Below are 144,179 nucleotides of genomic sequence, written 5' to 3'. Positions count from 1 at the left end.
ACTAAATAATTCCTTACAGAAGGAAATCTAATCAAATCTCAGTGAGAGTGAGAAAAGCAGAGATGGGAAGAAATTGTGTGTGTGTGAATCAGACTTGGGAGAAGGGGGTAGAAAAAAAAGGAAAGAAAAAAGAGAGAGAGACAGAATCAGAAAGCAACATTGGCAGTGTGTGAGGGGGTTGTAGAGTGAGCGAACCGCAAGTGCATTAGCAGTCAGAGCACTTAGTGTGAGGAATCCATTCATTATTCATTAGCTAATTCACCATGTATAGTAATTAAAATCAGAGCCCGCTCCAAAATGGAAAGAACTATGATAGACTGGTTTTCTATGTACAATATTTAAAAGCGCTGTTTTTTAGTACTGGTGGCTTCAGGCTTTTATAAATCATGCTTACGTGCAGGCTGCAACTAGGTGTCAGGACTCTCCTGGTGCATTTAAGGACACAAGGTGACATCTGTCTGAGGTGACAATGCATCCAAAATAGAAATATGTAAATGTGTTGCATAAGATACCCAGAAAAAAAATGTTTATATATGAACAGACGATTCTTTAGTGCGTTTGAGTTATAAATTCAACATTTCTCAAGACTCGATAGAAAACACATTAAAACCTCTATTAAAAAACAACTTTTCTTTTTTCTTTTTTTGTGGTTTTTTTGGACGTTGAAAGCACTACAAGATCAAAATAATGTCATGTCAATTAATAGCAGACTGAAATAGGGCGTGCTGATCATTCCCCAGCTCAGTCTGCGTGGGAGTGGAAAAAGAAAAAAAAAGTGTGAGCTATATTTGAACAACAAAGTTGCTTGTTTTGGCCTCGTTCTGACAGCAGTGGTAAAGGTTGAAGTCAAAATAATTCTACAGTACGTGTGAGTCTGTGAAGTGCCTGTTTATTCCAAGCTTAAGACTAATTGTCTCTCTGGCAGGTGTTTAAGATCAGCGGGCATGACCTCGAGCTTCTTTTTTCTTATTATTAGCTGTTGACTACATTTAAAAACCTTGCTGTGGGTAGCTCGTGCAAGTGTATGCATGTGCATTCCTGAAACTCCTCAATTATGAGACCAGACTGATCGAGTGTGACAATCGATGCAGAGTCTTATCAGAATATTAATGCGCAAGCCCCATACCATTGCTAAAGTCTGTGTATCTATATCCATGCATACTGTGTGTTTGTAAATCAGTAATAATGACACTAATTAATAATAACTTACCACAAATCCATTCTAAATTAAAGTGCTCAACAATTTCTGACTGTTCAGCAACGCTGTGTGTATTACATTCCAAAGTGATGCATTTCTGTAATCACGTTACATTTGTTTGAAATGCAGTCATTTAATGCTCCAACTACAAATATGTTGCTACTTGAACTAGATAAGTTCTTCAATTATCTCTATGATGCGGGATAGAAACAAATGATCTCACATGCTTGTTTATGCCCACTTGCAGATCATTTGCTTGACCGAGCGATCTACAACTGCGGAGGAGTGACAGCGTTACGGCGTTAATTCTAATTCATTGCATGAAGGGACAAGATTCTGTCGGTGAAGACCAAACTGTGAGGCTCAGTCCAGAAAGAATCCACAATTATATGCTATGAAAATGTGGTCTGTAAAAAGCAACATTGTAATTTCTTTTATACACTCTGTTGCAAAGCTAGCAGTGAGACACCATGGCACCCACAGTAATGCTCAAGCTGGGCCCAACCAACAGCATTACTGTGCCCCCTCAGCGGATATCTAACTGATATACCTCAACTGTAAGTTACACTAATTGATACAATTTGCTGTTAAAAAACTTGAACATCCATATCAACTGTAAGTTACTATAGTACATGCTCGATTTAATTAATCAGCACACAGTAGTTTAGTGCTTCTGCAGCCATTGTGGTAACCAGCATGACTGATGAGGACACTTAGCGAATGGGCCTGTGCAGGTCAGACTTTGGGAAGTACCCCTCATGTCTCTCTGAAACTAAAAGGAGGTCATTCGTCAGCTTGTGCAGCTAGTTTTAAAACATGACCGTGCTCGAAAACTGCAAAACAAATGAAAATGTATTGAGGATATCATGCACTCACAGTCAGCTGCAGTACTGTGTGGTTATTCCACTTCTGCACTTAGAGAAAATCTCTCTTCTGTTTGCTTCCTGCTTTGCCTCTGTAATGTAAGGAAGATATTTATGCACTTTTATAACTCTGCCTAGATTTATCGGAGAGTGCACAATGAGTGCATGGTTGTAATCTTGCATAGCGTGTTTAAGTGTAAGTGTTTTATTTATTTTATTTTTTTGGAATAGCAAAGTAACTTGAGCTGCTTGGTCACCTTCACCTGTTTAGTTCATACGGTCTGCTGCCCAACCTGCCAACAAAGCAAGTAGATTAGTCCTGATGTGCAACAGGTCACTAGAGCAGGGATGATGGCCCATACATACCCTCACTGTAGAACCGCTTTAAATGAGTTTTTTCCTGTGAAGTGCCCTACTGGCTGTTTATCACTGTCTTTGCTGTCAGCTTTATGTTAATACTTGAACAGGCTACTAAAAGAACCATCTTTTGAATGTTCTCCTTATGAGGAGAGGGATTAATGCAGATGTGTGGGCATATGAAAAGCACAGTGTTAAACTGTTAACTGGCAATCACACAAATGAAGATGCTAAGTAATGCAAAAGTAATATAACTAGTGTAATAAATTACTTTTGTTAGTAAAAAAAGTAAAAAAGGTCATGTGTGTAATGTAATATTTCTTTGGACCCCAGCACGTGTTAAAAGACGACAGAATTTAAAGTAATTTCAGTGTGTGCTGTTTTCTACTGACACCTTATGCATACATTAGTGATTCACTGTATATCCGGGTCCTGGAAACATTAACATTTGGTGTTAAAAGCACTTAGTAGTGATTCGCTATAGGTCCTAATAATTTGTTTCTAATCACGTAAAAGCCCAAACACAATAAAAGTGCCCCAAAAGAACAACCTTAGTCAGAATAGGGACAGTTTAGGCTCAAATGTACATCCTTGCTGCCTTGTTGTAAATGCTACAGGGACGCCTGCTTCTGCCTTTTACTCAAAAGTAGTAGCTTCTTATCTAAACTGCTCCTCTGCTGAGTTTTAAATACAAACTCTCATCAAATTAAGAGTGACACGAGAGCGACAACGACTGCACTCAACGGGCGTAGATATCTTTAGGGAGTTGACCAGACAGAGATAAGAAGATGAAAATGTATCAGAACATATTCATCACTTTTGCACACATCACACCTTTCCGCTGTAGTGCATGTTTATCCATCCATATAAACACCAGTCAACAGTTTATCATATCCCAGGTAAACCGGTCACCTGAAATAATAAATCAGATTGGAGGAAGAAAAAGTGTCTATTGAACCATAGATCTTGTAAAAAAACAAAAAAACAAAACACAAATTAGAAAAATTACAAGCTTATGCTTCACTCAGACCAGAAGCAGCAGCTAGTTTGGAACAGGCAGACCGAGCACCTGCGGCAACGTGACAAAGGATAAGGATGGGGATACATGAATTGCTAAACATGGAAATGACTGTGTGGAATCCAAAAGTGGAGGACTCGCATTGAGTTTGGTAGATGAAAAGCACTTGAGGATGAGACAGGACATTGAGGAACAAACAAGGCTAGTCCCTTTTGTTTTTTTGGACAAAGCCATGATCATTTATCACCGCCAAAGCTGCTGCCAAAATAAAATGGAAGGAAAAAAAAAAGTCATCACATTTAGACACATAAAGTGTTTCAGAAACAATTTAGCATCAATAACAGCAGTTTGTACATGGAGGCATCATAGATCTGTATCATGGACCGTACTATTTCATTATTACAGTGATGACAGGTGTCACATCTTAAATCCTGAGCAGCCTCCAACCTTCACCGCTGTCATTAGTGTCATCACCACCACCACTCGACCTGACAGGCAGCAGAGACACAGCAGACCTTTGTTTGTTTGTGGTGTGCATGTATGTGTGTGTGTGTGTGTGTGTGTGTGTGCAAACGCACTTTTAGAAACTGCTCAATTCTGCTCTTTACAAATTGTTCTGGAGTGATGATATGACTGCCACACAGAACGTATTCGTTGTGTATCTGATGACATGATAATAGAGAAGGTCAAGATGAAATCACAAAAAAGTCAGGATCTGTACAAATCTAATGGTCAGAGCCTTTTAGCGATGTGATACAGCATTTCCAGTATGCTGGCGATAAAACAAACAATACAATTGCTCTTGTTTAGCTGTAAATGTTTTTTAAAGACTATGGCTAAATGGGAAAAAAGCCTAATACGGAACTTGATGGCAATCCCAAGTTCTACTAACAAAAAGTGGCTGTGGCTAACAAAAAGCTGCTAATACGAGCATAGAATAACTGCTTTGACTGCTCAAAGCAGAAAATTACTTATTACACTGTGCAAAATTTGCAAACCAGTTTTTTTTTTTCTTTTATGAACCTTTCATGGGATTTTAAAAGGCTGACTGGTTTCTTTTTGTATATTTGGAAACAGGTTTGTGCTGGTCGCTGTGAACCCTACTGAATACAGAACTTAGTTAGCAAACATGCGTTTTCTTAACATGTGAAATATTTTATTTGTTATTTAATATATGGAGATCATAGGTCCTATTGTGCATCATCAGTAACCACTAATAGCAACAATAGAATGAGGAATCATGTGTAGTTTCAAAGCTTGGATGGAAACGCCTGTTTGTGTCTTACGGTACACAAATATGTCACCACAGAAAAACAGGCAAACATCATGATTTCATTATCAATTAATCTGAAGATTTGTGACGTTAACGCTATAACCCCATTAACGCGGCAAATCTCCATTAGCAAGTTAGCGCGGATCATCCCATGCGTGGGGCTGCATGGCATCAACGCGTTAGCACGGTTAGCTCATTAACGCGTTAGCGTTAACATCATTTTAACGAGATTAACGCTGACAGCACTATTATTTTTTGTTTTGTTTTATCAAAACAGCTGCCCACAGTTGTTAAATTGTTACATATCTAAGGGCAAGGGACCAGTAGGAAGACGTGTGTATGAAAGATGTTTTGCTGGAGGTTGCAGCCAGTTGCTAAGTACAACTAGTCTCAAAGAAAGTGGGGCACCAAACACCTCCGTGTGATTACTTTGGTCACTACCAGGTTGCTGCAGTTGCCCGTAGTTTGTGTGGAAGACAACTACTTGCCTGAAAATACTTGCTAACTTCTTTCAGCTTTTGGTTTGTGTCAGACTTTTTGCAGTTTCACTACTGCTGGGAGAATAGTTGGCATCTTCCATGAAAACTACAGGAGACTGTGGCAATTTGCTAGTGACTAAAGCAACTGCAAGGAGGATTTAGTGTTGCACCATATACGTCTTTGCAGTTAATTTCACCTATTACAATCAAGTAATCCCCAATAACCATTCGCCAGTCAGTCAAGGAATACACAATTTTCCCTTGTGATAGTGGCTGGCAGGTGGTTGCTAACCAGTCAGTCTCTGGGTCTGTGTGTCTGAAGTCTAAGGAAAAAAAACCATACTGGATTAAGAAAATGTTTCAGGAAAAAAATTCACCTTTTTGTATTCCAAGAGTTCAGCAGCTCTTGGGCTATACTGCTAAAGCTCAACACAGCTGGACTGGACTGCTGCCCGTCGTTTTGACTGCATGCACAGACAATAGAAGGTAGCATCAAAACTCCAGCAGGAAGAAAATGCAAAATGGAGCAAAAATATAAAAAAATATGATAATTTCATCTGTCGGAAGCCACTGTAATAAACAAAATAAGCCTGAATTTCTATCAAGACTTCAGAAGGAAAAACCTTTCTTGGAAATAGGTTTCCATCCAAGTAGACGCTTCAGGTGTGTGTTTTGCCACTCGTATCACTTGCTGAAAGCAGACAGTTTGTATAAATGCAGCTTAGATTTCTTATGTGTTCTTTACAGTACCTTCATCTATATTAAAGCTCTGAAAGTACAGAGGCAAAGAGGCACAGAAAGCAGAATGACAGCCCACTGAAAGTTTTGCATACGCTGCTTATTTTGCACGGTTCTGATTGCCTTCCTCACTGAACCAAGCAAAAGCAGAGCAATGCATGCCACGTCCTGTGTGAAAGCAGCTTTAGGGTTATGTAATAATTACTGTTTCTGCCTGACACATTGCATTGACGCATTTTGGATTTTTATTTTGTCTTCTTTTTTCTTTAATTGTACACCTCAGTCCATAACTGAGAAGAAACAAAGTGTTTGCGGCCTGCTATTGTCTGCTTTATAGCAGTTCACATTCTACGTTCACAAATGCTTAATGTTGTTATACTGTATGTTCGCTGTTTCTACAATGAATGTACCCAGACTTCAGTCATAATTTGAACTAACTAGCTGGTGAGTGAATGTAAGATAAAGGGAAAGCAAAAAATGTTGGCTGAAGTCGATATTGCTCCTCTCCCCGTCGTGGTGTAAAAGTGGATGTTCATCCCCTGAATACAGATGGCATTACACAAGCAATCCTCTAAATGACTGAGACAAGCTAACATGCTGGTGTCTGAAATGGCCTTTATCTATCTACAGTGCCTTTGCAATGCCAAACACCTTTGTTAATCGCACAGGCAAAAGCCTAAGCCGAGGTTCAGAAGACATTTCATATAACCTTTTACTAACGCTTAGTTCTTCAGTAAATGTGTCACATTGGTTTTCCTATTAGCTGTGATGTCAGCGAGACGAGGGAACAAGCAGTAACTTATGTAGAAAATTGGAGAAACTCTTTGAAGCTGCCTAGAGGTAGTCTGCACTGAACAATCAATGCCTAATGGAAAATATTGCTTGAATGCGCAATCGTCCTAATAAAATTGAATTTTGGTCTACTGTCTTTCCTCTGGTCCCGTCCCTCGTGCTTTGGTGGTAGACCGGCCTGAACTTATGACAATTAACCTTGAACACCATGGGGAAAAGCAGAGGGAAGAGCCCACAAGATTTTCAATAATTGAATTATCCCTCCTGTTGCACATCTTTTAGTCCACTGCCACATCCTCTGCCTATGATAGATTAGGTCTTTGTTGTGTAAAATCCAATTCACTGTATCTTACAACATCTCTATCTTGCAATTCAGAGACTGTGTCCGTTCAAAGATGCATATGAATATGCCGCTACTCTATAATTGAATAAATTGGATGCATTAAGTGAGTTGTTATCCATTGGACAATTGGTTCCAAACCTTTTTTCATGTAACGCACCCAAACTATCTTTCATGTTCCCACTATCTTTCGTGTTCACGTGTTTCCACCGAACACATTTTTAACCTGGATCCGCACTAATTTCAGGTTACTCATTCTACAGCCATCTTAACAGCTTCTTATTTCAAGACACTTGGATCGGTGAACCCATTTAACATTTAGCTAACAATTTGCATTGTTAGCTAACAATTCAGCTGTCATATTTTTGACAAAGCAGCAAAAAATGAACCCCAGCAAAGTAGCAAATTCAGAATTTTAGCTAGATACTGCATTTCAGCAATTAAATATTATGCTTATTCAATAAATTATGTATTCTCTATCCTATAATCTGACAACAACAACCAGTATTAGGAACTAATAATGCCATTTCTTTCCTTTTGGTTCTCTGTTAATTGTTAACTTTTCCACTCAAACTTGTTCAGATCAACTCAGTCCTTTAATTATCTTTCTACGTATTCCCCAGCTACTGAAGCAGTAGCTCTTGGGATCCTTGTACCCCTTGTTGGGAATCACTGAATTATTCCACTATCTGATGCAGCAAAGGCAACCGCATAGGCAACATATGCTTGTTTGATTAAAGTCTGTAGCTTGAGAGTCAAGAATAAAGACGGCTGCAAATTGGTTTGAGACTTATTACATGTCATTGCAAAAAGAAAACAGCAAAAGAGGCATGCAAGAATATCATTTCAAATAGAGCTGCATTTGCATCATATACTCTATTTGGAATGACAAAAAACACCTTTGTTACTGAGAGCACCCGAGCTAGTATTTGATCTAGCTCCACAAAGCCAGATTCTATCTTACAGTCCTAGTTTTTTGCTAAAAGATTTAAGACTGAAAAACACCTAACTCAGCCCAACCAAGATAAGGCAGGCAAGTGAGAAGAGAGAAAAGACTGGAGCACACAGACTATAATGGAGCAATGGTAATGGATTTCTATAAAACACGTCAAAAATGACGAATGCAATGAGCAGATTAACGTGTCAAACATCAGATATGCTGCAAAATTCTGTTTACACAATGGTGTGAGTCAAGGCATATCAAAAACTGGGCTGGGTTAGAACCACAGCTTGTTTGTGGTAAATGATTGTTGATATAACTGTGCTGTTAGCTTAGGATTTCATATTAAAAGTAGCTTTTTTTCTTCGCTCTTTTTATTAGCAAAAATATTGAATACCTTCTCTCAGGTTAATACAGCACAATTACAGCCACTGTTTCTTTTTGCCTGGTATAGTTTTAATGTCACACTGACAGGTTGAGCTAATAAACTCACATTTATGAATCAGACCATGATGTGTCTGTAAAGATAAAGCAGCTCCAGAAAAATAGGGTGCAAAAACGTAGGCTATCAAATATATGTTGCTGGTATGGATTGAATAAAATTGATCACAGCCTGATCCTACTCTGGAAAATACCAAACTTTGTGAGCTGCTGCAGTACCACATTACAGAAACTTTATCTCTGGAGGGCTTGAGTCTACCTTTGATTAATCTCCACTATTTAGGAGTACTGGTCCCAGGACTTTGTGCCTGCGAGGTAACAGTGGGGCTTTTTAGTCCACCTCAGACCGATCCAGAAGCAGACCTTGATGGATAATTTTCAAGCTCCGGAACAGCTGCAATGATTTTTGACTCTAAACTCCAGAAGCAAAGTGCACTGACAGCTCGGTGAGTGTTACGCTCATTCATTCAGGTTGAGAAGTGTGTTTGCTCAGTCAGATGTAGAAGGGTTCATGATGATGTGTAGGTGAAGGAGCAGAGACATGCCAATCACTCAGTGAACAACCTGCTTGAGAAAACACTTGTCTCAAGCTAATGCCTATTGATCACCGTGAGCAAGATAAAATTGTGGGGCACGTTGGGATGAATCCACCCTAAGGAAAACAAACTATTGCAGTACAGCAACACACACAGAGACACACACAAAAAAACACTTGAGGATGACCTAAAGTCCGTTCCTGTGGTAAATCTGTGCTATTTTGGCAGCTGCATTTCTTGTATCGTGTTTAAAAGGGAGAATCTTGAGGAATGATGATGTGAAGCAGAAGAATTTCTCAAGTAAAATTTAGAGCTGAATGAATGAAATACGGTACTTTAAGGACACTAAGTGCTCTTAAGGCATTATTTCTGGTCTCAGTTAGTATGGTTAAGTCTATAATCACTACTGACCTAATCTATTTACAGACAGGTCAGTGAAAATAGATTTCAGGCACACAAAGCAACTGAGTTGTCATCTTGACCTTCAGTTTAGGGATCTGCCCTAAATTAGATGAGACCCACCATGGTGTGAAACGCTCTGATCACCTAATGGGCAAAATCTGCTATAAATCCGCACCATTACAGTAATAGACTAACTGGACTGTAATCACAAAATGACTGTAGGTTCCCATTTAGCTGATGCAAATGAGTGGCTTTTTAATTTGATTGTCAAGTCAAATGCAATTTCTATCAACAGTGAGCAGACTGTATTTATTAGGGAATGGCAATAGTGGGTTTTATTCTTGTCACTTTGGATGTGCACTTTTTTCCTTTCTCTTGACCTTGTAAAATAGCTCTTGGTAAAAAATGAACCCTGGTACTATTTGCACTCTGCGCCCACTTTTATCATTAGACTTTAAAGAAGTGATTGCTATCGTTATAAGGTTTGAGACTGAGATTCGTTATCCACACACACACGCACACACACACACATAGCCACAGTCAGTTACACATGTACAGGTGTCTCATGAGGCCTCCTTGCAGTGCTGCACTTTCCTCTGGATATGCTCAAACAATATACACGAGCTCGAGGGGCTTGGAAGAGGGCCAGGCTCGTCTCCTCGATTTTGGGTCATAAATGCGGCCTCTGCCCAAGGACTGCAGGGCCTTTTAAAACAGGGCTCAGCTTGATTGGACACACTTCTGTTGCTCCCTCCCAACTGCTAGCAAGCCAGCTGATCAGAGAGGCAGAACAAAGCTGGTCTCTTACAAGCCAGTCCGCTCTCAACCTATCGTACAGTAAACAGGATATATTATTCCTTAAAAGAAAAAGAGTGCTTTTGCTTTGCCAGTGCTAGTAGACAGTGGAAACTTATCTCTGTGAAGACAACGGCCTGGAATTTTGTACTACAATAAAAATATACTATGGAATATGTTCAGCTCGTTTCAGAGAGGAACCCAGCACCAGGATCGGTGATGGAAAGGAGCGAAATGAAAATCGATGGGTCAGAATAAGGTGGAAGAAGTTCAAGTGAGAGCATTCTACATACGGCCTCGCTCACACTGGTGTTTTGAACGTCTAATTTGTCCATGAATATTACAACGCGCACCATTTGGCTCATGAATATGAAATAGATGGAACCACAGGCTCTCCCCATAATCAACAGTCGACACACACATAGTCCGTCGTCAGCTCTCGAGCTCTGCGGCAGCATTTTCTCCACCGCGTTTAGCCAATCGTGGCCGATCACAGCTTCAGCAGAATGTTAGTGCTGGTACAAACTGTCTGCGAATAACGTGTGAACACAGCATCCGTTGTCGCCAGGGATATTTTAGTGGATCGCCAGCGCTCTCCCCACTCCATTTGTCTCTCCTTTCTGTCTGTCTCTTCTGCAGTCACAGACAAGTGGTGTGACAGTCCCAATTCCTTACCACCAACTTTAACGATCATGGAGCAAAAATATGATTGTAATGTTTTATTTACTGCTGTTGGATAAACAGCAAGCTTACTGGAGAAACAACACTGAAACACGATGCAGAGCTGAAATGCTAATGCACCAACAATCCCTGCCCATCCATTTACCCCGCCTTAAGCTGGATGGCTGTGCTCCAACATGGCCATATGCCCCTTAGCCTAGCTGCTCTACGCTATATTAAATGACTCATGATACATAGTCTACATATCTTCACTGCTCAAGAATGAGAAACAGGAATGGGGGATACTGGTAGAGCTTGTCTGGCTCATAGCAACGGTTACCGTGAAGTAAATTGCATCCTAGTTTTGGTCTTCGTGCATTTTTGTCATTATATGTCATTATATGAGTTGCCTGTGTGATAAACTTATAGCAATATGGGATTTTGGAAATTACCCAACGCAAATTTAAGAGACTAGAGCTTTTTTTTCTTTGCCCGTTTGCTTATTTTATGTGACAAACACTCAATTTACTACCATATGTTCCCAAAGAAACGCATGAAAATTGAAACTGAAAATCAGTCTCCTTTGGCATTTATCACAGAAACTGCTCGCTCAGTTAATGGTGTGAATCAACCTACACAACCTTCGCATTCCTTTTGATTGTGTGATAGTGATATACAGCTTATTTGACGGATTTGGTTTTTAGCTTTCGAAAAAAAAATTCTTAAAACAAGTTCATTGACAAGCAATCTATGCAGCCTTAAGAAAACATGATCAGATATTTTCAGACCTGACTTGACGATCTAGTTGTTTACTCTGCTTACTTTTCGTGCCAGAACAGACATTCGGGAGATGCAATATTTTTACCACTACGCATCATCTTGTTGTATCCTTAATAGAAAGTTAGGTCTTTGTGCCCCTGCCTGACATGCCCGGCCCTCTTTGTTTGCTGTCACAGAGGATAGAGAAGTAAATAAGATACTAATTCTGAAGCCTGATGAGAAACGCAAACCGTGTGTGTATCTGTGTATCTCGGCACAAAGAAGCATTTTTACCCAATCAGATTAGAGGACTTCCATCCATCCACCAATTTTCTTAACTGCTTATCCAGCTCAGGGTCATGGGGAGGGGGACTTGGAGGTGATCCCAGTCTGTATATTGCAGGGGTTAAGAGGACTTGTTAAGTAAAATAACTGCAAAACATGTGGTAGGTACTGTAGTCAAGCAGTGCCTTCTTCCTTTACAAAATTAATTGGCTCGCGTTGTTGATCATATTCATAACCGAGGTGTGAAAACGATAAAGACTTGGGTCTCCACCTCAGCTCGTGTCACTATTTTTCCAGCACGGATAATTAAAGTCCGTACAGCAGGAGCTGGTTGGGTGAGCAGTGTTTTTACTTCAACTGTGTAACACACATTTGCAGCGACAGAAGCACAGCTGAGAAGCACTTAGAAGTAGATTCTTGGCAATGTATCCAAAAAGTTCACATGAAGAATACTGTTTTGGCTTAACCCAAGTATTAATAACCCGTGCGCATCGTTTTGTATATTGCCTAAATGCTGACAAGAGGCCAGTGTTTGAGATCTCTGTGATCGCCCTGAAAAATAGAGAGTGGATAGTTTTAATTTAATTTAATTTTTTATTTTTATTTACTTTTTTTTATGACTGAACACAAATTCTCTTCTATTGGAGGAATACAACGAGGTCCCAATTTATTTTGGTGTCCTGGTAACTCCAAATTAAAGCCATAATGTTTAAAAAAAAAAAATTTTAAACATTCACTGACAAGACCAAGGAGTCCTGCAACAGATGGCACTACCCCCCACAGAGCCCCGCTCTCAACATGGAGTCAGTTTGAGATTACATGAAGAGGCAAACACAACTGACATGCCCAACACTACACAGGAACCGTGGAAAGTTGCTCGTAACAACCTGCCTGACAACCACCTTCTGAAGCAGCTCACACAAGATACTCATTTGGATTAAGGGAGTAACCGAAGCTGCCGGTGACATTATTTCTGAGAGCATCTCTGCTATGGTTTTGGCGCATATATTTACTGCTCAGTGCTATATTTCACCGTGATTTATAGGTGGTCACCAAGAGCACTGCTACTTGCTGCTGGTGCTGAGAAAATTTTAATCAAACCAGAGCTAAGGAAGGGCTTTATTCTAAACCACGTCAAGGTCAGACTGTCAGTTCTCTTTCCACTGAGAGTGATACAAAACATTTGTAGAACACTTGTTTTTTTGTTGCCTTATTAAAAGAAAGGTATTTACTGATTGCATAGTTACAATAAGCAGATTTATTACATTTAATGACAAATTTGACCAACTGTACAGGGATATGAACTATGCATGCACTTGTACTGAATGTCAAAGGAACACTGGAAACACTCTATTGGAATAAAAACTGCAAGAAAAATGACTGGGATGTCCCCATCTCTACTGATGTAAAAAGATTACAGGACGCATGGAACGAGGAAAAGATCAAATTGTTTTACAACTATCCTTTATCCTGAGTATCCTTTGGATACTTAGCCAAGTCTTAATACATTTCATGACAAATGAAAGAGACTTTGTGTTATAATTGAGGATACAAGACACAAAGAAAAGCAACATGAGAGGCTTTCCTTTTTCTTTTCCTTTGAATGTGAAGGACAAAATGCTCTTGTCGCAAACAATGAGGTTCACCAATAATGCATTAGTGCGAGGCAACAAGGGAACATGATGTTCTCCCAGCTTTGTTCAACCCTGGAAAACCGTGTTGGTGAAAAGAAGTGTTGTCGTAAAAAAAAAAGAAGTGGTGGTAGGGGTGGGGAGGGGTTGGAGAGGCAACTCCAAGCGACACACTAAACAGGCAATCTTGTCATCCCTACAAGATTCCCTTCTCAGTTTAGTAGTGTTTGACTTGGCGCCAGTTACTGGGGTTTCATCTTTGCCAATTAAGCCAATCTAGTGTATTCCAGCAACTACAATCTGCGCCTTTTGCCAAAGCATTAATGAACTAGATATTGATTTAATTCTTACACCCCCTTATTGTATCATGAATCACTGTCTGCTCCTTGTGAGTTGTAACATGAAAGCCCAGGCACGCATGAACTAAGTAACGCTCAGCTATTTTCATCAAGTACATCTGAGCCAAAAGAACTGGCAGGAGATAAAATGTATATTAATATGTGGGGAATTAGATAAATAAGGGAAAGTTTGAAAGACGGAGCCGGAAAGACGAGGGGTATTAGACATGAGAGAGATAGAGACTCATCATGACAGTCATCACTTCAGCTATTATCCCTAATTCTCCAAGGCAATATCTCAGTAAGGCGGAGTAAATTTGAGGCTGATAAGCAGACAATGAGATTTGCCCGCACTTTGAGGCAAAGCCCTTCCAAGGGCTTGCTTTCACCTCCACTAGGTCTGAACTTGATACATCAAATGGCAGAATACTCCAAAGGCTCGCTTTAGCCTACTTTGGCTTCTCCTGTCTAGCTGTGTTTTGAAGCGTGGATCCAGGTACAAACTTGTGTGTGGGACTTGAGTCTGTTTTCTCTGACCTCTGTGATTTTCAGTCTAATTAGCACTATGAGCCAAACCTCAGACTTCTTATGATATAAAACTATGGGCTCTGACTAAATACCTTTGCTTAACACAGAAGATTTTTTTTGGCTGCATCACTTTGGCCCGAGACTGAAATATCCTAGCAACTATCAGGATGAACAGCCATTAATAATCTCCAGTGGCTCAATCATAATAAACTCAGACTTTTCTTTTAGGAATAACATATGTGATTGTTTGGCTTCTTGTAAAATGTCTTGACATACAGATTGCAGTGTGATGAAAGATCCTAACACTGGTGAGAACAATGATAGTCAGGGAAAGGCTTTCACTGGTGAAATAATTCATGTAGTCATACTTCATGTATTCATAGTTATCATGTAGTAATAGAAAAAGCTTCTGCTTCACTTCAGGCCAGAAATAGGAATGCACCAGTGTCATATAACCTCTGCCAGATTTCTTCAGCTACACTACTATGCTTTACTCCTTTTCAGAAACAACAGCTTTGCATGCACTTTATACTCTCACTATGTTCCAAACTCCTCTTAGCATCATTTACTGCCAAAAATATGGCCAACATTTACAAGATTCTAAATATTTCCACACTTTTTCCCCCTCCCATGACTCTAGTTTTTCAAATTACAGCTGCTGTCTTCCACTAAGCCTTACCTTCAAACACATCCTAGAATAGTGTTTAATATTCAGAACATAGGTTTTAGGTTGACCTAACAGTTAACTCCTTAGGGCAAATGTCAAATAAGCAAAAACACAGAGTCCCTGATTTGATTTTCAGCTGGTGTCCTGATGTGTTCCCCTTATTTTTTTTTTATTTTTTATTTTTTTGCTCAACGGTTTATAATAAAGTTTCAAAATACAAAGGAGTAATCTTAAAAAGATATAATCTAATGAATTCTTTATAGATGAGCACTAGGAATTTAAACAGATTACAACACTGCATCACCTCAATCACATTAACAAATGAGTTGTTCTCTTTCTGATTACTGTATTATACTTTATTATGTGATGATTTTCCATCTGGCTGCAAGATTATTTGCAAACTACTTGGCTGAACTGAATGAAACTTGGTGGAGGAGACAGCAGTGGGGTGGTCAGGTGTCGTGAGTTATGTTGGGTTGCACATCATATTTAAGCCCTAAAAAGGCTTTTATTTTAATTTTGATCAGTGTGTCTCATAGCGCACAGAAATCAGAAATTCCCTCTCTGAAAATATTTGTCTACTTCAGTGCATTCAACCGCACTCATGGGGAAGTCTGCCGGCAGTTGTCCTGATGACAATCGCTAACACCCTCCACAAGGAGGTTAAGCCACAGAAGGTCATGGCTGAAAAGGTTGACTGCTCAGCCTGTATCAAAGCATAGTAATGGAAAGTTAAATGTGGTGGGAAAAGGTGCATGAACAACAGGTGTGAACGCAGTCACAAAAGTTGATTCAAGAACCTGGTTGAGAGTCACGACAAGTGGACTGACAGTGGTGTCAGTTCATTGAAAGTCACCACGCACTGGCATCTTCAGGAGACAAAAGTCTGATTGCTATTATCAAACCACTCCTGAACAAGAGACAACATCCCAAATGCCTTACATGGGTTAAGTAGTTACAGAAAGGAAGTCCTCTTGTCAGATGAAAAGTAAATTTTCTGTCCCATTTGGAAATGAAGGGCCTAGGATTCTGGAGAAAGAGTGGAGAGGCACAGAATCCAAGGCGTCTCAAGTGCAGTGGGAGGTTTCCGCAGTCTGTGATGAGTTGGGGCGCGATGTTATCTGCTGGTGTTGGTGGTGGTTGTTCACTGTGTTTTCTCAAGTCCAAAGTCAACGCAGCACTTCATGCTTCCATCTGCTGATAAACTTCATGGAGATGCTGATTCCCTTTTCCTGCAGGACTCTGCTGCTGCCCACGGGGCCGAAAATGTTTTGCTGACCATGTTATTATTGCGCTTGATTTGCCAGCCTAGTGGGCTTCAGTAGAGCCACAGCAGTGCCACAAGCTGATTGCCTCAATGCTGCATCGCACTGATGCAGTAACTCATGGTAAAGGAACCCCAACCAAGTATAAATGAGCATACTTTCCACAAGGTGGACATTTCTGTTTTTTAAGTCCTTCTGTGATTAATTTTAGGAAATATTCTAATAATTTCAGATATAGGATTTTTTATTTTTAGTAGCCCTTATCATCAAAATTAAAACTTAATGGTAATGAAATATTTTAGTTTATTTTGAATGAGTATAGACTATTAGAAGGTACATTTTTGAATTTAATTTTTAAAAAGATCTACACTGAATATTGCATCAGCATAATAGAAACAGACTCTAGCACATCTTTTTACTTAACAAACTAGCTGGGAACATTACCGTGCATGCCCTCTGGATTGGATTTAGTTTGGTCATCCTTAATATCACCCATTGGAATTTGGTGCTAATTGCAATCACTTTCCTTAAAATTGAGGGTGTGTCCTCTGAATACTCTTCTAGTGTTCCTATTTTAAACCTATTATCACATCTAAGAACTGGTTTCAATGTCAGCAATAAAATGGTAAAATAAAGTTACCTTTACTATGAGGCATAAACACACACACATAAAATCACACTCCAACAGTCTCAAGGTTTTCCAGACAAATAACATGAAGTATTCATTCAGCAGTTTTCAAGTCTGTAGATGCCAGAAATCTTGAACAAAACTGGCCCAAATGTAGCTGGATTATCTTAGATGTATGGTTCTCTTTCAAATTTTAATGACTACGGTTGGTCTTAAAGTTACCTGCTGTGTGCTGAGAGAGAGCTGGTTGAACAATAAAATGTTTTACGCTATGCTAACTGGTAGTGTAATAAAATACAGGGTATTAAAACAAAACTGAATTTGACTAACTGGTTAATTTCATCATCTTGGGATAAGATGTGAAATAAACACACTAATGAGAACATCACTGCAAATTCCCATAAACATCTCCAATGACTTCCAGAGTTCTGTGCTTTCTTGTAGGCTGCTGTGATATGCTTTTACTTGATTTGTACAGTATTACATATACTTATGAAACATTTTTTTAAAATGATAAATAAATAAAGCAGTAAAGTAGCTGAATAAAAGCCATAATTGCCTTTAGGGCATTGTTTACGGTGATTATGTATTCTTCAGGGGCAGGGGGTGGAATTCAGCTGCGTCTCATATCACAGAAAACAATGTTGACTTAAGCTTTACCTGTATATATGTAGGTCGTTAGAAACCTGTAGCAGAATCTGTAAAGGTCATTATGTCATTTCGAGAAAGCGGCTGGTTGGTGCTAGCAGGCAGAAACATGGTACCCGTAGCCCGAACATACTCTTTCTATCAGAGGCTCTCAATGGAGTTGATGGCTGGCTCCTGCTGCAGGCCACTGCAGACACATGGCACACAACACAGATGGTGAAATAAGACACCGACAGCCACAGTCAAAACAATTACAACATTTGTGCCATAAGTTATGATTTTTTTTTTTTTTTTGCAGGCCTCAATGCCGTCGTTCTACATAAGCCACAAGCAGCCGTAATGAGCAGGCAGTTAGCTCTACAGGCACACACGCAGATGCAGTGTCTTCATACATCACCACACTAATATTTGTTGATTTAGAAATGCAGACTTGTGAATGACACAGAGCAGGATTCGCTGAATAATCCCCTTTCTGGTGCACAAAGGCATAACTTAAGCTGCTACAGTGAATACTAAGTCTCTCTCCAGCCTGGCATGCGTTGGACTCTTTCACACCCGAGCAGTCCAACTCGCTCAGATCAGCCTTGTCTCTTGACTCGACACAAACACATGTTTTGTGGAGGTACTACTGGAAAGATACAGAGTGCAATCTATCAAAATGGAGCCGGCTGGAAGTCATTCTAATCTCCAGCCGCGACCCACTTGCATATTTACGTCACACGGATACGTGCTTTAAATATACATATAGAAATGCAAACAATCCTTCTGTATTATTTAACATGAAACACAAAGCCCTGGGGCGGACTGTGCTGTGTGTGTGTTTTTTTCACTTTACCCAGACAGGAGCTCAGCCATAAATGATCCCCATATCAAGCAGAGATATATGCAGACGGGCAAGGCGACGATATAAATTGATGAAACAACAAAAGGTATTCCTCAAAAACACTGACTGACTCCATCAATTGCCAGAAGCGTAAGTCTAATGGAGAAGATAGTCATTTGAAAATGAATCAGCAATTTTTTATTTTTATTTTCTTGCCGTTGTCAGGTTGAAAGCAAAAGGCTTTAAAAACAGGCATTAATCTACCGCGGTAGCTTCAGCTTCAGAGTCTTGAAAATGTCTTGAAAATGTCATGCTGAAATCAGATTGAACTTTGTGGGGTTGACCCATAACCTGAGGATTTGGGGGAATTAATTAGGAATCCTAGTTTGGATGACTGGACATTTAACATCTAAAAGACTGGAGAAAAAAAAATGAAGACGTTTATTCCACACGTGTTTGTGTGCGTTTGCGTGTGTGTGACTGGTCCTTAAAATTACTCCGTGATTAACATCCCACCATGCTTAGTGTTGCGTGTAGCAACCATGGGCAGACCCAGTTGCTCATTATTTTGGTTCCTGTGGCTTAAAGAAAAAAAAAAGTTTAATCAGAGGACAGATTGTGGAGTTTCTGTAATGTACATTAGTTGACTTAATGAAGTTTGAAAATTGGAAAAGGCAAAGAGAAAACTGTGAAACAACACAAGCACCTGAGCAAATCGGAGACACGTGGGCCTCCACTGTGTCCACCGTTTCCAAAAGCAAGGAGAGAGAAAAAAAACACAGACGAGGCAACATGATTCAACCTGCTGCAAATGTTTGTTGGGGGAGTAAGGAGGCAGCTTAGCAAAAAGATATTTAAGGAGGGATGTGACGGTGAAACTGAATCACGTAAACTCCTTATTACAAATGAGCTCCTTTACGCAGCAGGTTGGACGAGAACAAACGCGTCGCTTTAAAGAGGAGAGAAAAAAAAAGTACTGAGGTGGTTAGATGAGTCACCGTTCACCCTGTTTTGAACCAGTGGTTGACTACATGTGTGTCATGCATGAAAAGAAATTTATTCACCCAAGTGCTTATTTCCTACAGCGAAGGCTTCTGTCAAGGCTGTTCTGGTGACTGGTCTTGGCATGCTTTACGTCCATTTGGTCCCTTAGCAGGCAGGTAAATGCCAGAACTGACAATGCTTGTCAGGGTGATCGTATTTCTCGTGCTTTGGGTGTTTCTGGCCTCATGACCAAGGAATACACAAGGTGATAAACCCAAATCTGCAGGACAACCTAAGTCCCCCCACCCGCCGACTTGTTTTCGAGCAATGAAACCAAACACAGCACTACAGCTATTCCAATAAAAATGATGCTGACCATCTTTAAGGTTCATATGAACTTCTGGTGGGAAATAGTCACAGCTCTCCAGCTGAGCTTCAGGTTTCCTTTTATTTTTTTCAGAAACTAAGAGCTCAGTGTTACTCCTCAGGTGGCCCAATGCCCTATTGAGACACTTACTCGTGTGTGCCCTTAATTTTAGCACTTACAGCTCACTCCAATAACAGGGTATCTCCAGATTTCACAAACAGAACTACACATGGAGGCACTTGAATTTCAAAACTGTAAAACAACTGTTGCAAATCACTTAGAAAGGAGTATATATATATTTAATGGATAGAAGGCAAACTGTATACTCTACAATAACCCAGATTTCAAAATAGTTGGGGACGCTGTTTGAAGAGCAGATGGGAAGAGAAAGGAGGGATTTGCAAATCCTTTCAACCCCATTTGACTGACAATAGTAAAACATGACATGTGAAATATTGAAACTGAGAAATGTTAAAAATCGCAGGAGAGATTTCAAATTTCAGATTTCAAAAAAATGCTGTCGATGAATGTGGTGTTGCTTCATCTACAACGGCAAGTTAAAACTGCAATTTACAAAGAAAAAAAAACTTGTACTGTATGAAATAATACCATCACAATCAAGTTGCGATGGCATGGTTAATGTGCACATCAGGGAATGCATTTTAGCGGTGAATGATACATACAGGTGTTGGAGTTCTTGCTTAATTCAGCAATACAATCTCAAACCCCATTCTTCAAATGTAATAGTTGCACAGCTCTGTAGTAGCTCTGTATTCCAGGTGCTAAACAGGGCTAACTGCATTCCTGTGGCTCACTGAAAACATCTGACAAATTATGAAATGGAAAAATACAACAAAGAAAGAAAAACTTTGCTTTCAAAACTATAGTAACTGTTAGAAGAGGGGTGACAGAAAAAAATAATTAACATTCACCTGACCCACGTTTCTTGCAACGAGGTAGTTGCATTGTAATGATTTCAAGAGGTGACATGTTGTCTTTATGCTAAGTATAGGTGTTCTTTTTCGCTTATACTTCAACACTGAGTCAACTTTCTGGTAAGCAGGCTTGTATAAACGACACACTGGGAAGTACACTTGCAACAACCTGATTCTTAGCAACCTACTGATCATAAAGAACAACTGCACCAGTGCTTACCAGAAAAGCCAATTTAAGTGTCTACTCATGAAAAATGTTACATCAAGCAACAGCACATATGAGATATCGTGTAATGGGAAGGCTCTGCCTATATGTGAATGCAAATTTGTGTTAACCAACCCTGAATCACAGACTCATTCACACTCAGCCCGTGTCCTTCATTTTACAGGCACGCTGTAAAATCGCCAGAAGTGAATGTGGATGAGTGTAGTTGAGATAGAACTGGTTCAGGTTCAAGTGGACTGCTTTTAGTTGATGTCTGCACCAATAACGACAGCTCCATGTGCCCATTTCAACCAACACACATGTATTTTCAGCATCAGGGCATTTTCAGCACCTCCCACTGATGGACAGCTCCTATTCAATTTGCTTTCTCTTTGAAGACTGCATTACTAAAGCTACTTAAACGAACAAGTCCTTCAAGACTTGACAGCTTAGATTTTAAAATGCTGCCCTATACTTTCTCTGACCTGCTCAGGCTGTGTTAGGGGGAGAATCAAAAGCTCTTTTCTGCTCGAGCTGTATCACTCACGAGTTGCTTGGTTTGAGATACACTGGGTCACTAGTATAAGCATAGGATAAAGAACAAAAAAACATACACGAGCATATTCTATACAATAAAGCATGACTCAAACCTCCAACTCAAAGCGCCCTTCCACTGGACCAGCCAGCTCACCTGGCCAATCCGGCGCCCTTTTTGCTGCAAACGTGTATGCTGAGAATACCTGAACTGAATTTGAATTACCATATGACGTCGGCCTTTTTCTAGCTTTAATGTCCTACTGGCAACAGAGACTACACAGACTCACAGTGTCTACCGAGCGCTCAAACACACGATTTGGTGCATCAGTTATCCCCACATCTCCTCAACCCCCTTTCCTATCTATCTTTATCCCTCTCTCTATATACCCCATATATATCTCACACACAGACACACACACACACACACACACAAATAGAGAACGCACACAATCGCTCACACCCGAAAGAGAATGCGACAGCTACCGTAACCCATAGAGAAAGAAAGAAAAGAAGAACGTATGAAAGAATATTTAAAAAGTAGCTTTCCTTACAGTGAAGTCTGCCAGCAAACCAAATTACGGGTTAAATGGCGATGGGAGATTAGTCTACATGGGGATGCACAGCACCACATCACACCAAACGGGCTGTATTGGAGTGAATTCAGTGAAATACTTACGCATTTTCTCGAATAAAAGAAATCGAGGTTGATCGAATGAAAAAGCAGCAGGGCCCTGGTCCCCGTTTTCAAGATTTGCAGTACGACCGAGGCACAAATCTCCATGTGAAAGGGATTGGAGGCTACTGCAGTCCGCGTCTTTTCTCGATCACAAGTCAAAATGTTCGCCAGCGAAAAATGCCAAACATTCAGAAAGAGTTGCGTGGATCTGCGGTGCGGCCACCATTCCCTCGGATGCAACGAGCGCCAATGAGAGAGGGGGGGAAAAACGCTCAAGAGGACCAGCAGTAGCCCCCCTGGACTTGAAGGTATTCCTCTGGACTTGAGAGGAGGAAATCCTGCAGAGTTTTAGATGGTCAAGTCCGAATAGGCCCCCTCTTCCTCTCCAGACGAGTCACAGTCCAAAACTGACTCCCACCGGTGGTTTCCTCTTTGAAAATCGCCAAACCAAATTCGACCAAAAAGAGAGAGGGAGAGAGAGAGAGAGAGAGGGGGGGAAAAAGGGAAAAAAGCAAAAAAAAGAGAGGAAAAAAAGAAAAAAGTGGACTGATTCTTACAGATATGCCTGTTTGGCTGTGAATTTTTAATAAAGATGAACAAAACCAGTGGAAACACCTGACAGTTAACAATTACCCATTTAAAGCGTTGCTGATACGGTCAGCGCAGAACGAACGGGGTGCAGAACCGTCCTACAAAAAAAAAAAGAAAAAAGAAAACCTGAGGACGCCTATTGGATAAAATTAAGGATATCCGTCCCACTGCAACCATCACACGCGTCGCATCAGGACAAATGGGTTGCCATAGGCTCCTCTAAGAGCATATGGCATACAGTATTCTCTATTAAGTCAAATGGGCAGATTCTACAGGGTGCTATTTCCCCCCCACACACACATACACACAGCAACCCGGCGCATTGATTACATAAGCGCAGCTATTAGTAATAATTCCGCTTGTCAGGGAGCATGTGTCCGATCCGGGTGGTGAGACAGCAGCAGCATCCTCCGTGTGTTGCAAATAAAGCGCCTTTTTTTTCTTGCCCACCGTCTCCTAATGGTCCCCCCGCTCGCTGCAGTCCATGACTGGAATAGCGAGCACGTTGAGATCACGGTCTCCAGGCACAGATCTGCCTCGCGCGCGTGCGTGTGAGCGAATCACGTGTGTGCGCGTGTAGCTAGGCTACTAAGTGTATGCAGGTGCGGGCACGTGTGGGCGAGAGCGTGTTCCCGAAAATTGCCTAGGGACCACTTTAACTTTGACCACTTTGCCTGCGCGTCCATCTGCCCATTTAAATCACACAGCGCTCGTTAATTATCAGGGATCAATAGCATTAACGCAAGCCCAGGTCTAATGTCTCTGTGTTCGTGTGTGTGTTTGTGTGTCTCTGCGTGTGTGTGTGCGTGGGTACGCGCGCACGTGTGATTCAGTTGTTGATGAGGTAGCCTATGGTTGCCACCTACAGGCGTTATGCTCTGATCAGTCATCCAAAACGGTCTGCATCCACAAATAAACCCACATTCAACCGTTCAACATGTGCACATCTTACCAGCTTTCTTCCACATAAAAAGTGCGGAAAGAATCTGAATTGACCACCATGTTAAAGTCAGTACACATATATATCTATCTATCATAGATAGACAGATAGATACATAGATACATAGATACATATATCTTTTCATCATTCCCATCAATGTCATCTTCTTACTGATTTACTGGGTCCTAACTGCCAATAGTCATAAGATGAAATATAGGCTGGGATAGTAGGCGAGGAGCTTTAGTGACTTGCAGACCTGCAGATAGACAGAAGTGAGTGTGGTTTCATTTGATCTGAGATGAACCGCCTGTCTCATTAGATGACATAATGAACCACAAGTCAGCTACGTGACAGAGCGGCTCCTGGTCACTGAAGCCAGGCTGTTTTATGAGATTGAGAAAGACAGGGAGAGAGCAAGAGAGAAAGAGATAGAGAGAGAAAGAGAGAAAGAAGAAAGATGAATATAAATTAGTCATAATGGTATTGTATTACATGTTGTTTTGATCACACAACAAATCAAATGAGAGCTGTGGGAGAATCTATGTTTAAAGTAAATAGTGACAGCTTATCTACAGAGAGGTGGTGCTGGTGGTTGCAGGGGAAAAAACATGGATGCATTTTTAAAGAAACACAAAACAGTGACACTTTCATAAAGCATAACTGAATGGCTTGATGGGTATGAAAATGAGGTGAATTGTGTGCTACGGTCTTCACTGTCAATACATCAAAAGAGTAACTAAAAGGGATTTTGGACTGGTATTTTAGGCAGTGCTCTCAACTGCTATTATACAAGTCACAGTTGCACTCTATGAGTTCAGCTTCCTTATTGATAAATACTCAATTCTTTATTGATTAATCAAACCAACCACTTGTCCAGTTCAAACCTGAACATAATGATTTAGGTTCTTAAAAAATATTATGAAAAAATCCAGTCAGAGCAGGTGAACTGCTTGCATTTCTGCAATATGGCCATTAAGGTTCTGTGATGGTGTGTTAGCGCTTGTGAAGAAAAATAAACTGTTAGATGAACCAAGAAATTAGACACATTAAAAGTTTGAGCTGATAATGGCGCTATAATCAGATTGGGGTATTGGACATTTCTGCACCAGAGTATATGGCGATCCATCCAACAACTGCTGATGCAGTCCATCCTGCACTGTAACACTGAGTGCTGCTAAAGGAAAAGACAGTGAATCACCAAAGTCAGATCAATCTATCATCTTTGGAACCTCAATATCTGTAAAATATTCATGACAGTCCATTAAATGTTAAGATGTTAAGATATTTCAGTCTAAATGTTGGTCTAACCAGCATAACAAGCAATATTGCCATTCTGAGCTTCACCAGTAAGACTTATGTTTGGCTATCCCCTTGATTTCAAGGTGACAGCACATAGCACTGCATATTTGATTTGGCAAATTTTTAACTACACGCCCTTCCTGAAGGAACCCCAAAGGGATTTGTGTTTTCTCTTAGGATTGAACCGGGGAACCTGCATTTTTTAGCCAAATGCGTAAACCACTACACTATGAAATATTACACTAGTAGGATATTAATCTATTAATCCAGTAAATATTTAACCAGTTCTGCCCAAGGGAATATATCCTTTGTAGAAATGTTGTCCTCTTTTTTTTTCTTTTTTTTTTTGACTTCTACAGTCTATGCCAGTGATAACCGAGTCATTTCATAACCCTGGATCATAGTACCCAGCACCTTATTCAGACATCTTGTTGGATCCATGAATTTTTAACCTTTGGAATCTTGTAATTTAGCTAACTTGTCATGTTCTAGTTGTGTTAGGTAAATCATACTACATCTTTTATTTTTTATGTAACTGAAAAAGGCTGGAAACAATTATCTCGCAGCCATCAGTATACACGGTAACCATGAATGAATGTGTCAGACATAATTAGCCACAGTAAGTCTTAATTTAGAGAACAATATAAAATTACTGGTTCCATATGTGCTGTTTTTGAATCTGTTAACGTCTATCTGACTTTAGTCTGTGAACTGGAAACATTTTCAGCACTCTCATAAAACATTTTAGTTTCCACATCTGTGAAAGTCAGAGCTTGCCTCTTCATGCATAACTAAAACGGTAGCTTGTTAGAACACATGCCAATTTCACTTTGATTAAACGTAATCCTGTTCTGAGGAGCTAAATTAGTGGGACTCTTACCTTAGTTCATTTTCATAGCCTCATGTAAAGTCAGATCCAGGTGCACAAAACTGGACCTTTTAGTTTCCCATTACATATACTGAGCCATAATTGCGACTTACTTAGTATAATTCTCCTACACTGCACTGCAGTAATACCAAATTGGCAACAATCATAAAACTCAGAGACTTTTCAGTCTTCTAACTAAAGATGCATTCAGAAATATTTTCTGTTATCAGCATTTTGTTCACGCTTTGATGAAATATGAATTTTAATTCCTCGAGCTCTCTTGAGCAGAAAAAATTAAAAATAAAGGTGGAGGAAACTGGGGTGGGGAGGTGGGGTGCACAACCTTTGTTGCTAAAAAGGAAACCTCAGCAGATCTGTACAATCAAATCAATGTCAACCACATGCTGCCTTAACAATGTACTCCCTCATTAGAATGTTTTTCATACAAGGACAATATAAATATACTGTATGTCTTATTTGAATCTGAACAAGAGCAATACTTAGTGTCAGTGCCAAAGACTTTCAGCCCACAAATGGCTTCTGGGTGGTAAATCAACATACTGAGTTAGAAGCCTATTTGACAGTTTGACAGCTTCTCTTACTTCTGTTTTCTATGCAAAAGGCATGGTTGGAGATTTCTGAGACCAGGTGTAAATGCCTTTATATTTTTCTGAAGAATTTCAAGAAATGTGAATCTGTCATCCTTCTTTTAGCGTTTTTTCAGACAAACTAATCAGCCTATAACAGCTAGGATACTATATGTCAGTACATGTAATATGAGCTTTCTATCATCTGTAGCTTTCAAAATGTAACTTATTCATTCCAAAAGGGCTCTTACTTACACAATATCACAATAGGTATCATTTTTCTGGCATTTGAAACAGTATTAATGTAAAGTACAACCCTGTCTTTCATATAAATATAACTTCTTTGCAGCTAATTATCTAATTATTTCTATGCAAATAATTATCGAACCTTCCATAATTATGTATTGGACAGTTTGATAATTGCAGCCATATGAAAAAGTCTTTATGCAACTCTCTGCAGTTCTGTGAAAAACTAAGCACACCATAGCTGCTCCCATAAGAGTTTAGAGGGTAGGTACAACCGAGTGCTGCTAATCAAATGCTCTTAAGTGATCATCAGCTAGTGTGATCACCACTAAAAAAGCAGAAGTTTTGGCAGTTTGCTGGTCTGGAGCATTCGGGTATATGTTAATACAGCGCCATAATCTTTCTAGGCAGGAATTAACAATCCAGCAAATTCAAACCAAGGTCAGACCGTCAGTGCTCAGAGAAACTGCAAAAAAACCCAAAAGCTACAAGTCACACTTTATAAGCCCCACTTAGCATGTTAAATGTCATGACAGTCAAATTAGAAAAAAAAAGCTGACCTCTCATCTGCCTCCCACCTTATGGCAGCTAACAACCCTGATTTCAGAAAGAAGAAAATAGATGAATTGAAGTATGATTTGTTTCTTTCTGAAAAGAAAATGGCAGCACAGTGTAGGATTGTAATGTTGCATCAGAATAAACCACAAGACTTCTGGAGCAATGTCATTTAGACCGATAAGATCAAAGTGGAGATGTTTGGTCATAATGCATAGGGTCACATCTGACGAAAATCAAAGAGTTTATCAGGAAAAATAGCGCATACCAACTGTCAAGCATGGTGGTGGAGGGGTAATGCTTTGGGGTGGTTTTCAGTCTTCCATGAATCCCTCTGTATTCCAAAGTATTCTAATGTGAAGCCACGGATCTGACAGCTGAAGCTTGGTCAAAAATGTGCCATGCAGCAGGACAATAATCAAGCACGGCAGCAAATCAGTACTGAAAAATAAAAGAATATAGTTGCTGCAATAGCACCAGTCAAAGTCCAATCCTCAACCCAGTTGACAGGCTGTGGCAGGACCTTAAGAGAGCTGTGTATGAATGAATGCATAGAAATCTAAATGGACTGAATCAAAATTGTAAAGAAGATGACTCCAAAATTCCTCCACACTGATGTGAGAGACTACTAAATCATACAGAAAATGATTGCTTAAAATGATTGGTGCTAAAAGTGGTTCTAAAAGCTTTTGAATCAATAGGCATTGCACAGAGTCCCATTAAATACTGACATTCAGATATTTGACAAGTTATAATGTGCAGTTTCTTTCAACTAAAATATCTGATTATACAGTATATCTTCCTGCAGTGCATTTTTATGGACCTTTTTAGTCAGTCACAGCACTTGGTTAAAGTCATGGAAAGCTCTTGTCTAACACAGAAAAAGACGTGTGACACATATTTTAAATGCGGAGCTTCATCCAGTAATAAATAAAAAAATATTGCTTCTGAAGGTAATCCTGACAGCCCTTTTGCTACAAACACATAATTGAGAGAACAATTTAGTTGAACGAAATTTCCGAGTTACTGCTTAAGATATGATGAAACGATAAAGGACAGTAAGAATCTAAATGTGCTTCGTAGAGCTTCACAGAGACTTTTTCTTTCTTTCTTTTTTTGGGGGGAGAGAAAGAGGATACTGCTCACTGGCTTATTTAGAGATACTGGCTTTAAAGTCTGTCAGACAAATTGAAGGACACAGATGGGAAAAGCTATGTGAAAATGTTTAACAAATTATGGGCAGAGATGGCTTTAGTTGATTCTTTTTATCCCTCATTTTGGTCCATAGCCACTTATCTGTCAAAACAAGTTCGGCCTCTATATTTCTTTCTCTCTGTGAGACATCTCTTTTTTTCCTCATCTTCCTTCCTTTCTATCTTTTCCCATCAGTCTATTGGGATTGTTGGCTCGGCTGCTGTGGTAGCACAAGTCCCAGACTGCTTTCTGGGACAAACTTCAAGAAGCTGGGCTGGAAAAAAACATGGAAGGGGAAATATGGTGAGAGAAAGAGAAAGAAAGAGAGAGAGGATCCTCTAGCTCTACGGAGCCTCTTCAATTATTCAAATGGCCGCTGTCCCTCTGCACTTGTTCTCTCTGCTTGGTTTGAATATTAAAATGGCCGCCCCCAAAGAGACAGATACCCACAAGATGAAGCCCACGCAGAGAGCAAAGGCTGAGTGTGCTTGACTTTTTTGCATCTCTGCCATAGCAGTTGATGAACAGGAGACTATCTATGCAACTAAATGCATGACTTTGAAGAGTGACGAATTCTTGTCACGTATGGCCTAAATTCTATTAAAGACAGGCTCAGGGACTGCCTTATTAGCATCAAGTAGAGCATGCTACCTGTATCCCAACAGACAGGAAAAGCCCTCTCTGCTCATTCGTGCAAACTGAAGTGATAACAGTGTCCCTGGTATTTTCTTTGAGGGGTTGACCTGGTCAAAATAGTCTGGTGGGACTTTGTGACATGAACATGAAAGTCTAGGATTATGAAAGATTAAGATTCTCCTCACACTCAGTGTTGACAGCACAATAACTTTATTTCACTTTAATTTTAGCCAAGGTTGCTAACAAATATAAGATCAAGTTATGTTAGATAAAAAGCCCCAAACTGAAAAAGACAGCTTGCTGCTGTCCATAAATGCCAGGTCTGGTGCCCAACAACTTCAGGTTCACATTAAAGGATCTCAAGGCTGTTTTGACACAATGGAGGTGGTGCTGTGCACACTTGCAAATGATCTGAACAGGGAGTAGCAAGAGCCTTTGAAGTGGTCCCGAGGTGCACAAGGAGACTGACACAAAGAGTCAGCCATGTTTCAGTGAGGTATCTGCCTTTTGGGGTGTCGTAGAACTTTCTGATTACACCACACATCTGAATATATTGTGAAAAACACCATCACATGAGAAAGAATGAAGTGAATCCATCCATCCATCCATCCATCCATCCATCCATCCATCCATCCATCCATCCATCCATCCATCCATCCATCCATCCATCCATCCATCCATCCATCCATCCATCCATCCATCCATCCAGGGTTATATCGTGGTGTCTAAATCTCTGGGTGCAAGCTATAGGCAACCATTCACATTCACATCTACACCTGGGGGCAATTTAGAATCACTAGTTCAACTAACACATCTTTAGATTGTGGGAGGAAACAGGAGCAGCTGGTGAAAACCCACGCACCTACTGTTGCACTGAGTTAATAGCCAATCACCTTAAGAATGGCAGCGATGCAAGCTCATATCTTTTAAAAAGAAAAGAAAGTCAATGACTCAAGTCTTGCATACTAATTCTTAAGGAAATTACAACAGAATGTATTATTTTAAAAAATGCACCAGTATTCATTATATTAATATTATGGCCCTTATCGATGTGATGAGCCTTTTTTCAGTGAAGTGAGCAATTTTTGTTTTTTTCTGTCAAAAAGTCAAAAAGAGTAATTTCCTGAAGGACAATTTGGGGATACATGTTACTAGGCTAGTCTGTAATGTTAGTGTTTACCAAGAACAAATGTCAGGTATTTTATTTAAAAGCAAATAGAGTAAGGAAGGTATTGCAATAAGCCTGAAAGTAAGGGAAAAAAGGAAAAACTCTGAGAGTTGCTGTCTCCTGACATCAACCAGTTTTAAGTTGTTGCCTAATAAATCCTTTACATTGTTGTTTCCATCACATTTTCAGAAATCTGCATAGTTTGTGACTTTGTAGTGCCTCAAAATCTCTTGGCACAGCAAAAAACTCGCACATGACCCATGGTGGCAGCCTCCTGGATTTAAGCCAGATGTTACAAGTGTGTCACCTGCAGTGTTACTCTTTTGAATACTAGAACCAATCAAAATGCACAACACTGTGTGAGGGCGGAACAAGGCATAAAAATGCTAAGTAAGCACCTGGTCAGCTTAAAAGCTGCAAATCTGCAAAACTGGTAATGTCTAAAAATGTCAAAAACACAAACAAGGTAAATCACAAATATATGACTAAACATTATAGTAGTTTAAAAATGATTTAAGTACCATTACTTCAGGTTAATGGTTTAATTCAACTTTTTCCACCCCCGCAAAGTCGCAGTTCAAAGTTTGGATTTTTCTTTAGAACCTAGACTAAGAATTGTTCTGAGCAGCCCCTGCAACTTTACGGAAACCGCAAATACCCTCTGTAATTGTTTTATAGCTTTTTTGTGGCAATATATACATTTCCATGAATTTTAACACTAAATTATTAAGAACAATATTATTCATAAATAAATTACAAATTTAAATGTACTTAATAAATATTAATGTAAATTCAGCTACATTTTTCATATAAAATATAATATGTATACATTTTTTAATACTGTAGAAAGAACACAAAGCAAACATGGAGGAAAACGTGATTCTCCTGTACTCAAGGCGGGAAGTTTCAAAGTAACCAATCCAAGAACATTATTCATCTTTCCTTCTTGGATCTCCAGCAGATGCAGTCCAGCATTCTTTGCATCATAACAGTTTAGAAACTGTGTAGCTATCTCACCAAGTCTTCGTTGTTTTTCATTTTGTTATCTTTTGCTGTTTAAATTATAAAAATAGGCATTTATAGGCATTTTTTGACCACATCCAAAATTTGCTGAATTTGCAGGTGCTCTAAGAGTGTAACGCCCTGCGAATTTCAGGGGTCGACTTTATACGTATGTCATAATTACTTTTGAGGAAATTGTAACACAACAAAAGTGTGTCCTTTGGATCAACAAAAACAGCCAGTGTGATCCTGAGTAACATGCAGACTTATTTTTGTTTTACTCTCTGGTTTTAGCATAATATTACCTGTATTATAAATGTAGTGGTTAAGGTTGTTAAGACTGGTGTCCAGCGGTGAGCCTTGCCTTTCTTCTTTGACTTTTTTTTGTCATGCGACTCAGTAAAAACTCCCCAGAAATAGAACCTCCAAGGCATTCTGCTTTATTTATTTCATTTTATTTTGTTAGTATTCAGTGATCACAGTGAGCAGTGTAGGAGGATGAACCTTAATGGACCATTACAGCAGTTCCAGATAATTAAAGTGGCATTTCTGTGTATGCATATTACACTAAAGCCCCTTTGTGGAAGGAGAATAAAAAAAAAAATCAGCTGGTGAAATGAGTGTGCAGACTGTAAATGTAAAAGTACTCTAAAGTGAATAGAAAGCTGCCAGCGTCAGCAGCTCCTGGGGGCAACAAAGGTACATCCAGTTTTAATATAAGGTCAAGCAATCTTGAGGAAACCAATGTGAATATTAGGTTGATTCAAGTTAGTGCCCAGTCAATAAAGACAATGGTTATTGTATCCAGTACGCAAGTGAAATACTCCAAGTTTAAAAAACATAATGAGTTCTGCTTTTTTATGGTTCATAAAGGCTCCAATATTATCTGTATGTAGGTCAGACAGAATAGCCTGTTCACATTTTATTTATTATTTTTTTCCCATGAAAATGGGACATGGTGTGTATTTTGACCTTTGGATGCTGGGCCACAAAAAACCCAGTTTTTTTAATTAGATCCTTTGGTGTTGAGTGTTTTTTTGAATTCGATTAAAAAATTGAAAGAAAAGCTGACTCAAAACCAGAGTTTAAAATAAAATACTGTCCCGTCAGATTTGAGATTGTCATTTCTTTCTAAGACACCTTAGCACTTATCTAATGAAAGGCTGACACCTTGGATGTTAATATGTATAATAAATGCACAAATATCTGAAGCCACAGGTCTTTCCAAATGTGTTATAAGAAGCAACATGCCAATCATAAAAGTGATTTTTGCAAGAGAGTGTTGCAAGAGAGCATAAAAGAAGACAAAGGTAAGGATAAAAAAAAAAGTATATGAGCTCTTCTCATAGGTTGCAAGCCAGTTTATATTAAGAACTGAGAGAAAAAAAGTAATGCAATGTGTTGGCATGTAGTCAAAAATGGTACGTGCCCACATCATTGCTGAATGCCGCTGTCCAACGGTCCTTGTTTCTCTAGAATACATTATTGTGATTAATTACACCAGGTCCCCATTGAATTTGAATGACCTCCAAAAGAGTGTACAAAGTCCTGGTCATGTGACTTCCTGTACGGTGCCCAGATTTCTATAAAGAATGATAAGGAGCCTTATTAGCATAAATGTGAAGACAGAGAGAGGCTTCTAAAATTGGCCTGGGTGTTATATCTTTTATCTGGCAACTTTCAACAGTTTTACCACCTCACACGAAGCTACAGCTCGGAAAAAACCCCAAAATCATCCAAAAAAAAGAAAAATGCTGAACACATGAGGAGGGTGATTAATGCAAATGCTTTAGGCATTGCACAGGAATGCATAAAGATGGTGGTTAAGGGAAATTTAGTGCACTCTTCTTTTTTGCCATAAACATCATACCATGCCACAATAAAGCAAACCAGCGCCTTGTGAATAATGACACTCTCCTGCATATGCAGCCCATGAAGCAATGAGAAATGACAATATCAGCTCATTATATGCATGTTGTCATATGTGATGTGCAGGTTTGCAGTCCTATGCATAAAACATCTCTATACTGAGAAATGCTCTCAAGAGTTAAAATCATTAGGAGTGAAATAGAATTGTGGATGAATAATGGATTTTATGATTTGATAACCTTCAGATGGAAGTTATAATATTTTAATGTGATGGGTTTGCTTTAGGTTCAAGATTTAGAAAATTCTATTCACCAAAGTATAGGAAAATTGTTCACCCTCTGTTGATCAGGAAATCGCAGATGTTTTTAGTTATCAGTGTAGATGGAACTGCAGGTTGATATACTGGTTGTCTTACTGCTGTAGCAGTTCAATGCTTCTCTTAATCAGAACGGACAGTGGGTGCTGTGAAGGACTGAAGCAGTGACCTTCCATTTGTGCGATTGCTTCTTGCAAGCCCTTGCAAGTCTTCTGCATCATTGATCTCTCTGTACTGAATTTTATATCTTAGCAAAAATGTCTCTGAATAAAAAAAAAAAATTGTATTGAATAATCAATGCCTAGAGGGCATAGATATATGGAACTCGTGAGCATATTTTATTTGTTTTAACAATAAAATTTTCACCTTAAAAAGGCCTTTTTTGTTACTTTTTTCTATCCTGAAATCCTATCAAACAGCTGCTGGATGACAGATATGATCAGGTGGTTGTATTAATCACTACACAGGATCTTGTGTTACAGTCTTTTGTGGCATAATCCAGACTGAGCACCCACACAGCAGCCCTATTCAGATGTCAAAGCAGAAGGCTATACTCACCTTCAAATGGTGACTGAGGCATAAATCTATGTGACAATTAGACAGGCGACACAATTCATTATGTAACAAACTAATCTAGCTGCTCTTTCCAGCAGCCAACTCATTTAATTAATAGCGGTTACGTCTCCTAGGTTATCAGATATACATTCCTGGTTTTTTTTGCAGATCTTATGTTACTACTGTGCCCAATTCATCACTAATAACGATTCCTTCTAAATCAGTATTTTTCTCTGTCCTCAGATACGCGAGGTTTGCGGAATGACTAAAGACCACCTGGAGGCCTCTTCACCAATCGATACCAACCTCATGGTTGACGTTATCTCCTAAGGAGGGGAGTTGAGATTGATTGTTGTTAAGCACTTTACAGGATGGAAAGAGGATGAGGACGGATCATAAAACGCCCACGCACACCTACCCATCCCTTTTCAGCCGCAACAGAGTGCAGCCAATCGATAGGAGCAGGATCAGCAAAAATAAATAAATAAATAATATTAAAGAAGTAAATATCTGAATAAACAGGGAGGTAGCAGTTAAGAAAACAAGAAATTGTATCAGAAATTGCTCGAATCTGTGACAATAAAATGCTAAAATTGTATGTTTTTTAGATTCATTCTAAGCCAAATAAATAAACATAAAAAAATGTTATTAATGAGGTCAGGTGAATTTTAATTGATCCCTGTAAGACTGATTTTGAATTTTTATGAGTATTATGTAACCAGGGGAGTCTGCGTTGTGCGAGACAAAGAGACTAGAACCACAGATCTCTTTAGAGCTAACCTCTGTGTATTCCTGACACGAGAGAAAGGGAAAGGCAGATCTTCAAATTAAATAACCACGGCCCTCCAGCTTCGAATTAATAAAAGAAAATTGGGGGATTAGCTTAACTCACTCAGGAGGTAACAAAAATATGCACAATGGATTATTAGAAAGCATGGGAAGGAATTATGACATCACATTAAGGGTAGGAAGTAAAATGGGTACACACATGAACTGGGAGGACTTAATCAGTCTGGTTACTGCTGTGTACTGACCGATTTCGAGTATATTAAAGTATATTTTAGTGAGAGCAGAGCGCTTTACATTTTCAGAGCTTTTATAGCAGCCTTTCAAGCTTCGGTTGTTATTATGTGACTTAAATGACTGTCATTGGTAAATAAGGTGTTTTTTTATAGGCACATGGAGCTTTACTGGAATACCTGAAGAATTAACCAAGAGTCAACATTACATAACTGCACCACCTGACAGTCCTCATTCACGTCACAGCACATTACTCCCGCTGTTCTGTTTCTAGCAGATATAATCAACACAGATATTTTAAAATCAGCAGCACATAAACCCGGGGAAACAGTTGAGTACGTTAAAGCTTTAGAAGTTCTTCACGGCCACGTTGGAGGTCTTAGTTCAGTATTTACATGTTGTCCTGGAAGGGAGACGTCTGTTTTCACTCAGTCTTAGTCAAACCTGTGTTTTATTCATTTGACAACACTCATATTCATTTTAAAAAACCAAAGTGTGCATTGATATCCATTATTCATTAAATTGCACTAGTCATTCTAAACTGCCAGTAAATAAATAAATAAACAGGTGACTACAGTTTTTCTATCTTTCTTTTTTAAAAATTGCACTACTTCACTTACAGTTTGTCTGCACTTGGACACGGTCTACCGTGATGTGTGTAGCTCCTCGATTAGCCCTGTGTGTGCTGTTGACTTGGTGCTATTTTGGTTTTAGTGCCTTCTGTTGATGACACACAGTCTCAGTGCAACAGTGTCTCTTTTGCTTGTGGATTAATAAACCCACAGATTTGGCAGTGTTTAATAATTTGAGGACATGAGATTCCCCTCAAACCACCTGTGCTATAAATACAGTGACATTGCTGTCATGGTTGCGATGATTCACACGCTCTCGAGGGGTACAAACCATTTGCGATAGAGAGAGAGAGAAAAAATGACCACCAATTTAAAAAAAACCCCCAAAAACCTCAATGAAACATACTGCAGCAAAAAGTATGATTTTGTTATACTGCACTGGATAGAACACCATGAAATTGTTTAATTTACTCCAGATGGCAACAAATGATTCATTCCTCAATCATTTTCCACAAGACAGTATGGAGGATATATACAAAGGAAAGATGTTCCCCTTTATCGCACAGTTTGTTCTCAGACTGAAGCAACACAAGGCATTAGATAAAAAGTAAATCAAAAACAAATGCACACAACATAGTACAGGAGCAAAGAACCATGACTGTTTTCTTGTTGCACGTTAGCAATGACTGGATTTGGTTGTAAAGCACAACGTAAAAATGCTACAGCCGTTCTAGATTCAAATAAGTTTTTTTTCTCTGTTCTCACAAAATGAACTCTTTAGTTCTGTAAGGCCACGAGAAGCACAGGCACAGCAATTAAACACTCGAAGTAGAATTATTTGCAAGTCACTTAACAATCTGCAGTTTTCAGGGAAAGGAAAAGTGAAGCAAACCTGTCTGTGACAGGTGGGCATACACAAAGACTCCAAAAAAAAAAAAAAAAGTGAAAGCACTGTGCATCTCACGGCTTCTTAAAAGAGTGAGATCATTACAGCTGCCAGCTGCACAAAAATATTTAAGATTAAGTGAGATGAGAAGACTGATTCACAACATGTCTGTCTCACAAAAGGCTGACAGTCTCAACGGTGAGGAGGACATTTAGTTAAAGTTTAGTTAAAGCTCAAAAGTCTCAAATTAAAGTTTGGCATCTTTAAAACTTTGAGCAAAAGATCAAAAAAGAATAATTTGACAGTCATTGGCTTAAACTCAGGTGAAATACACAGAATCAGGCAAAGATTAGGAAACACACTTTCAAAGATGCTTTCATGACCTATTACAGTCAAAACCCAGGATCCCACAGTGAGACACTATTTTTAGCTTTTTCTAACTTATTTTTTATTTTGATGCCGGAAGCAACATTTTAATATGCTAATACATGTTTTTCCCACTTAATGGCACCAGCTCTTTGATACCGATGCATCCACTTGCAATTAGAATGGCAGGGGCTAAGATTAGAGTCGCAGAATAAGAGTAAAAACGGAGCCGAGTGTGCCCTACATCTGTCTGAATTTGTTCACAAGGCTGGTCAGGATAAGGACAACGCTGGGATCCACCAGCCAGAGAGCGCTCACTGGTAATGGTGTAGGTGTAAATGGAGTCATGCTCTGTTGAAAGAGTAAGGCTTGTGTGTTCGTTCGCCTCATCCATCATATTTGAGGGTGTGCGTGTCTTGTCTATGTGGGCAAGGAGAGACGGAGGATGCTCTCCAGCCGGGCCCAGGAGATGGGCTGAAGGGAGGATGACAGATGACGGATGAGGTGCCGTCATGGTTTCCTAAGAGCTCAGTAAGACCTGTCTTCTGGCAGCACGTCTAAATTATTACCTCAGCTTCTCTGCCGTTTGTAGCGTTCAGCCCTGGTCTTGTGTTATTCAAGCAAAGCTGCAGACCTTTAGGTTTTCTAGGCTTGAGATCTTTGTTTCTACTTTTTTATTAACATTTACCTACAGGGAACAATGCTCCTCTGAATGGCTCTTGCTCTTTAACAAAATCTGTCAATTTCTATTTTCTGTGAAGTTAGTTGCACATTTGAAGCTTTATCTAAAGTGATGAGTTAATACGAAGCATTCAAGGCAGTGCTTTTTTGTTGTTGTTGTTCAGTGAAAATTCTGATGCCCAAGTCATCTATTTTTCATTTCTGCTCTGGTGCCAATGATAAGCATATATATTTCAAGATATTTCACCATTACTTGCCAAGTTGCATTGCGATATGGATTCAGCAGCTGAAGAAGTGGTATGTAAAGCAAATGTTCATGCTCTTTGAAGAGCTGGTCTCAAGCCAACATCACTATTATAAAACGCTTGACACAAACAAGCTTTAATGATGAATCCTTCTCCACGCTCATTAATTCAACAGTTTACTGAAAAAAAAATCTAAGTGAAATAAATAAAAACATGCATGGAGTGTGATCTACTGCTTGCAGGCAGACTCTCTTGCTGGGAGCTTGGATAGCGAAGGGCCCGATCCGTCTAACGTGCAACTGTGGCCCTAGACAGTACAACTGGCAAGGACGCTCACGGAAATGTGAGCTAGACGCACGTATCTGCCAGACACTGTGTGCCGGTGCTGAGTGGGAGCTTCGGCGTGCCAAGTTGATGTGGGAGAAAATAGAGCGCACAATGCAGTCCAAAATACAACAAAGTGGGCCTCTCTTTTTGCTGAGAAATTACACAAATGTAAAGTGTCAAAAAGATTTGCATATATTTGCAAACTAAATGGCGACAACAAGCCATTGTTATAGCAAGCGCGGCTTTGCTGCGAGCCCATGGCACATCTGCGGTATCACAGTCTCCAAGAAATTTCAAAACAAATTGCGGAAGTGCAGATTTCAGCCAGGATCTGTCTTAACTGGGCACGTGGAAGCTTTGTGTAAGTGAGGCGTGTTTCCAGAGGTGCTTTGCACATATTCAGCACAGTGCTCAAAATGATATGATTCTTTCCCTACACAATGAAATATTGAGACAGAGGATGAAGAGAATGGCCGCAAATCTGTGAAAACTTGAAGTGTAAGAAAATAAAGCCTCTCCTTTCTTTCATTAAAGGTGTAAATGATGTCCTACACCTCAGCGCTCTTTCGTACGAAATATCTGCTCTCATTGGCTGTCTTTTACATGGTGACTTTATTTTCTTTAATTACCCAGGCTGATGTGAAAAAGGCTAAATAGCACATAACAGTGAACAATCTCTGCAGTCTTACAAAGGTTTTGTGCATGTGTGTCCTGAAACCATGGATTTTCCTCCACCCATTCATATCCTACCTCTGAGATAGGTTTTACATTTGCGTGTTGTGAGACGTTTTCGCACATTTTCATGAAACTTTGATTATAAAGTTTGCTTTCACCAACTGTGTGAAAATGCCCAACTTTACAGTAGGCTTGGTACAAAAAAAATATTGCTGCCATATTTCAAAGTTTTCACATCATAATAATTGCAGGAGGATGATTGTTTGTTTTGTTTTTCCTTTAATATAAACACTCTATTCAGAATTATTTATCATTATGGGCACTTTTGCTTTGAGAGCTAAGTTTTCTTCTTCAGTTTTCAGGTGGACTAAAAGATATTTGAAGCTCACTGTTTTTTTGTTTTGTTTTGCTTTTTTAAATAATAATAAACACCCCAGTTAATATAGTTGCTAAAGGTAAGTCATGAGGGAACGACTGTAATGGCTAAAAAGTGCTAATATACACTATATGGACAAAAGTGCAGGGGCACATACAGATGCGACTGAGGGCTGACAAGCCATGCAATGTGTTAACTTTGCAGTGACCGCAGGGAGGAGACAACCCCACCTGACTCCACCCACTCCTGCTGCAAATGGTGTGCATGATTCTGTTTGAACAAATCTACTGACAACAGAAGCCACTCAGTGCAAATGAAGAGCGAATATATATCCTTCTGAGAGTGGAAATGCTAAATGCTGCTTGTCTAGCTTTAACTGTGTGAGAGAAACACTTGAATAATGCAATTACTACTAGCAACACATGATTTCCTTTGTTTACTTTGACATTTAACATTAATTAACTTAGCTAGCAGAGCAGCCTAGTGTGTCCAGCCTTGCTGGCCGAGACCTGACCTAGATGAGTGTGCAGTTTAGGGGGTTTTTTGGTGTCAAATTATTTATAACATAATGATGATGAATACTAATTGGAAGAGCTTTCTGTGAATTTTTGCCTAGAGCTCCAACAGACACTGGAGCCACCACTGCATACAGGAGCTCCTCACCCATAGAAACCTATGCCATGAAGCTCCCAGGGCACACTTTTTGTGCTGATGTTAATGCCAAACAAGGTTTGGAACCTGCTGGTAAACCCAATTTGTAACTTTACATTGTCTGGCACTTTGTGGCTGAGACAGGACTTTGTCATAATACCATTTTTGTCAATGACTGTCTAATATCCAGATGGGAGGAAATTTCACAAACTTACTTATTGCAAAAGATCAATTTATTTACTATTACCTCCACTGAATTCAGTGAGCTTTTTGAAACGACTGACTCTTTCACAAATACTTGCAAAGGCAGACTGCATGCGTAATTTAGTGTATGTAAGGATAAAGCATAAGTAGAATTTCAGTCACAGATGTCTTGGAAGATGTGCTAGCATACTTAACAGGACAGGAAGCCATAATATTGCCAGATAACTGCTTTGAAAATACTTTGAAAAGAATGTACAGACATCACAATTACAGCTGAGAGGTTCAGTTAGGTGACTCAGCTGAAGTGAGCAGCTATAGCAGTCTGTATCATGGCCCTGGTGTCACTCAGAGCAACCAAACCCATCCCACATAGTATAGCCCCCAATCCCAGAGGAGGCAATACAATAAAGAACTGAATCAGGTTTTTGTTGCAAAGCATTTAACCACAGGTCTGTGGGGACTTACTTGCTTTCAATCTAAAGTGGACATTTGAGGACCTGCAGTTTTGGCATTTCCATATTGGTTTCATTTGGTCAGTAGTGCCTTCTTTCACATTAACAGCAGCTATGTGATTAACAAAACATCGATCTGGCATGCAGTAACATTTGCTGTTGAGAAATCAATTGTTTAATAGATAACTATGGGAAATCGCTAGCTATCATTAACATAAAACAGCCAACAACTAGGATAATAAATATATTTCCCATCAAGATATTTCAGCACTTAGGTATTAATATTTTATTCCTGTCCACACGTACTGGTTTGGAAATCCCAGTGGTGCAACAAAAGCTGTGCAGGCTGAGTGGTGTTTTTTCCCCCCCCAGCATAAATGCTCTAACCTCAATATGGACATTAAATTCAATACATTAAATGACATTTGCATTAAAGTGTCTAATGCCTCTCATGTTCACTTTCATATATGAAATGATTCTTCAGGCATCTTATAAGCACACCTCTGGAGGCCGGAGACTTAAACTAGTCTGCCTCAATGTGTCTCGTGATGACACTACATAGAAAGCAGCTTTATGGTAACAGCTCAGAGGAAATCAATTTCAGTTGAATAAAATGAGAGCATTTTATAAAATAGAAAAAAAATCCACTGCAGTGGTTGTGATAACGCAAGAAATAGTTTTCTTCTATTTGTTTTTAAACTGAACTGAAATAGATTACAGCATTGTTATAAATAGCATCCCATAAGCAATTAGCAACAACAAGGAACCAGCAGAGGGCAACAAAAAATCATCATCTTCCCAGTCACCCATTTAGGGCACCTCCAGCAGCTACACTTTATAAAACGGATACACTGGAGTCAGCCAGGAAGAAAAGAAGAAGAAAAAACTTCTTCTTTTCTTTTCAAACAATGTGGGGCAGCCACATGCATATGGGACCTACATCTGACAGTTAAGCAAGGCAAACATATTGCTGCAATATTGTGCACAGTAGTAGAGCTGTCAGTTTGCTTAAATCTAAAAGCACCAGCAGTGCACAACTGGACTGTGCTGACTTTCACAAAAGCCCAAACTTCAGAAGTAATTGAGTTGTTTATGCTTTACAGCTGTTTGTTTGTTGCTGTTTTTTTTTAATCTCTCAAAAAAACCTTAATTACCACATTTCAATAAATTTGAGGGGGGATTTGGTACATTGCTGAGGCACATTGACTTAAGGCAACACTGTAAAAAAAGAAACTGAAATTGTACTTTTTTTGTTTTAAATTAACAAATAATGGCACAAATTAACAAATAATGGCACAAGCAATGGAGGAACTTTCCAGTCACTTAGGAAAATGACAGACAATCACATATTTTTTGCAAAAACACGCACAAAGCATATTTGTAACATTTGTTCAGGTTTTCAAAATAATTTCTGCACATACTTTTAAAATTGTAGCATTTACATTTTCAACTTAAAAAGCAATAACAACAGTGTAAGCTATAATTGCGACTTGGACCATGAGAAACACGCGCTAATACATTGCATACTCAAGCATGACAACAAAAATTTAACTGAAAAAGAAATTATTGAAAATATAACATGTAATAATAATGGGAAAGTGAGAACGTTTGTGGGGTTAGAGTACTCTACAAAAGTCTTGAGCCACACCTCATTTAAATTTTTTATTTTATTATTTTGCTTTCAGGCGGGTTTTCCTAAGCTTTTTTTGGGTCTTGAACAAAAGTGTTCTTCATTCTTTCTGAAGGTCTTTCAAAAGTTTTCTTTGGACATTGGCTGCCTTTTCACATGTTTTTTAGCCGAGATCTTGTACCTGACCATTTTCATAGGTATTTTCTCTTGTTAAGCCATTTAACACTGACCTGTGAATAATTCAAGGACAAAAAGGCACCAATGAGTAAATGAGGTAATGAGTGTCTACACCCATCTGTAAAATACAGTGGAAGCTCTGACATAAATTGGTGTGGCATTTCAGCCAACATTGTTGAGGAAAAGCCAAAATTAATAGAAATATGAAAGCAGAAAAATACTATCAGACTTTGATTTACCATGCAGTACCTTCTGGAAAGTGTCTTATTAGCAAAGGTGTCATTTTTCAGCATGGCAATGATCCCAAACATGCTGCCAATGCAATAAAAGTATACCTGGATAGAAAAAAAACCCATTGTAACACCAGGATTCCCACATGCCGACAGGCAAGTCAGGCAACAGTTTGGGGTCCCAAGGCCAGTGGGAAGCCTCAGAGGGCTGACAGACTTCAAGCTACATCAGTGGCAATGCACAAAGTATGCAATGACCGGTGTGGAGACCTGACTTTGCTAAGAAGGGCCCCATCTGACTCCACTCATTCTCCTTGCAAGTACTGTGCATGATTCTATTTAAACAAACCTAATCACAGCAATGAAAGCCACTCAACCAAAATTTAGTTATTCATCTAAAAAAAGAAGGGAAAAAAAGAAAAAAAGAAGAAAATGATTAAAAAGTGAGACAGTGCTGAGTGGAGCAAATAATAGCAATTCATTTTAATGCTAAAAAACTAAATGCTGCTAAACTATCTGGATAACAGACAGTTGATTAATGTGACTTCAACTAACATTGCATCATTTCTTTTACTTACTTTATTTCAACTTTAACTTTAACTTAGCTTACAAAAGCCTACAGTGTTTAAGTTTGATATCTATGATTTGTGTGGGTTGAGTGGGTGCTGCTGAAGTCAGAGTCTGGACACTGGCAGTCAGCTTGTTAGTGCTGTGTTGTTAGTATTAACACTACATAATCAATCAGTTCTTGTCTTGTCTTAGCCAATGTTACTAAAATAATAAACATAGTATCTGGTATTTCTAGAATAATGTTTGACTTCTTGTTTTATAAGAGTGCTGCTGCAGTTTGTGGCGCTATCAGAGTACTTATAACACATGGTGATGAAAATTGGTTGAAAGGGCTTCTTATAAATTTTTCTCTAGGGTCCCAACAGTCTCTAGACGCTATCAGTCATGGATTGGTCTCCCCAGAGCCTGGACCTCAATATTATTAAAGCAGCATGGGATCATCATGAGACAGACATCCAAAAAAAGAACTTGTTAGCTGGAGAGCTATTCATGAAGACTACTTAAAGAAATGATAAGAATGCTTGCATAAGAGAGTTCAGGATGTGTTGAGGAATAAAGGTGGTCATATCAAATATTGACTTTCAAGCTTGTTAAAATTGTACAAATTAATGTTTGCACATGTTTCAATAAACTGGTATAAATGTCCATTTCCCCTTTTTCCTAGCAAAATATAAAGAAATGACCAGTGGCGCAACTCTTGCACAGTATTGTATACGTGACTGAGTGAAAACTAGAAAAGCATTTCTAGCAGTTCTTCTAGCTGTTAAAGCAGAGGCAGAGACTTTTCAGTCAGAGCAAATGACGCTGACAATGCCTTTGCTGACAGGATTTTTGTTTTTATTCGTCATCACTGAGCCTTTACTCATCTTCAGCGTCATTGTGAAAATTATCCATCTATGATCTTTTTACACCCTTCCCATAGAAGAGTGACACATTCACATTCTAAACAGAAGAAGTACTGTTTAAAAAACCCCCAAAACAAATGTAAGCATGTTCTTTTGTATATTGCCCCATTCGTCTGCCTGCCCCTGCTGACTACAGTTTTTTTGTTGCACAATTTTGCAGTCTGGAAATTTATAAGTTACTGAATAAAAACAAAATAATTAAATTGGAAAAATTAAGCCATATGACAGCATACAACATAATTTTTCAGTATTTTTGAAAATGCTTCTGATATAAACTCAATTTGGAGAAATCTTTGGAAATTCAGGAAAAAATATTTAGTTTTTCCATCAGGGATCAATTAAAAGAATTTGGAGACTGAAATTATATGGAACCGGATCCAAGTTGATAGCTGGTTAGTTTAATGCCCCATCTCCAACGGAAAGGTTTAAACTAATTTTTAAACATCAGGAATTTGCAAAGAACAGATGTGCTAGTCTGCAGCTCTTCCACGACTATATACAAGGACACAGCATTTTACCTTTACGGTTCAATGTAAGAAGTAATGTAATAATGTAAGACATCCCAATCATTTCACCAGAGAAAACAATCTCCATTCCTCAGATGTCAGATAAACCCAGTTTTGCTTTGATAATAAAATATGTGTAAAACAATGTATCATCCAACATCTACTTGGCTTGCAGCTCATTTAACCCAGATGTGGAAATAACAAGATTAGAGGCAAGCCTGCCAAATCTCCGCTGGATGTATCCAATCACATTATGTATGAAATACACTGCGGGAATACAGAATATTTCACTAGTGATAGCTGAGATGTGTGGCGGCAGCTGCATAGGCACTCTGTCTTGTGGCTGCTTCTTGAAGCAGGGATGTGTGCCAAGAAGGATCTGAGTCCCTTGCAAATCCATTCACTGGGAATGGTTGTCATCCCTCCAATCCATTCAAATTTGATTTGGCAAAAAGTAGTTTGCATGACAGAACCTTGAGCTTCAATTGGGGGAGGTGATGAGGGGGAGGCGAATGACGCACATGCCCAGGAAGCTAAATGAGTCAGGAGGAGGATTCCCAGTGTTCATACAATACACTTGGTTATTAAATCTAATACCTCATTTTGAAATGGCAGTTTATTCAACAAGGACATAGCCAGCATTTGTTGTGTAGTGTACACTAAATACATGGAGTGGCAGAATGCAAGAAAATAATAATTAAGGTACATTATGAAAGTATAGCTTCAATAGTAGCTGTTCTATGCAATTCTGTATTCTGCTATTCTGTACTATGCTAAAAATCAACTAATGCACTGTGATATTTTATTTTAGAAAATTCAACAGGCAAGTGGGGCCAGGCTTTTCAGCACACATAGGCTATCCTTTCCTTGTCTTTCTTCACTGAACCAAGTATCGGCATGTTAAGCAGTTACACAAAGGTGGTTATCAACTCAGTAAATCAACCCTGGTTTCCCAATCTAGCTATGGTGACTAAGAAGTGGTGTTTGCCGTTTATGATAGCAAACAGAGAAAAATCTAGACGCAGCAGAACAGCAGATTTTTACAAGCAAAGAGCAAAGCATAAAATTTGAAAACTAAGATGACAGCATGTTGTGTAAAGTCCTTTGAGTGGTAAGAAACACTATTTAAACAGCACTTTCTTCAAAGTCTATTTAAAGTCAGGAAGGGAAAAAAATCTGGCCAAAAACATGGTGTCTGTAAGGTAATAGGCTCATCAGTACCATTGATGGCCATGGATCCGAGTGTAATTACAGCTGTGAATGTCTTTAAATAAATGTGTTGTTTAGATATTGTCTTACAAGTGTAAGACATTTCCACCCGCCTTCTTTCAACTGCAACCCTGGTGATAATAAACTGTCTTAGACCAAGTAAAGAACAACAAAAAAAGAACCATATTTTAAACCAGTAACTTGCTGACTTGCAAATTTCAAACCTCCCCAAATAGGTCACAAGGGTTTGGTGCTTTCTTTTTTTTGGGGGGGGGGATGATATTGTTATACAGCAAAACTACAGTGGAATGGCCTGAAACCTGCTTGGAGCCAGCAGAAAAAATAAATGCGAAGAATTAAGTCACCATCTGCCAACAGTCTGTATTTCTCATTCATGCTCAGAGACAGGCGAAGGGTTTATAAAAACTACAGACCCACTTGGTTCTGTATCCGAGGCCCGAAGACTCACTCTGGAATGGTGACGCTGTGTTCCAGAGACCTGATCAGCCAGTAAGTGGTACTTTTGTGTAACATAACCTGCTCCAAAGCAAATCAGATCTATAATATAAGGTAGCAATGGTCTATACTGGCAATAGGTGAACCACTTTCATAACTTTGGAAAGCCAAATACCCAGGGTTAAAGAGTTAGAGGGGATATATTTAACAAACAACTGTACAGCATGATGAAGAAAGAGAGTAGCTAGTAAACAAACCAGACATGTAAAAAAAATCCGGATAGCTTTGATGAAGACGAAAAGCAGACCTTATAAGACTAGCATTTATCAAACTGTCTAAAAAGCAGTATCTCCAAGTACAGCCTAACACTCCTGCATCTTTGCTTAATGGGCTAACATGCAAATATTAGCCGACGGGTTTGTGCTAGAGTTTTTTTTGCTGCTTGCTGCATCTGCCCCCAAATAATATATTATATTATTACAGCTGGTGGAAAGACCCACTCCAGTCATGGTTGCTACTGCTGAATCTCTTGTCAACAACGGTGTATTTGCTAGTAAAAACGTGTCCCTGACAAAGACAACAGAGAGTGAAGGCATTGTGAATTTGCTGCCTCTGCTATCCAACTAACTTGATTATATAGACAACACATGTTGCAATACACACCGATAACCACAGACACACAAACAAACTGTTAGGTAATCCGTGAATGTACTGAAGCATAGCGTTTGGGGCTTTAATGTGCTTCCTTTTTTCAATCAGCACCAACCACCTGATTTTCTTTATTCCTGACAACATGTAGAGGACTAAGGCTATTGTTTGACTTCAAGTCAAGACAAGACTTGACCAGAAGTGGTTGGCTGTCTTTTACTCTGTAATTCTAGGTGTTATTAAACATGGTGATCCCTACAGGGAAAGCGTAAACTGCAGGGGAACGTTGTTACTCTTGCAAAAGGGATGGGAGAGGATGTATTAATTGAATTAATGATAATAATGTAGGTAAGACATATTGTGCAGTGTGCCTCAGCACTTTCAAGGAGAATTCAACATCATAACTTTGGCTTTAGGGTCTTGATAAAGTCAATAAGATGGACCTGGTATAATGCCCTGTCAGATTTACATTATAAACCAGCTTGCAGTTTTATATAGCAAGCACTTTATGAGATTAGCACTTTTTTTTTTTTCATGAGCTGCTTCTGGAACAAAGCACAAGCTGCATTTAGCAGTATTATTTATGGGCTTTTCTTTGTTCAAATGTATATTTCCAGCTTAGATTTAGAATAAAACAGGTTCATGCTTTGGACCTCGAAACAATCCAGTTGATGAATTTGTGCTGTCCACTCCCTGGCTGCCAATAGGGCTTTAGCATTTCGTAATAACGTTATCAATTAATGATAAATTTGGCTCATAATCTGTGCTCACTTTTTTTTCCCTGTTTAGGCACATTCTAATTTTCCATGAAATAAGGGAAAGGTGTTGCTGTATGTAATTAAAATAAAAGGCAGCTATGGATTCCCATTATAACATGGAAGTTATAGTAAATTCTGTATTTTTATTGATGATATTTCTTGTCCAATCTTTCCCGTTTGAGGAGGTGTTCAGAGCCCTGGGGAAAAGAACCTCAACTGAAGAGAAAACAAAAGAAGAGTAAAGCAGTGTTCTCAAAGCCAAAGTTATAATGAAGTCCGCACAGACGTGCAACTATCTCCTCTAGCAGCACGTCTGTTTAAAAAAAAAAAAAAAAAAACCCAACTTATTCACATGGGGTTGCCACAGTGGGTTAGTCTGCATGCATGAATTGGCAGGTTTTAGACCAGCTGCCCTTCCTGACGCAACCAAAAAGGGATTTGTGTCTCCTCCCAGGACTGAACCAGGGATCTTTTACTTGTTAGATGAAAGTGTAAGCTCAAATATAAAATTGTACTGTATAAAAACAGTTGGTGAATATTGTACAGAGTTTTATGACTCAATAAAAATATTTTTTTATGGAAGTATACTGCATTGAAATTTTTAATCAGATAACAAGTATTTTAATTGCTTCCAGCAACCATTTCACAGTTGCTTCTCCCTCATAAACATCAGCTGCATGGGTAAAATATGGCAATATGTCGTTCTGCATTCTAGATAACATTAGCAAGTTGCCATGCAGTCACCAATTAACCCAACAAGCACAATGCAGTTTTTGTACCTGAACCCAACCAAGCAGCAAATAAAAAGAAAGACACAGTATGCAAACAGAAGTGCAAGCTTTTGGGAGATTACGTAACACTTTATATTAAATATTCCCTGCTGATTTTTGGTAATCTTTGATAATGCCAAGCTCAGACTGCACACATCACTGGTTCTGCCTGGCTAGCTGAAGCTGTTTTGCTTTGATTTCTGTAATGATTCTGCCTAAAATGTGATGTGATTCAGTCAAACAGTACTTTTCATGTCTTTACACACCAAAAATTAATGAGAGCAAGAAGAAAAAATAAACTGATAGACTCCTGTATTAGCAACAGCCTTCATCAGACATTTCTTGTTGCTGCTTATGAAACTTGCACATAGGGTGAAGAGAAATTTCAGAGCATTCTTCCCTACAAAAATGTTTCATTTCATCATCAAATTTCTGGGATTTCTTGATTGAACAGCCCTTGTTAAGTCATGCTATAGCATCTCAGCTGGGCTGAAAAATTTTCCAACCATCCTGCCATTGATTTACTTGTGTGCTTTGGTTCATTGTCTTGTTGCATCACCCAGTTTTCTCCTAAGCTTCAGGTCCAGGCTTGCTGCTCTTATGTTCTCTATTCCCCCTGCAAGACGTTCAAAAACCAAACCCACTACAACACAGTAACACAGTAAAGTATTCATATAACAGAGAACACACACACACACCCTTTTCCCTTTACAAGTATTATACAAATAGACAATAAATGATTGGATTTAAAGCACATTCTCTAAAGCATTAGTATATCTGAAGTTTAGAGAAAATAATTGCATTTGTGGATGCAAACAGTTTTTTTTGTGTGTTTCTTTTTAGCAAAGCACGTTGAAGTTTATTACGTTTGTATCAGCAAAGTCAGAGCAGGCAACAAAAAACAAAAAAAACAAAGTGAGGCCTGAGTGAAAGGATTAAGAGAAGAAGAGGGCCCAGAGCAAGAGCTGCTGCGGGTCTGATAACTTTGCTGAGGAAGCTGATTCACATTGGTATTTGGCAGACATCAAACCATTACCACTCGCAGAGGACATAAGGAAAAGTAAACCGACAGTTCACCTCCCCCCCTTCAAACTGTAGCTTGAAACCACAGCACACACTGGTTCAAATATTCTTTTGTTTTTAGAACTACAGCTCACATCAGCTACAGCCACTTAACTTGATTTATACATGGCTTACCAAGCTTATTTAGCCAGCTCCCTAGGTTAGTTTATATGGCATTGATGATCAGTAAATTAACCTGATAGAAAGGGGGTTTTTTTTCAGTGCCAACCTGAATAAGCTACAGCACTTTGCATCGAGTCATTTTTTTCTGCTAGCGGCTAGAAATGAACGCCTAAAATCCTACACCGAAACATTTAATTGTCTGTGAGCACAGTTCATATTTGCACTCAGTAATTACTGAATTACAAGTAATGATTCTTTGAAATTAAACAGTGATGGATCATTAAGATCCATTTTGGATTTTTTTTGTCTCTAGATTTAACATACCAGTCAGTAATGACTATGGCTCAATATTCAACCTATTACCTTTGTGCATTTTAATGGTTTTTTTAACAAGTAGTGGTAGAAAAATCAGCATAAGCTTTAAATTAAATTTAGTAATTTAAGGCTGACAAGTAGGCAAATTATTTTTACATGCATAGGAGTAAACATGAAACATAAGCCTAATAATGTCAGGTGTGAAAACAATCATCTTAATTAGGCTAATGAACAACACAGTAGTGTAAAACTGCAAATTCTCATGTCAAACTGTATGCATCTATATTCTCTGTACGCATATTTGAACTGTCTGTATAAGTAAAGTGACCAAATAAATGCAGAATGTCAAGAAGAGAGGAGTCAAAGAATGTCAAAATGTTGAAGTGGTATTTCATACAGTATACATATATCATACCCTGATCTAAATTAGTGATATTCAAGTGTTGTGTGACTATGTGCCGTGTTGCTGTTACCTGTAGGGTTACAGTACTGAATGTGAATAATATTAATTCACACGACCATTTGATCTGTCACAAGGCTTTTACTGAAGCTAAAAATCATAAACACATTTACACTTTAATCATTGAGAAAAAAAATGGCGTTATAATGAATGTTCTTTTTCTCCTGAGACATGGGTGCCAAACACAGTATTACAACTTGAAAATAATTTATGGGTCAAGTGGCACCGCTACAGCACTTGAACTGTTAAACATCCAGAGAAACCTGGGCAAAACAGGACTTTCTGTAATGCTCATAAGGAGATGGCCTGTGTAGCAACTTGCATGTTCTTGAGCAGGGCTGCTAGTGGTTATACTGATAAATGAGAAAACGGTCGAAAGATGTGATTTCTAGACCATGCGGATACACTCATCAGCCCCTTTAGAGACACCTGTTCAACTACTCTTTGATGCAAATATCTAATTAGTAAATCACACTGCAGCAACTCATTGCACTGAGGTATGCAGACATGCACAAGAGCATCAGAATAGGGAAGAAACATTGTCTGAGTGACTTTGAAAGAGGGAAGGTTGTTTGTGCCAGACAGGCTGGTCTGAGTATTTCAGAAACTGCTGATCTACTGGGATTTTCCCCACACAAGGGTTTACAGAGAATAGTCAGAGAGACAAAACGTCCAGTGAGCGGCGGTTCTCAGACAGAAAATGTCTAGATGATGCCAGAGAATGGCCAGGCTACTTCAAGCCAATAGTAAGGCAATGGTAATACACATAAGAGCAACATGGGGTAGGCTCCAGTCCCCCCATGGCACTGAATTGAATAAGGAGGAGACAGTTAGTTAGATGGACAGAAAAAATAAGCTCCAAGATGGTGATGCTTCATCAGAACACCTTGTGGTGAAAGTTAAGGGAGAAAAAAAAGAACCCATGGAAAATGAAATTTAATACTTCACCACTGAGACCTCCAAATACTTGTTTAAAGAAAAAAACCCATCAACAGTTATGTGTATTTTAACGTCAAAAATGTTAAATGCCACAAGTGAGATATTGCCTCAGGAGCAGTTGACTGTACCAACTGGCTGTAATGAATCAACAACCAATATGATAACCTGTGTGAAGCTTAATCTGAAGACAATCTGTCCCAATTTTAGCAAAGACAGAACATAATTTGACCCATGACTTTGACCCTTTGTTTAGACAGTATAGCATTTGGTTCTAGAGGTGTTAAAAGACTTCAGAAAAGAATGGATACTTTTACACAGCTATGCTGCTTGGCCACCAATAAGCTTTTTGAGGGAATTCAAACTTAACCAGTGAGCAAAAACAATCAATTATCTGACCTTGTTTGACAGAATGCTTAAAGGTTTTGAGGGTTTGCGCTGTCAGCTGTTTAGAGCCATTACCCCTCAAAACCCATCTCCATTGAGACTGTGTCTTTTAAAAACCTAGAGTATTTAAAAGTAGAATGGGAGGGAGAGCCTTCAGTTTTCAGGCCCCTCTTCTGTGGAACCAGCTTCCAGTTTGGATTCGGAGACAGACACTATCTCTACTTTCAAGATTAGGCTTAAAACTTTCCTTTTGCTAAAGCATATAGTTAGGGCTGGACCAGGTGACCCTGAATCCTCCCTTAGTTATGCTGCAATAGACGTAGGCTGCCGGGGATTCCCATGATGCATTGAGTTTTTCCTTTCCAGCCACTCACTATGTGTTAATAGACCTCTCTGCATCGAATCATATCTGTTATTAATCTCTGTCTCTCTTCCACAGCATGTCTTTCATCCTGTTTTCCTTCTTCACCCCAACCGGTCGCAGCAGATGGCCGCCCCTCCCTGAGCCTGGTTCTGCCGGAGGTTTCTTCCTGTTAAAAGGGAGTTTTTCCTTCCCACTGTCGCCAAAGTGCTTGCTCATAGGGGGTCATATGATATGATTGTTGGGGTTTTCTCTGTATTTATTATTGTGTGATCTACTGTACAATATAAAGCGCCTTGAGGCGACTTTTGTTGTGATTTGGCGCTATATAAATAAAATTGAATTGAATTGAATTGTATAAAAGTGGTTCCTCAACAGTTATTTTAAACTTATTTGCAATGTAATGTCATTTTAGCCCAAAGATTCAAGAAACACAAGCGCAAAACAAAAAGCTTCATACAGCACAGTAGCACCAACATCCATTAAGTCCTCATCTTCACCCTTCAACTACATCCTTGAAAATGGGGCTGATGACACTCCTGTAATTTTGCTATTTAAGGCCTGTTAATATACTCATTAGACACTTAAAAGGTAAATTATTATTAAATACTAAATCAAACAGTCACTTTGCGATAAAGGTCTTCTTCATAAGAGCTGCCACGATTTGATAACAGAATGTAAAATGTTTGCAATCCAATTTTTTTAAAAAATACCTTGCCTTTGCATCTCATTAAACTTAAATGCCCCCCCCCCCCCAATACATATTAGAGTACAAGTAGAGTACATCATCTGGTCACTTACAATACCAATAGTTCGCTGCTCCTTCTAATCTCTCAGGGACAAGTTCACACTTTATCCTAATCCCTCTTCACCATCAAAAATAAACCTGTATATGTTTGTTTAACTTCGTATTTGTGAGTCAGATGTCTGTACCCACTCAGCCCCACTTCAGCATGGTTTAATGTGCCACAGCAACCCCCTGAGCTCTAATATCATCTGAGTCTTTCTTCATATTCTATTCTTAATGCGTCTGTTGCTGCTGAACTTTTCAGCCTGACAGGCGATAAATATTAATAGGAATGCATAATGGAATGAATATTGGGAATTATAATATACATAACATTTGGATGAGCAGTCTGAGTCTATCAAAATGATATTGTCAGATTTCAGTCCGACTTTGACATTGCAGCATACTTTTGAGTTTTTAAATGTGAATGATTTTTTTTTTTTTTTTTTTTTTTTTAATAGATAAAAATCATTGAACAGCAGCCACAAAGAAAGAAGTAAAAATCAGAGAACTCATTTCCGCTGAGACATTGTGTCTCTGACATTGTGAGCTTCAGAATGTCATTTTCAGTGTTACAGGCTGGTGTTCGGTTTCTTTTGCAAATGAGTTTACCAGAGATCCTCATTAATCAGTTGAGGAGGGGGGATGGTCTTGGCAGTGTTGGTGCAACACAAAAGAATATTTTTGTTGATGTTTTCTGTATATTTCTTGTTTTCGCCAATTTTAAATAAGCCTGCGGCACATTTGACAGTGTTCTGTTTTGAATGAGTGTAGCAGTGGAAACAATGGGATAGTGGCAGCAGAGGGAGCTTGTTAAAAGAACAACAGCCCTGGCTTTCATGAGAAATGAGTACGCCGACGACTGAATTCATGCTGTGCGAGGATCCGCAGACGCCGTGAGATGCCTGCACACAAATGCACTTGCCTGTTCCTGGAATGGTGGTGTGAGAGTGAAACGACGTCCACGGTTACAGCAAGAGTTCTTTAATCCAACACGGGGTCACTTTCGGTAAACAGTGTTTGAGAAAAATGAGCAGCCATTTCTGTGTATGTTGTATTTTTTATAGGTTAAAGATGTGCTTTATTTACATATACAGAGCATCAGGTGTCTCCTGGGCTTGTATTCAAAAATTAACATGAGAAAGATCGTGTTTTAGAAAGGAAAACTGGATTTTATTTAACTATAGCCGAAAACTTAAGAAACAGAAAACCTAAACTTATTTTACACAATTACACATTGTATTGAGGTTTTTTTTGCAGTTTTTTTCTTTTCTAAATCGATTGAAGCAGTCAGTGAAATGCAGCGTGATGTTCATGCCTGGCATAGACCTTGATTTCAGTCCAGTCAGACTTGAATAGAGAAACATTTGAACCTAAGGACATTGATTTGACAGCTGCTCACTCATGAGTTGTCCCACAGTGCTTCACAGTGTTCCTTCAGATACTTCCAGATCGCAGGCATTCAATCTCCTTCAACCCTGAATCTACCCTTACCATCAAATTTCATCAAATTTGAAGCAGGCTGGCATGAAAGGCAAATGATTACAATCTGCTCTCCTGATTGAACTCCACTAACCTTTCTGCCACAAATGTCTCTTTGAAAAGCACCATCGAATATCAAACTATTCCTTTTTCTTCCATCGGAAGGGCTGAGGGGTCCAGTCCACATTGCTTCATCTGGACTGCAACATCAAACAGGTAGTCGTAGCATTCGCACCTGGAAAACACAGGAAAGATGTGACAGAAATTATTAAAACTAATATGCTTTTGCAAGATTATAACACAAATGTACCAATATATTCTTAGTCATGTAGAGATTAAAACAATAAATAAATAAAGCCATAAGCAGAGATGGTCTGGCCTTCGCACTTTAGTAGAGGGGATTTGTGCAGTCAGTTAAAATTCTTAAGTCCTGGAGTCTAAACTGGGTGTTGTACAAATTAGTTGCTTCACTTCATGTAACCACTAGGTGTCATTTCAGAGCACCCACTATTTATATTTTGCTGTATATCAAATGTAGAACAAACAATGAACATTCGTAAATCTCTGATGATGTTTATCACATAATGCTGATTTCCTGTTGAGAACAGGTGAAACTATAACAGTGAATATTGAAATTGAAGATGCATCTGTGCTTGGACTCCAATCAAAATTTGCCATGCTACCACAGACATGCCCTGCAACAAAAACTCTAAAGTTTTACAAGTTAGCATTGCAAAAGCTTTTAGATTAAACTAACCAAAGAACAAGTACATAAGATTCAATCAAAATGGTGTGTTTATTAAAACCTCTGTCACACAGGCCTAGAGAATGGTCAGCAACCATTTGGCAACCACTCATGAGGAAAAAGTGTGCATCACCCAGCTGGTTGCAGGCTGGTTGTTGGGAACATTGACCAAAGGGGAGGTTTGGACACTAGCATGTTGCTACGGTCGCCACTAGATTGGTTGGAAGATGCCAACTTGTCTGCAAACAAACAGCTTGCCAAGCAGTATTGAAACTGTTGAAAAATGTGATGACCTGTAAACCGAGAATGTTCACCTTCAAAGTGAAAGTCCATCATGCTCCATCAATTTGGAGAACATTCACTTGTACTCAGAAAACAGTCAGTGTCTTGCATGCAAACTATAGCCGACTGCAGAAACCTCTAAAATAATCAGAAACCAAGACAGATTTCACCTGACGAAAGCCAGCAACCACTTGGGAGTACACATTTTTCCTTAGCAACCAGAGGTTGGCAGAGGGTTGCCTTTGTGACCGTGGTCTGAAAATGCCAAAAACCTGTTAAATTCAAAGTAGTGAACTTCCTGTTAGATTGAGGCAGTGGTTTCAAAAAGATTTCCTTTTTCAAAGCCATTCTTTATGGTGCCGGGGCATGATGTTTAATGAAAACTCAAATTTTTCATCATAAAGCATCATCTAGGTCTGAAGGCTCTTCTGATCACATTTGAAATAATGTGGTTCAGCAGCTACATTAATCAAAGCATAAACATGCTGCTATAACTATCGCTCATTAGTGACATGTAGATATGTTCTGGCTATCTGTTCATCAACCACGATACGTTTTGGACTGATTGGACAACGTATGTGTGACTTACAACAACTTAAAATTTCATGGTGAAAGACAACCCTAATGGAAACTCCAAATCTTAACAATTCACCCTCTATGGAAATTCTGACAAACTATACTGCCTAGAAGTGTCAAAAACTTTATCAAAAGTCTTGTTTCGCATATCTTATCATGTGTATAGCAACAAGTGGAATGGGGCAGTGAAATAAATGCTCACATAGTCTTCGCTTTTTCCCACGACTCGCCCCACACATAGACACCGTGCCTGCGGACAAGAACTGCACATGAATCTGGGTATTCTTCCATTGCCCGAGCCATCCGGTCTTTCAAGTCCGTCTCCTCTGGTGTATTTTCAATAATCGGCACAACCAGGAAGTCATCATACCTGTGTAAACATGACAAATGACACCAAGGCTGATAACTGTTGAAGTTGTTCCTTTTCCCACCAGAGTACAGTCAGATACATGCTCTATATGCTTGTTCTCAGAGGCTGACGCTGCCATCAGCTTGCCAGCATCTTTGATTGGGTGGCAATCAAAAGGAGGCAACACAGTGAGGGTGAATCAAGCTTTGATCTTAAAATAGTTGAGTATGAACCCTGTGAGGATTTGCTGTTTCTCTCGTTTGCATTTTATAACCAAGTTTTAGACTGCTGATTAAACAAAACAACCTCAAACCTGTGCAGCATGTTAAAAGCTAAACAGTTCATCATTTAATATAATCAGCTGCCACCCTATTTCAACAGGCTTTAACCATGGGGGCAAAATTTCCTTCATTCATTCAGTTGTGTGGTTAGATAGCTATCAGTACATAACAATGAACACTGCACAAAAGGTTTCCCGACTAGCATCAGGGTTATTGGGAAAGAGATGGCGATAAACATGGGCAAGATGATGATGTATAAATAGCCAACAAATTAAAAAAAAAAAAATAACCCTCTTCAGCACATACTGCAGTTATGCTTTTCTTAACCCCGACCAAAACAATAAACCAAACATGTTTCCACGGAAAGCTGGCTGAACTACTAGGCAAACGCTGGAAATTTCGACTGTCAGATTTAAAGTACACGAGCTTGTGCCAAAACCCTGCCTTGACTTAATCATTCTCGGTGGACAGGTTTTCACTCTGTTTAATTGTTCTCAGCACATGAGTTCGTTTGGGATACGTTGGATAACTAAAAATAACTAGTGTATACGTAGCTTCAAGTTTAACACATCTAGTGTCAACCACTTTATTCAAGTTTGTATTTCTACTCCTTTTCCATAACAACTTTGTTACACCATGAAAAATTAAAAATAAATAAATAAATAAATGCTTAGAAGCTCTTTGGACGTCACTAATCCTTGCTGCTTGATTACATACCGATAGTTTGTGCCTGAGGTCCCCTTACGAATCCCCTTGATCATCTCCTGGTGTGTTATCCTGAACTCTTTGCCAGGATAGAGCAGCGTTGCCATGACAGCAGCCTTTGAGTGGGTGTGTATAACTGCCTGTGCCCCTGTATTTTAGCAAAGGAAGAGGAGATTTTGATGTGTGAGTGTCGTCTACTGGTACAGTCTTTCTCAAACGATAATTTACACACACACACAAAAAAGTTGTACCCTAACCCTAACAGTGATTGGAACTCAGGTTAAACTATGCTTAAGTTACAATCTAAACTGTATTAGTATTATGTTGTGGATCTCTTTTAAAGTTATTATAGGGTGGGTTATTTCATTAAAGGTTGGCTTCTTATTACAATTCCTTCATTAAATACTGCTTTCATGAATCTGAGCTTGTCTGCTTGCTAATGAAATCTGTTCCATGTGGAAGACATTCATTTTGTAGACAATCTTGCGCTCATCAATTCACATTTAATGTCCAAAAGAGAAACCTTTCTGGGTATTTTGTTTAAAAAAAAAAAAAAGTTAAAATAAACAACTTAAAATAAATAAAAACAGAACAAACTTCTTGGGAGTTTATTGATTTCTACAATTTAATTTTGTTTCCGTGACTAAACGGTGTACCCACTTAAGTGAACATAATCACAGCATTTAGTACATGAATCAGGAGCAGGCACCACTTCCACATTTCATTTAGCTTTTCAAATTAGAAAACATCTGTAATTAAACAAGTCTTTTCTTTTTCTGTGTGCTGTACTAAAACATGACTCAGACTAAAAGAACTGCTTCATTTAAAAGATCTTTTTTTTTCTTTTTTTTTTTAAATCGGTGTATGCAAATAGTGGCTAACGTGGGTGGTAAGCGTTGTGCAAGGAGCGACTAACCTCTCATAGTATAGGCGTTCATAAAAAGTGGTGTGCACTGGCTCTTCTTTAACTTCTTCCAGGCAGGAGGACAGCTGATGTCCCTCTCCTCCATGTCACAAACAAACATATCTTCTGGCTGAAGAAGAGAGAGTTTCAAAACTGTTGATCACTCACATCAATCTGTTATCTCTACTGGGCAGAACAGTTTCACACCACTTACAGTCTTCTCACCTGGATTCTCTCTTTCTGAACACCTGATGGTGCAATGTAGATCTGGTCTCTGTAAGTTTTACAGCAAATACAGTTAATATCATGAAGATAAAGTACTACATCCTTCTGATGTGAACTTAGAAGTTATTTCTTCATAACTCCATGAGAAACTAAGGGTTTCCACATAAAAAAAAAAAAAAAAAAAAACCCAAAAACCTAGTAATTTAAGCTTAGAAGGTAGAAGGTGGCTCAAAATTTTACATTACTTTTTCATGTTCATAATTCCATCAATTTTGGCACTATCTCCAACACCACTGGTTCGAATGCAGCCCCAAACCATGACACAGCCTCCACCATGTTTTACAGATGGCGGAAGACACTGTTGTAGCGGTCCCCATGCATTTTTAGTCCACTTCTTGTATACCACAGCCTTTTTTTCCACCCTTTCCCTTTCTTAAGAACCATTTCTGAAGAGCCTTCTGCAAACACTAGATGGACCAACTGAGGGCTAGAGGCATCTCCAAGTTCCTGCATCAAGTCTTTGCTTTTCCTATTTCCTAAGGACATGACTCAAAAAAATGTTTATCTGCCGAATATCATCTGCTTGCATTTTTAAGTTAGCTGCTTCTTTTGTCCTTTACTTGTCCAGTTTACTCAAATTTTTTAAATGACAACACTGCGCACCATGTGGACATACGTTTTCACTTAATAGCTTTTTTTTAAGAATCATGTCACTAGTGCAAAACCACTTTATATTGTGGCATCTTTTGTAGATTCACCTAAAGATATTGAAACAAATGATTTCTAAGATGTACAAGAAAGTCTCTTGGAAGCAAAATATATTTAAGAACAAAAAATATGAAGAGGGGTGGTTCAAAACTTTCGCAATGCACTGCAGTTTTTTCTTTTTCGACCAGTTAAACACAAAGTTGGCTCAGAGTTTGGCTGTTCAGCCGGAGCACTTTATTGCTCTGCCTTTCCATTTACTTGGAACCGTCTTTGAACTGCAGTGTAAATATCACAACTGTTATGCGTGTAAATATCATGTGACATTTCGCTAATACAGCATTCTCTTTGTTAGAAAACCTGGTTTTCTATAGCCTTGTCCACAAGACCTGATGGAACAAAGCTTGGAGTGAAATGCAAACAAATGCAAGTGGCAGTGTTAAATAGAGAAACTCAGCTGATTCCCTCAAAATCTTTGAAACAATCTTTCTTTTTGCTTAAATGTTTTGTGCCTTGACATTTCCCAATAGAGTCTAGTAGATGGAACCATTGTTCCCTTCTTTATCTAGCAACAAACATTTCCAGATAGAGGAGTAGCTTATTGATTTTGAGTGCAAGTTTCGGTGAGGCTGCCTCAGGCTGTGAGTCATTTCTGAGTCAAACCAAAGCAGCTGTGAAGAGGAGGGTCGGGGGGCAGGAGAAAAAGGCAGAAGAGCTTAAAATTCAGCCCTGCGCTCACAGAAAAAGAAAAAGAAACAACAACACATTTTTGTGTAAAACAACACTACTGCATTATGGATTCTGGCTGCCTGATCGATTCCACATTAGGTCCAATACATATGATTTGTGTTGTTTGGTGATATTTTCTGTTTATCATCACAAAATGCACTGAGGTGATAAATGTCATGGTCGTAAATTACCACGGCATACTCCGTCTGTAATGACACAAGCCTGCGTCAAATGTGTCCTATTTTTTGGGGGGGAGGGGATGTTAAAAAAAAAAAAGAAAAAAAAAAGTCAAACTGAAAGATAGTTATTCTGTCAAACTGCAGGCTTTTTGAGGAATGATCCAAAGTGGAGCTTACAACTGCTCATTTTCTATTTGAATCTAAAGGTATAATCATTCAACAAGATGAAAAACTCTCCCTCAAATCATTTTAGAGTTGCCAGGGTGCATGAAGCTGTGGCTGAATGGTTATCTGGCTTCACTGGAAGTTTCATCAAGTTACCTTGCTGGCTTAAATAAATGTCTGCCATTCCACACTTCAAAGAGATTTGCTAATGGGTGGTGCTTTCTTTGTAGCTGCCTTCCAAGACAACATAGTTCAAAGATGCTTGTAATAACCTGTCAAAGACTTCGGTTTGAATTCTGTTTCATTACAGCAAAACTACGGCCTTCTGCTTTTAACCTAGATTCACACACACTGTCAAAACTAATATAACAAACTCCCTATTAGCCTCACTGAATCCTGAATCACTGCCATGCACACACATCCAACAACAAAAACTATTCGAGGGCATCTTTGGCATTTCCAAAGACATTCGTATTAACGGTGTGCCAATCAGTAATTTTAACTAGAAATATCCTTCACAGATGAGCAATGGAGGATACGAACCTCAAAATTTCCAATATTTCCCAATGCTCTGCATTGTAAGTTTAAAAAAAAAAACAAAAAAATAAATAAATAAATAAATAAAACCATACGAACCCTCGTTTCAGACTTATCCCTCCACCCGTCCCCGTCACCCATCCCAGCTGGTAGAAGAGCCGACATAACTCAGGAATGAGGACACGTGGATGTTCCTTGTCCTGTAACAGACGCAAAACTGTTACCTGAGTTACAACAATTCAACACGTTGCATCAGCCAGTGTCAAGAAAAGTAAAAACTCATGCACTGCATTTTCAACTTTGGACACTACAATATTTACACGGCGAACTTCAGTATCCGCTGATACTTAAAATTGAACTGTATTGGCACATAAAGCTAAAATTAACTAGGTATTCACAGATAGGGTGATTAAGAGCCAGATACTTTTTTTCCCCACCTCATTATGAAGCTTTCTGTTTCCCCGGCACCACAGAATAAATAAACACCAATTAAATTACAACTACCAGTAGCCTATTTGCTTTTAATGTTATACCAAGATACAATCACTGTTTATTGTAGCAAATCAAGGTTTAGTAATGTGGCAACTACATTAACAGTGGAATTTATGTCAGTAAGCAGTACTTTAAATCACCAGAGCAACAGTTCACAGGAAATTATTTGCATATAAAAGTCCAAGAATTAATGTAGTCTTTTTTGACAGCTTTAAAAGCCTATCAATCTTAGCAGTTGGCACGTTAACCTTATTAAAAAAAATTACATGAAAATCAGGCTTACAGCATTTATATATCCATAATGTACATTATATACATTTAGTTTACAAAGACAAATGTTTTCACCGATTCTTTTAACTACAGCACCCTTTGAACAGATTTTAAACACGCACGTCATTAAGCAGTCTACCTCACTAACATCACACATGAAGCCCAGCTGTAAAGTTACAGACTGCAAACTACTCTCTGATGCAGAAATATAAATGTGACTGAAACTTTGATTCTAAATCTGCTGCCAAGTCTCTTGTACTCTGGAATTGTAGCTACAAAAACACACAGAGCAACACCTAGAAAACCGACACAATCAACTCCTTTTATTAGCCCGTGGGTGAGTCATTTTTAAAGTTCAAATGAATTCAGTTAATACATCCTAAGCTCCAAGGTGTGACTGTTGTATTAGGAAAGCAGCGAGGATAACACAATGTGCATTAAAATAATTAACTTCAATTAAAATGTTTATTATTTTATTTTGCAATTTTTAGCAGCATTTTAGTGTAACATTTTTCAAATTCTCACAAGTTTTTAATCACCATCTCACTTAAGAAAGGCATTTAGAAGACTTCAGTTCATACAAATGGCTTAAAATAAATAAATAAAATAAAAATCTCTCATGTCACGCACTACACTTGCCTGTTTTTCAGCGGTCTCTTGACCTGCATCTTGAAAATCATCACCGGTGCCGCAAAAAGACGACATCTCCTGTCAAAACAGTTAACGGCATTTAAAAGATGTGTCATAATGTCAACAGAAACTGGGCAATGTAATCGGTAACACTTTATTTGGTGGAAGGAGGAAGAGCTAAGTGATTTAAGGTCAAAAGGGAAAAGGATTTTGTCAGTGCCCCAGGTTTCATGGTGTTACTCATATCACAGCATCACACAATACCACAGAAATCAAGGAGGAAGAAGAAAAAAAAATTACAGTTGGACTAATTTCCCTTATTCTCCCACATGTCAGTTCCCGAGAACTAACATGTGGTTTCCTTTGATCAATCTTAGATGCTGAGTAACATGTAAAAGGTTACGCTCCAGCTTGAAATCCCTTGAAAACACATTGTTAAATGCATTTTCCTATTATGCAAGCATTTAGGCTCTTTTCTTTCATTAAGACATGAATTTTCCATGCCTCACTAGATTCAGAACCAAATACAATGATTTATATTGCATTTCAGCGCAGGCGAGTGAGAGCAGCATGGCACTGGCATTAATAAATAGAAAGCACTATCATTAGTTTCATGATGAAGTGCGAAGGAGTTTCTTTTATTTGGAGACACATTGTCAATGAGGAAATGAAAAGCAATCAGCAAAGCAGACCATGACAGACAGCCTTTCATATTTACAGCTTCCCGTGGTCACACCGTCTGCAGGGGCATTAAGCACTGCGAGAAGGTTTGTTTTATTTGTGACTGTCTTTACTTTTAATGGATGACTATGCACACTTTTTTTTTTTTTTTTTTTTTTTTTCAAGGAACTTCTTAGCAAATTTTTTGCTAAATATTGACACCCAACTAAAACAAATTAACACACTGGTTTAACATAGTTGCATAACCTAACTGTAATTGATGTCTGCAAGCTACAGCTATCCAGAAATGGCTGAAGTTGAATCCTGGATGAATTCCGCAGTGTGGATCACACTAATTACAGTTAACTGTTTCCTTTATTCTGCAGTACAGCACTAAAAGTCCATCTGTCCTGTAATTTTTTCTTTTTTTAATTAATTTTTTTTTTTTTAAATTTTAATAAAAATGGCCAAAAGTTGCTTTTTGTCTTTGCTTCCTCCATTTTCACATGGAAAGGTCAATTTATGTCACAGACATTCAAGACAGAGAAAAATAATAAACCTTTATTTCAAGTAAATACATACGGGATAGGGATTTGTTTGTTTTTTTTCCCTCCATAGGGGATTTTTATATAATTAGGTGCTTGTTTATTCAAACATTGTTCTATATCACGTTATTGAAATACCACAAAAAACACACAGATTCCTATTAAAGACTGTAACAAACTCATTCCACACTGCACAATGAGGAGCTTTGTTTTATGGCTCATCTGAGATTCTAACTGCACTGAAAGAAAGACATAGCGGTAAATGTCATAATATACATACATGTTTCTAGCATTTGTGATTCAATGTAATGTAAAACTTTTGGCTTGCATAGCAGGTAGTTACGTACTGGTTTACTATTACAGAGGGGGAAAGCGTATTTTATGTCACATGCCAAACACTGGCGCAATACAGTTATTTAAAGGTTCTTGTAAATGTGCAATTCCAGTTTGAGAAATAAATAAATACATACATACATACATACATTTATGGAAAATAAAATACAAAAGGATAATCCTTTAATATATTTCATATCAGCCTTGTCATTCATTTCTGATATGTAGATTTTCACATCAAATATTAACCAATGCATTATACTCAAGAGGTTTATTGTCATATACACCGCAAAACACAAGTGGTTACGCAGAACAATGAAATTCTTACTTTGCAGGTTCCCTTCACACAACTAAATAACAACTAACTAAAATGAAGAATAAACGTAACCCTGAGCATAGAGCATATATGACCACATCGTACTTTTCAGTTCAGTTTCTTAAATCATACATACTGTCAATATAAATGCAGTTAAAGATCATACATGGACTTTATATTTCACCTCAAGCATTACCCTGTGCACCACAACTACACAGGTGACTTTTCGGTTTGTGTTGCAGTTTCCAATGAAATACAGGCTGCTTACTAACCAACATAAAGTATATTGTGAAGTCGAACATTTACCATTTGCTACACTGTAATGAAAACGATAAAATCTGATTTATCCGAGTCACTTTATACCGACAGGAATAATTAGACAGCGCTGCACTGTAAAACATAGCTTTATGTTAACTTTGACAAGTGATATGAAAGGTTTCTTCTTCGGGGAAACATATGTTATCGCAATGCTCACAACTCAGCATTCAGTGTGAGAAGATGCTCGTTCATCTTAGACAAGGGAGGATCAGGGGAGCTCATCAACTAAGTTCCTGAGGCTGATCTCAGTCTGGTTAGATGAAAAGTTTGCAGTTGTACCATTTGTGCTAATAGCTATGGCTAACATGTAGCAGTGACGATGGCTTCGAAAAATGGTTCCCCAAGCGTGAAGTCTCGTAGTCATACGTTAAAACAACGACTCGTTTACCTCGACTCTGTAAGATCAGTAAAATAAAAGTGTAAAATACACCTACTTACTGGACTTTTGGTGCTAAATCAGTCTGTGTGCGATGTCAGCGTTCGGACGTCATCAGTACGCGACATGCTCAAGCGCGCGTGCAAATACACAGACAGACGGATGTAATGGCTCATAAACTGGCATTTAAACATTTTCGCAGAGCCATCTGCGTTATACGGGCAGGGGGAAAATAAAATAAAACAAAACAAAAAGTATTAACCCTTTATGGGGCACTCGTTGAAATTTATATGTAAATTGTCAATTCTAACTCTAGGCTTTTTTTTTTCTTCACTTGTGCGACTTTTTTCAAAACTGTTCATTTTTATGCTGTAAACCAGGCCCAGTGAAGTTACTATATATGGTTACTCACTCGTTTAGGTCACAGTTCTTTTTTTCAAAAAGTGTGTATATAAAAACTATAGGAAGAAACACATAAACTTGAAGGAATATGTCTTTATGGACACCTTTTCTTGACTGACACGTTCGCTTTTCACATATCAAAATGCAGCCCTGTCTAGTTACAGACAAAATCTTCACAAATATAACGTCCAGTAAAATATTGTGGCTAAGCATGTATACGTTTTTTCAAAGATTTATGTTAATTTAAGTTTATTCCCTGAACCGAGTATCCCTGTATATATAAATATAAAGTAGGCAGCTGCAACAGAAAAATTACACACTTTTAAGTCAACTTAAGTATAAAAAAAACTGCTGTAGTGTCAAAACAAACGAAATCACACATTTCACTATTTCTGGCTAGAAAATGTTAATAAATGAGTTACATTTCTCTCTTCTGTACACTGATATACAAAGTTGTGACTAACATTTAGTATGCATCCAATGCATTGTCTAGTATTGTCCTAAATCTATCATAGGTTATTTTGCTTACCACTGTTACCTTTTTGTGGTAGAAGTAGAGTAACCATGCCAATGCACGCTAAATAACAGTTATTAGACCACACCAGAATATTAAAGTGCAGTTTAATTCATTCAGCACATTTGTACTTGAATATTTACTATACTATGCTGTGTATAATGTAGTATAATATATAATATGGATATATGGATAATATGGATAACAGCTAAGCAAAGATGTGCAAGAATGAAACGAAATCTTAAAATTGCACATTGGTATACAGACTATACTACATAACAAGGTATATCTGAAATAGTGAGCAGCCCTACAGAGCTGTGAAAATGCAGTGCAAGTCAGGACAGCATCCACAAACAGTAGATGTTATGTTGAAAGAACTCTTCTGCCAAAACGTGGGGAACACTTAAATTTATCTTGTTGGTTGTTGTTGTTGTTGTTGTTTGGAACTGTTGAGAGGTGGGGGTTCTCATCTGCAATCCTGCCATCTATACTGTTCTCAGATAAACCCACAGTATCATCAGCCCAGGCGATTTTCACAGAAAAGGTATTCATAACAGCATATTTTTTTCTTAGAGCAACAGAGAGGGGCTAAGAGAGACATGTACTGCTTTATGTAATAACTTTGTTATCGTTCATTACCAATAGCAGGGGATAGGCAACTCCAGGCCTTGAGTGCCGGTGTCCTGCAGGTTTTAGATATCACCCTGGGTCAACACACCTGAATCAAATGATTAGTTCATTACCAGGCCTCTGGAGAACTTCAAGGCATGTTGAGGAGGTAATTTAACAATTTGAATCAGCTGTGTTGGATCAAGGACACATCTAAAACTTGCAGGACACCGGCACTCGAGGCCTGGAGTGCCTACACCTGCCTATAGCATCGTTGTAAGCTATGTGGTTTGCTTGTTCAGACTATACAGCATCTACTACCCTTAGATGCAAAACAGTGCCTGTATTTTACCTGAAGTCATACAGCATCTACCCTTAGATGCAAAACAGTGCCTGTATTTTACCTGAAGTCATAAACTTAACAGATTATTTCATAAGAATTTGTGCACCTAGTCTGAACATGCTATCTGTTGGCTTGAAGCCTTTCCACACAGGCACTCCTCCCTCAGTTCATCCTTCTATCTTGTTCAACTCACTCAAAATCCTATTGCATACGGGGAAGAGAGACTTCAAAGAGCCCTGTGGGCACTCTGTGAAAGTTTCCACATTGGTCACTTTTTAATCTATCAGACATCAATGAGGGTCTGTCTCTAGCTGAGGTAATTGGAGGAGTAGGATTCGTGCAACTGTTACCTAAAATGGCCAAATAGAGATACCCTGGAAATAATTAATACAAAATAAATGCTCTAAATGCCATTAGCTAGATATCTGATGATTTTTCCTAAACTGACCCAAAATATACAAAATGTTATACATTGAGACTTTCCTGGGTCAAATATGATCCATATTCATTCAGATGGATTTTAGAACCATCACTGTGGGTCAAACCATGGAAAAAAGGTGGCAATAGGGAAGCTTGAAAATGCGAAACTACACATGCCATGTCTGTGAGTATCTTTTTATCCAGCAGTGGTGACAGAGTTCATGGGGGCCTTGACACTGTCATGGAGTATAGGAGTGATGATATATGATCATGCATTATGTCATAAGGAACAGAGGTACACACTGTATTGCCAAAAGTATTCACTCATCTATCCAAATCACTCATAGTGTTCCAGTCACTTTCGTGGCCACAGTTGTGTAAAATCAGTCGCCTAGGCATGTGGTATTATAACAAAGTTGAAGCAAATGACAGCAACTAAGCCACAAAGTGGTAGGCCATATAGAATTACAGAGTGGGGTCAGTGATTGCTCAGCCAACTTTCTGCAGAGTCAGTTGCTAAAGACCTCCAAACTTCATGTGGCCTTCAGATTAACTCAGATTAATCATCCATTTATTTAAGATTGATCTGTAGATCAAAATTCAGTTTTTGGCCCAGGTTGAAGTTGACCCAGACCATACTATGAGTGCCCTTAGATTCTGCTCATGAAATATGAACAAAATATATGGGTTAAATTTTCGATACCATCAAACTTCATCAAAAGAAGTAGTTAGTGAAAGTTATGAATGTTTTGGTACAGCATCTAGTGATGAACTTTTGATGTCCCATGTAGGAACATCATGTCGTTTGTTGCTCGAGTTCTTTTTTTGTTCACATGGTAGTTACAGTCTCAACATTTATTTAACTATCATGATGCTAAATAAACAAAGTTTAAGGCAGTAAGAGTCCAAAAAAGCTAAAACAACCCCCCAAAATGCTAAAAGCTTTAAAAGGAAATTAAAAAAGATGCTGATAAACTATCAATGAGTTATTTTAGAAGGCCAAATTGCACATCATATCTGAAAGTGATATCTGTGATATCCTAGCGGCCGAAATTTTATAAAGAAGGAAAATAAAATTCGAACTTACCCAACCAGGAAGACCTCGTTTTCGGTTATCTGCAGATCTGAAAGTGAAACTTGCATTTTTTTTTTTCCTGTGAAGTTCCACATTATTTACTGCACCATAATCCAAAAGTTGACAAAATATTTAAAATGTGAAACTATTAAGAGAGAACAAATAAGCAAAAAAGAGGAGAAAAAACATGGAGATGCCAATAAAGAACATAAAAAAGGTAATACTATGAAACCAAGCAATAACCAAGCATTGTAATGGGGAATGAAATATCTAACAATAGTAATATAGTATAATATAATATTGCCAAGCAAGCTAGAAATGTATTTGGACAACAAGGAAAACAGAATTCCAACTTAATCAAACAAAAAGGATAACATCTAAATATGATAAGATAAAGAACTTGTTCTAGGATTTTTTTTAAAATTATAACCAAGTACAATCTTTTTTTTTTTTTTTTTTTTTTTTTGAGGGAATTATGTAAAGCATTGTTTATTCGCTGGCATAATTCCTCCATGTTAAACAAGATAAAAACATGATTACTGTAGGGGTTTTTTTTCCAGAGAAATGTATTCTATGCATAAATAGCTTTTCATTTTCATTAACCTAATCCTATATATGACCAAGAAACAGTAAATTCAGACTATCCAATAGGGTTTATTTTATTTTATGTTTTTAATAAAGCAGAAAGCCTGTGAAAGAAAAAAAGAGCCAATGGAGCATCTTGACTTTTGTGACATGTATGAACAAGCACCCATTTCAGTCACTTTAAAGCAGTACTTCTTCATAAGGCAAAATAAAGTGATATACAAAATTAGCTTTTTGTTCATGGTCATTTAAGATCTGGTTGCCTAGTTGTGAAGTATGATGCAATTATCTGTTTTACTACCAAAATGCTCCTACCATTCCTATATTAAAGTAAGCACAGAGGTTCTAATAATCCAGCTCTGGGTTTTGGAGCAGTATTGTTATGCTATTATAAACACAGAAGCAAAGGAAATAGTTTAAGTCATTTTTAATAAAATCATCAATCAATCAATCACAAAAAGTGATTGCTTGCGTTGCTTTTATGTTGGAGTATAACCACAATACAACCAGAGATGCGTGAAAAAATGCAAAGAAATGTGTCACAAACGAGTTGACTGATTGCACCAGTAAGCCCACGTTGTAACGTGATTGGAGACAGGTTGCATCCCACCAGGTAGGAGCAAACGTGGCTGCCCAGAGTCTGAGCGAATTGCATGATCAACCTTTGGTTGAGCCATTGGTTGCTTGCAATACTTGCACTTGGTTGCCAGATGTCAAAAAATGCAATCCAATCATTAAGATGATGCCATCTATTTGTGTCACACCTCTTGTGTGACTTTGCCATGAAATAGCAGAGTTTTAGACAGTATCATACACAACATGCATTTAATCATTAGCATGTCTCTTTATAAGAAGTACTTTCATCCGCTCCTTTTCCAAAAGGGTCATCACAGTGGCATAAACTTTACACCAAATGTTCCTGATGCTGTTTTCCCAATTCCCAGGTTTGGGTCTCCTTCCATAATCAAACAAAGGCTCGTTCACTCGTAAAGCAAATGTGTTAACCACTGCACCACAGAGCCACAGTGTTTGTATGTTTTACTGAAAAACATTGCTTAAAAACATAATCTGCCCTGTTTTTAAAGGGAAAAAAAGATAATCTCTTACAAGAAAATACATATGATGAAAAAACCTCAATAGGTTTTAGGGAATTCTCCTGATTAAGAAAACATGAGGAAAAATCTCTGCCACATTTTAAAAAGCCTAAGCCAGTGGAGCAGAGGTTTGAAAACAGGGTTCCTACGTCAGACCATAATAAACAAGCTGACTGAAGATTGTGTTTTTATGCCAAGATCGAAATATCTGTCAAATGCAGATAAATAAAGCAGCAAAAGAGCAGACAACTTCAGATTTGTCCAGACTTGGCTCCCTCACCAAGTTATGAGAATCTGAAAATTTCATCACGCATAGCCCCCGCAGTCTTTGCAGTCCAAAAAGAATATTAGAATAAAACACAGTTTGCCAATAAACCTCATACCAACTGTGAAGCATGGTGTTAGAAATTCTATGAATTGGAGTCTCTTTGATTTCACACAAACTCCTGGCAATGTTGGGACAATCAGTTGAGGATCTTGTCAGCAGTTGTCCTTTCTCACATGGAGCTCACAGCTCAAAGATAGTCTGCTTTACACGCCTGGATAGAACCCGCAGGAGGCAGGACACATGACGCCCACTCGCTCGCTGTGACTTCACCAAATGGACAATTACCTGGACTATTTTTACATGGGTTCAATTAGACATCACACAGACTTTGAAGTTGTGAGCTGGCAGGGGGAAAGACCGTTTAATGTCTGAACCAACTGAGTCTGACATTTGCATTCTAACATACAGCTCTGCTGGGTAATGTCTACAAAAGTTCAAGGCTGCAGTGCATGTGTGAAAGTGGTCTCAGGTACTGGTCCGTCATTGATTCATCTATAAATTTGGCCTCATATCAAAGAGTGCTTGAAGATAATGTGAGACCATATTTCACTGGAGCTTTCAGCAGAATAATGATCCTGAGCACACCAGCAAACAAGCTACAACAAGAAACATAGCCTGAAAAAAATGGGCTGGTTGATCAAAAAAAAAGGACATTTTTGAATCACACTGAAATGTCGTGGGATATTTAAAACTGTTGGTACATGCAAGAAAAGAAAAAAAAAGAAACAAGGGAGGGACAAACCACTGAAGATGTCAAAGTCAAAGGTCATGTTAAAGATCTAGAAGATAATATGTCTGTTAAAGGGAGATAAACTAGCCAAGGCCTGTCTCTTGATTTTATTTATTTTTTAATCAAATATTCCTTTTGGTGTACCGACAGTAACAAAGTGGACTGACAGTTAGTTTGTGCAGTTTCCATGATGTGATGACTTTTCCCATGTTACTTTACAACTTAAAGGACCCTACCTGACATGTTTTGTTTCATGCCAAGTAATGTGTCATTACATGTTCAGTAAAGCACATAGTCGACCAATTGCGTGTTAACTAAAAAAAATAAAAAATTGTCTGCCTAAACAGAAACAAAAAATGAAAACACAAATGTCTGTCTTGCACCATTTACAGGTTACATACATGTTCCTTTTTCTGAAACACTTCTGTACATCCCTACCTAAATAAAACTACTGGCTGGTTGATAAGGAAGTAAATTTTTTGGCAGAGTCCCATCCTATCTGCCCTCCAGTTAAACTGCTTTCCTTCTTGTAGCTTCCAGGCAGTATGGGGCAGCTGTGAGGTTGGAATGTCATCCAGGGTCACAACTCATAACTATATACTTCCTCAGAATTGTAAGCAGGTCTTATCCGTTTTCCAGTGTTAATTAACCCATATAACAGAATTCCAGTCCAGAGCTGAACAAGGAAGTGATGGTTAGACCAAGCAATTGATTTTTTTGTTGCAAGAGAAATGTGAAACGGAAGAGGAGAGGGTTATTGCCTTCAATATACGGCACTGTGCAAAAGTCTTGAGAAATCCATCATTTCTTTATGAGCAATGATTTAGTGAAACTTGCAAACACTCATGAAAATACCGCAAACAGCGTTTGTGCAACTGTACAGTACATTGAAAACTACACTTGTAGATCCATACTTGTAAATCTACAACATTTTGAACCAGCCAATCTGTGAGAGACACATGGAACTGTTCGCTCTTGTGGCTCAGAGACACTGCTCACGCCCAGTGTTATATAAACAACATACAAAGAGGTGATCTGCAGTGTGTCCAAGCTATGACATCAGCAGCAGAAGCTTGAAAGTCAATATTTGGTGTGATCAGTTTTATTCTTCAGCACAGTCTGAACTCTCTTAGGCAAGCTTTCTTGTCATTTCTCCATGCCTCCTGAAGGACATTCAAAGCTTTTCTTTCGATGTTGCCTACCTTTTGTTCCCTTCTCTAGCTAGATGTTCCCACACTGCTTCAGTAATGTTGAGGTCTGGGCTCTGGGGGAGCCAATCCATGGCTCATATTGTTCCACTGTGTGTTTTTCTATCCAGGCATGCTTTTACTGTATTGGATGTGTGTTTGAGACCATTGCCATGCTGAAAAAAACCCATCCTTTTCTATGTACAGAATTCTATTAATTTCAACAAGATCTTAAACACTGGTTGAAATGCAACCCTAAACTATGACAGAGCTGAGAAGACATTCACTGTTGTGCCTCATTCCTGACCTCCTTGATACATGATGTTGATCCAAAGAAAAACTTTGAAAGACCCTCAGGAAGCCTGGAGAATTATTTCTCATAGTCACTTTAAACAGTATTTTTTATTTTGGTGAGCATGTACACATAAGTAAAGTTTTTTTATTTTATTTTACAAACTTTACATTCGCAAAGTACATTTTTATTTATCAGTTTTTTGGTTTTGTTTTGTCTTTTTAGACCGCTTCTTCCGTTGATCGTATTGAACACTACTGATCTGGGTTTCCCACCATGGTATGTTAAATCCAAACACAGTCCAGAAAGCTCAGTGACTTAAAATAAAAGTCATGCAATCATAGTTTTAATGTAAAATACAATGAGTAGTCATGTATAAGTGTATGGTCATGTCTATACAATGGAATTATATGCATAAATGTTTTAGAAACATGCAGTAAATATACTTATTCAATTTCAGTAAAAAAAAAAAAATGCTTCTGGAAATGAATTCGAGAGTTGCAGAACCAGTCCATTTACCATACTTATAATCTGAAAGATTAAAATACTGTTAAAGGCTGAACTGAACAACTTAATGAGGTCTATAGTTCTATCAAACTATGTGAAAGCCAAAGGCTTCCATGCATTGTACCTCATTATTATTGAATCACTTGCACTGTCTGGCCAGTGAAAGCTAGCTAGTGCTGCATTATGAAAGCAGGGTTTGTGTTTTAGCCTGGTGATCTCTTCCTACTGTGCATCATAGCTAATAAATTGTGAAATTCCATTCTTAGCAGTGAGAGAAACAAGCCTCTACTGGGTGTGGAATACAAGTCTGGACAAGAGCTCACCCACACATGCTGAGTAATTCATGATGAATGTCACAACTTCACAAATGTGCCAGAACACCTGAGGCAATAGTTTTACTGTGACGCATGCATCAATTTCCTTCAGATACCAGCATATCATAACTGCTATTATATACAGCACACACTGCCTGCAGGAAGGTGATATTGAGCTGAGATTGTAACAAAAATCTTTCCAGTGAAGTCAAAAATTGGATATTAAAACTATGAAACCAGGCCAACAATGTATTGTCTTGTTTTGTTAAAATGCCAGGATTCTTCTGTGACATGGGAATGGAAGATAGAATGATAAGGAAGTACTGATGAAAGATGATGTGTTGTTTCATGCAGCTCTAGAACTGCACATAATTTATCATTTGTCTAACTGAGTCTTGAGCGGTTTCCAAGCCTCTCTTCTGTCAGCCAACAGATTTTTCCATTTCCGTGAAGGCTTTTTCACATGGTGCCTGGAGTTTCACTGAGTTTCCCTATTATTCAACTGCTGGTTGGACTGCATTACATAAAACAGGAGCAATCAGTAATGATCTCCTGTATGTTTTTTTTTCTCTTGCATGTTTCTAGCCTGCCTTAACTGACATGCAGAGATGTAATCTTACACTCATACACCCCTTTCAAACAAAGGCAACAATGGCTAGCTTCATTGGGCTTTTAACAGATTCTAATGTATCAGATTAGGTTCCTGCGTATATCTTTCTTATTAAAAAAATCCACAAGTCATACTTAAATGTAGGTAAATGAGGGAAAAAATTGCATCTGCTCAGGTCCTTGCAAATTTTTCACGCAAACTGTATTTTTCCACTTCTTATATCAGCTTAGTAGGTTTCTAGATTAGGATACTTATACTGTTTGACATTTGGTGCATATGTTTGAGCAGTATTTGCTGCATAAATTTTCTGGCCCCTTTTAAACAATACCAAAGAGAAACTAAGAGAAACTACACACTTAAACATTATTTTGTTTTGTCTTCATGTGATACAGCCCTGCAGTAAATGATATCTGAATCCCATCATCTAAGGCATTTGTTAAAACTTTTACAAGGCAAGGAAAATCCTGAGCAGGAACTTTTCATTGATGTCATTTTGACATGAGTGTTGTGCCTGAGGAAGAAAAAAACCGTGAGAAAGTGGATAAGGAAGAAGGCGTGCCAAAAGGTGTGTCTGAGCTCTTGTGTGTTTCTGTGACGCCAGCTATTGTGCTGATGTGACCTGCTGCTGTATAAAAAGGCAAAGACATGATTTATCTGGCTCAAAGTATCAGTTCACTGTGCAATATAGCTCCAGCTGGCTCACGGTTACCTTCAGTCCTTGATTTTAGCACCTTTCTCTGTTATGAAGATGAGGAATCTTCTTTTGGCAGTTGTTCTGGGACTTCTTGCTGCTGTCCATTCAACACCTGTTAATAGTAGGTGATATTTTTTAATATGTATTGTAGTAAATTGTTTTTAGCACAAGTTTTTAGCTTTTTTATTTCAATGTGAATTTGTCTTTGACAGCTAAACTGTAAATACAACCACAACAAAGCTACTTATTCATTGATGAATGATGCTGTATAAAAAAAAGTCAGTTTCCATCCAAAAATGTAGGAGCCCAGAGGTATGGGGTGTTCAGTCTCAGACAAAGTAATTCTTTTATATCAGCTTCTGAACTTTCAATAATTCCCGTCGAGCCTTTTTCTTTACCCCGTGAGTCAGCACTTCTCCTGCTGCTACCTAAATTTCTCTTTATGTTTGAAGTATAGCGCTTCCTTAAAGAGTCGCATTTCATTGTTAGTGCACAGGTCTCATTGGCAGAGCCAGATTACACACAGAAGTCTTTGTGAAATGTTCTGTTCCAGGAGGTGCATTAATGAATTTGTCTTGAAACCAAAGATCAGCAAAGAGCTGTTACACAAGTTTGGGCACCCGGTACTCTCATAGGGAGCACCAGAGCTGAACGTGACTGGGCAGAAATGTAGAGTGGAGATGTGTGATTTGAGCTGAGCCTCTTTCTTTCTTTCTTTTCTAAAATAAATGATATAAATCTAAACTATACATAGTTTCATTAGTTTACTTACACTATTTCATCAGTGTATAAGTGGCATTTAACAACATCAAGCATTTTAAATATGGGCTACAAGGTTAAGGGGGACCTTTTTAGTGGAACTGCTAACAACTCAATTCATGCTGCAAGATACTGCTAATGAAAGGTCTACTTAAAAATACCAAGTAGTTGTAGATGTCAGGTAAATATAAGAAGCAAGTAACAAACACATTATTTCCCGATGAAATGTTGCGAAAGAAGCACTTAAATAAAAAGCGAAATGTTTTTTATTCACCAGCAATTATAATGGTTTACCATAAGATATATAAGACTTCCTTCCTTTGTGACGCAAAATCCTAATAATGGCTTAATTCTTTTTGAAAGACAGAAAACAGTTATGTTGGCCCCGGTTTATTTAGCATGGTATTAAAACTGATGCTTTGATGAAGTTGTCTCTCTTTTGTTAACCCACTAATACACGATTAGTCACCTAGGTTAATTATTACTGTCTCTCACCACACCTTATCAAAGCGGGTCACATAACAAGCTAACACAAGACTTTGGGCTGAAGCAACATAAGCTCTGTGTGGTCCTTTTGTGTTTAACAAAGCTTGGTAACTTTCCTCTCTACTCATGTCAGAGCCCGTAGGTAAACACTTAAGATGATACATGGATTTTTTCCTTTTTCTTTGTCCTAGCTGTGACCCAGAACCCTGACAACCCCGATGAAGGCTTTCTCAAGGATGCCATGACGGAGGGGTTCATTGTTGGTCCATCACCTACGCTTACAACTGAAACACCCAAAATAAATGCCACAGTTCAAGCATCACAGACACCGGTTTACAACTCTGAAGATATGACCGAAGGAAGTGCTGCTGGAAAGATCAGTGACATCTCAACAACGTCCATCTCACCGCATGAAACCACAACGCTGAGTATTTCACATGCTCAGACCTCTGCATTCATAGGGAGTCCCGTGTCTGAGGGCAGTGGTTTAGGAGAGACCAGTGACGAATCACCAATCCCCTTCACACTCGATACCACAACAACAAATGCCACAAATGCACCGACTTCTAACTCCACAGAGAGCTACGTGTTTGAGGGCAGTGCTGTTGAATCACCGAGCCCCTTCACACTCGATACCACAACAACGAATGCCACAAATGCGCCGACTTCTAACTCCACAGAGAGCTACGTGTTTGAGGGCAGTGCTGTTGAATCAACAATCCCCTTCGCACTTGATACCACAACAGCAACGCATGCTCCGACCTCGGACTTCACAGAGCGTTACTTGTTAAAGGGGAGAGGTTCAGGATATGCCTCACCTTCCCTCATTAGCCATACCACCACAACATCAGTGCCAAGTGAAGACCAGTCAAGCAACACTTCAAACAACAATGTCCTCTCGCAAACTACTGATCCTGCTGTCTCTACCAGTGACGTCACAACGAACCTGGATTCTGGTTCAGGGTCTGAACTGGTAGAAACTACCACTGTATCATCAAAAGTATCAAGACAAAATCGAAATTTTCTGCATCAGGAGAATAATCAGTACAAACGAAAAGGTAAATATTGTGCAATTAATTCAATAAGCACCTGTATGTTAAATTGTTATGGTGTATATGGAGAGGTTTACGATTCTATTTTTATGTGCAATTAGGCCAACAAGCACCACAGACACAGACGCAGACGACGAACACTGAACCAACACACAAAGGACATGTTACACCTGGTGAGTCAGACAAAAACCACACTTCTGCACAATTAATACACGAATAACACTCATTCCACCTTTATAACACACCTCTCCTATATGACCAGATTGGATCATCATCCTTGGCTTTATCGTTGGTGTTGCAGCACTTGTAATACTCTGCGTTGCCATCGCAACCAGACACAAGTAAGACTCATATGTCAGAGACACGAACGACATATCTGACTAGATCTTCTCAAAGCACAGAATTTTAAATTAATATTGATTTTTATGGCGCAGGTGGAATGGACCGAACCAGGCAAACCTGACAGTGGCTACAAATAACCAGCAGAGGGAGCGAGAGATGGAGACTTTCCTGCCTAATGAGAAGCCCAAGGAGAATGGAAATTCAGGGGAGTACACTGTCATTCCCCTGGAAGATATTCCACAAAATGGTCCCTCATACTGAGATCCAGAAACAAACCCTCTGGAGAACAGAACCATGAGACTGTGTTTGAAGCACAATAATTTAAAAGAGGAACAAAATTGTCCAAACTGCTGAGCAAAAGGGGATTTGTGGACTTTCACGCCTCTGATTCTTGTCTGAATGACAACAATATTTCATTTTTTTTTTCCCCCACTGACTTTGAAACACTTTGATGACAACTTTAGTTGCAGTAAATTTTGGTTAGTCTATTTATTGCCTTATTGAGTTTTTTTTCTTTCTTTTTTTAATTTTTAAATTATGTGTTGGTCAGGTAAAGTGTAGTAATGTCATTTATTTCAAATAGAGCTAAACTCTCCTCAGTGTTTTTTTTCTCTGTTTTTCGTTGTAATTCACGTGGTTTCCTTTTTTCCAGCTGGCTTTTTTTTTTTTTTTTTTGTTAAAAGTGTCATTTGTTACAATGTTATTGTAATGTTTGCTTAATAATCTTATTGAAGACTGTGTTGTGGACTGTAACTTATATTAAGCTGCTCTGTTGTTTTTGTTGTGGAATCTTGGAGTACTGAATGGTACTCAGCTCACTGAGTCTAGTTCCTCTTGAGAGCCTACACAGCACTTCAGCTGTGGTAACATGCACTTACTGAACATTCATATGCTGTACTGCATCCTGCCTCCTATGAGGAATAATCACAATGGTAGCTCATCAATAAACATTTATTTGCTTCCAATAATCTTTACACACATGCCTTAAAACATTTTTACACTTTCGGTCCATTTTCCAGACAAATATTTTTGTTCTTGTGATGTGATGACGAAGCACGAATCCCTTCATTCTTACTTGCATTTAGTCAGTCAGAGTTTAGCATGATGATGAATCTCGGACACAAGAAAATATTGAATGCATTCTCGGACAGATATGTGTACAGAATCCCAAACAAAGATACAAAATAGGAGTTTAATCGTCTAAAGATGGTACAAGTCTTACATCTTTATAGAAAACACTTGCTATGGTAGGCCAGTTGACTAATAACATATCATAAACTAAAACAACGACCAATAATAAATTAAAGAAATGGAAAAGCATGAAGTGAATTAATGACAAATGAATGGCCTACAGCAGTCTTTCCCTTTAGATATACTCTATATGGCATGACCCATATTCTCACATACTGAAAAACCCCCATAAACTTGCTCAGAATCCTTAAGCAACCAAATATGCAGTGGGTCAGTAACAATTTGTACCCATACAGATAAATAGTGGACTTTTTTCCCAGAAAACAATTTGCAATCTTTTTTAAAAACAAACACATGTGATGGATTCCTTATTAATGAATAACCCTAAGGTCACAACCTATTGAGATAACTAATGGCCCATTAAAGAAATAAATTAGCATTGCTCTAGCATAATTGCATACTTGTATATCATTATAGTCATTATAGAAATTTTTTACATAGCAAAAACCATTATGATGACAAAAATATCAAGTCTATACATTTGATTTGTACACTTTTTACCTAAAGAGAGTATATACACAAAGTGCAAGCAGGCACTTTTATTTATATATATTTATATAAGCTTCTGCTTATATGAAAAAGAAATGAATAATCCAGTTTCATCTAGTTTTGAACACCAGAGTGAAACTCACAAACATGTACATACTGAGCCAACATCCAATGACCTTGTTGTTACAGCGTCAGATTTATGCGAGTGCTGGAGGCAGAATTTAGTGTGCACTTGCTAAACAGACGTGACCATAGCTAATTAACTCTAGGTGTAATTACAAGCTTGTTATTTCTATCTAAATCTGTTTTGTAGATGCTACAAAACCTTGTGAAGAAGGCCCAGCCATCCTCACTCACAAAACTTCTGTTACTCTTTTCTATTCTAGTGCGACAATTCATACTAGCTTTCATCCAGAAATGCTTCAGTGATCATGATCATACTAACTGCACTCTGCAGGTGACATCTTCAAGGCAAGGTTGTCATATAGTAAAGAAATAAACGGTTTGAAATAAAACACTGGACAATGCACTGGTCTGTTGAGGGTTTGAGAGACATCCCCACTTCTTCTCATTAAACCTCCAGTTTTTTGTTCCTTTTCTTTTCGTTAATCTCCCCCACTCTCTGTCAGAAACACACTCGTACACACGTGATTTCCAGGACACAGCAGACTTTTGATTATTAACAGAAACTCAGTTATCCATACATCAAGGACATACATACAAAAAAACAAAGAAACAAACATATGGATAAATAACTGGGAGGACACCCTTTATGTAATCTATTTGAGCTTTACTCTCAGCAACACATTCTGTACTTTGTGTTGCTACATTTAGAGGCCACACTCTCTGCTCTTAAGTCCTAATCTTCACTTATCAGCTCTGACCTTGTGTGTGACATCAGGGAATAATCCCATGAGTTGAACAGTCAAAGGTGATGCAATGTTTAACTGCCCTGACCTTTCCTCGCAATTCAACAACAAAACACTCTTTGCTTTGGTTTCTTTTCTTTTTTTGCCATAAGCTTACAAATTGTGAAACTGCTGATGGTATCAACAATTCAGCAATAAAATCTGTCAGATTCTGATGCCTTTTATATCAGCCCTCTCACATGCTCCTTATATATAAGTTAAGCAGCAAGGCCATCAGTCACACACCCTCCTTTAAGCTACAAAGAAAATGGTTTGGTACAAAAGAAACATCACATGTTGCACAGAGTAGAAGAATTTGTTTGCGTTGACAGGACAGGTAGCTTGCAGCAGCACCAAGTAAGGCCCTGAGTGTTGTCAACTGAATGTTGTCTGTACAAGTGCATGGAAGTTTATTACAGTTTGTGTAGAAGTTATACAAACACAAGATCTAATCTAGGGTGAAGATTTGGTCCATTCAGTCACCCAGATGGATAAAGGAATTTTCAAAATCTGGCCGACTCCTGTTAAGCTCCCCTTAATGCTTTCTTCCTTTTATGTCTTCTTCTTAATATGATTGCTTTTTGTCGTTGCTTGTATTTTTGCTGTTGTGTCAGCAGAAAGTAAATGTAATACTCGTGTAAGGTGCAGTGGCATCTGAATCTGCTTTACCCGCATTTCCATGGGTCTTCCTCAACAAGAGAGAACTCTGCAGTGTTGCCATTTTTGCCCATGGTGACCTGTAAGCAATTATCAAGAACAACTAACTGTTGTGACCAAGGCACTGTTACCGACAGACTGTCAGTGGTTGGGAGCAGAGAAACCATTGCTTCATTACATGTTGGCCAGTGACCTTGGGGCTAAGTTTAGTTAGTCCCCGACAGACGAAAACACGTTGCCATACAGCGATAGACAAGTACATTAAGTCATTTTTCCAGAGTTGGCCATGTATTTAATGGATTCTCTCCCCAACCAAATTACAATAATGATATTCATCATTATACAGGCAATGAACGTGAATAAATATCGTTTTTTTCTGTTGTTTGTTTAGAAATCTAGCTACAATATAGACAGGAGGCATGAAATAGGCATTTCTTAAATGAATGCATCACTTTGGATGATTGATGATGATATGGAGAAAACAGCAGTCTTTATGTATACCACTGGCTAAAATCACTTTAAAAATATTGTTAAAAATTTAAAAACTAATAATTTGGTCAGGGCTACCATAAATACATGTCCAATTAAGTAAACAAATGAAATAAAACAGAAAAAAAAACATGCCACATGTATGAGACAATGAATTAGATTAGTGTTGAGCCTTTAAAATAAACTGATTCAGTTTTTATAAACAATAAAAACAATGTACGATGTAGAAATGAACAAATTTTGATAAACCTGGTATCACAAAAACTGCTTTTTCATATGATCAACAGGTGAATAAATAAATATAAAAAAATATTTATTTAGCTTTTCACCACTTTAAAGACGACATTTTTCAGTCAAGAATGACTTGTACTATTCACACAGACACCAATACGCCAACATAGGAAGCCACAGAGAAAAGAGTAACAGACACAAAAAGAAAGACAAACACACAGCTGGGAAGGATGCGCTACATACAGGTCTCTATGTCCGTTAACGTGAAATGTACCTTGCAGTCGTCTATCAACACTGAGTTGTGGTGAGCGTACACATTCTGGTTGGTGTTATTTTCAAAGAACGATTGTGTCTTTGCCATCTCAAAGTCATCCATCCGGACCTGCTGGGCGTCAAAGGTGTCAAGCTCGTCTTTGGAAAGGTGGTACACGATGCCTGCTCCATAGGAGTCCCCAACCACATTAACAGAGGTACGGAAACGATCCCTACATGTTGAAAAAATAAAAAAAAACAAAAAAGCACTAGATGAATAAAAACACCATCCACACATCCATCCATCAATTGTCTACTGCTTTTTAGGGCCAGGTTGCGGGACAGCAATCTAAGCAGTGAAACTCATATCTCCCTCTCCCCAGCCACCTCCTTCAGCTCATCTGGGGGAACACTGAGGCATTCACAGGCCTGCTGAGAGACATAATCTCCCCAGTGTGTCCTGGGTCTACCCTGGTGTCTCCCTCGGAACTCCTCACCCAGGAGGTGCCCAGGAGGTATCCTTGTCAGCTCAAATCACCTCAGCTGGCTCATTCTCGAGGTGGCGGAGTAGCAGCTCTACTCCGAGCCCCTCCTGAATGACTGAACCAGCCAGCCTTCAGAGAAAGCTCATTTCCCTGCTTGTATTTGTGATCTCAGTTTTTTGTGACTGCCCAGAGCTCGTGACCATAGGTGAAAGTTGAGACATAGAGCAAATGGCAAATAAACAGTTTTGCTTTTACACTTAGCTCTCCCTTCACAACAATGGACTGTTACAGCAGCACCAATTAGTCTGTCAACATAACAATTCCCCTTGTTAAATCATAAATTAATTGTGATTAACCACATTTTTTGTAAAGCAGGGTTCAGTTTCACTAGTCAAACCGAGGCCTCATTCCTGCCACTCCTGATAAATTAAGAAATCTCATAAATAAAAGCCATGATATAAAGAAGCAACTGAGAAACAAAGTCACTGACACCTATCAAGAGTTCCAAAGCCATCTCTAAGGCTTTGGGACTTCAGTAAACCACAGTCAGAGTCATTATCCACAAATGGAGAAAACTTGGAACAGTGCTGAAGCTTCCCAAGAGTGGCCGGGTAACCATAATTACCCCAAGAGTGCATCAACAAATCTCTCAAGAGGTCATAAAAGAACCCAGAGCAACAGCTAAAGGACTAAAGTCTTAATTTGCCTCAGTTAAGGTCATAGTTCAAGATACAACAGTGAGAAAAAGGCTGGGCAAAAATGCCATACAAGACGAAAAACGCCTGCTGACCAAAGACAACACAAAAATCATCTTGATGAAGACTTTAGGGAAAATATCCTGTGGACTGATGAGATGAAAGTCTTTGGAAGCTTTGAATCCCATTGCATCTGAAATAAAACTAACACAGCATTTCATAAAGAGAACATCACACCAACAGTCAAACATGGTGGTGGAGGTGGCAGTTTGATGGTCTGGGGCAGCTTTGTTGCTTCAGGACCTGGACAACATGTCATAACTGAACCATGAATTCTGCTCTCTACCAGAAAAAACACAAGGAGAACCTATGGTCCATCAGCTCATGCCCTGAAGCTCAAGCTACCTTGAGCAGCACCAACAAGTATACCTCTGAATAGCTCCAAACAAAACCCCAACCTCTGAATGCAAATTGAAGGCTTTGGAGTGGCCTAGTCCAAGTCTGGACTCTTAAGATGCATTTAGATGCTTTGAAATGATCTTAAACAGGCCGTTCATGCTCAAAAACCATCCAGTATAGCTGAATTAAAACAATTCTACAGAGAAGAGAGGGCCAAAATTCCTCCAAGGCAATGTGAAAGACTCACTACCAGTTATTGCAAATGCTTGAATGCACCTCTTGCTGTCAAGGGTGGCAAAGCCAGTTATTAGGTTTAGGGGGCAATTCCTTCTTCACATAGGTAGGTAGGTAAATTTGGATAGCTTTTTTCCTCTTAATAAATCAAAGATCATTTAAAAACTACACTTTTACTCCAGTTATCTTTGTCTTTGTTTAAATTTGTTAAAGGTTTGAAATGCTGAAGTGTGATAAATACCCCCCCCCCCCAAAAAAAAAAAAAAAAAAAAAAAAAAATTCTAAGGAAAGGGGAAAATACTTTTTCGTGGTACTTTAAATGAGCAAATGTGCATGTGCTAGAACTTTTGACATTTACTGTGGTTTATTGTTATTATGTGTTTTCTGAAACAATACAAATATTTCACTGTGTGGGAATGACTCATTTAAATGGTTTTTCATTAAAAAACTTAAAACCATAACAACCACGGCTATAACAGTGTTTACACCCCCAATGCATACTTATTTCACTATACATGATAATATATAGCGGGGAGCATTTTTCCTTATTATGGTGACATCTAAAACTGCTTACATAAAATTCAAGAGAATCCAAAAGTAAGATCATTGAATGGTATTGGAATATGTCTGCATGCTTTTGTCATGATAGCAGTGTTGATGTGGCGCTCACAGAAGCCAGTCGACAGCAACCAGGAGGCTGATGTCCTGAGTGGGCAGCCCTACTGCTGTTAGGATCAGAAGCATGGTCACAAGTCCAGCACTCGGGATACTAGCTGCTCCAACACTGGCCAAGGTAGCTGTCATGCTGAATTAGAGACAAATTCAAGTGTAAGGTTTTAATACACACACATCTTTACTATCTGTACACAGTTAACACCTTATACTATCTCTACAAAAGGTTTTATGATGACAAAAGTATTTTGATAACTAAGTACTGAAACTGGGAACTGTAAGAGTGTACACTGTCTACGTAAATTTAAACCACAACCTTATTCTACACAATGACTTTGCCTTTAAAGTGCAGGGGGATAATGCAATAAAAGAAATAATGTGTTTTAGTAAGTTTGGACACCATGTCCATAGAACAAGCTTTTATAAGTCTGTGGACTCTCTCCCCTGTCTCCCCAGTTTGGGTTGAGAAATGCTGACTGTGTAGGCTACGGCATGACTGACATTGCTTTTATACTAATCAAAGAACAGAGAGACTCCTTGTGTCCTTTGGATAGGAGGACTGTAGGCTTACCTTACGGTAACAATCTGGCCCCAGTCGAGGCTGATGCCATTCATCTGAGCGATGAAGATGGCAGCAACAGCCTCATAAAGTGCTGTGCCATCCATATTGATAGTAGCTCCCACTGGGAGGACAAAGCGTGTCACTCTCTTGTCGATGCCCAGGTTTTCCTCTAAGCATCTGAACGTGACAGGCAAGGTACCAGCACTGTGGCAAATAAAACAAGAAGAAGCTTGTTAATATGACAGTCACGAACGGCATGGAATGAGATTCAGCTTGCAAATTGTGCACCCAATTTGGCACTAAAAACTTGCAGGAATAAAGAACTCTGCAACAAATTATAGACTGTCTGTTGAGAATTAATTTGCCTGAATCACTCTTTATATTCCATTAATTTTTGCATTTAATTGCACCATTCTTCCATTCAAAATGAAAATAATTTACTCCAAATGATGGTAATTTGATTCATATAAGGGCTTTCAGGGGTTTTACTTTTGAAAACAATCAAAAACTTTAACTTGTTTGAATTCATTTTTAAGACAGAATATCCAGATAGACAGATAACCACAGCTGTGACTCCACACTTGCTTGGCTTCTTCCAAGGTTGTGGAATGGTGAGCTGGAAGGAACTGGGAAAAAGTTGAGCTCACCTCTGAAGAGGGAAGAGTGTATCTGGTGCCATTAATAAAACATGGACATATTCCACGTAGAGGCAAAGTGAGAAACTGTTGCTAGCAAGCTAATTCCATAGTTATCACTCCAAAAAAAGGTTGCTCTGATTATTTACCATCTGTGATGGAAGTATTTATAAAAGCATATATCACACTGAAAAACAAAGCCTGATTTCTAGACATGGATACTGTGGTCCTCTGAGGGTCAGAGAGTCTGAATTCTACAACATTCACCACAAACAGAAGCAGAATTCCCTCATACCTGGACGCTGTTCCGAGTGCCGTGACCCAAGCCTGGAATATTCCCATGAAGAACTTGAAAGGGTCTTCTTTTACTATTATAAAATATATCAGTGGAAGAAAAATTCCTCCATGGATGATAAGGCCCACTATCACAGTAACCATGTACATTCCCAGTTGTCTTGCAACCACCTCCAAGTCAGCAATAGAGATGATTTTTCCACAGATGAGGCAAGCAATACCAACAGGAGAATACCTGAAGACAGAATGTGTATTTTGGTTATAAATGTGTCAGGCAAAGGAAAAATGTATATAGTATTCAACTTAGATCCTACAACAAGTTGCTTCATGCTGTACAGAAATATATATATATATTTTTGAAGAGAATAAATTGTTAGGAATAGGCAACATGGTTTTGCTTTGATTTAGCAGCATGTTGTTATTCAAGTGGTTTGATAGTGTACAAGGCTCCTGTATTTACTCGAGAGTCTCTTTTCAAGCTTTAATGTTCCCCACGATAGAAGCTTCAGGCCAATCACTGGGCTTTTCAATCCAGATAATGAAAGTATTAAAGAGCAAAAATACTTATTATGGAAACCAACGCAACCTGTTGAAATGCATTAGGAATATCCCTTCAGGGAGTGGCGTTTTAGTGTTAGGGGCTTAAAATGGAGTAGAGTGAACTGCAGGTGGGGGGCATCTACTTTCAAGTTCTGATAGCTTTTTTTCTACCTTTTAAAATTTTGGGCCTACAGCTGTTTTAAGCACTGTTGTGGAACAGTGCTTGTGATGAACTGAACTTACCACATAATTGCACCAACGAGCTTCATAACAATCTCATTGAGTACGTTGAAAAACTCCAACATTAGCTTGGCCTTTTCGCCCATTTTCCCCATAATAACTCCAAAAGCAACAAAGAATCCAATTAAACCTGTAAGACACGGAATATGATAATTTAGTATAAATTAATAGAAAGTTAATCATTTTACTTGCTCGGAGGAAGAATTATTCAGACATATTACTAGACAGCAAAGTAACATTCTGCTATATATAATACCTAATTTTAGAATATATAAAGTACATTTGTATGTATTGTAGACTAAATCTAAAGTGACAGGCAACCAATCATTCATTTTAAGTACTGTACAGAAAGAAAGGATGTCGTAGGTGTTGGGGATGTTCAAAATACCAAACTAGAGCATTTAGTTATAGTACTAATGAAATTAAATGCAAACTAAATACAAATTAAAGTGTGTAAAGAAAATTCAGCCAATGTAAAGTTATAGCAGCAGGGACGCCACCAAGGGGGGGCCAGAGGGGACACTGGCTACCCCCCAAAATTTGCTGGCCACCCAGTGGCCCACCCTGATAAGACTGTCCTAAGTTGGTAGTAATGTTAATAAACATGAGCACAATGGAGAGGGAGACACCCTACATCAGGCATGTCCAACTCCAGTCCTCGAGAGACACTGTCCTGCAGCTTTTAGATGCATCCCTACTCCAACACAGCTGAATCAGATGGTTGGATTACCTCTTCAGCATGCCATCAAGTTTGGCAAAGGCCTGATAACAAGCCATTCCTTTGATTCAGGTGTGTCGAAACAAGGATGTGTCTAAAAGCTGCAGGACAGTAGCTCTTGAGGACTGGAGTTGGACACCCCTGCCCCACAGGTTCTGTTTTTGGTGTGCCACACCAATATTTTTAGTGGCCCCCATATGGCCACCCCTATGAAACATTGTGGAGGCGCCCCCTGGTGAGCAGCTCAAAAATCTGTGTCTGCAGACACAGATGCCAATCAATGCCTTTGTGTTATCTGAATGTTTCCCTTTGATGATGTAACTTAAAAAAAAAAAATAGAACTTTTGTTTTTCATCAGTAACCCTGCTAAGCGATTCCATTTATGCACTGCGCGTGCCTTCAAACTTTTTACCTACCCAGGACATTCATCCCACTCTTGAACTGAAGGGACCTTTTGACTGTGAACTGCGGAGGTGCTCTGGTCCTGTTAGTGGGTACTGGTACTTTGGTGGTTACTGTCTGGATCTGGACAGTAAGCAAAGAAAACAAGAATCAGTTGGAGGAACTGACATATGAATCAGATTTATGCGGTGGACAAAGACCATCTGTGAAACTCCTACCTGCTGGAAACAGGCCTGCACTAAGTTCTCTGGGAAAAGATTTCGGATGAGATCAAAGAAAGCATCCACACTGGACACCTCGTCGTTCTTCTTTCCCTGTCCAAGATTGGCCCTAAGCTTGGGGTTCCCAGGATGGATGGCCAGCACCAGGACCACTCCTAGGACAGCCGCAATCACCGTTGTCGACATATAGTACACCATGGCCCTGGTGCCTAGTCGCCCACTGGATTTGGCATCCAAACCAGCTAGTCCTGTTGACAAAGTATGTTTTACAGGAAATAATAACATTTACTTAGAATGATGATAATGAATCAAAATAGGCGCTATTATGTCATTAAATTAATCTGTTTAAGTTAATCGGCTACTGTAACCAAATTGATAAAGTCCTTCCAATAAGAGCAGCCTGTGGTATGTGAGCTCTGAAGTCCACCTTCAGCTACATCACTGCACTGTGACAGTCTCAACCTCTGAACTTGCCAATGATTGATGTTTAAATGAGTGCAGTAAAGAGTGCCATCTAGCATGTTTTCATCATAAGATAAACGTGAGGACTAAGTAACTTTTTACTGATGGATGCGACTGCGCTGGCAAAATCAGGAGGAGTGAATGTAGGAATAAAGGGTTAATGTTCTTACTGTAAAACTGCCATTTAAGTATGAGCAAATGTACAGTGCTTAACAAATTTATTAAACCAAGTATCATAAAACTAAGAAATCACAAATATTTCAGAAATCTGTAAAAAACACATTTAAAACGTAATAATTATATTGCTATTTGTTAGGCAAACAACAAACTGAATTCATGTTTTTCTACCCGAATTTGAGCCAGTAACCCAGACTTCTCTGGGAAGTCCGACATTATCAAGCATAACATTCAACCAATAAAACTAAATTTTCCTTTTAAGGAATGGAAGTAAATAAATGCATCTTGATATAAAAAAATAATGATAATAATCATGTGCTTTACTATTTTGTATGTTTAATAAAACACTAACATCATGGATAACAAACAAATTATTAGATTCTATAATTTGGATTAAAGAGCATGCACACGCTGGTGGATTAACCATTATAGAAACATAAAAACTGATTTGCTTTATTGGTATTGCTAGTTTAGAGCAGCTGTGACCATAATTAATAAAAGCACTGTATCAGTCTGTGAGAACAAATTTTGCAACTAAAACTAAAACTTAGGGAAACATAACTGCTGTAAATAATGATGGGGTGTACAAAAGCAGACATTGTGCCACAGAACTGAATCTTTTAACTAGATACTGATACAGTATCAGTTTGCTAGTACTATTTGCTAATATATTGGTCAGCAATATTTAGTTTTCTTAAAAGTAATTTGATATTTCATATTGTAACCTCAGATATTTTTGAAATGAATAACTATAAGGCTATAACACAACTATAAGGCAGAAAAGGTCAAACACAATCCTATATTGCAGTCATTCTGCTCAGCTTGTTAAAAAAAACCCACCTGGCTCACAGGGAACTTACTGTAACTATGTCTATATGCTTCACACCAATGCAACTTTCAGCTCTTTTTTTATTCTTTGTACAGTAACAGACTGTGGCTCATGCATTCACTAAAAATAGGTCCCAGTGTAGAAAAACAGTAACACCTGTGTACTTGTGCAGTATGTAATCAACAAAATCTGTTTCTGTGGCTCTTTTTCCTCCCACTGCTTTCCCCCCCCCCCTTTTTCTTCTTCTTCTTCTTTTTTTTTTTTTTTTTTTTTTGCCAAAATATAAAAACGCAATGTTAAGATCATGTTTTCCCCAGTTTACCAGGAAAAAAATACACCCACTCTCACATCTCTGCTGTTGCGACTCAACTCCAAGGTAACAAGTAGCACCGTATGACCCCATTTCACGACAGTTGTCAGCAAATTCAGCAGAACATCGTATGTTCGAGTTACTGTGCCTCACCCACCTGTGACCAGACTGGAAACAACAAGAGGCAAAATAAGCATCTTCAGCATCCTCATTAGGATCTCTCCAGGGAAAGCAATGATCATTATAACATCAGGAGGGAGAGGTGATATGTGCCGCAGAAGCATTCCGGCGATGGAACCCAGAAACACACCTGAGACAACAAATAAAAAAGAAAAAAAAAATCAAACACCAGGCCTCATGTGTGGCTCAGTAATAAATATATATTTGCAGATGATTTTTCTCATTTGTTTAACATCACCTGTCCTCCCACAGTCACTGTGTCATAGGATTACTTGTAGAAAGGTGGTAAAGTGTGACAAAGTGTGAAAAATCAGACTTTAATAAGGTTGCTTATTTTTCACCTTACAGCAGCTAATAAAGTAATGACCACCTTGATTTCAGTCTAAATATTTTTCCAATTACCGTACATCTGTAAACAGTTTGCAGGAAAAAAAGCTCCAAAGGATGACATAAAAGTTATTGAAGCTTGTAAACTTTTCTTCTTATACACTGAAATTACGTTTCAAAGTTGTTTCCCACTTTAGCGTTTTGCACTGCAGTCTAAATGCAATACAACCTGGGCAATCATGGCTGCCTGCTAGTTTAACATCAAGAAAGAAGCTGTGAACATTTATGCATTTAAATGGCACTCAGGAGCGCACAGTGAGAGCACTGATAGAGCAAGAATTAAAAAGGTTTAAAAAAAAGTATTGGCTGCTTTTTTAAATTGAGTGGAGGGGATTTTTTTTTTCTTTTTTTCCCCAAAGGTGATTTTCTTCTAGAAATGCGGTAAAGGTCAACTGCAGCTGCTTCGCTGGTCGGAGCCAGGTGTTGCCATTCTCCCCTGACTGCGTAACCTCGGGGTACACGATGAGAAACACCTGCCTCTTATCTGCTCTAACAACTGATCAGATGTATGATCAACAACAGGAGGTTCCATTGAATAGAATTGTATTTATTTATTTAATAGGAAAGGTATTGATTTGTTTAGTTGGACTTTGTACTAAGAAGGTCAATAGACTCTGTGTATTTTAATGGGGACTTCTGCTAATCAGAAAATATCTGTGAATGACGTTAACATGGCACCGTGCTCGCGGCAGCTCTTGTTTGTTTAGTTGTTTGTCAATATTTTCTTTTTGCCTAAAATTTCCTTTACAGGTAGTTCTCAAAAAGTGCACAGTACAGTCTATGATAGTTACACAACACAAAGCTTTTGCAGCATGAGGAGAACAGCGATGGCTATGACAGTCGAAATATCCTATAGCAGTTTGTTTTTTTGTTTTTTTAATATTCTTTCATCGTGCACCAAAACATTTGTCTCGTAACAAAAATGGAAGGAAGAAGATCCTTCTGTACTCCCTGGGCAGCGTTTGGCAGTTGACACACAGTGATGGATTGGTATGTCGACATACCTTGCATGATGATCCAGATTCATCTAAGTTTGTGTAAATGCCATCATGACGATTACACTACCTATATATAATTTAATAAGTTCTCTGTCATAGAAGAGCCCAATAAAACAGAGTGGAAAAACAGAACAATCTGATAACATTTTATTAACCTGGCATCATACCTTACAGGATGTGAGGCTTTATTTGCTTTTTTTATTTATTTATTTATTTATTGGGTCACTTCACAGGCTATAACAACTGCCGGAAACTCAATCTTCATTGCAGATTTTTATCTTTGCCCTCCTGCTGGCAACACCTGCTCTTCTCCATCTGCACTTGGAAACCTGCCGTTCATCTAGAACACAATTTGTCTCACTCTGTTTTAAAATCACCCATGAAGCATGTATCCCATAGGGACAGTTACAGTGTTTCTCTCACACCTGTAAGCTAAGGTCTTGGACAGCCTAAAACTGCACAGTGTAAATGTAACCATGAATAAAAGCGTATTGTGGATGAAAGAATGTAAATAAAGGGACTTTTAACTTACCAAGGATGGTGAGAGTGAGAACCATGTTCTTCATAATCTTATCACAGAGGGTTCCACATGGATTCTCAGGTGGGTCTACCCCTGGTCCCAGGTGGCTCTCATCCATCCTGACCTCAACTTGCTTCTGCATTTTGTTGGCACTGGAACAGGTAAAGAAGGAAGATGTTATAATAATAATTGAGAGCCATCACAACATCTCCGCCACACTGCTATGTTTTTAGTGTAAAGCAGAACAAATGCTTAGTAAACAAAACTGCATTGATTTGCAGCTAAGAGAACACATAATCAATGTTTAGATTGCACTCAGATAAATTGTAATTATAACTGAAACGTAGGAACACTCAATTGCGATGCCCGCTTGTGTTAATACGATCTCACATACTGAAAACATATAAAAACAGTAGTGTGTGAATAGATGAGAAGGTACGTAATGTCCTTGGGCTGGTTAGTTGAAAGCCACTGAAAGATAGTGCTGTTGTCACTGTACTAGCAACTACTGCTAATGCTGTAACTGTCAGCACAGATGACGATGGGCTCTATGAAACTCACTGTCCCCCCACATCCAGTAGCTCCTCATTGCAAATGATTGACACTGTAGAGGGGGCCCATGCCCATCTACTGTATACACTCAAGTTTCAGCAGTCAGAGGAAGTTGCAGTTAGAAGAAGTAACATGAATACAACTCAGTGTGTTGCAGGTTCAAAATCTGCGAGGAAAAGATGGCCAAATAAGGAAGAAATTGTGCTTGTAATTGATATTACACTTCTGGACAAAAGCACTGGGTCACCGACACACTACACCCACAGGAGTTGCTCAGCCATGGAAACCTATACCAGAAAGCACCTGACGCACGGTTTTTGTGCTGATGCTAATACCATAGGAGGTTTGGGAGTCTGCAGTTAATGAGTCATCAGAGCTGTGGCGACTTCACTGTCCACTATGTAACTCAGCATTCTGTGTGTGCTCCTGCTCTGCAATAAGACCACTTACAGTTAACAGAGAATATCTAGCAGGGAAGAAATTTCACAAACTGACTGGTTGCAATGGTTGCATCCTCTTATGGTACCTCACTCAAATTCAGTGAGCTCTTTAAAATGACTCATTGTTTTACAAATATTTGTAAGGGCAGACAACATGGCAAGATGGTTGGTTTTATCAAATGTAGCAAGATGACTGAAAACACCTGAATTCAAGGACTAAGCCCAAGGGTGACCCAGTACTTTTGTCTATAGAGAGTATGCTGAAATACTATCTGATAAGAGAACGGAGGGCTGGATGAAATGATGCTTCTATGCTTCTGACAAGTTTCTTGGTTCGGCTCTGCTGGTCAGTCTCTTGTCTCCTGGAGCTTTTCTATATGGAGTTTGAATGTGCTCCCTGTGGCTGTGTGGGAATATTCTAGTTTCCTTTCACAGTTTGAAGACATGTATGCTGAGTTAACTGATGATTCCTAACTGGGTAAAAATACCACCTTTATATTTGAACAGAGAGCAATGCTCTGTTAAATATATGAGTAACTTTGGCTTGAGGTTTAAAGGTGTTTGAGTGGTCAGCAAGTCTAGAAAAGAGCAAGTCTTCCATGGCTAGCTAACTGCTGGAGTTTTCTGCAGCTATTGTATAAAAATACAAAATGTATATATTTGTTTCACTGATTCATTTTTAGTTTTGAGGATATTTTCTTGGACATGGTCCTTTGTGTTAATTTCAGATGATGAGCTCATCCATCTGACTATGCACTTCTTTATTTTACTACCTTTTGTTGCCTCTGAAGCAACAAGTATCTCAGGTTTGTTGTGGTCTGGAGTAAAGCCTCTTTGACTTAAAGATCAACTCTCAGCTGTACAGCCTTTAAATCCTGTAGAGCACAGACGTACACAGTTATGTAACAGCGCGTGCCTGTGTCATTTGGGCAGCCATGACCTTGATGACACGAACAACTGGAATGATGTTTTAAAGCAATAAACACTAGAAAGAAATATTATATATATTTAAATATTATCTGCTGGATATTTTAAATATCCTGCAGATGAAAATTCACGGGTGACAGGGAAGACAAAGCTTCAGTAATGTGTCATATATGTATATGTGCTAAATCAATAGCATATTTGATGATCCATTATTTAAAAAAAAAAAAAAAACCCTTCTGTCTAAGACATGTAAGTGGGGAGGGAACATGCAAGGTAAGGACAGAACAACTGCCAAGTCAATCATGCCTGTCTGATACACTGTGCTCTGGCATTAATGACACGTAAGCCTTTTAAAGAGGATAAATTTAGCACTTCAGGCATTCAAGTGATTGAGTTATGCAACAGACAAGGGGCTTCCCAGGAAAAGTCAAAGTGTCACCGCTACCTACCTAAAACTGTTATGCATGCATGTGAATGGTAACTTAATTTAAAGCTTGGTATTCAAAGCAAATTTCTTCTTTTCTGCAGAAGGAGAAAATCAAAGCACTGGACAAATAACTGGATGTGAAAAATGAGTAAGCAGGGTTGGACAGTGACCTCACAAGTGAAAGGTCTTCTGGAAAGTCCAGGCTAGATAATAATTTTATGCTTTTAGCATTAAAAGAAACACACCCCTTCAATGTGAGGTTGATTCAGAGCGAACTGAAGAATAGAACAGCAACAATGAAAAACGATGTTATCTACTAAAACATCACCAAGGACAGCAGGACTACTGTAGCTGTACAACGGACAAAAGATTGTCCTTCTAGCTTTTGTTTCTTAAATGCACTTACTGTATAATGCATCAAGCCCATGCATAAAGTTGCATGATCCTTTGGAAAAGCTTCACATAAATTGCTAAAAAAAACATATGAAAAAGTATTCTGAAGGCACACCGTTCACTGCCATTACTCATCTCATGAACTACCACCACATCACTACATCCTGCGAATCATGCTTACCAGTTGGTTTGTATGCTGCTTGAAGTTGGAATTGTACTTGTAGAGAGGTACTACACAACTACTGACTTCAGTGAAAAAATTAACAAAATCATGGCTCATGCATTGGTAAATCCTCCAGTCAAAGCCCCCCCAAAAGTCTTTTTTTCTCCCTTTACACAAAAGCACCTTCAGTGCTTAAAATTCTGCAAATGACTTCCTCTTTAGCAACTGATTTACATCCAAAATCACAGATGCCCGCTCATTCAGCTGCAGGAAGGTGCATAAAGGTAAAGTGACTAACCTGGAGGTCTGACAGAAGCCTCCCAGACAGGAGGGTGGAGTCACCCTGCTAAGATTAGCCAGAGAGTGGAAATCCTCGTCGCCATCTTTATTTTGTCCCTTCTATTTTTGCATGTTTTTGTTTTTGTTTACTTTGTATTTGAGACAGAAAGGTTGCATGTATAAGTCCTTAGGGCAATGCAAACATGCAAAGTCTGTTCGAGAATAGATGATTAATACATTTCAGATTCAGGGGCTGCACAATGACAGTACTGTAGATGTCATCATTCAAAGCCTGCTTTTCATGACTGACACCTTTCATAATAGGAGTACTTCACAAGCTCTATTAACCAGTTTCTTAAATGTAAATGTACATTTTGGTGGAGATTAGGTAAAATCATAAGCATGGACGTTTTACATAAGCAGTGCTGCTACCGTCTTTTCCCCTTGAAATTTTCAGCTTCATATGGCTCATGCTGCTATGTATTTATATCAGGTGCTGCATTTAATAATGGCTAATCAAATGTGGCCCGCTTATTAGTACTGCCTTATGGCTTGTTGCAAACTGATTTATTTGTAACATGATTTCGCTTGAATGTTAATCGCATGCTTCATTAGTACATTTGTTCAATAAATTGAAGGGTTCATGTCACATTCTCAATTAATATTAAGCAAGAAGTTTAGAGTAAACAAAAACTTCCAAATTAGTCAGCAAAAAAGCTTGAAGGAGAAGTCATTTAGCAGAATAAAGCCGGTTTATTAGAGCATAACGGAAAAACTGATTGCAGCTTTCGTGTCATTTTCATTTTGGAATATTTAATCAGACACAAATTAACACTCGTGTTTGAGTAAGATTTTGTGTCTCTCGTCAATTTTAAAGGCGGTTTTAGCATGCAGGGAGCGTCTGTCTGAGTCACAGCCTAAAACCAACAAGATTGAGATGATTTTATGACTTTGTTGAAGGAAAAAGTAAATCAAAGTAAATTAAACCCTATGTATGTCTGTTATAATCCAATAACATAACACTGAATGTTTCTCTAATGCTACCGTGTTCAAATCAAGCAAACTTAGCATAGCAACAGCAGCAGGAGGTTATGCGTTTATTTGAAGTATCTGCAGAGGCTTGTGTGTTTAATGCAGCTTCGACATTGACTGGCCCCAGTCTGATTGTTCTCTTGCTGAAAGTTCTTTTAGTCTAACAGGGTGACATGGACATGTTACATGCAGACATTGGTAGCAGCACGCCAGCATTTATTTTAACACATTAAAAAGAAAGACAGAACAAAACTGTTGGAGTGATTGACTTTAGGTGGAAAAGATGATTACAGAGATGTGCATGATATCAGAGGAGCATTTTAACAACTTTGATAGTCGTCACACTGGCGAGAATCAAAGGAGATTTTTATTCAAAGGCTACATAGCTGTTCTAAGAAGTTGGCCTATTTTCCGCGCAGTTTGCAGAGTTGCTGGTTATAAGACAGAGTGAGGATTCCAATTATGGAGCTGCTCTCAGAGCATGAGCCAGGAGAAGAGATGGAGTCAGAGCACATGGCAAAGCATTTGTTCGTGCAACTCCAAACCTAGCCCCGCCTCAGCAACAAGCCCGCCTCATGCCGCAACACCTGACAACACAAGCCACGCTTAGACTGCAGGTGTCTATAATTAACTAATCTGTCCTGAGCCGCCCTAATCCAGCGCACATACACGCCGAAATGGATCAGGCACACTTGGACAGCAAGTCTTAGGCTGTCATAGAATAAATTTCATAAAATCATTAAGAGATTTTCTTTGAATTCCACAGCTATATGGTAATATTATCAGAAGATTTAGAAAAAATAATAATAGTAACACTCACTAATTATAAAAAAGAGCAAACTAAGAACACCAAGCCCCACCCTTATCACAACTACTACTTCCCCTTCCAATCTAGACAAATACCGGCCATTCTTACATTTGCAATCACTCCTGACTGCAGTTCGCACTGCAGACGCTGAATTTCACCACGAATAATCACAAGTCTGATTTTATTTTTAATTGTAATATTTGGTTTTGCAGGTTAATAACTTTCACGTTAAAATTCAAGCAACTCCAAGTGTCTACTTTTTGAATTCAGATGTCCTAACTATATTCGTGCTGGCCTCAGCTATCTAAAGACAAATTCAGTAAACCAAATGGCCATTTTATAATTGAATAAATGTTTAATTGAACAAGTTATTGCTTGATGAGCAATAACATCAAGTGTGTAAAGTTTAGAACAACTGTTTATTTTAATCTGATGAAAATACAGCAATAGAATGTAATGTTTCATAAAAGTTTAGCAGTAATTGTTGTTGTCGCTAATGGGCCAGTGAACGAATGGCACAATGAGCTTTGGAGTATTTATATTCAGTTGCAAATGTGCAACACAAGATGCATAAATGCTCTTCTTATACTTTTTTCCTGGAGTCTGCATGGAAAATGCAGGTTTAGGTGGTGAATTGCAGTGTAAGGTCTGAGCAGAACACCAAGTTGGTTCATCATCCATGTGCAAACTGCACATGGATGATGAACGTGACATCATGGGTATATACTTTGTCATGGATCCCAATTTCACTGTTCAGTCAGGCTAACAGTAGCAGATCTGATCAAAACGTAGACATTTACATCAGCAAACACAGTCTGTATTTAATTTTTTTCACTCCTATCACTTTTAAGGTTTGGTTGAATGAGTATTATGGATAAAGCACGGTGGCAGCACAGTGGCTGGAGGTTGCAGTGATTAGCACTGTTGCCTCAAAGCAAGAAGGTCCTGAGTTCAACTCCACCACCTGGCCAAGGCGTTTTTGCATGTTCTCCCCGTGTTTGCATAGGTTCTCTTTGGGTACTTGACACCCACAGTTCAAAGACATGCAGTTAGTGGTGTTAGGTTAATTGAGGATTCTAAACATGCCCATAGGTGTGAATGGTTGTCTATCTTTCTGGGTTAGCCCTGCGTCAGATTGGTGACCTGTCCAGGGTATACCCCACCTCTCGCCCTATAGTAACTGGGATAGACTCCAGCCCCCCTGCGACCCTGATGAGGATAAGTGGAAGAGGATGGATGGATGTGAATAAACTAAAACCAAAGTCACTCCTTCACAACTTATAATAGGACCCGTGCTAGTATGTTCTCATATTTACGGGACATATTTTAAGCAAATAAAGAAAGAAGGCATAATTGCCTCTTTTTTTTGTTGTAAATGCTACAAGGTCAAAGGAATACAACTCCCAACATGCACTGGGGCCTATTACATACAGTAGGCATGCAGCAAGTGAGAAAAAAATACAATTTCATCTGTCTTAAAGAGTGCTGTTCCAAGATTTTTAACAAGTGTAAGCTTTACTGTAGTGCTTATTTCTACAAAACACACATTAAGTGAAAATGACTAATTTCAGTAGGACATTTTTTTTTCTTTTTTCTTCTTGGAAGAAAATAAAGTCCTGTACAAATAGCAAAAGACTAAATGTCTCATCAAGACAGATGGTATTTTTACTGAATCACATTGCAATGTCCTAGATAGATATGCAGAATCTGTTCTATTCAGAGAATCAGAGGAATACTAAATCAAAGCACTTTATTTCTTTTATGCACCAAGAAGAAGTAATGAGGTAAGTTATGTTTTTTATTTGTCCTTTGATTTTTCCTTTACTATTGTGTGTGGTTTTTGTCTAGATTTTTTTCTATATAAAAGTTGCCATGACCATTCATTTTTATTCTGAGCATTTTCAAACTAATAACACACAAAACAGTCACCATGGCATTCCGAAAAATAGCTCTGACACTTTAAAGATATAACAGCAGCACAAGACTTTAGTGTATAGAGACCGCCAATCAGTCCCGTCCGCTCACATCCTGCAAATGCTTTTATCAAGAAATGCTGTGTAGAGAGCAAACCAGAGATAATCTATGCAAAATTTCCACTTAATATCCCAAAACATGACATCTGAAAAATCCATCTTGTTTCAAATATGTGTTGTAAATAAATAAATAAATAAAAAATAATAATTTAAACCAGTTCATGATAGTTTTCTACTGTGACATCCTCAATTGTAAGTCATCACTGATAAAAACGGACCTAATGATTTATTTATTATTTGTTGTTTTTTAACAAAGACATTTCATATGCATTCAGACTGCAACATGCTAAATGTCATATAGAGTGAGTGTTGTCACTGGCTAACAGCAGCCCATCATGCTTTGCATAAGCATGGATTGCAATCATGATGTACCACTACGACTGATGATCATATTTCAGTGATGATTTTAATGACACGTGTCTCGTAAGAGCAGGATTTCAGTTGGATCCGAGCCAGGGCTTTACTCCAGCTCCTGATTATGAGAGTTAATTGCTCTTACTTATGCAGGAGATGTACAATTAAAACATTTCAGATCGGATAAGCGGCTCTTGACTGGCTCTGCCATCATGCCCTCTACTTCAGAATGAGAAGCAGAGGAGGAAATGCTGTTTCTACTCAGACTCATTTCACAAACTCAGGCAAAATAAAGCTAAATTATGCACATGCGCTTCTTTCCTGTTCTACCAGGCGTTGGACAAGAAGACTGATATTATTTTTTTTTGTCACTTTGCATTCAGATGCTGAAAGTGTGTAGTCTGGCACTAGCTGCAACTGGCACTGATAATAAACAACCCATTCATTAGCTCCAAAATCATAAGCATACCATGTGTCAGGTTTTGTTTTGTGCTTTTTTTTAATAAGGAGGCATCATGAATTTAGGAGCTGATGAAAATGACTTACACCTCTTCCCACGCTTGACCGGTAGGACGTGTTTCATAGACAGTGATGACATTTTCAGTATTGCATCTGATCTTTTAAAATCATTTCATCATCTGTTACCAACTGCACAACTGAAGTTCACTTAAAGAAAACTGGGAAAAAATCTAACATTAGTGTTTGCATCTGTAAATTATAGTATGGCACATGTCAAAGTTCCTCTTGGTGCTTTTCAGCCTTCCTGTACTCGCTGTGCCTATTGAGAGTAATTTCACGTTTAAAGGTTAACAATTTCCCTCATGCCCGGGGCCCTGAATAGACAAATGGAAGAGGTGGAATTTTAAACCACCAAAAAGATTTTAACTAGGCGAAAGACTTAGATGAGGTATTGATTCAATTGTACAGTACAGAAGGTAATTCTACCCATTTATGAAATGATTAAAACAGATTATTGTTTCATAACCAGCTCGCTTTTCTTTGCTATTGTTTTTTAGTAAGTCAGTAACTTCTGCAGACGCTCATCCTAAGCGTCCCTATATCGTAGCAAAGAGATGAGAGATGAAGCTCTGATCCTTTTGCATCTATGGAACTTTAGTTAGGTTTAAATATACAGTAGCTGAGTGTCACCGGAAAAAGATGATGAAGTTCTCAGTGATTATAATAATACTACTTGGAATCAAAGGCTACTTAAATCTTTTTTGAAAACTTCACACACAGCGTTAAGAAAAAGGAAGTTGCTACTCTGAATGGTTTTAATAATGTAGAGTATTTTGCAATCTGCTTCAGCTCGAATATGCTTGAACATGTAGTCCCAGACAGGAAATCCCTGACAGTTGTATCTTCGGCTTGATCTTTTACCTGTAAATGTCATGGCATTTGCAAGGGCTGCCAGCCAATAGAGAGTCCTTTAATAATAATAAAACAAATGAATATTAAAAACTAATAGAAACTAATGTATAACAGCCATCGAAACTACTGAAGCCACCCTGGACAGGTTTGGCAGTCAGTCACAGGGCTGATTTATAGAGACAGACAACCATTCATGCTCACATTTAGACCTACCTTTGCAATTTAAAGTTGCCAGCCAGACTTACATGTCTTTTAACTATGGCAGAAAACTAGAAGAAACTGGATAAAACCAAACCCAGGACAGGGGGGACATTTTAAGCTGCATATATGAAGGCTCCAGTCTGCCAGGAGCCAACATAAATGGGCACTGTCTGCAGAATTTAAGGTATTTGCATGACTGCATCCAACTCTTCTGTTGTACCAGTTGGAGGATTTTTATGTATTTCAGCCTATTTTCATACTTAATCAAATACCGCCACTTTGTTAAAGGCACTGGCATCTCAGAGATGTGCCCAAGATATTTCAGCATATTCTGTGTAGGCGTTGGTGCAGTAAACCAGGTCTTGGCAATAGTGAGATGGGTCTGACTCCAAACTCATCACATTTGGATGCTTGTTGAGCAACCCCTGGCATCATGTTTAAACACACTTTGTGGCCTTAAGTGCAGAAGAAAAAGGGCACATTTAAACCTAAACCACTAGAATTGTCTTGAACTTAACCTGAATAAAGAACAGTTTAGTTAAACCTGTAACAGCAGCAGCCACATTTCCCTCCCTCCAATGGTAATACACTAAAAAAAAGAAAGCTGATAAATATTTTAAACCAGGCTATTCTACAGCACTTTTGACCAGGGCCCACTACTGCTCCGTTACCCTTTTTAGCTTACACTCCCTGACAGAAGAATTTAAAAAAAAATAATTTTTAATTAAACTAAAAATAGAAGTGGGATTTGCAGTGTAACCCTTTGGGATATCCTTCTGAACTTCATCCCCTTGCAGCCCTGTCTCGAGTTGAAGAATGTGGTGAGAGTCAATCGCACAGAGCACCAAATCTTTAATAATGCACATGTGGCCAAAAGCAAGCAGTTTTGCATTGCTCTAAGAAACTGTCAGCTCATAAAATGCATTATGATTTGTCCCTCTCTTGAGATGTGAGATGTAAGTGATTCATTTTGTCTTTTAAAGGCATATTTGTTTGTGGCTTAATTCAAGTCTTTGTGGATGGATGATTTTCACTGGCTAGGCACTTTGTCAGTATCCACTGCTGACCTACAACAAACAATTCACCTAGAAGCAGAAGTGGGAATACAACCAAGCACCAAACATTACATTTAAAGTATACCTAGGACTCTGTCACAGCACTAAAAAAAACACTGTTTGCAGATTTTTCTTGTTAAATAGTTACAGACAGCTTACCTCACTGTGACCAAAAAGAACTTTTCCTGACCTTGAGTGGACTCCATATGTAGTGACTTGTACACAAACCCACTTTCTAGTTATATGCCTATGAAAATTTCCTGTAAAACAAAGGAGGATGTTATTATTCACCTCTCCTCTTCCTTAGATGTAAAGTGCTCACCTGTGGAAGTCTTCTCCTTGATACATTTATCGCCTTTCCTGCTCAGCTTCCTTGTAAGTTTCTTTAAAACTGAAGCAGCATCAAGATTCTTTGGAGAGAAGGTAGCTGCTTCAGCGGGATCCACCTACTCTAAGGTATGGAAATCCAAGCAAGCTAAACAAACACCCTGCACATGCACAGTGAGCGCATTGATGCACGCACAGAGGGCTGTGGATTTGAGATTAGAGGTCAGTACCTCCTCTCAGGTGTGGGTGTGGTGTTCTCTTTGCTAAAGAGTAACAGTAATGAGCAGACTTTCCACCCGTTTTTAGCCTCATGACATCATACAGTAAAATGGAAACCTTGGGAGACCTGTGACATTGCAAAACTTCAAGGTTTCCAGTCAAATGTAAATATTAAAAGAGGGGGCTATGGATGCATTTGCAATATTTGTTGTTGAGTAGGGTGGGTTTCTCGACAGTTTCTGAATGAGCAGTAGATTCTTTTATGCGTTACAGTCTAATGCATTATAAATATGAATGTTGCATTTTCTCTGGTATCTCAAGATCAGAACTGCAACCATAAAAAAGACAGCCAGCAGTTGCTTTAATTCTTGCAGTTCTCCCTGTAAGTTGCAGAGACCAACTACTGTGCTGCTCACTGTTTAATTGGCCGGCCTGAAAGGTGTCCTGCACAAAGCCGTAGAGAGCACAGCGGGTGTCTGTGTCTCAGGAGTAAGAGCTAAGTTTAGCAAATCCTCTCAGTGTGTTTCTCAATGACAGCACATGTTGGACGGTCTGCAGAGAAACTCACGAATGCATAATCTTACATGCCAACATGCTGCACACACACAGGCACTGCACATAGCCTATGTGCTGTGACAGATACATGCACACAGAGTGTGCTTCCATGCATCTGGACACATGCACAGATTGTAAATAAGTGCAAATACAGGGAATTGTTTCTCAGTGCATTTTCAAGTACTGATAATGATGACGTTACTAAATTTCAGCTATGAAAAAAAGCAAACAAACGCCTATTTGCACAGCTACACTCATCTTTAAGATGGTCAGAGGTATCGAGCCTTAAGGTGGCAGAGATTCAGTAACTTGTCAAACTTTACTTGGGTGAAGACAGCGAACAACAGGGTGGTTTTGCTTTGAGAGACATATGGAAGTAGCTCTTATTTCAGACTCCTGATTTGTGACTGTCAAGTCCATTTGAGTTTTGAGACAGACTCTAGAGTTTGCTAGAGAGAAACATTTCCTTAAGATGATCTGTGAATTAAAAAAAAAAAAAAATAGCAATTTCTTTTTTGTCGGTGATAATGCCATTAGCATGATTATACGCTACACTATAACCAAAGGCACCGATATTCTTACCTCTGACAGTCAAATAATACTATTTAAACATCAGAAAGTATCTTAACCCTCTCTGCCTTGGGTATCAACATAGCCTGAAGGTATGCCTTTTGTCATTTCTCCCAAGTGCATCATTCTATTATTCCATTTTTTATGGCTGCCAGTCAGTTTATTCCTGATAAGTTAATATAGGCTAACTATTTCATTTGCAATTGAAATAATTCTAAAGTACTTTATAACGACTGAAACAATGTGCAATAATAATAATAATAATAATAATAATAAGAATAACTTTATTTGTGGAGCAGTGTGTTTGAAAAAGTGCTCATACGTGTCCAAACGTACAAAAACACAAGCATATATCTTACATTAATTCCTGTCACACACTTCCACACATTAGATGTGAACAACAGCCAAGAATATTGGGCGAAAGATGAAGAAAAACCTAGAAAAAAAAGAGTTATCAGCAAACAAAACACAGATTCATCCAACTTGATAGGGTAGGAAGGCTGAATCTGTGTGCAGATGCAGCTACAACCTTATAAGTGTGGTGGCCAATGGTTATAAAATAAGAGCATGGAACAGTTAAAAGACCGAGATTCGATATTCAGAGAGGCTGATAGGTGGAATAGGGTCTCAGCAGGTTTGCTATATATTTGTTTGTAATTAATGAAAAATAAAATTAATTTTGAATTTCACCGGTAGACAGTGATGTTAGTTTTTGTTAGCAGCCTACGTCTTCAGTTCTGGAACAGATGAAGATGGGAGGACTGCTGAATGCACGATGCATGTGAAAAGTAAGTGACAGTAGTCAAGAAAGCAGTTTTGAGATGTGAGATTCAAAATTTAAATGCTGGTCAAAAATACTCACAAGGTTCTTTGCAGATGATTTTTGTGTCAAATTGTGTGATACAATTACCTTTGGTTTGCGGTGCTCACAATTTACTTAAACACAATTCATTTCCATAATAGATTGTAAATATAACACAGTTAAAGTTTACTTGAAATGGCAAAAAGTTAAATGATGCAGAAATACACATTTTTAATGCATATTGTGTAATTTATCCAGTAGAAAAGCATATGTTACATGCTTCATGTCCAGGATATACTTTACAATATACAATATACTTTATAAATCAACTTGCTTTACTAAAAAAACAAAACAATAACTGCTTGTAACTAATGTTTTAGATGTCAGTAATTACATAACCACCCATGTTTTGAGAATAAATAGGTCAACAGTTGTCTGTCTTTTTTTTACAACAATTTATTCTTGGAAGCATGAGGAAGTGTTTTATATGGGAGTGATCGCTGCAGGTGCAAACACATAATAGAGTTGTAACGATCACATGGTACCGTATGGGAAGTAGGTCTGCATTAGGTGCTTAAAACCAGTTTAGTTTAGTTTAGTTTAGTTTTGCATAATGAGCAGCACTGAAATATACAGAACTCAAATTTAATTATTAACATGGCTGAAATTCTGCCTTTTATAAGATTGTACCAAAAGCACCTACTTCACATGTTGCTCTATCCAGTCTTGAAAGTTTGCAATTTGTGTGATAACTGTGTAACTCGGTTGGTTGCAGTTGTTTTTCTCAAAAGATGTTGCTCTCTCTAAACCAAGCAGCTGCCAGCCTGCACTAGAGGCTCGGTGAGTATCCTCGTGACCTGACAAGACAGCCCTTGTGGATGAAAACACAGCTGGCATGGTTGTGATGCCTGGAATGACAATTGGGCAGGCGCTCTGAGGACTGGACGGTTTGCTAATGACACACAATGAATTGTCACTGATCGCTGTGGTATGTGCCCCTCCTTGAGCAAATTCTCTTTCACAATGAGTAACATCAGTCAGCTCAACAAGTTTTGTCAGGCTCAAGGTTGCAGAGTGGCCCAGGTGCCTGGGATTGTTTGGTAAAATCCACCTCGCGGTGTAAGCCTCCTGCGCAGTCACCTCCCCTCCTTGCGTTTTGGGTAGACACACAGGCAACACGCGCTCTCTGATCTTGGCCTTGTCTTTTAGCTTAAGCACAGCCACATCAGAGTCTGGTGAGGAGAAAAAATTTGGATGGACTACTATCTCTGAAACCTGCTGGGGCAGAAAGAGAAGATGAAGGAGAATTGGAAGTTAGACTACTGAGTTGCATGCCAAGTTTTGTTGTTTTTGGAATACACATCAAGATTAGATTATATGTATGCAAGATGTGCAGAACCAAAGAAAATATAGCTGCATTCCATGTAAGCTTTAAGTGCATATCAAATATGCACCTTATCCACCTTATACATTTGCAAACAAAAACATATCCAGAAAATAACTTCAATTTAATTAAGACTGATTTTTTTTTTAATTTATCAACTGTTGTGCTACAGAATTTATAAGCTTTTCTGCACTTTATGAGTTACAAAAAAAGAAAAAACTACAGTAAGACCACATATTTAGGAGCACTGTTTGGTCATTTTCAGGCCAAATGGTGGCATCTAGGTTTAATGTGGAATGAAAGTGAGATGACCATTTCAGCTGGTAGTTTGGATGATTTAAAAAAGCATTTAAATTCGCTCGGCTTAAACAACTTTGGTCTTGTTTTAAATTTGCCATATATAACCTGACCTGCAAAGGATTTACTGATATAAAAAGGCATTAATGAATATTTTTTATTTGCATATTACATGCTCATCCATTTAGACTGCATTGTTTAGGCAAGTTTAAACAGTTAAAAGTTGTCATGCATATGGGACTTTACCCTCAGGTGGTGCTGGCTTTTCAACACATCCCTGGGTGTGTGGTATTGCTTGCCTATGACAACCTTCACATGTTCAGGCTGAATGGGCTGCTGCTTGTTCTTGTCTACCACACACTGAGCCACCACCAGGACTCTATGCTGGGCAACCAGAGCTCCACTGCAGGCCAGGAACCAGAATGTGGACTCCTCTGAGGCCCCCTGCTGGTCCGTTATGATCCTTCCAGGGGACGTGTAGGTGCTCACAGTGTGATCAGGTGGTGAGCGGATATAAATGGCTGCATGCCACAGCCACTGAGTGTCAGAGAGGTTGTGTCTGCTGAAAGCGTCAAATTTGCCACAAACTGTGACATCAGAGAGGACAAAGAAAACCAAAGTATAACATTTTACAGTGCAGATGTGAAAGTGGCTTTAAAATTAGAATCTAGCCCTTAAAAAACATACAGACAGGTAAGAAAGATAATCAGTTGACTTCCAGAAATGTCAAAGAATTACTTCAAAATTAGTCTGCGTAACTTTTTTCTGAATAAGATGTCACTGTGACCAAGATGATTCATTTAAAAATGTCGTGTAACTGCAGAAGAGTCACAACATTACAATATAAATGTTACAGAATGAATCTAATACCTGCGGTAGGTTGCTTCTGAACTCAAACAGATCATCATTATTGCATTTTAGTCAAACTACAATCTTTCCGGTGTAAGAGCTAAGTTCAGAAATCAATTTAGCTTACTTAAGAATATACTTCTGAAATTTGCTAACGATGCTGGAATGTATTGGTCAAGAAGAAAAATAAAGCCAAAAAGTGCAGTTCCTCAAATGACCACTTTAGGTTGGCTTTAAAAAACAAAACAAAATTCCTACCATTTGTTTCTGGAATCATGTTATGAAGCCTCAAGATGAGTGTTTCCACCATCACCATCTTTGTTGCAAAAAACTTGATATTATGAGGAAGGGCTAACGGGTAATGTGTGGTTAAAACTGGATAACTGTATGCAACTAACAGCCTGTCAGATGAGTCTATTCCTCAGTTGTAGTCAGTGAAACTAATACTTTTTCTGTATGTTGTTAAGTACATATTTGTCTTGCATGCAAAAGATCCCTGGTTCGAGACCAGGAGGAGACACAGGGTCACAGGCTAGCATACTCCTAGTACTGTACCAGCCCAAAGCCAGGATAAATCAGATTGTTGCATCAGGAAGGGCACTCAGCATAAAAGCCTGTGCAAAATCAAGCATGTGGCTCCACCTGCTTTGGTGACTCTTTGCAGATAAGTAAGTGGTATTTGTGTCTGTGCAGTGTACCAATGTGGTTGTTTATATTTTCTCTGTTTTTTAAGAGAGATTTCACTTAACAAGCCAGGCGTAAACTTTTGCTGATCTCACCTGGTGAGCAGGAAACATAGTGCCCACTCCACCTTCCAGTCTTCAGACAGGTGCGTCGAGAGCTTCCTTTGTTTCGATAGAGAGGTGAAGCACACTTGTAGTCGATGCTAGTGTAGACTGGGTGAAAACCTCGAGGTATCTCGGCCAAAGAGGTGTCATCATTTTTCTCTCTGGACAATCCACCGGATGTTAGTGGAATAAAGCCAGCGGACAGCAAATCATCCACGCTGTATCTGGATGAGAGGTGGAGACTCTGGTCTGAACGCTCTCTAAAAGAAAGAGATAGTTTGCCTTTAAAGCTCATCTTTACAGTGTGATAAGCATTGTGTGTTTTTATACATATACATACATCTTGTTTATCTCTTATTTACCCATATACAGATTTGCTTATTCATTGTTTCAAACTGATATTTCCAATATTTTTTGAGCCTCCAAATTCTACCAATGGGCTCCCACTCATGTCCTTTCTTATTTTGTTTTAGAGCTTAATAACATTTCATTTTCAATGTGTGGATTTACTCAATCATAAAACCAGGAAGAGAATAACCTATGTTTGCTTCAAGTTCTACTAGTGCTTAGCATCTGGGACACAATAAGGGGCATAAATGACTTCTTCTCTCACATGCATGCTACATTGCTGTTTTTGAATATGCTGCACTTACGTGGGTGACTTGTTTTACAAAAGGGTATAACTAGTTTGGTACATCTGAAAACCTGCAATCTCTGGTCTTTGAAGCATCCATGGTATGACTATGTGCAAATTTCAAAGATGTGTCAGGGCAATACACCAGATAGCTACGTAAACTACTGTTACTGCTATCAAATCAAGGAACACGGAAGAGGAAAGTCTGTGGGACTGTTCCGTTTTTTTCCTCACAAAGTAAAACCATCACAGCAATTTGTATAATGACAAAGTAACATAAAAAAAATCCAAAATAATGACTTTAAGTGTGCAAAACTCATACATACACACATATGACATAATGCAGTATCGCAAAATTTACCTTAGCATTAGGTGTGGCTTCACAACACTTTGCCGTACAAGTTCAGACACTCTGGGTTCTCGACAGACTGTGAAGACAGTTCAAGCAGGTGACAGCGATAAGCAGATATGTATGTAAATGATTCTGATTAAAAATATCAGGGACATAAATACTGTAGTGACAAACACAGAAGAATGTCTAATCTATCTTTATAAATTCCCCAGTTTACAATATACTATATGTAATACGTAATACTCTATACTCTATATATTTTGTTTTCCTCATGTAACAACGAGGAGGAAAAGCAGCTACAACCTAAATGTTTCTTCCTTTTTTTTGAAAACTGTTACCTTTAACACACTTTGGTGACCTGCTACTCCAGGATCCATTAGAGAGACAGGTACTCTGGTGGTTTCCACTTAAAATGTAGGAGGTTTTACAGAAAAACTCAATTGTCTCAGCACCTCCAGCTGAGTCAAGAGCAGGTCTGTGATATCCATGGAGCAGTTTGGGTGGAGGAGCGCACCGGACCAGGCTTGTTTGACCTGTATGCAGTTGAGACAAAAGAGAGAAAAATGCTTTTCTTAACTGGCAATAATAGTGTGCAAACACCATAATAGAACACAACAAGCACCATGGGAGGAGGAAAAACACACAAAAAAAACCTTTTACACACGAGGGAGCAGTGCCACTCCACGTGCCATTAGGTAGACAGGTCCTCTGCTGCGTGCCAATCAGCCTGAAAGGTGGATGGCACCGGTAGTTTACCAATACGAGCTCCTCTTTTGGACCATATACAGGCAGCAGGTATCCATTCACTGGTTTGTCTGGTGCTGCGCATGCTACATTCTTGATGGCTGACACTGTAAAGAAATTTTCTGACTGTGATAAATGAAAGATAACACTGAATACCCAATAAACATAACATTTATAAGGGTGCACATTATTAAATTGACATAATATAAACAGATAGATAGATAGATAGATAGATAGATAGATAGATAGATAGATAGATAGATAGATAGATAGATAGATAGATAGATAGATAGATAGATAGATCTTGTAGGACTATAAGGCTCAATGTTGCATTAGAGATTGTTACTAATAATAGGGCATCTTCTGCATACATGAAAAGAATCTTAAATCATCTCTGGATACTTCCCTTTGCTATAACTCTCATTCATGCCGTGGCGCTTTGATATGTTGGGATTAGGAAACCACAGTTGATGCCCAATGAGGGAAAAGACTGTATAAATGGGACTGAAGTTAGATGCATGATTTGCTTTAAAGGCAGTAAATGGGGCAGAGAGGAGCAGGTATGATAAATCTGTGTCATTGACTGTCCGTCTCACATCACTGCCCTATGAAGGAGGCTGCACAGACACAGATGAAGAGTGAAAGTAAAGGTACCCGGACTAAATGTGCTGCATAGAAACAAAATACATGCACTTTGCAAGGAGGAATAGTGCCATGTATTTGTTATATGTATATCATAGGATAAACGGTATCAGTCCTAACAGCTTTGTACAGGTCTGCAGTAACTCTTCCCTCTAATTATGATAAAAAACGCTTTTTCTCTCATTTGTTAACTGCCTGTGTGCACCCTGAGCCTAACGCATTTGTATTGTTTGTATTGTTTGTTTTGTATGTGGATTACATAGAGGAAAAAAACCCTTTACACAGAGCATACGCTGACTCATATACTGTGATAATAAAATAAAAGGAATGCCACGTATCGTAATGTAATATAATCCAATATAAATCCAGTCTGCCTCCATGGTCTCAAAAACAGGAGAGGCTTTAAAACATTATTGTGACCAATTGTATTACGCTGCATTATAATGCTAAGTGTTTGTGTTATATTGTCTGTCCTGCGGCAGTGTGTATGCATTTGAAGTATTCACATTGCTTAAGATTAATACCTACCTGAAATTTCCTGAAATGTAAGAACAAAACCATCAAAGTTATTATAGCCATCAGAGGTGAAGAGAATGTGTAGGAAGTTCCTGGAGCTTTTTATTGGAGGAGGTAGCTGATCCCCACAAAAGCGACCAATCACAGGAGAAGCCACACTGTCACCATCACGGACCTCGACGTAATCGTAACGACAGCTGTGGTCAGACTCCAAACTCAGCAGTGAAAACCTGCAGCAAAACAATACAGAAATGATGTTTGTCACCTGATGTGAGATAATCCACATGCCAAGTGTGATGTAAAGCACATTAACAGTACAGATATAAAGCAGGATGAATGAGTTATACTAGTTAACGATAATCCAAAGTATAGATTTGAAAGAAATTTCTATATCTTATGTTAATGTTCTACTATGTATTTTTACTGAAAAGTACATTATTTTTCCAAACAAACAAAATGATACTGTAGTGAAGTAGATTTTGGGTTGGGATGTTACATGATGTCCCTAAACGCACCACTGACATCCACACCTTTCAGCCGACAATTACCTGGCTATAAGAAACAGCTGCGCTTCAATACTGAGAGAAGGCATTTGGCAGTCTTGGCAATCTAAGGTGGCTGCAGCACTAGGCAGTTGAGCTCCACATATCTCTTAAGGAAAGCTACTCAGTTGCCCTTAGAGAGTGGTAAGTGCGACTTTTGTTTATTATACTGTGGCATAGTAGGGTGGACTTTTGACTACTGTTTTCCTCTTTTGTTGCAGGTGTATATTATACTGCTGCTGTCTTGTCAGATGCCGTTTTGTTTGTTATGCACTACTTTTATAAAGTATAGTGATTTGGGATGTGGTTTTATGTAGATCTTTTATTGATTGTTTAATGTTTTATCTTTTCCTTTATTGCTTTAGTGGAGGTGTGGCCGCTTGTTTAGAGGCTAGGCACGTGAGGTGGAATCCCCTCCCCGATGCATGCGAGTGTACACACCGGGCATAGGCAGATTGCACCATTTAGAGTTTAGTGTGAGTGAGGTTTGCTGTGAAATCACACGGGTGAGTAATTGGTGGCACCCTTGGGCACTCCTCCTGTAGGTTGCCTCCTCAAGTGGCCGGTCTCCACCATTTTGTTTAGTTGCTTCTTTTTAATATATTGTGCTTGTTTTAGGGTAGCATTGTGGCAGGGAGTATGTTGTTTTAATTATCGTTTGGTAATAAAGGGTTTTAATTTATTTTACTCTCTTACCCTGCTACCCTAGGTTCCTTTTAATCTTTTAGTTATGTTTTAGTAGTTTCTCTTAATAAACTTTGCATTATAAACTCCCTTTGTCTCACCTCTGCCTTTAAATAACGAGTCTGTGGGCTTTGGTAGCCAATACAATCTTCTCATTGGCTAGAGAAATCTTTCCTGGGGTTGTAGCGCCCTCCCCCAGGTGGCGTTGTCACTACTTTAGTAACCGTCCCCGGTTATATCTTATTTCCGCGACACCACAATACCATTTGTTTTGTAACTGTTACCCTGCTTTGAACCTAAGATTGTCCTCACTCTAAAGTATGCTCATCTCCAGCTCTTTTATTATTCCAACACAGTCAACTGCAACCGCCAGATTGCTTGAGTCTCTCCTGTATCATCTGCAGCTCAGCAGTTCTTTATTACCTGAGGTCACATTGATCCCTTCTGAGCCTTTCAAATAGAGACTTAACTAAATCTTTTCTCTTTGATCAAATCATGTGCCTTCAGTGTTGAATGATTTTCATATCAGATCTTTGGAAAAGTTACCTACCTGAGCTGGATACTGCTCCCCCTCTCCATTTGCACTATCCATTCACATCGAGCATTTGTTGGGTAGCTCTCCAGGGCTATGTGACCCTGAGCTCGCTGAATGACGCCTCCACATGCTACCAACAAGAGAACTATAATTACTTATACTTATACCCATTAAATGTGTACTTGTCTCAGTGGCACTGAGCATTTTGACTGTTGCAAGCTAAGTGTGAAAAAGGAATATAGATATATATATATATATTTGCCTGTGTGTGTGTGTGTGTGTGTGTGTGTGTGTTGTCTGATGGTTCTGATTATCATCATCATGCTGCTATTAATGCTGTTAAGAAAAAGCAAGACTAGATACTAAAGCCTCTTTAAATTGATATTGACCACTCTTTGCTAAGGGAATGGGGTGGAAATGTTTAGAATTTTAAAAAAAATATCCCTGAATAAGATCATTCAGTCTATTCAAGGAGTTAGTCAGACTGTGTAGAACATTCTGTAACAAGCCTGCCTAAGAGAGAGATTGCCCAATGTCCAAATGCCTTCTTTTGTGTAACTCAGAATGTTAGAACATGACAGAATAACACCTAAGTGGCAATTTCCCCAACGCCATTAAATGTAGAGAATGGAAAAGTACCATGTGAGTGAATAGAAGGAGTGGCAACTAAGTAAACCTTTTTACTTTGCACTAATATCAGCTTCATGTTGCACTGAGCCTTACACTACATTTGGTCTAAATTATTACGCGGTGGTTGTTGTTGTTGTATCTGTATCTGTAGTTGTGTATGTTCTTTTTTTAAAAGTAGTATTCATCTATCTTTTTTTCTTTTTGTGAACTTGATCTCTAAGTAGACACCAGGCTGCCTACAGTTGTAGGCAAACCAACAAAAAGCACTGTCGCCACCAAATGTTCATAATGTGTATTGCAACGAAGGATGTGCCATTTTGAAAATTCTTAACCATTGATCTGATTATTAAACAGCTTTGCCCGTATATCCTTTGCTGCATACATGAACTGTACATACTCTGGAGATGCTAAAGATATTTATTTTACATTAAATGGTGGTGATGTTTCCTCTTGATGTTTTCTTCCCTTTACACAACACTCGGAGCCACAGGATGTCATAGGGTACCAGCATCGCAGACAAAAACAGAGGTTCTTATGTTCCTTGGAGACATGTATTAAGTAATTTAATTCATTTAATAAAGTAGTTTACTAAAAGGACAAGGTCTCAAGGTTATTAGCCCTGCAACAGACTGGCAACCTGTCCAGGGTGTACCCAGCCTCTCGCCCTATGACAGCTGGGATAGACTGCAGCACCCTAACGCCCCCTCACCACAACCCTGATAAGGATAAGCGGATAAGAATGGATGCATGGATGGATGGATGGACGCCTGTTATTCAGTCATAAGTCAGTTTTACATGAATGAATTCAGACATTTTTTGTTTTACCTGCCTTTCAGCAGACTTGTTGCATTTGTGGCAACGAGCACTGTCAGCATCAACTCTAATGAATTGTAACTAAGGGCAGGGTCTCTGCGCACGTGTGTGTGTGTGTGTGTGTGTGTGTGTGTGTGTGTGTGTGTGTGTGTGTGTGTGTGTGTGTGTGTGTGTGTGTGTGTGTGTGTGCTGCACAGTGCTATTCAGCATCCTGTACACAGCTTCTTCCACAAAAACTAGACTCTGAGTAACAAAAAAGGAGAACTGAGGATTGTTTTCATCTTAGTCCAAAGAAGAAATAGAAGCAGTGAGATGAAATATCATTATGCACATGTTTCTGTTTGGCATTATTCGCTGGGCTGAGCAGCTGTCTGTCTCTTAATATGATTGCATGTATTTGTGCTTCTGTTGTAGTAAATAGTGTTAGCTTCTTATCATGTATGTAGGGGGGGTGAATAATATGACTTCTCTGCCTCACTGTTCCATGTAAATGTCAGATCATGAATATGATTTACTGGGTTAGTGCTCATAACTGGTATCCTGGTGAACATCTTATCACAGTCACAGAGAATGGAGCCCTTTGGCCAATAAAGAAAATAATTAAGTCATTTTGTGTCTTAGTTATTTCTTTATTGGTTGTGATAGTTTTTTTTTTTTTGTTTGTTTTGTTTTGTTTTTTTCTTTAGTATTTTTAGAGTTATTTGAATGAATTTATGTAGAGTCTTCAGGTATGTATACAGTTTGTATGCAGTGTATTCAACTGAGCACTGCAAACAAGCCGGATGGTCCCACTCTTCTTTAACCCAGAGGATAACAGCGTCCATGTTTTCCTAAAAGAATCTTAAATTTAGATTCATCTGACCACAGAACAGTTTTCCATAGTCTATTTTAAATGTGCTTTGACTCAGAGAAGCTGGGATCATGTTCACACGTCTTTAACCTGTACTTGAAGATGGCACAGTGAACTTTGATTCCCAGAAGTGTTCCTGTTGTGTGTTTTTAATACACTACTGCCTGGGGGCCAGAAGATCACAGGCATGCAATATTAACTTCTTAACCTTGTATCTTATGCACAAAGATTTCTCCAGATTCCCTGAATCTTTGAATGGGATCTTCTGACTCTTTACAATTTTACATTGAGCAACATTATTTTGAAATTGTTCCAAAATTTGCAGATTAAAATTTTTGCAGACTGGTGAGCCTCTGCCCATTTCAACTTCTGAGAAACTCTGCCTCTTTAAGATGCCCTTTTTATACAGATAAGTATAAAAAGTGAGAGTACAGACTCTGTCATGGATGCTGTCTTTATACAGAGTCATGTTACTGACCTGAAGACAATTAAACTAACTAATTATATAGCATGTCGAAAAGGTATTTCTTTTTCGAACCAGTTACTTTTCCAGCCTTTTGCGGTCCCACCCCAACATTTCAAAATGTGCTAATCACATTTGTGAAATAATAACTCATCATAGTTTAAATATTTGACGTCTTCTATCGTGAATAAAGTGTGGATTCATGAGAGGACACATCATTGCATTCTGTTTTGATTTACATTTTACATAGCATCCCAATATTTTTGACTAAATATAAGACACTACACTGGCAAATGTGACATAAAATGAAAATCCCTTAGACAAAAACAACCTGGGATTGTAAAGATGCTATTAAAAAAAGATCAGCACTGGACTTATCTGTTCATTTTCACTTCATAATGTAGGCTTTGTATGATCTCTGTTTTCCTATCAGGAATCACATTTAAGTGTATGATTCACAATATTAGACATTTCTGTAGCTTGGTCAGGCCTCACAGCAATACTTCATTAAAGCACTTACTCACTTTTACAATCCCCTCCACTCCAGCCTTGGCGGCACTCAGTACAATACTTCCCATTCACGAAGAAGTCATCATTAGCTCTCCATGTTCCATTGTTGCAGGTTTTACAATTCTCAAATAGACTGCAGCCTGGAGAGAGACAACCGCAGAGCAAAAAGTAATAATCGAAAACATTTTTAAGATAAATTGGAACTCCTAGTCATTTACAGTATCACAACAACTCTGATATGTTTTCACAACAATATTACACGTAATACGTTTTGTTTAGAAAAAACAGAAAGAGGAAAAGAATTTACCTGGATGAACAATACAGGGGTCACATTCATCCAGGACATTGCGGCAGCAGGGAACAGTGTAGCCGACCCTTGTGCCTTTTGATGGACACCGACACTGGATCAGGTGGTACTCACAACACGGGCGACACATCACGTTCCACTGAGAGCTTGGGCAGTTGTCTCCCCTCAGGGCTGCGAAGGAAAAGTAAAATATTCAGATTTTAAATCTAAGAGCTGCCAGTGGAAACCTCAGCATAAGTAAAATAAGTCATCGTAAATTATGTGTTTGTGATTGTAGAAAAATAGTCAACAGTACCAACAAGTCCCTTTTAAATATTGTCTGATGAGGCAGATCAAACTTCCAAGAACATATCACATGACAGAATGGCATCATATTGATCGTTCACAGCAGGTATAAAACATCAAAATCAAACAGGGCTATACCAGTATACAGTGTGTGTACACCAAATTTCAGTTTGCCCTTGTTTAAACCTAGTGTCACATTGATGCTGATCATATTGAGCAGCTTGAGAACGATCCAAATACATCCCAAAATCCAACTTATGATGCTCCATTTGGAGCACTAATGAATATACCTGCTGTATAATGGTAGTTTTCTCTCAAACAGAAAACTCCAGTCAATCAGTGAACATGTTTCTCAGGTTATAGCTCCCAAGGGGCTACAAACAATTACAGCTTTCCCAGGTTTAATTCTACTCATAAAGCCAAATGAATTCAACTGTAAAAGTGTCCCAGCTTTAGTCACTGGTATGCCTGATATCTGTATCTTTGTACGTTTTACTCTTGTTTCAGTAAGCCACACTGAGTGCATAGCATGAAGTGGCTGAAGTCTCAGATGAGCAGAAGAAGTGACTCATAGTTATAAAATAACTCCACAGTTAGTCAGCAACTCAGTCAGCTGGCTTATTTCTTGTTAAAACTTTTTTTTTTCCATAAAGACACAAAAATTCACGAAGACGGTCTCATTGGAATTTCAGAATCAGAATATAATGTATTTTACTTACCCTGTGTCCAGCCCATTAGACACAAACTGAGATTTAGGAAGAGGTGGAAGATTAGGGGGATGTTCTTTGTGAGGAAAGGAAGCATGGTGGCTGCCAAACAGCAAGAAACCTCCCGAGAAACTCCAAGAAAGGAGCAAAAGCTTGATGATATCTACAGTATCCTAGTCTGCCTAGTGTATCCTACACTATCCTAGTGTAACTGGCTATAGACGATTCATTTTCCTGTGTCAGCACGGTGGACGGAAATCTTTAACCCATTCCTTCCGTTGTGCTCTCATCTCGTGAAAGATTGCATTGGTCTGAAGTTGTGCACAACTGTACTGGGTCTGCAAGCAGTTCCTGTTCCTCTCCTCTTGTTATGAGTCTGGTATGTGTGCTGAGTAACAATGGAAAAATATTGGCAAACGTAGCGGAAAGTGCATTTAGTAGGAATAAAAACACGATAATGAGAAGAACAGCGGAAAGTGATGAAGAAAGTGCAGGCAAAAAATATCCATCAAGTCCAACGAGGAAGATTTTCAAGGGAATCTTTCTGAAGCTGCAAGTTAGACACTCAAAACCAGTTGTTTTTGCACAGAAACACTTCATGGTACAATTGCAGATTTTCATGTGCATCGAGCCAAATGCGTTTACTGATAGTTCATCATGCACCAGCTGTCATACTAGACATGACGATTTCACAACATCTTGGAAAACGAATAACAGATGTACTCTCTAAAGTTGTTATGAAATGTTTATGTTGGTTTCGATAGATATGTGCCTGGAGCTACGAGGCTGACAGCTTATCATCAGCTACTTTATGTCCAAGGTTTCTTTTCCATCTCCTAAGCTTTTAGTTTTTCCATATTTAAGTATCTGTTTTCATCGTTTCCCTTACAAGCAGGGCGTGAACAGACAATTTGAGACTTTAAAAGGCATGCCTTAAACTTGTAGTGATACCTAATATTCTAGATATTACAACAAATTTAACATTGCTATTAAATTATTTTTGTTCTTTTTTTCTAAATGAGTTAGAGCTTTCAAATTATTCATCTTGAATATGTGGATGACATTGCCTTTCAATTCATTTATTTTAAAAAATTTTAAAAATTGGTTTCATCACATATGTTCATATTCAATTTGATCAACAGTACTTTGCATAGATTTTACATGTCAAGTTTAAATGTTTTTTTTGTTTGTTTTTTTAAATTCCTTTTAGTCACTGTAATGTTTTTTGTATAGTTTTCTGTGGGACTTTTCTATTGTTTTTTGTTAAAACATTAAATAGACACTAAACATTAAAAAGCAAGAGAGATAGCATTTGAAACTTTTAAAACTAAAATTAAGTAAACTACACTTTTATTTTTGAAATTGTAACTGACTGAGGGGTTTTATTTTGAAAATCGGAGATACTTCTGATGATCAAATGTATTTTCTAAAGTTAACTTTGGGCTTTCTAGCTTTACAATTTCACTCCATTTTAAAGCAAATAGTTAACATTTAATATGTAAATTGAGGCTTTTATTTTTAAAATAATATGTGCGTTTAAAGAATTCTGAACATCCTGTAACTATGCCTCAGCTTTTAGTCTCAACATTAGAAATGTGGTAAATTGACTGGTATTTACACAGGACTTTTCTGCTCTAAATCAGTGTTCAAAGTGCTTTGCACTTAAAACATGATTCACTCAATCGCTTATATTAATTTTGTTTTTTTCTTCTATGCCCAAGCACTTTTATCTAACATTCACACACAGATACACAAACACACACACACCAGTGGATGCATTAAGTCATGAAATGGCTGCAGAGCAGGCAAATTTTGACCCATAGGCAGGACCCCTGAGACAAGGAATTAACTTAAAACTCAGCTGTATTCCTGGAAAATCACAGGACACAAATCAAACATACACAGAGCAGAAAAGGAGCAGAACAAACTGAAAACCTGAAACCATGTCACATAACCATGAGGAAGGACACAACAAAGGAAATGTGTGATTCAGAGAATACATAAACACCAGATGCTGAGTATCTGGAGTTATTATAGCTGACACTAATCACAGAGGATGAGACAAGGAAGTAGAACTAAATACAAAGTGAGATTGACAGAAGAAATTACTAACACAGAGATAGCGAATCAAATAGGCACATTGGGAGTAGTTTAGGGTTCAGTATCTTGACCAAGACATACAGAACAGAGGAGCTGGAGATCCAAACACCAACCTTTCAATTGGTAGATGACAAGCTCTGCTTCCTGAGCTCCCAAGGAAAACTTCCTGAAGGCTTTTATTTTTAAATTCCACTCATTTTAAAGCACATTCAGCTTCTCTTAATAAACAGTTAGCTTTTAATTTGAAAGTTTGAAAGGCTATTGTTTTCTATTGTTCATCAGCATATCTGTGCATAAGGCAGACATGGAAAGCTTTAAACTGTAAATATCACCTTATATACTGGGAGCTGTGATGATTTGCCTTTAAACTGCAATATATCAACTAGAGTTAGATAAAGTACTCAAAAAATATAAGCATTTCTGTTTCCCACACATTATGTCCAACCTCAAACTCGCAGCCAGTCAGGGATGCTAGCAATCTGAAGGATAAATAGCTCTAAATTGGCTGAAATGTGTCAAAGTCCTTTTCAAGCAACTCCATGTGTATCAGTTATTTTGAAGATCTAAGGCTTTAACAACTGGTTTGACTTCACATACAGTATGTGTTGAACAAAAGGGTTAAACTGGAATTTGAAATGTCTGAGAGTCTGTGGTCTCAAGGTTATCAGGGATGAAACATCCAATATTTAAAGTTGTTGCATTTTATACATCATTAATGTACGAGAGTAATTTTCATCGATGGGATTAGAGTGATTAGAATGACCTGGAAATACACATATATCCAAATGAACTACACAGGGCTACTGTCTCTAAAAATCTGATTACATTTAGCTTAATGAATCAGGACTTTCTCATAAAGATACTTTTGCACAACTTGATGCACTTTTGCAGAGTTTGGTCCAGTCAGCAAAACGTTTTTCAACATTAACATTTAGTGAATCAAACTCATGCTGATTCTTATTTTAGTTCTACTAGAAGACTGCCACACAGCCAACTCACAACAAGTTTGACAAGCTTGAATTTCACACCTCCTGACATTAGGAGTCATTTGATAAAATCCAGTTCCTTGTTGCAAAAGCAATGTAATAAATCTTTATTTTTATTCTTGAACATATTTTCAGTCTTACCTAGCCTGTTTCTGAGCCTGACATCTCAACAGCCATGTAGGCATTTTCATTTAAAAGAAAGAATTGAATCATGTAGTGCAGCTGTAGTATACATCCTTGGTTTTCTGACAGTGAAACTGGCCTTTACAGCTGCATCTCTTATATTATATTATCCAGCAGTTACATTCCATTTGACTTTCTGAAGCTTCTGTTCCCTGTCTGTGACTCAACATCTTGACTGTTACATTGACTCAAATTTTACGATGACACCACAGAATTTATTCTGTGTATGCTAGATGTCTGTCTTTTTAATTTGGCAAGTATTACTGTGAGGACCACAGCTAAAACTGGGCAAGAAAAAAAACTGATGAAGAATCTAAAGCTGACTGGTCAAGCTGGGGTAGGTCTTTGTTTTGACTTTTTTTTCCACATAACTTGAATCTAAAAATCAAAAAATTAAAAATCCAAAGCCATCCTGTGAGCCGAACTGGAGTCTCTGCTGTGCCCCCTGCGTCTTATCTTTGACACACCCGGTGCAGTATACAGCACTTTTAAGTTCAAGTTCATTTTAATTCTCATTTCAGCCATCTTAAAATACACTCGGATAAAATTATTAATCACACAGGAGAAAGTGAACATAACAGACATAAAGATAAAACAATAAATTCTATGGCTAGAATAAAATACATGCCATATAGGGATATTAAAACAATCAAAAGATTAAACACTATGATTAAAGATTAAGAGGTAGATTTTACTGTGTATGTTATAGGGAGTGGAAAGAAGCTATTGCACATGTTGGATGTTCATGATTTAATGGAGGGATATCTCCTACCAGATAGCAGGAGATTAAACGGCCCTTGAGCGAGCTTTGAGGAGTCTCTCATGATGCAGACGGCTTTCTTCTTGCATCTATCCTTGAAAAACGTTTCCAAGTAGGGGAGTGAGATCCTGATGACCCCTTCAACCAACCTCACCACACATCTTTCTGCCAGTTATCATGCAGCTCATCAGGATGCTCTCAATAGTACGTCAGTAAAAGATGGTGAGGATTGTGTATATATACGTGTGTGTGTCTGCGATTGTGTAAGGAAGTGCATCCTCTACTGAGCCTCCTTGGCCAGGCGTATGGTGTTGAGTTCCACAAGAGAGCCTCTCTGATGTAGACAACCAGGAATTTTGTGCTGCTGATCCTTTCCACAGTCAAGCTCTTGATGTGAAGTGGAGGATGCTCAGCTTTTGTTGTGTCCACAGTCACAACAAAGGGATAGCTCAGTAGGTAGAGTGTCTGCCCCATGATCGGAAGGTCGGGGGTTCGACCCCACTGAACGGCTACCCTGAGGTACCCCTGAGCAAGGTACCGTCCCTACACACACTGCTCCCCGGGCGCTGCACTGGTGGCTGCCCACTGCTTCACTGGGTGAATGGGTTAAATGCAGAGGAGTAATTTCCCTTCGGGGACTAACACAACACACTTTACACTTTACACTTTACTTTACAGTCAGCTCTTGGGTCTTGTTGACACTACGAGACAGATTGTTGACTCCACACCAGCTCCACCACTACTCTGTAAGATGTTCCATCCTGGCTGATGATGGGTTTTATACTGCTGTATCAAACTAGATGAGCTGATTTGTCCTAAGAATTTGGCAGTGCAGTCATATATCACCAAAGAGAGCCTTGAGGCGACTGTTGGCATGATTTGGTGCTATATTAAAAAAACCAAAAAACTGAATTCAACCGAAATTAACTGAACCTGAAAAAATGATCCCCTACACCACCTTCTGCTACGCTTTCAACTGAGCCTGGTCACTAGCTCGCTAAATCTTTGCCTATCCGTTGCTCTGTCTTTACAGATTTTGTAGGCAACAAGTACAAAAATGTCAATGGTTGTAATGACCCATGTCATTTTAGGAAGACAGATGGGACCTCGCTTACATAATATTCCAACTCCTTACAGAATTAAAAGCAAAGAAGCTGTGTTAGCTTTTATTGCACGATGAGAACGTGTTTCTAAAGTCATGATTTTTAACTGAAAACATCAAAGTAGCAATTAACTCTGCCATCAATGAAGTGACAACCACTATTTGACCACCACTTTGAGCAGACAGACATGAAGAGGCCTGAGTGATTTCGTATGATACGTGCAGCCTTTGAAGTGACAGTCATGGCTGAAGATTTTTTCCTCATTCTGTCATGTCAAATCTGACCTAGAGAGAAAGAGATGAGGAGTAGGGGATTATGTATTCTGCATTATGGCACAGTTATAAAACTTTCATCAGTGCCACAAGGCCAAACTCACTGTTGAAATGAGTTCTTGACATCAGAGACCAGTGTTTTTTAGTTCATGTAATTACGCACAGTGCTCTTTCAGCTATTTTTAGCCCTCTGTTGCTCAGAGAAATATTTCATTTGGACGTCAAAGACTGTCTCATCCAACCCTGCTCCGACATCCACTGGCCTCCATCTTGTGACAATAACCAAACTACTCAGTGAAACACAGGGACCCCTCACCATACACAGTAAAAAGGATTGTGGAAGAATTATGACATATGATAGCGATACAACAGTTACATGAACCTTGTCAGTGTCTTTACCACAAGACTTGAAGATTTCAATTACAACTAAATTAAAACTGTAATAATACATTAAAAATGTTTTTTGAAGAAAACTCCTTAAATACATGAGACATATTGATCAGTATCCCTCACATATTTAAAGATTTTTTTCATTTGGAGCATTGAATGCTAGAGTTGGGGACCTAATGAATTAGATGGATCCTACGGAATACTAATTCATATGAAATCATTCAGTGCCAAATATAAGAGGACATCTGGGTTAAGGACAACAAACACATGTGGCAATGCAGCGGTGGGCCAAAAGTGGTCTCACCCGTGGTAAAGCAAAATGCAAAGCTGGCAAAAAAAAATTGCTGAGGAGTTTAACGTATTTGATAGCCTGAAAATCAAATTAATAATAATGCATGCTTTGATGATCCCCGTTCGGAAATTCCTCTTTGTATTTAACCCATTCACTCAGTGAGGCAGTGGGCAGCCACCAATCTAGAGCCAGGGGAGTGTGGGGATGGTGCCTTGCTGGGGAGTGCCTCAGGGTGGCCATTTGGTGGATTCGAGCCCCCGACCTTCCGGTTACGGGGGCACAACGCTACCACTCTACCTACTGAGCTATCCCCCAAATGCGGTGCCTTCCAGCTAACTTTAGCATGTCTGTCAGACATATAGCAAGTTGAACCGACAGGATGATAACAAAAGTTTACTGAGAAATCTCTTTCAGCTAATTGAGCTTAGCTAAGCTAAGCTAACCGAAACTGAACTTTTTCCACTTTATTAGTTGACGTTTTAACTTAGCATTTTTACACTGGCTGCGAAGGGTGACTGTAACTCAGAAGCTAGAGCAGATTACCTACTTATCAAAAGGTTGGCGGTTTGATCCCTGTCTGCTCCAGTCTGCATGCTAAATATCCTTTGCAAGATATTACATACGTACATAGGGAAGGCACAGGGAAAAAGTGTTTGCATGAATGGGTGAATGAGGCAAGTTGGGTAAAGTTGCTTTGAGTCCTACAAGTTGAGAAGTGCTCATTAAGCACCAGTGCATTTACCATTTCACTAAATTTATTATAAGCACGCCATTCAAAATAAACAAACACATTAGGTAGGATAGTATGTTAGTGTGTAACCATCTTACTATAAAAATTGTAGTGTATGAATGTATGCCTTTACCTTAAAGCTTGACATAAACTTATTTACATAGTAACTGGAAACTCTTCTTATCCCTACACCGCAACCTTCCACAGCGTTTAAGTCATTGTGGCATTTGTCCACCTGACCTGGAGTTACATTTCTCAGACAGGCACATTAAGTTACATAGAAGGTCACTGCATAAAATGGGGTTCCGGTTATGCCATAAGTTACAACCTATATTTGACACACAAGTATAATTCACACTCCTCTTAAACACATTAATCAGTCTAGAGGAAATTACTGTATAAACAGCTGGAGTACCGTGATTATCAACATCTACATACCTTTAGGGAATTGTAGCTTAAAATAAGAACAAATATGTTTTTATTATTCATTTTTGGGTGTTTGTAAACAATCATTTCTCTATCTGACTATATGCTGTAATGATAAAAAGAATAACATCATAAATTAACTCACATGTCTGTGTTTTAACACCTTAGCAATGCAAACAAGCAATGTAGGCCTGAGAAAAAAAAGTAACCAATAATAGTACATTACTTTTTAATACTGCACTATGCAAACACTGTGACTGTGATTTCAACATCACAGGTATTGTCAGACAGTGACCAAGGCAGCTGAAGGGTATGCTACATGGGAGGTTGAACACAGCCAGGCTTTCTTTGGCTTGACAAAACCTAAATCCACAGCCGGGAATATCATGACGGTGATTATCAACTTTCTCCATTAAGCTGGGCCCTCTGCTTTAGGCTCTGTGTGTGCTCACATTAAACGGGGTGTTTCACGTGCCACATTACTCTTTGTGAAAATAACCCTGCGCCCGCCAGTGACTCCTTCTACTATCAGATGTTTTGATGATGATAAAATTGTGATAAAAATCTATAAAGAACAGAACAAATAAAAAAGTAAATCCAACTATGCTGTAACTAAGAGATTAATGCATAAAATTGTTAATCTTGAGATTTGCCACGCAGAGTGATGAAATTAACATTTTATTTCAAGCTAATATATTTATTTAATGCTGACTGCACTGTTGGTGCTGCTGTTTATTTTTAACGTGATAGCTGCACTTTAGAGTTCTGAATCTTTAAAGTGGGTACATTTAAATAATAATGGCTACTCATTGTGTTCAGTTTTAACTGTCCCATAGTCTAATAAAGGCGATGTGAAAATCGCTTTAGTTTCTCAGCAGATCAAAGGAAAATGTGTTTCAGGTGAACAGATATTCTAAATTAGGGACCAAGTACAAAAAAAATCTGTATTTTGTGCATCATCCCAGCTGGGTTTCATCCATGATGTTAGTAAAAACTTTCACATATAAAGCATTCTGGTCCAGCAGAGAGTCTGTATAACGCAACATGCTGTAAATAAAAGAATCAGTGAAAGCTCAAAACTCTTAAACTCGATGGGAGCAAGTCATGTTATGTACTCAGCACAAGTTACCATGGTGATTTTTCCTGGTAAAAAGAGAGCCACTTTGATAGAAGAAGGTAGAAGAAAACTGACATTAAGCTTCACATTGCTTTATAGCACACATCTTTGGTGTTGTGTTTAGAGAAGTTTCAATCAGGAAATATGCTTATTTTGTAAGAAAAAAAACAACTAATTTGTTATTTTAAAATTAGTAAAGTACCGAAAAACGGTTATCAAGAGATACTAGAGAACTCTGTAGATAAACAAATATACTGAAATACTGAGAAAAATGACTGAAGTTCATCATAAACAATAATAATAAGGAAACATTGTTTTACAAGAGTCATTTCTTAGCTTTTATTTATTCATATTAAAAATCGTTATGTTTCAGGGCAACTTCTCCATGTCCCAAGCATCAGCCACATCAACAATTGTAATACATTTGTCTGCGTAAAAATGACTGAGTTTCTTTTCCATGTCCCATATGAGCTACTGACATGACAACCAGGTTTATTTATCCCACAGGGAAGTGAAAGGAAAATGAGGAAAATGAGGCTCGCCTTAAACATTTTCTTAACAAGTGTCACACAGGAAATGATGTCAAAACTCAAACTTTACTACATTTGCTCTGGACTTTTGATCTACGATGCATTTCTAACTGAAACACAGACTGTGCACATTACGTCCGTTTAGCTGTATGTTGTGAAGTGATGGAAAATGTGTGTATAAAAACTATACATTTTATTTGTCAACTGTAAATCAAAAGAATGTATGTGAAAATTATCATTTCATTAGCAAAGACACCATAAAGTACAATCTTTCACAAGAAAAATGCCTCATTCTGTTAAACTTAAATGCTGTAATGTTTTAACATCACCTCAAAGAGCAAGATTACAAATTATACCTCACCAAAAACCTTTTCATGTAGCTTCTTTTGAATAAACAGCCTCTCGTCACATACATTAGTGTAAGAAGCAAAACCAGGTGAAGTTATACAAGTAAACTGTGGCATATGAAAATACATATGCACATATTCACACAGATCGCTTCCTGATCTGCTTCACATTTGTTTGGAAACGCGATTATGAAATGAATATATCCAATGACAGTATGTACTTTCAATTTCCAGTCTTATTTAGTTCAAAAGCAAGTAGTTAATGGTGTACAGTTCAAAACTGTAACAGTCTAAAACATTCAAGGACTGCTTTCCTTAATTATAAAAAGGCCTATAGTAGATCAAACACAGTTACACAAGGTTTCTGATTGCCTTTTCCCCTCACATCTTCAATAAACCTCAACACATTACAAATTCCCCTCACCTTTCTACATTTGCCACATAAAAAAAACCAAAACCCCCCCCAATAATAATCATAATTAACTTACTTTCCTTTTTCCGCTGGAATAAAAGTTACTTCATTTGCACTGTCACAACATTCTCAGCCCACATAGATACAACCCAAAAGTTTATTAACTTACACCCCTTGGTCTTCTTTATCCCCTGAAAGCAATTTTTCCTTGGCTGAATCCTGAGTGACTGTGCTGGGACTCTTCTTCATTTCTAGACTTTTTACCCAAGTGTAGGCAGATGAACCACCAAGAACCATCATGTTACTGGTCCACCACAGCAGGGTCTTAGTGGAAGAGTTGTACACTACTGCAATGACAGTCTGTGCACAGGCCTTTGCAGTCCCTGAAACATTATGTGTGAGCGGGCTTGTATATTTGATCTGGAGCCCTGTAACATAGCCTATGGCAAAACCAAACACTCCTCCGAGAGTCATCATTCCCCAAAAGCTGATGTCAGTGAGGCGGCTGAACTTGACGAGCTGGCCCAACTCTCCAAACACAAGGATGAGAGGGAGGAAGAGGACGCAGGCGTTGATGTTGTTATAGTAGGACAGTTTCCAGATGTTTCCATCCAGGGCAGGCATTACCTTCTTAGTATAGATGGCATTGAGAGAGACGCAGGCGCTAGCCAGCACCCCAAAAAATACGCCTGTCCAGGAGAGATGCCCTGACATGCCTTCCTGGTCCACGCCAAGCCAGAATCCACCTGGAAAGCACAATATACAATCAAACATTTTAAACACTGAAATATCTAGTATTTTATTTTTAAGCTGCACCCATTTAATGTAATGCTATCCAGTCACTGTAATGCTGCGTGTGGCAAGAAAACACCTCAAAACAATGTGACAAAGGATGGAAACTGCAAAGTCTTAGGGTGATGTTAAGTGTTGCAATGATGTTTATGAATGTAAACATACACAAGTTAGTGTGTATGCAATGCCTAAGTGCATGGGAAGTGTATGAATGGATGCATGCGGTCAGCATGTCAGTTAGCCTGTATGGGGAGGATGAGCAGAGCCAATGAGAGGTTCTGGCAAGGCTGTTTCATGGTGCCTTAAGTCCAGCCTGCTCAGGTGTGCTGCATAAACTAGGTCATCTCCACCCACCAGTTTCCTGGAAGTGATTAGAAAGAGAAAGCCAACATGGAAAGTGAGCCCTGTGGCTGTCACATGTGGTACAGCTCTGCACACACACGCAGTTCGTGTCAGGAAACAGGGACACACCAGGGAGTTTATTTCCCACTTCCAGGTTATTGTAGACACTGAGTTTCTGTGACAACCTGACCTACTTCTAAGGTGCATGAAAAAAAGAAAAAGAGAGAGAGACAAAAAGAGTGTAATCTGACAAGGCTGAAACTCCACGACAATGGACATTTCTAGGCTATCCCAGTATGGAAACAATTTGAGTAGTACAGTATTAAGACTATAACTTTTTTTCTCCCTCAAATTTGATGCAATTCTCTAAAATCAAGTATTACCCAGGGTTTATTTACAGCATAGAAATGGAAAAACTCTTATTGGCCAGCAAACCTTCAGAGTTATATTTCATATTTTCTTCTTTTCATACAGTACAGTGCAAAAGTCTCAAACAACCACTTAATTATTCATTATGTAAGCGAAATGTAAGTAGGTGCAGACATGCACCCATTTGACATGTGCAAATACAGACAGAAATACAGCGTATAAGGCGAAAGGAGAATTTGCAAAAAATTTCACGATGGGTCACCTGCTCAAACAGGCGTGCTATAGCAGCACTGACAAATCATAATGTGTCAGTGAGTTTTAAAGAGGAACGGAAAAAAAGCTGCCTGTCAGCAACTAGCGAGTAGTGGCAAATGCTTTGTATTTCTGAGACGTGACGAGGTACGATAGACGTACAGTGCGGCAGTTAGCCATGAAATTAACGTAAATTCTTCAGGTTCTCCACTCACAGCACCTTCTTCCTGTTTTTACTTTTGTTGCTCCCGCCTCATAAACGTTTGGCCAATAAGCGGGCTGAAAATTGTCACCTGGTTTGTAGTGACGCATTTTGGTTCGCTTGGCGTTTACAAATTCATGGACTGATTCAGACCAGAGTAAACGAACTATAACTTAGAAACGCTCTAGTTTAAAAAAAATATTATTATTCTGCACAACTGAGTGTTACAACTGTCATCGTTTCCACCACTGTTGGTTTCACTTAACTTTCTGAAAGGAGGAACTGAGTGCAGAATATTTACAACCAGTGACCAATTATCATATGCAAATCATTATGAGGAACAGAGTAAACGCAGTAAGAGTAAAGTGTCAGAATAAACGCACCTAATATGATTCCACAGCACGCCAGAGCTCTGAAAGACGTGGTTTGTTTCAGGATAACGTACGATAACAGCACATTGAAAACCGTGCTCAGAGAGCGGCCAACCGTGTAGAAAGCCACCCCGAGATGTTTCAGGCACAAGTTGTTGAAAGTGATCATGCCGATGAACACGATGGACAGCGGAAGGACCTCCCGGGACAGCTTCACGTCAAACCTGACCGAGGGGAAGTCGATGAGTCGTGGGCACATTTTTGATAGCAGCTGCATGAGCCAGCAAAGTGCAACAGTGACCACACACTGATAAAAAGTGACGAACAACGGCGCGTCCAAGTCTTTGTTGTCCAGCAGGTGATTATTGAGGAACACCATCGTTATCGAGACAAACCAGTATAGCGCAACCACAGCTGCTATTCTCACTGCTCGGAATACGAAAGTCTCTTCAGGTTCGTCCCGGTCCATCGTTTCAGAACCGCTCAAAGCCATCCTCAAGATGCTGGAGCGCTTCAGCTGTGTCCTGTTCATAAGTGCAGATGAAGAACACGCACCTGAGTAAAAGCTGGGACATTTACATGAGCTAATACGCCGCTCAAGACCAGCAAACTGACTGTATGAAAAAGCCAAACATGACTGCCGTTCGGTCAGCGCCGTCAACAAAGAGACTTCCGATCTGACTTTTTCAACATAAAAGCCCAATTCAAGCCTGACTGAAATCGTTTTCCAAACTACTGTACACAGTACGCGGAGTTTACAGCGACTGGAATTAGTTTAAATACCCGTGTAAGGTCTCTTGCTCGTAAAGAACAATTAACACAAGCTACACAAAAACAATCACAATTTGAGCAAACGCCTCTAAGTATTTCAGTGTTGAAGCACTTTAAAAACCTATTTGACAGGCATCCCAATGACATATCACTGCAAATCAGAATTGTCAATGACATTCTGATCAAGCATTGTTCTCAAATACGGTAGTTATTTTTCACCAATTAAAGGTCCTGATGAGTTAAAAGCGTCAGATTTAACATCAAAACATAAAGCCACAAAATAACTAAATAAATACTTGCTTTTTTTAACTCCTCGTTTTCAGATCAAAATAATTACATGACATATTCCCATAAAAAAGGCTTTGCAAACAGATTTTATGCTGTACTCTGCTTTAACAGGCTAATTGCTAATCTTTGGCTGTTTCTGCTGTTAAAAAGTGAAAAGACATCTGATGGTCAGAACAATTTTTAATATTATATTCTCGTCTTTCATTAAGTGTACTTTTACTTTGAAAGGCTTTAGCTCTAACCGGAAGACTTATTAAGCGCTACAACTTCCTTGTTCGAACGACCTCTATTTAATTTAAAGACATATGCCCTGTTTGCCCCTGTTTGTTTTCTGTTGTTTTCGATTAAACTGGGGCTTATTCCATATATATGCTAGTACTTTCCAATGATCAAAATGTTATTACACAAAAATTCTGTGTTTCTTTGGTTTTTGGTTTTTTTTTTTTTTTTTTGCATTAAAAATCCAACACATTTCGTATCATATCATATTCTTACACAGGAATTACATTCTTCAAAGCCAACCATTTTGGATAGTTTATATATTTTTTTAAACAAAAGTGCAGGAATTACTTTACCAGAAATTGGATTCCACAAAAAGACATGCCAGAATACAAATATATAACTGATCTTAATTTTTGATAAATGTCTGCAACTGTTTTTAAATCTTAGTAAGACCATTCATTATTTTAAAATTAATTACATCCATAACTCCCTTTTCTACAGATTTTGCCATATATCGTTTGCCAGTGAGATACTGCTCATTGTTTCAAATCAAATTATAAAGAATTAGAATTATAAAGAACTCCACCTCAAGGGAAAAGGCTATAGCAAAACTGACTTTTTATTCTGATGTCAGCATTGTTAATATGGAAATAGTTTAGTATATTTACATTTTTGTGTCATTATGAAGTCATATAATGTTGTTTTGAAAAAAATTTTTTTTTAAAGAGCTCAAACAAAGAATGTTCTTATGTCACCCAATGATTATAATATATTGATTTAAAGTTTGGCGATAATCAAATGGAAACTTAAGCTTTATCCTACTTCATGTGACCTTTGACATTTTACCTACGACCTTGAAGCATTAGATACTCAAATGGTGTATTTGATTATCTTTACCCATATGATTGGAGCAGAACTGGCTGAAATTTTTGGCTTCCATAAGCTCTAAGAGTTTAAAGATACATTCATATAGTATGCAATTTTGCTAAACTTTATGACATCAATCTGACATCATCAGGCAATATATTGCAAAAAAAAATATAGTGTGTTGCAAAGTTGACTCCCTGGCCTTTCATAAGATATATTACTTGATATGGTTTCTTAAACTTTGTTTTCCAAGGTTAACTTTGACCTTGCTAACAATGAAGTTCAAGGTCAAATGTTTAACCAGTCTAGGTAATTATGTCCCCCAAGGCCTAGTTTATTGTTGTGGAGTTTGAATATCATCCATAAAAAATTTGGGGTAATAGAAAGTTTTTTTTTAACTGATTTTTAATTTGACCCCAACCAGTTGCAGCAGATGGCCGCCCCTCCCTGACCCTGGTTCTTCCTGCTAAAAGGTAGTTTTCCCTTCCCATTGTCACCAAAGCGCTTGCTCATGGGGTTCATATGATTGCTGAGTTTTCTCTGTTTTCCTTGTGTTAGTGTAGGGCCTTTATCATATAATATAAAGTGCCTTGAGGCAACTGTTTTGATTTGGTGCTCTATAAATTAAATTAGCTTGAGCTGTTATTATTATTTGCGATCGCACAAAATTTGAATATGTCATCTTGAAAACTGTGAATGCTAGACTGCTATCAAACAGACAAAAGGAACAGATTACATATTCCTTCCCTTCAGTGCGAAAAATATGTTTGGTACACAACCAAAAATAAATTCTTGATTTACAATTTCGATTGGGTCTAATCCATGAAAACTGTCTGATTTTAGGGTTAAGATGTCTCCAGACATCAATTAGAGACTTACCAGACCGGTTGTACAAGATACTTTGTACACTTGAGTCTCAACCGCCTGATCCTGTCAGACTGGAATAGTGTCTCCAGCCAACGAGAACACCTGACCTTGAAAATATTTGAATCCGGGAAATGAAGATCCTGAACACTTCCAGAAATTATCAAATGTTAATCTTTTTTAATAATGTTTATTCTAAACACCATCTGCTGGAATAAAAATAAGCTACTAGTATTGGACCTGTTTGAATTTTAGAGATTAAGAGAAGAGTTTGAAGAGATGAAGTTCAGTCATGTAGTGACTGTTGTTGCTTATCTGTATGAGGCTTATTCTGAAACAGATCATGTAAATGGATGTTAGAAGACAGCCAATAATATTCAAAGCAGGGAGGTGTTCTTTAGATCTAAAAACAATATTTATATAATAGTAATATAGTAATAGTGAATAGTAATAGTAATAGTCAGCAAATGTTAAAAGTCTGTTGATTATTCAGTATTTACTTCACTATAGCGGTGCACACTTCTTAACACTTTCTAAGGATGCTAGTATACCCGCTGCATTGATCGCTTCGCTCACTGCTGCAATGTCATCACACAGCCATTTCTATTTTTACCTGCTCCAGTATTCTCCTGAATAATAGGTGTCGCCACTAAGACAATACCACCACATAAGTGCTGATATACTAAGAGAAGAACTCAAGAAGAAGCACACTTTGCAGGTCTGTGGTGGTTTTTTGTGTTTTTTTTTTCTTTTTCCCTGCAAATCCTCTAGTTTTCAAACAGTTGCACCATCTCCCTCTGTCTATCTGTATATTCCTGAGCTTTTGTACTGGAATATCATTAAAATAGCTGGAAAATCTGTTTTCAACCCAAAAGGTTAATTCTGTTCATCTGGACATTCATCCAAGTGAGGACAGAACGTTTCCCCCACTGAAAACTCTACGTTCAGATGAACTTCAGATGAACTTACATGGATGATTGAGCATGCATCAAGGCATGTTTTCAACCCAGCTGTCGATCACTCCAATGGAAATTCCAGTGGAAATTAAACAAATCAGTCCAGTCTTTATTGCAATGTTTCTAAGTGCTTTTACAATTCTGTAAATTAAATTTAAAATTTAAAATTAGGAATCATCACTCCATGTGACCTGTTGTCACTGATTTTCAGTCCAGGTCTTGCATAATTTGGCGTACTAGAGCCTTTTTGCTGCATTACCCTTCCTCATGAATGGCTTGTTGCCATTCAGTGAGATAGTTTTCTGATGAGGATCAGCACATGTGTAGAGCAATCACATGCAGGGCCTGATATAGGTAGCTAATAAACAAAAACTGCTTTCTTCTGAAAGTGGTCAGGTACAAGGACTGGACTGAAAATGAGTGAAAAAGCATCCAATGTCTAAAGAAAGACTTTGAAAGACTATCAGAAAGCCTGGAGAACTATTGCTCAAGAGCACTTAAAAAATACAAGAAAATCTGGCTTCTTTGAAAGGAAAATTTAAAGAAGACTTAAGACTTATGCTTCAGTGATTTAAAGCGGAATGTTATTCGACTGGAATGGCAACCATTCATTTATCACGCTTTGCTTCAGGTGTAACACTGAGGTCCAACTGATTTACAACTGTCATTTTTTCCACCACCTTTGCTGTTATTTAACTTTGTAAAGGAAGAACTGAGTGCAGCTTTATTTACATCTACGGACGAATTACAGCCCCCCTCCCCATATCAATAGCATGCAAATCATTACGAGGGAAATGACAGAGTAAACCCACCTAATATGATTCCACAGCAAGCCAGAGCCCTGAAAGACGTGGTTTGTTTCAGGATAACGTACGATAACACCACATTGAAAACTGTGCTTAGAGAGCGGCCGATCGTGTAGAAAGCCACCCCGAGATGTTTCAGGCACAAGTTGTTGAAAGTGATCATGCCGATGAAGACGATGGACAGCGGCAGGACCTCCCGGGAGGTCTTCAGTTCAAACCTGACCGAGGGGAAGTCGATGATTTGAGGGCACATTTTTGACAGCAGCTGCATGAGCCAGCAAAGTGCAACAGTGACCACACACTGATAAAAAGTGACGAACAACGGCGCGTCCAAGTCTTTGTTGTCCAGCAGGTGATTATTGAGGAACACCATCGTTATCGAGACAAACCAGTATAGCGCAACCACAGCTGCTATTCTCACTGCTCGGAATACGAAAGTCTCTTCAGGTTCGTCCCGGTCCATCGTTTCGGAACCGCTCAAAGCCATCCCCAGGACAGGTAGCGTTTAAGAGATTAACCTGTACAGAGGCTTCAACACGTCTGTCGATACATCCAGGAAGTTTTTTTTAATGAAGTGGCTTGTTTCCTTACAGCTGAGTGACGTCACTGAAAACGCCTGAAACCTGGTGCAGGAAGTGGTTCGAGTGTTTTATGATTAATGAACATATGTAAAGGCCAACGGATGCCCTCAAACTCGTGTGCGTGTTAATGTTCGTGTTGAAGTTTAGAAGAGCTTGTTTTTTGGGGGATCTGCTGTATGCCTAAACTTTAAGGTGAACGCTCCCATAAAATATTACACCTGTAAACAAAGAAACGTTTTACTATATGTTGTCTGCCAATTAACTAAGGTCTAAGGTACAACAACAACACCTGAAATATCATCTAGGTAAAGGTGCATATATCTAAGCCTCTACCGGCTTGCTGGAAGTCAAAGCACAGAGGAAAATAAAAAGTTATTTCTTAATAAAAATGAATGTCTTCCCAGTATTCATAAGTGAAGTCAATTTATTTATAAGCACTTTTAAAAGTAACAAGGGTGGACCTGTGCTGCACAACTAAAAGGAATAAAACAGAGGAGTAATCACATAAAGGGCAGGGAGAAAAGATGTGTCCACAAGCTCTTTTAAAGATGCTGGGTGTTGGTGAGACCCAGCTTATAGATCAGGGATGTCAAACTCATTTTGCATCGAGGGTCACCTGCACTTCATTTTGATCCTAAGTGGGCCAGACAAGTGAAATTCTACTTTTTGTCAGTGTTAAGACATTTAACTAAACAATTAGTCCCTGAGGTATGGTAATGTAAGATGAAGAAGTGCAATTTCAACAGCACATCTCAGTTTTTCTACATGATAAATCTGTAAAATTACAGCAAAAGCTCCGGTTGCTCACTACCCAGATTGTCCCTTATTTCTAAAGCATGGGGTTTTTTTGATTCACAGAAAAATTTCTCTTTCTAAACCAAAAATTTCTATAGTAGTAGACATTAAAAACAGGACATTTTTTCATCATTGAGTTTTTTATTACTTAGCTACTTTGGTGTAGTATGAATTGAAAACTTATAAATATACAGTTAAAAGTCTAAAAATGCATCCCCTCCATGTTTTTCAAAGCCAAACTGGAGTCTTTGCCTGGCCAATTCTGGGACCGGGCCTGATATTTGACACCTCTGTTATAGATCATGCTTAATGATATAGGCCTGGCTCTATAAGCACAATCACTGTCACACCTTTTAAAAGCAGTGCAACAGTTACAGTAAGTATCCTGTGTCCTATTAGAGTGATTAAACATTGATAGAAAACAGATTGAAAATAACATTTTTTAATAACATTGATAGACCTTTATTAGCACTACCCACACATTAATCAAATTCAATAAAAAGTGATTAGATGAATGAATGAACCACAAAAAATCAAATTAAGGTGTTTTAATTCCTGTTCTTGGCAGTTTTGTTTAAATTTTGTTTAAATTTAAGCATGTAACAATTTCATTAATAAAAACTGTGAAACTTAAGTTAGACTTTCTAACTGATCCGGCTCGTCTTTGTAGCTTTCTAGAAATTGTACTTATTGGGCTACATGCTTATTTATTACATAGGCTATACAGTACATCAAAATAAAATTTGGTGGAAAGTGCAGGAATAAATGGCAACAGAACAGTGACTCATGTAGATCCATGACTGCATTAAATCTTGTCCTGTACCCGGCATTCAGTATTTACTAATGACTGTTTAGGTCTTGTAGCATAACAACGTCCATCAATAATTTTCTTTTCTGCAGTCTGATATTGGTTGAAATATTGATTGAGTCAGTTTATAAAATACGACACAAAACATGTGTTAAATAGCCAATAATCAGATCAAAATTGATAGATACAGATGGTGTTTGATGGCCATGTGCTGATTGCAAAGACCTGATTAAAAGACCAGCACAGGAGCCATTATGGTGCAATAAAAGCAGAAGCTCTGAGGCCAGGGCTGGTTAAGTTTAAAAACTGAACTAAGTACTGTCAGCATACTGTCTCGCAAATGAATATTTCATCTATATTTTTATAGTGCTTTTTATAGGTTTTATTCCTGCTGCTTAATAGTAACAAACCAAAAGAACTCAAATTGCACTTTTTGTTTATTTCAGTTTCATTCTGTGCCATCAACCTTTAGGCGGCGCATAGGGTGTCATATTTTGTATTAATGTTACCATAAAATATAGTAAATAACTTTTAAAAGGTGCAGTTGACAAGTGAAACTCCAAAGATTTCAGTTTTGGGCTAAGCCCCCAATGTTTCCTACCAACGCCCCTGTTTTCAGTTGTGTCCTGTTTGTGAATGCAAAGAAAGAACATCAACCTGAGTAAAAGCTGGAACATTTACATGAGCTAACATGCAGCTCAAGCCCAGCAAACTGGTTGTATGAAAAAGCTGAACATAACTACTGCAGATCTGACTTTTTCAATTCAGCCTAATGAAAAGCTTTGAACAAAGACGCAATTACAGAACACACAACTTTATAGTATTCTGTGAATACTGCTAGTGTCGCTCCCCAAGAAAACAAAATCAGGGTATTAAAAAAAGAAAAGAAAGAAAAGAGGAAAGTGTTATTTTTTTTGAAGAAAGGTAAGCAGGTGAGCAGACGACAACTAGAGATTAAGAATGGTTTAGCTTTGAGCAGTTGTAAAAGGCACTGAGCCAGTGTCAGATCAGTGACAGTATATCTAGATGACCTAGCACAACACCTTGACACACCAATGCCCCCGGACACATGTGGCCCTTAATTTTAAAAACAGCCAGAGAGTGTGAAGCAGCAGTGGGTACCTCTGCAAAAGAGCTGCAAGATATGAGCTCATATAATGGCAACCAAAGGTTTTTCCAGGCAATCATGTGCATCGATGACAGTTTCATCTGAAAACTGAGCAACACTAATGTTAAGTAGTGTTGGGCTTTACTTCAGCCAATTTTGGACCAGTAGTTTCCAACCAGGGTGCCTTGAGGTAAGCATTTTGAGGAAGCCTGTGCATTTCAGGCTGATGACATTGCATTTTAAAATGCTTCAATAACACTGCTTCTTAATTTAAAAAAGATGATGCATTTATTTAGCTTTTGCTAGTGATGATACATCATTAGCCAGCACACCAACATGCCTGTGTATAATGTCATGAATGTTTTCACGGATTACAAAACCACCCAGTATATCCACAAGACCGTTAGACTGCTGTATAATATTTCAGAACATCAAAGAAACACTAACAGAAAATGGTTATACCATTTTATGTCATTGCACATGCAGTATCATAAACCCCTTGTAATCTAATATGTTTTAATATGCTGCTATTAGTCCTATTCAACCAAGGTGCTATAATTATGGTGTTACAGTTTCATACACACAAATACATGTGGCCATTTACTTAAAACTTTCACAGTTATCAATGCAATTACATTGTTTACCATTATTATAGGGTGCCTGATGATCTGGTTTGACCTCTGTTGTGCTGTGGCACCCTACAGACTGAGAACAGCAAGATGCTGTTAGCAGGTTGAGAGGCTAATACCAGTCCTGCATGCTTCTTAGAGAGGGTCTGTCAGTGTAGCAGATAGTGAGCAAAAAGATGTAATACAGCATGATGGAAGTGAAGAGAGATGTGAAAATGAAGACTGCCCTGAGGCTGATGGGAAGGAAGAGGCGAGGGCAGAGCGTGTTAGAAAAGTGATACAAAGCTAAGATTGCATTTTTAGGCTTTTTTTATACCATGGGAATCATAAATACTTCAACAAAATGAAGCAAATGATGCACTCTTAAGCTTGATACTCGAAGTAAAACTCACTTAACCGTGAAGTAATTGTAGACTACGACATGCTGAAAAATCTGGGTCGAAATGTGAAATTTAAAAATGCACACACTCCTGGATAACAAGGGCAGCTCTGGCTCAGGAGAAAGAGTGTGCTGTCTGTCAATCTGAAGCTTGGTGGAACCGCTGCTCTGCCCCATTTTAGGAGTCAAATGCTCAGGTGTTGGTTTTGAAATACTACTTCTGTCGTTTTTAAATTTTAAATCTACAGGATATTTGACTGCATTCCATATCAGTATAGATAGGCACATATACTAGATCTTGTTTTGCTCTAAACAGGACAAGAAAAACCCGTGAAAATTAATATTCGAATCACAGACTGTATATAAGTAGGTATAGACAACAGCAGTGAACAGAAGAAGAAACAAGAATGAGGGGTTTTAACACAATGTCCGAAATGAAATCACTGAGACCACTGCTTGAAAGCAGCGTAGTTACAATCAGCAGTATTAAATCTTCTCTCAAAACCCACTGTTAATTTTCACATCTAATGCACACAACGAGGCATTTATCGTTGAGAACAGTAGGTGGCAGCAAATAATCATGGATATTGGTTCAGTGGCTGGCAGCAACAGCAGTGTGAACTCATGCTGTCACGTAGCTTGTGGACACACGTCCTTGGGCTACATGATGGTAACAATTACCATAATTCATTGATTTTTATCATTTCAATGAACTCATATACAGTAGGAATAGGCTACAACAAAAATCACAGGATAACAACCCAAACACCACGTCCACAGTGGTTATATTTGCATGTCATACAGGTTTGTAAATATCTCACACAGCATGCTTTTCTCAGACTATGCCCTCTTTCTCTGTCTCATAACAGCAGCCTTCGCTCAACTACAGGATGCTCAGCTGGTCTGTTAAGTCTAGTCTTGAGTCAATAATACCGTTCCTTACATGTCTTGAGTTGTTGAACTGTATTATATGCATCAGTGCTTTATTTGGTTTGATTAGGCAGTGACGGATATGACGGAGATACCAAGCGCTGAAAGGTCAGAAGCTGATTCAGACAAGTGACTTACAAATAGAGATCTAAGCAGAGTACTTGTGTAACAATGTAACAATTCTAAGGCACTGTATCACATTTTTGGGCTTTTACATCACCGCCTAATTAGCCAGTGCTTCCTCCTCATCCCCATTTTTCTTTCTCCACCCACATGTTCACTGCTAGCACACTGTCTGAGTGCAGGTGTTTTTCTAACGTAAGCCCCGGTTTGCAGTATTAGTACGACACTGTTGAGGGAGTTTAAAGCGTACTTCACTACCAGACTTTGTGTCAAACCCAGTGTCTTCCTGCTGTCATTGTTCTCCTGTTCTACAGTTGTGAGCTTGCTCAGTCGCTGGAAAATTGCTGTAAGTGACTGTTTTTTTGTTGGTGTTATATTTTCTGCTACAGTGCACAGCAAGTCACTTTGCTGGTGCACGACTGTTAGCCACTGAGTTGTTAAGCTATGCCCACGGACTAAATCCTCCTCCGTGAACACACAGGTAGTTATTGTGTAGCCTGATTCAGCCTTTACAGCACATCCGTCAGTGGGTGTCCGATCCCACATTGTGCTTGTTTTTGCTCAGGCTTTGGAGGGAGAGAAATTTCTTGTTGTAGAAGATTTAATATTCACGAAATAGCTTGCTTCCCAGACCCCTGCCAGCTGGGGAGATTTCCACTATTTATTAGCCGGTGCAGAGATCTAAAGAAGAAATCAATCTAGTCAGCCTAGGACAAATTATCCTATCCAGCTTGACAATAACAGGAAAGATACAGGGAAACCATGATATAAAACACACAGAGTTAAGACTTTGATTTTAACTGAGATGAAATTTCTGAGAGTCTGCAAACATTTATAATCCAATCAAGTTTACTTGTGGACCATCGGGAGCTGATTTTTCAACCAAATAAAGATTGGTACACAAAAAAGAAATAAAGGAGTTTTAAGGAAATTAAGATCCAGCTTGCTAAGTTATGAAGGTTTTTCTCATAACCTGAATGAAAGAAATTTAAAAAAGTGGTCAAACTGTTATATGTTCAGTTAAGCTTAGCTAAAATCATATGAAAAAGAACATTTTCCCAGAATGACATGATTGTGGGGGTTTGTGGGGATAGGTTAACTGATTAGTCTAAATTGCCCATAGGTGTAAATGCAGGAGTGAATGTGAGCGCGAATGGTTGTCTGTCTCTGTGTGTTAGCCCTGCGACAGACTGGCGACCTGTCCAGGGTGTACCCCGCTTCTCACTCTATGACAGCTGGGATAGGCTCCAGCGCCCTCCGCGACCCTGAAAAAGGACAAGCGGAAGTGAATGGATGGATGGATGGACACGATTCCTGCAAAAGTCTAAGTACCCCATTACTGCTTTCAAAGGGATTAAGAGGGGAAGTAGGAGTCAGATGAGGCCATTTTCATTTATTTATACAGTGCCAAATCACAACAACAGTTGCCTCAAGGTGCTTTATATTGTAAGGTAGACCCTACAATAATATACACAGAGAAAAACCCAACAATTATATGAGCCGCTATGAGAAAGTACTTTGGCGACAGTGGGAAGGAAAAACTCCCTTTTAACAGGAAGAAACCTCCAGCAGAACCAGGCTCAGGGAGGGGCGGCCATCTGCTGCAACTGGTTGGGTTGAGAGAAGGAAGACAGGATAAAACACATGTTGCCAAAGACAGACAGAGATTAATAACAAGTATTATTCAATGCAGAGAGTTCTCTTAACACATAGTGAGTGAGAAAGGTGACTGAAGAAGAAATACCCAATGCATCATGGGAATCTCCCAGCAGCCTACACCTATTGCAGCAGAACTAAGGGAGGATTCAGGGTCACCAGCCCTAACTATATGCTTTAGCAAAAAGGAAAGATTTAAGCCTAATCTTAAGAGTACAGATAGTATCTGTCTCCCGAATCCAAACTGGAAGCTGGTTCCACAGAAGAGGGGCCTGAAAACTGAAGGCTCTGCCTCACATTCTACTTTTAAATACTCTAAGAACAACAAGTAAGCCTGCAGTGCGAGAGCAAAGTGCTCTAATGGGGTGATACGGTACTATAAGGGCATTAATATAAGATGGGGACTGATTATTCAACACCATGCATGTGAGGAGCAGGATTTTGAATTCAATTCTGGATTTAACAGGAAGCCAATGAAGGGAAGCCAAAACAGGAGAAATATGTTCTTTTGAATCAACTGAAGGCTTTTTATGGAGGTTTTAGGACATCTGGATAATAACAAATTACAAAAATAAAACAAATTGCACAAATGGAAGAAAGCAGTCCAACATATGTATTTGTTTAATATTTGTTCAACCATGAACACCTCTGTATGATACCAACATATCATACAGAGTGACTCAAATATGAGGGTATCTAGGTCATGCAACAGGACAATGAATCACAGCAGAAAATCTACAACAGAACAGACTCAAGATGTTGCAATGCCTAATAAACTGAAGAAACATTGTAAACAAGATTCAGCTAAAATTCCTCCATGATGATGTGAGAGGCTGATAAAATCATATAGAAAATGATTACTTCAAGTTATTGGTGCCAAAGTTGGTTCTACACGCTACTGAATCATTTGACATACTTCATTTGACAATTTGCAACATGAGCTACTTGACAGTAGTTTACCAGGAAATGGGATGGACAAATAGCTTTTCATTCCTCTAAGCATAAAATCCAAACAGCTTTGGAACAGATTTGTTTAGATGCCTTTCCAGTCATCAAAACTCCTAGATACCTCAGTTTTAAAACAGCCATTACATACTCCAGCTCACATAAAATTCACAGAGGAACCCGAGAGTATAGTTTTTTCCAGAGAACCATGAACTTCTCTGTATTATACCAAGTATTACACTAAGGTGCCATCTCAAAGATATGACATTGTGCATACCCTCCAGATGGCACCTTTTACCACAGGAAACAAACTGTGGCTATGCATTGTAATACAATATCCAACAGCTTAAAGATATACGTGATGTATATTGAGTTAATTTTGTATATTGCCATTAGAAGGACAATATTAGACTTCTTTTTCTTGCATAAAGTTTAAAGCTCTTTCTGTAAAACACTCAGTCTGTTGTGATGCAAAAATTAGCTTGCATGGGTTACAGGTTATTGCTGGGTTACATGAATAATGCCACTGGGATATGGTTACTTAGCAGCAAGTGAAATACCATCAGTCATACCACATCCTGACTCCTACATGCAAGCATCAAGGTCATAATTTATGGATGTTTTTTTCCCTCATTCTTTCCATTAAATGTTAAGAGTGTCATTCAACAAACATCTGTGATGGATGATGGCCACTCAAGAAAGACATAAACTCCCATCATCTAAATGCGCCTCAGTTACATTTTGCTCTAGGTCACTGGAGGGCTCCATATAAGGGAAAATGCTGTATGTATAATAGCACAGAAAAAAATGAAGGCATGATGACCAAAAAATGTGATAAAAATGTGAATATTGAGGAAAAACAGGCAAAGTGAGACTAAGATTCAAATTTCATAAATTTACTGCATATACGTGTTTCTGCTATAACTGAATTAAACAAATGATGTGCTATTAAAGCAAAGAGCAACAACAGACCTTTAAACAATCTGTAGAACAATGTAAAACTTCAGAACTGCAACAATTGTAAAATTCTTTTAAAAGTGATAAATAATTAAAAAAAACAAACAGACCATATCCATAAGATTCTGTAATACAGGATAGCCGTACTGTCTGGCTAAACGAAATGTCGGACCAAGTGACAATGTTTCTGTCTTCCTAATGAATCTTTACACAAGTAAGGTTAATGGATACTAGACCAGTGGGGGTGAGGCGTGTGGTACAGTCCACAGGGAAGCTTCATTTCAAACACATATAAAACTCCCTTTTGGACCAAAGTTAGTTTCTCAGCTATACTGCTTTTACTACTATGATTTCCTTGGGCTTGTAACAACCTCTGCTCTCTCACTATGGAGAAAAATATTAATAAGAGTAAGCGGCCCTTCTTAAAAATTCTTTCCCTGTAATTTTACTGTTATAGTACACGAAAAGTAAAATATTACAATTGGACAAAATTCATAAATGTGTAACACTGAGTTATAAAATAACCAATACATGTGTCCAAGGTTTTGAATGATGTGTACATGTGTATTCTGCTTTGTATTTACAATACGTAAACTCTGAAAAAGTACAGCTTGTGCCTGCGTATACTGGCTCCAGGTAGGATGCATTTTCACACACCATCTATTAACACTAAGCAGTCAAATAGCTATTTCCTGTCAGTGGGGGATGCCAATAGACACCTTTTACCATTTGCTCATCTATAAACCCCTGCAATAGAGTGGTGACTCATCCCACCTTTCCCCTTATATCAGTTGGATTAGTTTCCAACCCTCCTGTGATCCAGAATTGGATGGCTGGTTAAATGGTAAATGGACTGATTCTTATATAGCACTTTTCTACTCTCACGGAGTACTCAAAGCGCTCTACACAACATGCCTCATTCACCCAATCACACGCACTTCATCTACACTTAGTGCTTTCTAACAACATTCATACACCGATGGATGCATCGGAGAGCAAGTTGGGGTTAGTATCCTGCCCAAGGATACTTGACATGCAGACTGGAGGAGCCAGGGATTGAACCACCGACCTTCCGATCAGTAGGTGACCTGCTCTACCTCCTGAGCTACAGTCACCCCTTAAGAAAACAGATGGGTGGATGTTTGAATTTATGTTGCTGAAGCTTGCCAGGAGTTCTTCGTGAGGACGATGTCTGCCGAGTGGGTCTAAAGCCAGTCTCAGATGTGACAAGTAAAGTGAGAGGCATTCGCTTGGAGGGGCACTACTTTGGTCACCAAAGCACATAAACCATCCCAACCTTGCAAGACTTTTAGAGCCCAGAATGGAGGACATCCACCTCAAGAGCTAAGACCATAAAACATGAATGAGCTATCCTCTCAGAATTAAATAGCACCATAGAGCTATTAAGGATCCTTTTAACTATTCAGTATACAGTACCTGTCCATTGTCCTCTCAGCTTGATAAAATGAAATACATGCATATATTCTATTTATCATTGTGACATGTTTGGGTTTTCTCAGTAGGCTGTCAGGCTCCAAACTCCTGTCGTCAGAGACCAAGGCGAGTGTGATGACTCATCTCTTCCTGGGAAACATAATGTGAAGAAGCATGATGACAATGGTACTGCCATTTTGTTCAGAAACACCTCCTCCTCTATCCGTTTTCTCCTATTCATTCAGGTGGAGGATAGGAGAATTATATCCCAGTGTGCTTTGGGTGACAGTGACCCCCCCCCAGGCAGGCCACATGTCAAACAACATAACAAAAGCTCAGACAGCACAAACAAATCAACTCGTAATTATAGGCAACTTGCAGTTTCAATTTTCCTTGCAATGGAAGTCCACGGATGAGGAAGAAAGTGAAGCAAAACCACACGAAAAGCAACAACATTCACACAGATTTTCTTATTTTAGCTAAACCTTTTATCGCCATGCTCCTCTGCTCAGTGATGTTCTGTATGTTTTTTTACATTTCATAAACCTGTTAAACATTTAAATTGCATTTGTATGTATGAAATGATGCAATACAAACAAACCTGAACTTGAACTCCTCATACCGTTCAGTTTTTTTCATGTTGACCTGCAGTCTGCCAGCTAATCCCTCTGTGTCATCTTTATTTTGACTTACAGTTCCTGACTTTTCACGCTCCTCATTTGCCAAAGGTAATTTATATATGTACAATTTTTTTTTAGTAGCCCAAATTGTCTTACATGTAAGGCACAAAAGAGCAGAAGTGGAATTGCCTTATTCTGAAAACATTCATCCATATAACAAAGAAAGCAAAGAATATATGCATTTTATAAAATTATGTCCAGTTCTCATGACATCTTTCTGGCTCAGCTAATTATTAGTATAGCACAGTCAAAGTTACAAGGTTAGTCAAGTCAAGGTTACATGAAGCTAAAGTGGTTTTTG

The 144,179-nt window shown here is 38.6% G+C and overlaps 5 protein-coding genes across 7 annotated transcripts; 1 reads left to right on the top strand and 4 right to left on the bottom strand.

Moving 5' to 3' along the window:
• Positions 1-53,725: 53,725 nt before the first annotated feature.
• On the bottom strand, positions 53,726-64,696 carry LOC116329477 (APAF1 interacting protein). Of its 2 annotated transcripts, none has more exons than XM_031751503.2 (8): positions 64,546-64,696; positions 61,945-62,013; positions 60,643-60,743; positions 58,229-58,277; positions 58,016-58,133; positions 57,112-57,247; positions 55,967-56,134; positions 53,726-54,396 (listed from the first exon to the last, which is right to left on the bottom strand). In XM_031751503.2, exons 2-8 carry the CDS (start codon positions 62,008-62,010, stop codon positions 54,297-54,299), a joined length of 738 nt encoding a protein of 245 aa, XP_031607363.1. In that variant the 5' UTR covers positions 62,011-62,013; positions 64,546-64,696; the 3' UTR covers positions 53,726-54,296. The 2 variants fall into 2 exon arrangements, with proteins under 2 accessions (XP_031607363.1, XP_039460962.1); XM_039605028.1 differs by having other exon boundaries at positions 64,542-64,635.
• A 9,447-nt stretch (positions 64,697-74,143) lies between these two features.
• LOC116329471 (mucin-5AC-like) lies at positions 74,144-77,794 on the top strand. The gene is made up of 5 exons (XM_031751497.2): positions 74,144-74,308; positions 75,624-76,490; positions 76,586-76,657; positions 76,747-76,825; positions 76,919-77,794. The coding sequence occupies exons 1-5, from the start codon at positions 74,236-74,238 to the stop codon at positions 77,085-77,087; spliced, it is 1,260 nt and encodes a 419-aa protein (XP_031607357.1). The 5' UTR covers positions 74,144-74,235; the 3' UTR covers positions 77,088-77,794.
• Positions 77,795-79,766: 1,972 nt separating this feature from the next.
• On the bottom strand, positions 79,767-94,096 carry slc1a2a (solute carrier family 1 member 2a). The gene is made up of 11 exons (XM_039604890.1): positions 93,984-94,096; positions 91,076-91,215; positions 89,136-89,288; positions 87,198-87,448; positions 86,994-87,102; positions 85,863-85,989; positions 85,081-85,314; positions 84,160-84,354; positions 83,587-83,721; positions 81,126-81,336; positions 79,767-80,211 (listed from the first exon to the last, which is right to left on the bottom strand). The coding sequence occupies exons 2-11, from the start codon at positions 91,203-91,205 to the stop codon at positions 80,140-80,142; spliced, it is 1,617 nt and encodes a 538-aa protein (XP_039460824.1). The 5' UTR covers positions 91,206-91,215; positions 93,984-94,096; the 3' UTR covers positions 79,767-80,139.
• Positions 94,097-103,131: 9,035 nt separating this feature from the next.
• si:ch211-102l7.3 (limulus clotting factor C) lies at positions 103,132-116,373 on the bottom strand. Its single transcript, XM_039604854.1, has 11 exons — positions 116,116-116,373; positions 115,112-115,282; positions 114,819-114,944; positions 111,554-111,668; positions 109,790-110,007; positions 108,529-108,726; positions 108,214-108,408; positions 107,885-107,951; positions 106,881-107,149; positions 105,499-105,839; positions 103,132-104,846 (listed from the first exon to the last, which is right to left on the bottom strand). The coding sequence occupies exons 1-11, from the start codon at positions 116,198-116,200 to the stop codon at positions 104,271-104,273; spliced, it is 2,361 nt and encodes a 786-aa protein (XP_039460788.1). The 5' UTR covers positions 116,201-116,373; the 3' UTR covers positions 103,132-104,270.
• Positions 116,374-124,776: 8,403 nt separating this feature from the next.
• On the bottom strand, positions 124,777-133,431 carry slc35c1 (solute carrier family 35 member C1). 2 transcript variants are annotated; one of them, XM_031751499.2, is made up of 2 exons: positions 132,860-133,431; positions 124,777-126,497 (listed from the first exon to the last, which is right to left on the bottom strand). In XM_031751499.2, exons 1-2 carry the CDS (start codon positions 133,338-133,340, stop codon positions 125,917-125,919), a joined length of 1,062 nt encoding a protein of 353 aa, XP_031607359.1. In that variant the 5' UTR covers positions 133,341-133,431; the 3' UTR covers positions 124,777-125,916. The 2 variants fall into 2 exon arrangements, with proteins under 2 accessions (XP_031607359.1, XP_031607358.1); XM_031751498.2 differs by lacking the exon at positions 132,860-133,431 and adding an exon at positions 128,092-128,753.
• Positions 133,432-144,179: the final 10,748 nt, after the last annotated feature.

The sequence above is a fragment of the Oreochromis aureus genome, linkage group 1 (assembly GCF_013358895.1).
Source record: "Oreochromis aureus strain Israel breed Guangdong linkage group 1, ZZ_aureus, whole genome shotgun sequence".
Classification (NCBI taxonomy): Eukaryota; Metazoa; Chordata; class Actinopteri; order Cichliformes; family Cichlidae; genus Oreochromis; species Oreochromis aureus.
Note: the sequence above shows the minus strand (reverse complement) of the source record. Positions and strands in the feature narration are given on the sequence as shown.

Coding starts and splice junctions, on each gene's coding strand:
- LOC116329471 (XM_031751497.2), top strand. CDS start 74,236: ATGAAGATGAGGAATCTTCTTTTGGCAGTTGTTCTGGGACTTCTTGCT. Junction 76,491..76,585: donor TAATCAGTACAAACGAAAAG/GTAAATATTGTG, acceptor ATGTGCAATTAG/GCCAACAAGCACCACAGACA. Junction 76,658..76,746: donor CAAAGGACATGTTACACCTG/GTGAGTCAGACA, acceptor CTATATGACCAG/ATTGGATCATCATCCTTGGC.
- LOC116329477 (XM_031751503.2), bottom strand. CDS start 62,010: ATGTCGTCTTTTTGCGGCACCGGTGATGATTTTCAAGATGCAGGTCAA. Junction 58,278..60,642: donor GGGATAAGTCTGAAACGAGG/GTTCGTATGGTT, acceptor TAAAACTTACAG/AGACCAGATCTACATTGCAC. Junction 54,397..55,966: donor TGGGAAAAAGCGAAGACTAT/GTGAGCATTTAT, acceptor TGTGTTTTCCAG/GTGCGAATGCTACGACTACC.
- slc35c1 (XM_031751498.2), bottom strand. CDS start 128,611: ATGAACAGGACACAGCTGAAGCGCTCCAGCATCTTGAGGATGGCTTTG. Junction 126,498..128,091: donor GTGCTGTGGAATCATATTAG/GTGCGTTTATTC, acceptor TGTGCTTTCCAG/GTGGATTCTGGCTTGGCGTG.
- slc1a2a (XM_039604890.1), bottom strand. CDS start 91,205: ATGCAGAAGCAAGTTGAGGTCAGGATGGATGAGAGCCACCTGGGACCA. Junction 81,337..83,586: donor GTTGCTGTCGACTGGCTTCT/GTGAGCGCCACA, acceptor TTCAACATGTAG/GGATCGTTTCCGTACCTCTG. Junction 80,212..81,125: donor TGTTGATAGACGACTGCAAG/GTACATTTCACG, acceptor AATTGCTTACAG/GTCACCATGGGCAAAAATGG.
- si:ch211-102l7.3 (XM_039604854.1), bottom strand. CDS start 116,200: ATGCTTCCTTTCCTCACAAAGAACATCCCCCTAATCTTCCACCTCTTC. Junction 114,945..115,111: donor CCCCTGTATTGTTCATCCAG/GTAAATTCTTTT, acceptor GTCTCTCTCCAG/GCTGCAGTCTATTTGAGAAT. Junction 107,150..107,884: donor AAGCCACACCTAATGCTAAG/GTAAATTTTGCG, acceptor TCTTTCTTTTAG/AGAGCGTTCAGACCAGAGTC.